Here is a 144,179-nt window from a genome sequence, read left to right as displayed (position 1 = left end):
ATGTTCAAGCACTGCTTCGCAAGGAGACGAGTACTAAGAGAGCTGCTTCTAGAGAGGAGGCTAAGCTGCAGCAACTGGTGGTAGACTCGAACACTCCATTGTATGATGGTCGCAATCTTGAGGTGATCCGCTTGAGTTTCATGCTCCAACTCCTGAAAACGAAGGCTAAAAACAAATGAACCGACACTAGCCTTGATGAGCATCTCAAGTACCTAAAGGATGTTCTTCCTGCGGGGAATCTATGTCCTACTAGTGTGGATGAGGCCAAGAAGATCGTGTTCCCTCTTGATCTGCCGCACGTTAGATACCATCACTACTAGGAAAACCCTAGTAGTAGCGCGGGTTTTGAGGCTATCAGCAGCGCGGGCAGCCGCACTACTAATAAGGCGCTACAGCTAACTGTTAGTAGTAGCGTGGTTTGCACCCGCACTACTACTATTGACTATATCAGCAGCGCTTTTCCAGAACATGCTACTATTAGTTAGTTGTAGCGCTTTCCTAGCCCCGCGCTACTGCTATGTGTTTCATCATTTTTCCCCGCTTCCTACCCAGTTTCAGTTTCAATAAACTGCAATTTCCAGATACTAGGTACTACTAGATATAAATTTCATAAAGCATTATAGGTACTAGGTAGTACTACCTCCATTCCAAATTACTCGTCATGGTTTTAGTTCAAATTTGAACTAAAACCACGCCGAGTAATTGGAACGGAAGGAGTACTAGATAAAAATTCCATATATAGTCAACATGCATCCTCAAGCAGTACAAGGTGATATCGATGACGATCATCATATATAGTTCTAGATGATATCGACGACGATCATCATATGTAGTTCTACATGATATCGACGACGATCATCTTATGTAGTTCTAGATGATATATCCACACACACAGATATGTAGTTCTAGATGATATCGACGACGATCATCATCTTAAAGCCTGGGCGGTGGGTGTTCCTAATAGTAATTAGGATGGCCTGTCCAACATGAATATTCTTGCCAATAAGGAATCTCTTCCACCCAACCGAGTTTAAGTGTGTGCGGTCGTCTGTGTCCATGCGGTAAGTATAGGTGGTGACGGAGCCCCTTGCGGTAAGGCGTAGTCCAGCTGAGCCTTCTTCATCAGGCTCGATACCACAACTCACAGATAGGTTCTTTGGCAATTTCTGAATAAGAAAAACATATCAATTAATAAATAGCCTCGCACATACTCTTGCAAATATATTTCTATCAAGTATAGATTTCTACACTATCAAAAGACACAGTACTACGCATTTGTACTAATTAAGCATGAATTCTACTAATAAGTATATATGGATTATCTACACTATTAATAGTTCCTTAGATTCTACACTAATAAGCATGTGATCAGACTCTACACTAAAGCATATCATCGACTAGATTCCACAAATCATATCATTGGACTCTACACTAAGCATATCATCAGATTCACTAAGCATATCATCGAATAATTTGCATTTGTAAGTATAACAATAAAGCATATATATATATATATCATCAAATTACTACAGTAAGTATAACATACCATTTCATGCCGATCGACCATGGTACTTGTCAGTCGGGTCACGAATGGCACCCCGACAAAGTCATCACGTGGCGGAATTATGTCCCATAGGTTGTACACCTCCTCGTCCTCCTCGCTCAGCCTCATTCTTTGGGCTACGATGGCTTCATGAAGTGGGTTCTCATCATCTTCATCGAGTGGGTCCTCATTATCTTCATCATCTTCATCATCTTCCACCAGGTTGAGATAAATGACAGCCAGTTTGGGTCTTTCTGCTCTGAAGGAGAAGCTGATCAACTCACCACCAGTAAGATGCATGCGTGCGAGGAAACGGGCCCATCCATCTCGTCCAATCTGCGACATATTCCGTCCTTTCTCGACCTCCATAGTGTACAGCCCCCCAGGAGCCTCAAATGTCATAGTGTCTCCTGTCAGCTTATTGAATTTCAACCTCACATTGCATGGGACAATCTGTGTAAAAAAAGCAAAATAACACAATGCAGTAATGCCAACACTAAAAATAAAATAGTTGTTACATTTCATCTAATTTCTTACCGCCGCATGACGAAAACCCGGCTGGAAGTAGATGCCGAACAGCTTGCCAGTTGCAAGGCTGCTGGCGCACCTTGAGTTGCACAGTCTACATGGTGGTGGTGGTGGTGGTGGTGGTGGCGCCATTTTCCTAAACCAATATGAGCAAAGGATTAATGATCCACTTCACAGGAAAGAAAAATAGTAGCATGTGATATTTTTGGTTCTTCTTCAGTTATATTTTCATAGTGGAACCCGATCCCAAAAAGTAAACAACAAGCTCTCAATTAACTTACTAACACCTTCTATAATATAACCAACAGCTAGCAGCCAATGCCAAATCAGCCAACAAGACTCACAGATAATAAGTTCTCAATTAGCTTACTAACACCTTCTAGAATATCTCTAGATGAAGAGATTCTTCCACGAGAAGCAATTTCAGGGGCACCTATTGCCAAAAAAAACTATTTGGCCCCTACCAAAGGTATAATCCTAAGATCTGTAATAAGTTATCTACCAAATCAAGGTACCACCTACCAAGACACATTTCATCTAATTTGGCCCCTATTTCCTAAGATAACTGGTTTAATAAACAAGTGGCAAATTTAATTGGGATTAACTTAGCACTTGCAAACTAAATACTTGTACCACAAACCAAAGCATTTCAACTAAATTGGCACCTACATTTTGCAAAAAATAACTTATTACAGAAAAACAAAAGCATCTAGTTATCCATATGAAATTCGCAAGCCCTCGCTGCATCTAGGTAGGACAACCCTCGGGGGGTGCTGACGAGGAGGGGGGATTGCATGGTGACCTCGGTCGGGGGTGCTGACGAGGGGAAGGTCGATGACTTTCCTATGAGAGGGGGCGACGACAGCGGCCGATGAGGGGATCGAGGGCAGTCGGCCAAAGGCGTCCGGCCAGAGCTCGCGGGCGGCGACAGAGTGGGCGGTGAGAGGGTGGAGGAGCAGCTAGCAGAGGGGCGGCGAGAGGGGGAGGAGCATTACCTGTGGCGGCGGCGGTGGTGGCGCGCGGTGGCGGAGGAGAAACCCTAACCGCAGCTGCCGGCGTCGGGCGTAGGGGGGCGATTGAGAGATGAGTGTGCGGGGGCCGGGCCGCGTGTTTTGTTTTGCTGTAGCAGTAGCGTGGGTACAGGGAGCGCGCTACTGCTAAGCCCAATATGAGTAGCGCTTTGTCCTGAAAAAACGCTACTGTTAAGGCTAAGCATGTAAAAACATCAAAAATATACATTGGTCATCATTGATCTTTTTGTGTAGAATCTAAATAGTCAACATGAATCCTCACCGTACCTGTATAGGCACATGTGTATATTCATATTGCAGCCACAAATCCTACACATACAGTTCAATGAAGACCAAGTGCTTGAGATAGTTTTAGAAGTAACATATTTAAGGTGGTAAACACCTTGTTTGCTTAGCAGTATGGGACTAAACTTAATTAGTTGCAAGAGGGGATGATACTTAGCAGCAGCGAGTTTTAAAAAAAAACGCTGCTACTAAGTACTTTAGCAGTAGCGCGTCCAGGAGAAGGGCGCTACTGCTACATCTAGCCTGGAGGCAACACCGTGGCAATTGTAGTAGTAGCGCTCGTTTCACCTAGAGCGCTACTGCGACTAGGCTATTAGTAGCGCGGTCTTCTGAAGCTCGCTAGTGCTAATTAGCAGTAGCGTTTGTTTTTAAAACTCGATGCTGCTAAGAATCTGTGTATAAGGTTTTCCTAGTAGTGCATGCATGCATCATGATATAGACCGAACCTCGAGGCGAGATCCGATCCGTTGTTGCGGCCCGACCTTTCACGACACTCCACCTTCAGCAGCAGTAGCCTCTCACCCGCGCACGCGATATGCACGAAATAGAGGGTTTGAACCTTATGGCCCAGCACGAGAAAATCAATCTCGACGATGATACTCACGCGCAAAAACAATTTCTACAAAGAAATCGCAACACAGAGGTTTTCTAAAGATCCCTCTAAAACTTGATACGGGTGTCTACCCTTGAAAACACATCGTGTCTATTTTATCAAATAACCTCCCCTTTACAATGACCGGACTGTGGCTATTTATACAAGCATAGCCGACTCATACATTGTTTGTCCAACACGCTAACCAGACTCCTAATCCAAAGGGAAAACAATGACCTACCAAAACATAACGACGAACCTGATTAAATCTTAGGAAACAAAAACAAAAACAACTAGTACGACTTCTTCGGGTCTGCTTCCAAGTGGCCCCCAGCCGATGGTCTTCAAGGAAAGGTAGCTCCATGTACTGTTAGATCTAGATGCTGCATGGCCGTACTCCTCCTTGCATGGCAGGAATATAAATAAGAATCCTAGCTGCACCTTTTTCCTTTCAAACCAATGAACTAAAACTCTATCTCTCCAACTAGAATCCCACATATACTCATCTATATGTACATCTTTGTTACTTGGATATGCATGGCTCAACGGTTGGAGGAAGTGCTCACGTCGCTCCTTTTCCTCAAGAAACAAATCAACATGTTCAACAGCCAATGCCTTGGCTGTCTCGTCATCTTCACTTAACTGAAAATAATTAGGAGTGTAAATATTTCGCCTTTTTGATCCCACCACATCCTCAGCATCACTCATGTTTGTATCATCCTCTCCTCCTTGAATCAAAACCGTCCTCGGTTTTGGGTCATCTTTTTCAGCAATATTTCCATCTTCAGACTGAACGGTCACCACAAAAATTTCAGTAGCTTCGACCATCTTCTTCTTTGCTTCTTCCTGCTCTTTTATCTTATCTTGATGTTCTTTTCTCCATGCAATAAAACGCCCCTCGCCCATGGGCACGAGGTCACACTTCTTACCCTTCTTAATGGTATATTTGTGTGTTTGGCAATCATATGCAACATCATGCTCTTTGTACCATGGCTTGCCCAGCAACAAGTGACATGAAATCATGGGTACCGGAATCACGTCGCACAAAACCTCGCAAAAATAATTTCCTAACATAAACGGTACCTTGGTTTGGTGCGTGACAGTGAGCTCTTCATGACCCCAACGGAACAAGTAAGATTGTGGACCTGGTGTCTTTAGTAGCGCCAGCTTCTCCACCATCTCGATGCTCGCCGCGTTGATCAAATTCATATGATCGATCGTCATGGCACATGATCTCTCTCTCTCACCACCACACGGGTGTGAAAAAGCCCGGCCCAGTGCCCTTCCTCCTCCAACTGAAATCCATAGCTTAATTTACTATATGATGATGCGCACGTCACCTTCTCCATAGTGTCGTGAACAACCTGATGCTCTGAATACCAACTGATATAGACCGAACCTCGAGGCGAGATCCGATCCGTTGTTGCGGCCCGACCTTTCACGACACTCCACCTTTAGCAGCAGTAGCCTCTCACCCACGCACGCGATATGCACGAAATAGAGGGTTTGAACCTTACGGCCCAGCACGAGAAAATCAATCTCGACGATGATACTCACGCGCAAAAACAATTTCTACAAAGAAATCGCAACACAGAGGTTTTCTAAAGATCCCTCTAAAACTTGATACGGGTGTCTACCCTTGAAAACACATCGTGTCTATTTTATCAAATAACCTCCCCTTTACAATGACCGGACTGTGGCTATTTATACAAGCATAGCCGACTCGTACATTGTTTGTCCAACACGCTAACCAGACTCCTAATCCAAAGGGAAAACAATGACCTACCAAAACATAACAACGAACCTGATTAAATCTTAGAAAACAAAAACAAAAACAACTAGTACGACTTCTACGGGTCTGCTTCCAGGTGGCCCCCAGCCGATGGTCTTCAAGGAAAGGTAGCTCCACGTACTGTTAGATCTAGATGCTGCATGGCCGTACTTCTCCTTGCATGGCAGGAATATAAATAAGAATCCTATCTGCACCTTTTTCCTTTCAAACCAATGAACTGAAACTCTATCTCTCCAACTAGAATCCCACGTATACTCATCTATACGTACATCTTTGTTATTTGGATATGCATGGCTCAATGGTTGGAGGAAGTGCTCACGTCGCTCCTTTTCCTCAAGAAACAAATCAACATGTTCAACAGCCAACGCCTTGGCTGTCTCGTCATCTTCACTTAACTGAAAATAATTAGGAGTGTAAATATTTCGCCTTTTTGATCCCACCACATCCTCAGCATCACTCATGTTTGTATCATCCTCTCCTCCTTGAATCAAAACCGTCCTCGGTTTTGGGTCATCTTTTTCAGCAATATTTCCATCTTCAGACTGAACGGTCACCACAAAAATTTCAGTAGCTTCGACCATCTTCTTCTTTGCTTCTTCCTGCTCTTTTATCTTATCTTGATGTTCTTTTCTCCATGCAATAAAACGCCCCTCGCCCATGGGCACGAGGTCACACTTCTTACCCTTCTTAATGGTATATTTGTGTGTTTGGCAATCATATGCAACATCATGCTCTTTGTACCATGGCTTGCCCAGCAACAAGTGACATGAAATCATGGGTACCGGAATCACGTCGCACAAAACCTCGCAAAAATAATTTCCTAACATAAACGGTACCTTGGTTTGGTGCGTGACAGTGAGCTCTTCATGACCCCAACGGAACAAGTAAGATTGTGGACCTGGTGTCTTTGGTAGCGCCAGCTTCTCCACCATCTCGATGCTCGCCGCGTTGATCAAATTCATATGATCGATCGTCATGGCACATGATCTCTCTCTCTCACCACCACACGGGTGTGAAAAAGCCCGGCCCAGTGCCCTTCCTCCTCCAACTGAAATACATAGCTTAATTTACTATATGATGATGCGCACGTCACCTTCTCCATAGTGTCGTGAACAACCTGATGCTCTGAATACCAACTGATATAGACCGAACCTCGAGGCGAGATCCGATCCGTTGTTGCGGCCCGACCTTTCACGACACTCCACCTTTAGCAGCAGTAGCCTCTCACCCACGCACGCGATATGCACGAAATAGAGGGTTTGAACCTTACGGCCCAGCACGAGAAAATCAATCTCGACGATGATACTCACGCGCAAAAACAATTTCTACAAAGAAATCGCAACACAGAGGTTTTCTAAAGATCCCTCTAAAACTTGATACGGGTGTCTACCCTTGAAAACACATCGTGTCTATTTTATCAAATAACCTCCCCTTTACAATGACCGGACTGTGGCTATTTATACAAGCATAGCTGACTCGTACATTGTTTGTCCAACACGCTAACCAGACTCCTAATCCAAAGGGAAAACAATGACCTACCAAAACATAACAACGAACCTGATTAAATCTTAGAAAACAAAAACAAAAACAACTAGTACGACTTCTACGGGTCTGCTTCCAGGTGGCCCCCAGCCGATGGTCTTCAAGGAAAGGTAGCTCCACGTACTGTTAGATCTAGATGCTGCATGGCCGTACTTCTCCTTGCATGGCAGGAATATAAATAAGAATCCTATCTGCACCTTTTTCCTTTCAAACCAATGAACTGAAACTCTATCTCTCCAACTAGAATCCCACGTATACTCATCTATACGTACATCTTTGTTATTTGGATATGCATGGCTCAATGGTTGGAGGAAGTGCTCACGTCGCTCCTTTTCCTCAAGAAACAAATCAACATGTTCAACAGCCAACGCCTTGGCTGTCTCGTCATCTTCACTTAACTGAAAATAATTAGGAGTGTAAATATTTCGCCTTTTTGATCCCACCACATCCTCAGCATCACTCATGTTTGTATCACATCAACGATTGCATAATTTATCGAAAGGAGCACGCGGAAAAAACAAGTTGCCCGGTGTGCAATGCTTCTCGATACAAGAAGGACGGGAAGAAATCTCCCCAGAAAGTTGTATGGTACTTACCGATCACTCCCCGTCTCCAGCAGTATTTCGTAGATCCCAAGGAAGCAAAGCTCATGTGCTGGCACGTAGAGAGGAAGAAGCCCGACGATGGAGATGATCCGAAGCTGAGACACGTCAAGGATGGAAGCTAGCGGAGAGTGTTGAACGGCTTCTATCGGTATTTCAAATGTGATGCAAGGAACATCGTGCTCGGCGCCTGTATCGATGGCATGAATCCGTTTGGCAACCAGAACACCAACCATAGCACATGGCCCGTGTTTGTATGGATGTACAACCTCCCCCCTGGTTGTACATGAAGTCGAAGTACATTCACATGAGCATGCTAATTCAAGGTCCGAAACAACCAGGAAATAATATTAATCTATATCTGGGGCTACTTCAAGAGGAGTTAGACACGTTATGGAAAACACCAACCAAGACATGGGACACCAGCAAAGGCGAGTATTTCTGCATGAGAGCCGCGTTGATCACGACGGTGCACGACTATCTCGGTTACGGATATGTCGCAGGCCAGGTGTGCCATGGATATTGCGGATGCACGCGGTGCATGGATGATACGACGTCTCAGCAGCTAACGTCAAGGAAAGATGGCGGGTCTGAGAAAATCATGTACATGGGGCATCGAAGATGGCTCGATCAGGACGACCGGTGGAGAAACCGTGCCATGGAGATCTATTCAATGGTCATGCTGAGCATCGAGGACCTCCACGTAAGCGGAGCGGCGCCGAAATCGATGAGTTGTTGAAAAACTGGGAACAGTGCCCCGCGCCGGGAAAGACGATGAAAAAGGCACCGGAGCCGCTGCTGAAGGTATGGAAGACGAGGTACGTGTTCTAGGACTTGGAGTACTGGCACAAACTCGGCACACCTCATTGCCTTGATAAAATGCATATCTGTAAGAATGTCCTTGAGAGCTTGCTCGTGACACTGATGAACATGTCGGATTAGACCAAGGATGGGCCGAAGGCAAGAAAAGACTTGCAAGATTTGAAAATTAGGGAAGATCTGCACATGCCGCCCTATAAACAATCAGACGAGACAGAGACAGCGACAGAGGCGCGGGAGGTGTTCTTCCTGCGGTTTGACCATATCTTCGAGATGTTTCTGACAAGGCGGCTCGATTTTACAATCGTCTGCCTTTTTGTGCTACATATGAGCTCCATCATGAAGAGGAAGAAGTTGAAGGAAATATGCCCTAGAGGCAATAATAAAGCTATTATTTATTTCTTCATATCATGATAAATGTTTATTATTCATGCTATAATTGTATTAACCGGAAACATAATACATGTGTGAATACATAGACAAACATAGTGTCACTAGTATGCCTCTACTTGACTAGCTCGTTAATCGAAGATGGTTAAGTTTCCTAGCCATGGACATGAGTTGTCATATGATTAGTGGGATCACATTATTAGGAGAATAATGTGATTGACTTGACCCATTCCGTTAGCTTAGCACTTGATCGTTTAGTATGTTTCTATTGCTTTCTTCATGACTTATACATGTTCCTCTGACTATGAGATTATGCAACTCCTGGATACCAGAGGAACACCTTGTGTGCTATCAAACGTCACAACGTAACTGGGTGATTATAAAGATGCTCTACAGGTGTCTCCAATGGTGTTTGTTGAGTTGGCATAGATCGAGATTAGGATTTGTCACTCCGGGTATCGGAGAGGTATTTCTGGGCCCTCTCGGTAATGCACATCACTATAAGCCTTGCAAGCATTGTGACTAATGAGTTAGTTGCGAGATGATGTATTACGGAACGAGTAAAGAGACTTGCCGGTAACGAGATTGAACTAGGTATTGAGATACCGATGATCGAATCTCGGGCAAGTAACATACCGATGACAAAGGGAACAACATATGTTGTTATGCGGTTTAACCGATAAAGATCTTCGTATAATATGTAGGAGCCACTATGAGCATCCAGGTTCCGCTATTGGTTATTGACCAGAGATGTGTCTCGGTCATGTCTACATAGTTCTCGAACCCGTAGGATCCGCACGCTTAAAGTTAGATGACGATCGGTATTATGAGTTTTGTGTTTTGATGCACCGTAGGTATTTCGGAGTCCCGGATGTGATCGCGGACATGACGAGGAGTCTCGAAATGGTCGAGATGTTAAGATTGATATATTGGAATGTTATATTCGGACACCGGATGAGTTTCGGGGGTTATTAGATAAATACCGGAGAAACCAGGAGGTTACCGGAACCTCCCGAGGGGTTATTGGGCCTCATGGGCCCAAGTGGTGGAAGAGGAGAGGCGGTCAGCTAGGGGCGCGCGGCCCTCCTAGCCCAAACCGAATTGGACTAGCCCCCCCTTTCCTTCTTCTTATCCTCCCCATCCTTCCCCTCTCCTACTTGGACTAGGAAAGAGGGGGAATCCTAGTTGGAGTAGGATTGCCCCCCTTGGGCGCGCCTCCTCCCCTTGGCCAGCCCTCTCCTCCTCCCCCTTTATATATGGAGGAGGGGGCACCCCATAGACACAACAATTGATCTCTTGATCTCTTAGCCGTGTGCGGTGCCCCCCTCCACCATATTCCACCTCGATAATATCGTAGCGGTGCTTAGGCGAAGCCCTGCGTCGGTAGCAGCAGCATCACCGTCACCACACCGTTGTGCTGACAGAACTCTCCCTCAAAGCTCGGCTGGATCGGAGTTCGAGGGACGTCATCGAGCTGAACGTGTGCTGAACTTGGAGGTGCCGTATGTTCGGTACTTGGATCGGTCGGATCGTGAAGACATATGACTACATCAACTGCGTTGTGCTAATGCTTTCGCTTTAGGTCTACGAGGGTACATGGACAACACTCTCCCCTCTCGTTGCTATGCATCACCATGATCTTGCGTGTGCATAGGAAAATTTTGAAATTACTACGTTCCCCAATAGTGGCATCCGAGCATGGTTTTATGCATAGATGTTTATGCACGAGTAGAACACAAGTGAGTTGTGGGCGATACAAGTCATACTGCTTACCAGCATGTTACGCTTTGGTTCGGCGGTATTGTTGGATGATGCGGCCCGGACCGACATTATGCGTACGCTTACACGAGACTGGTTCTACCGACGTGCTTTGCACACAGGTGGCTGGCGGGTGTCAGTTTCTCCAACTTTAGTTGAACCGAGTGTGGCTACGCCCGGTCCTTGAGAAGGTTAAAACAGCACTAACTTGACGAACTATCGTTGTGGTTTTGATGTGTAGATAAGAACGGTTCTTGCTCAGCCCGTAGCAGCCACGTAAAACTTCCAACAACAAAGTAGAAGACGTCTAACTTATTTTTGCAGGGCATGTTGTGATGTGATATGGTCAAGGCATGATGCTATATTTTATTGTATGAGATGTTCATGTTTTGTAACCGAGTTATCGGCAACTGGCAGGAGCCATATGGTTGTCGCTTTATTGTATGCAATGCAATCGCCCTGTAATGCTTTAGTTTATCACTAAGTGGTAGCGATAGTCGTAGAAGCATAAGTTGGCGAGACGACAACGATGCTACGATGGAGATCAAGGTGTCGCGCCAGTGACGATGGTGATCATGACGGTGCTTCGGAGATGGAGATCACAAGCACAAGATGATGATGGCCATATCATATCACTTATATTGATTGCATGTGATGTTTATCTTTTATGCATCTTATCTTGCTTTGATTAACGGTAGCATTATAAGATGATCTCTCACTAAATTTCAAGATAAAAGTGTTCTCCCTGAGTATGCACCGTTGCGAAAGTTCTTCGTGCTGAGACACCACGTGATGATCGGGTGTGGTAGGCTCTACGTTCAAATACAACGGGTGCAAAACAGTTGCACAGGCGGAATACTCAGGTTAAACTTGACGAGCCTAGCATATGCAGATATGGCCTCGGAACACTGAGACCGAAAGGTCGAGCATGAATCATATAGTAGATATGATCAACATAGTGATGTTCACCAATGAAACTACTCCATCTCACGTGATGATCGGACATGGTTTAGTTGATTTGGATCACGTGATCACTTAGATGATTAGAGGGATGTCTATCTAAGTGGGAGTTCTTAAATAATATGATTAATTGAACTTAAATTTATCATGAACTTAGTACCTGATAGTATTTTGCTTGTCTATGTTGATTGTAGATAGATGGCCCGTGCTGTTGTTCCGTTGAATTTTAATGTGTTCCTTAAGAAAGCAAAGTTGAAAGATGATGGTAGCAATTACACGGACTGGGTCCGTAACTTGAGGATTATCCTCATTGCTGCACAGAAGAATTACGTCCTGGAAGCACCGCTAGGTGCCAGACCTACTGTAGGAGCAACACCAGATGTTATGAACATCTGGCAGAGCAAAGCTGATGACTACTCGATAGTTCAGTGTGCCATGCTTTATGGCTTAGAACCGGGACTTCAACGACGTTTTGAACATCATGGAGCATATGAGATGTTCCAGGAGTTGAAGTTAATATTTCAAGCAAATGCCCGGATTGAGAGATATGAAGTCTCCAATAAGTTCTACAGCTGCAAGATGGAGGAGAATAGTTATGTCAGTGAACATATACTCAGAATGTCTGGGTATAACAATCACTTGATTCAACTGGGAGTTAATCTTCCGGATGATAGTGTCATTGACAGAATTCTTCAATCACTGCCACCAAGCTACAAAAGCTTCATGATGAACTATAATATGCAAGGGATGGATAAGACAATTCCCGAGATCTTCCCAATGCTAAAGGCTGCGGAGGTAGAAATCAAGAAGGAGCATCAAGTGTTGATGGTCAACAAGACCACCAGTTTCAAGAAAAATGGCAAAGGGAAGAAGAAGGGGAACTTCAAGAAGAACAGCAAACAAGTTGCCACTCAAGAGAAGAAACCCAAGTCTGTACCTAAGCCTGAGACTGAGTGCTTCTACTGCAAGCAGACTGGTCACTTGAAGCGGAACTGCCCCAAGTATTTGGCGGATAAGAAGCATGGCAAGGTGAACAAAGGTATATGTGATATACATATTATTGATGTGTACTTTACTAATGCTCGCAGTAGCACCTGGGTATTTGATACTGGTTCTGTTGCTAATATTTGCAACTCGAAATAGGGACTACGGATTAAGCGAAGATTGGCTAAGGATGAGGTGACGATGCGCGTGGGAAATGGTTCCAAAGTCGATGTGATCGCGGTCGGCGCGCTACCTCTACATCTACCTTCGGATTAGTTTTAGACCTAAATAATTGTTATTTGGTGCCAGCATTAAGCATGAACATTATATCTGGATCTTGTTTGATGCGAGACGGTTATTCATTTAAATCAGAGTATAATGGTTGTTCTATTTATATGAGTAATATCTTTTATGGTCATGCACCCTTGAAGAGTGGTCTATTTTTATTGAATCTCGATAATAGTGACACACATATTCATAATATTGAAGCCAAAAGATGCAGAGTTGATAATGATAGTGCAACTTATTTGTGGCACTGCCATTTGGGTCATATTGGTATAATGCGCATGAAGAAACTCCATACTGATGGACTTTTGGAATCACTTGATTATGAATCACTTGGTACTTGCGAACCATGCCTCATGGGCAAGATGACTAAACGCCGTTCTCCGGAACTATGGAGCGAGCAACTGATTTGTTGGAGGTCATACATACTGATGTATGTGGTCCAATGAATGTTGAGGCTCGCGGTGGGTATCTTTATTTTCTCACCTTCACAGATGATTTAAGCAGATATGGGTATATCTACTTAATGAAACATAAGTCTGAAACATTTGAAAAGTTCAAAGAATTTCAGAGTGAAGTGGAAAATCATCGTAACAAGAAAATAAAGTTTCTACGATCTGATCGTGGAGGAGAATATTTGAGTTACGAGTTTGGCCTACATTTGAAACAATGCGGAATAGTTTCGCAACTCACGCCACCCGGAACACCACAGCGTAATGGTGTGTCCAAACGTCGTAATCGTACTTTACTAGATATGGTGCGATCTATGATGTCTCTTACTGATTTACCGCTATCGTTTTGGGGTTATGCTTTAGAGACGATTGCATTCATGTTAAATAGGGCACCATCGAAATCCGTTGAGACGACGCCTTATGAACTATGGTTTGGCAAGAAACCAAAGTTGTCGTTTCTTAAAGTTTGGGGCTGCGATGCTTATGTGAAAAAGCTTCAACCTGATAAGCTCGAACCCAAATCGGAGAAATGTGTCTTCATAGGATACCCAAAGGAAACTGTTGGGTACACCTTCTATCACAGATCTGAAGGCAAGACTTTTGTTGCTAAATTTGGATCCTTTGTAGAGAAGGAGTTTCTCTCGAAAGTAGTGAGTGGGAGGAAAGTAGAACTTGATGAGGTAACTGTACCTGCTCCCTTATTGGAAAGTAGTTCATCGCAGAAACCGGTTCCTGTGACACCTACACCAATTAGTGAGGAAGCTAATGGTATTGATCATGAAACTTCAGATCAAGTTGCTACTGAACCTCGTAGGTCAACCAGAGTAAGATCCGCGCCAGAGTGGTACGGTAATCCTGTTCTAGAAGTTATGTTACTAGACCATGACGAACCTACAAACTATGAAGAAGCGATGGTGAGCCCAGATTCCGCAAAATGGCTTGAGGCCATGAAATCTGAGATGGGATCCATGTATGAGAACGAAGTGTGGACTTTGGTTGACTTGCTCGATGATCGGCAAGCCATTGAGAATAAATGGATCTTCAAGAAGAAGACTGACGCTGATGGTAATGTTACTGTCTATAAAGCTCGACTTGTTGCAAAAGGTTTTTGACAAGTTCAAGGGATTGACTACAATGAGACTTTCTCACCCGTAGCGATGCTTAAGTCTGTCCGAATCATGTTAGCAATTGCTGCATTTTATGATTATGAAATTTGGCAAATGGATGTCAAAACTGCATTCCTGAATGGATTTCTGGAAGAAGAGTTGTATATGATGCAACCGGAAGGTTTTGTCGATCCAAAGGGAGCTAACAAAGTGTGCAAGCTCCAGCGATCCATTTATGGACTGGTGCAAGCCTCTCGGAGTTGGAATAAACATTTTGATAGTGTGATCAAAGCATATGGATTTATACAGACTTTTGGAGAAGCCTGTACTTACAAGAAAGTGAGTGGGAGCTCTGTAGCATTTCTGATATTATATGTAGATGACATATTGTTGATTGGAAATGATATATAATTTCTGGATAGCATAAAGGGATATTTGAACAAGAGTTTTTCAATGAAGGACCTCGGTGAAGCTGCTTATATATTGGGCATCAAGATCTATAGAGATAGATCAAGACGCTTAATTGGACTTTCACAAAGTACATACCTTGACAAAGTTTTGAAGAAGTTCAAAATGTATCAAGCAAAGAAAGGGTTCTTGCCTGTGTTACAAGGTGTGAAGTTGAGTAAGACTCAATGCCCGACCACTGCAGAAGATAGAGAGAAGATGAAAGATGTTCCCTGTGCTTCAGCCATAGGCTCTATCATGTATGCAATGATGTGTACCAGACCTGATGTGTGCCTTGCTATAATTTTAGCAGGGAGGTACCAAAGTAATCCAGGAGTGGATCACTGGACAGCGGTCAAGAACATCCTGAAATACCTGAAAAGGACTAAGGATATGTTTCTCGTTTATGGAGGTGACAAAGAGCTAGTCGTAAATGGTTACGTCGATGCAAGATTTGACACTGATCCAGACGATTCTAAATCGCAAACTGGATACGTGTTTACATTGAACGTTGGAGATGTTAGTTGGTGCAGTTCTAAACAAATCGTCATGGCAGGATCTACGTGTGAAGCGGAGTACATAGCTACTTCGGAAGCAGCAAATGAAGGAGTCTGGATGAAAGAGTTCATATCCGATCTAGGTGTCATACCTAGTGCATCGGGTCCAATGAAAATCTTTTGTGACAATACTGGTGCAATTGCCTTGGCAAAGGAATCCAGATTTCACAAGAGGACCAAGCACATCAAGAGACGCTTCAATTCCATCCGGGACTAAGTCCAGGTGGGAGACATAGAGATTTGCAAGATACATACGGATCTGAATGTTGCAGACCCATTGACTAAGCCTCTTCCACGAGCAAAACATGATCAGTACCAAGGCTCCATGGGTGTTAGAATCATTACTGTGTAATCTAGATTATTGACTCTAGTGCAAGTGGGAGACTGAAGGAAATATGCCCTAGAGACAATAATATAGTTATTATTTATTTCCTCATATCATGATAAATGTTTATTATTCATGCAATAATTGTATTAACCGGAAACATAATACATGTGTGAATACATAGACAAACATAGTGTCACTAGTATGCCTCTACTTGACTAGCTTGTTAATCGAAGATGGTTAAGTTTCCTAGCCATGGACATGAGTTGTCATTTGATTAACGGGATCACATTATTAGGAGAATAATGTGATTGACTTGACCCATTCCGTTAGCTTAGCACTTGATCTTTTTGTATGTTACTATTGCTTTCTTCATGACTTATACATGTTCCTATGACTATGAGATTATGCAACTCCCGTTTACCGGAGGAACACTTTGTGTGCTACCAAACGTCACAACATAACTGGGTGATTATAAAGGTACTCTACAGGTGTCTCCGAAGGTACTTGTTGGGTTGGCGTATTTCGAGATTAGGATTTGTCACTCTGATTGTCGGAGAGGTATCTCTGGTCCCTCTCGGTAATGCACATCACTATAAGCCTTGCAAGCATTGTGACTAATGAGTTAGTTGCGAGATGATGTATTACAGAACGAGTAAAGATACTTGCTGGTAACGAGATTGAACTAGGTATTGAGATGCCGACTATCGAATCTCGGGCAAGTAACATACCGATGACAAAGGGAACAACGTATGTTGTTATGTGGTTTAACCGATAAAGATCTTCGTAGAATATGTAGGAGACAATATGAGCATCCAGGTTCCGCTATTGGTTATTGATCAGAGACGTGTCTCGGTCATGTCTACATAGTTCTCAAACCTGTAGGGTCCACACGATTGAAGTTAGATGATGATCGGTATTATGAGTTTTGTGTTTTGATGTACCGAAGGTAGTTCGGAGTCCCAGATGTGATCGCAGACATTACGAGGAGTCTCAAAATGGTCGATACGTTAAGGTTGATATATTGGAATGTTATATTCGGACACCGGATGAGTTCCAGGGGTTATCGGATAAATACCGGAGAAACCGGGAGGTTACCGGAACCTCCCGGGGGGTTATTGGGCCTCATGGGCCCAAGTGATGGAAGAGGAGAGGCTGCCAGCTAGGGGCGCGCGGCCCCCCTAGCCCAAACCGAATTGGACTAGGGGCCCCCTTTCCTTCTTCTTCTCCTCCCCTTCCTTCCTCTCTCCTACTTGGACTAGGAAAGACGGGGGAATCCTACTTGGAGTAGGATTGCCCCCCTTGGGCACGCCTCCTCCCCTTGGCCGGCCCTCTCCTCCTCCCCCCTTTATATACAGAGGAGGAGGGCACCCCATAGACACAATAATTGATCTCTTGATCTCTTAGCCGTGTGCGGTGCCCCCCTCCACCATATTCCTGAACTCGGAGGTGCCGTACGTTCGGTACTTGGATCGGTCGGATCGTGAAGACGTACGACTACATCAACCATGTTGTGCTAATGCTTCCACTTTCGGTCTACGAGGGTACGTGGACAACACTCTCCCCTCTCGTTGCTATGCATCACTATGATCTTGCGTGTGTGTAGGAAAATTTTGAAATTACTACGTTCCCCAACAGAAGTCTCGCAAATATATGTGGCGGATCCATACTACATGCATGAGTCCTTCTTGATTCTCGGCGACTTTGAGCGTGAAACTGCTAGGGAGTACCTCTAAAACTTCATGGTACAGAATAAGGACCAGGAAATTGTCCTCTTGCCTTATCATCCAAAGTAAGTCAGTTCCGGATAACCCTTTCGTACATTTCAATCATTCCTTCTCGCTCATATGGAGAATAATTTGAGGTGTCTTTTTCCCTGTAGCAACGGGCGCGTCGTCCTTATCGTTCTTTACCCGCGAGTCTCCCACACCGTGTATTTTGACCCTACCAGAGATTAGAGAAGAAGGACTACCACACATAATGAATATTCTTGATGATACTCTCCAAGGCTTCAGCATTAGGGGTGGCCACCTGCAGATCAGGAAACAAAGGAACAAGAAGTTGGGTTTCTCGCATAAAACTAACTTCTGCTACATCCATGTCCCAAAACCAAGCAAGAAAGATGGATTCTACCTCCTCCATCTCATGATTGAGTCCAGCACGGATCATCAAAAGCTTCGCATGACAACCAGAAACGATGATCATATCCGCAAGTGGGTAGAATCTCATGGAGAAGCGGATTATAAACTTAGAGATGACTTCTTTCGCATCCAAAGGGACATTGCGATGATCATCATGAAAGAAGTCGTCGATGAGTGATACGTCTCCATTGTATCTACTTTTCCAAACACTTTTGCCCTTGTTTTGGACTCTAACTTGTATGATTTGAATGGAACTAACCCGGACTAACGTTGTTTTCAGCAGAATTGCCATCATGTTGTTTTATGTGCAGAAAACAAAAGTTCTCGGAATGACCTGAAACTCCACGGAATATCTTACAATAAATAATAAAAAATCCTCGCCAAAAATGAAGACCAGGGGGCCCACACCCTTATCATGAGGGTGGGGGCGGCCCCCCCTAGGGCGCGCCCCCTACCTCGTGGGCCCCCTGGAGACCTCCCGACTCCAACTCCAACTCTATATAACTGCTTTCGGGGAGAAAAAAATAGGAGAGAAGAAATCATCACGTTTTACGATACGAAGCCGCCGCCAAGCCCTAAAACCTCTCGGGAGGGCTGATCTGGAATCCGTTCGGGGCTCCGGAGAGGGGGATTCGTCGCCGTCGTCATCATCAACCATCCTCCATCACCAATTTCATGATGCTCACTGCCGTGCGTGAGTAATTCCATCGTAGGCTTGCTGGACGGTGATGGGTTGGATGAGATTCACCATGTAATCGAGTTAGTTTTGTTAGGGTTTGATCCCTAGTATCCACTATGTTCTGATACTGATGTTGCTATGACTTTGCTATGCTTAATGCTTGTCACTAGGGCCCGAGTGCCATGATTTCAGATCTGAACCTATTATGTTTTCATCAATATATGAGAGTTCTTGATCCTATCTTGCAAGTCTATAGTCACCTATTATGTGTTATGATCCGTTAACCCCGAAGTGACAATAATCGGGATACTTACCGGTGATGACCGTAGTTTGAGGAGTTCATGTATTCACTATGTGCTAATGCTTTGTTCCGGTTCTCTATTAAAAGGAGGCCTTAATATCCCTTAGTTTCCATTAGGACCCCGCTGCCATGGGAGGGTAGGACAAAAGATGTCATGCAAGTTCTTTTCCATAAGCACGTATGACTATATTCGGAATACATGCCTACATTACATTGACGAATTGGAGCTAGTTCTGTGTCACCCTATGTTATGACTGTTACATGATGAACCGCATCCGACATAATTATCCATCATTGATCCGATGCCTACGAGCTTTCCATATACTGGTTTACGCTTATTTACTTTCCCGTTGCTATTGTTACAATCACTACAAAATACCAAAAACATTACTTTGCTTTCGTTACTCTTTTGTTACCATTACCATCACTATAATATTACTTGCTACTAAACACTTTGCTGCAGATACTAAGTTTCCAGGTGTGGTTGAATTGACAACTCAGCTGCTAATACTTGAGAATATTCTTTGGCTCCCCTTGTGTCGAATCAATAAATTTGGGTTGAATACTCTACCCTCGAAAGCTGTTGCGATACCCTATACTTGTGGGCTATCAAGACTAATTTCTGGCGCCATTGCCGGGGAGCATAGCTCTATTCTTTGAGTCACTTGGGATTTATATCTAGTTATCACTATGAAGAACTTGAGAGATCCAAAAACCAAGATCTATCCCTCAACTACGAGGGGAGGTAAGGAACTGCCATCTAGCTCTGCACTTGATTCACCTTCTGTTATGAGTAAGCTTGCGACACCTAAACCTGCTTATGCTATTCGTTCTGATATGTCGCATGTTATTGATGATGCTACTTCTGCTATACATGATACTTATGATGAAACTACCTCTATGCCTGATACTACTATGCCACTTAGTGATTTTCTTGAGGAACGACTTGCTAGGGCTAGAGAGATTGAAAATATTGAATCTGATTATGAAGATGAAAGTGATGATGAAGAATCACTTGTTACTCTTAAGGGTTATTTATTTAATCAAGATGCGTCTTTAGCTATTTTAGCTTGCAAAGATAGATATGAACTCAAAAGGTTATTAGCTAAATGGAATAAGCAATCTTTAAATGCTAGGATGAGACCTGACCCTGCTTTTGCTACTTCACCTATCTGTGTTGCTGATAAGGATTACGAATTCTTTGTTGATCCTGATATAATTACTTTGGTTGAATCCGATCCTTTTCATGGCTATGAATCTGAAACTGTTGTAGCACATCTTACTAAATTAAATGATATAGCCACCCTGTTCACTAATGATGAGAGATCTCGCTACTTTTATATCCTTAAAATATTTTCGTTCTCATTAAAGGGTGATGCTAAGATATGGTTTAATTCTCTTGATCCTGGTTGTGTGCGTAGTCCCCAGGATATGATTTACTACTTCTCTGCTAAATATTTCCCTGCTCATAAGAAACAAGCTGCTTTAAAGGAAATATACAACTTTGTGCAAATTAAAGAAGAGAGTCTCCCACAAGCTTGGGGGAGGCTTCTCAAGTTACTTAATGCTTTGTCTGGTCATCCTCTTAAGAAAAATGAAATACTTGATATCTTTTATAATGGACTAACCGATGCTTCCAGAGATTACCTGGATAGTTGTGCTGGTTCTCTTTTCAAGGAAAGAACACCGGATGAAGCTGAAATCTTATTGAATAATATGTTGACAAATGAAAATAATTGGGCACCTCCTGAGCCAGCTCCTGCTCCAATTAATGATCCTATTCCTAAACCAACTCCGAAGAAGAGGGGTATTCTATTTCTCAGTCCCGAAGATATGCAAGAGGCAAAGAAATCTATGAAAGAAAGAGGTATTAAAGCTGAAGATGTTAAGAATTTACGTCCTATTGAAGAAATACATGGTCTTAATTTACCGCCTGTCGAAGAAACATATGATCTTAATCCTTTATTTATTGAAGAACCTCCAGACCCCGATAACCCGACAGAGGTAGTAAAGGTAAATTCTCTCTATAGATATGATAAAGCTGAAATCCCTCCTGCTAAAATTGCTAGTCAATGCTTGGATGAGTTTGATAATTTTATGTTTAAACAAGAAGACTTCAATACTTATTTTGGTAGACAATTAAAACAAGATGCTGATATGATTAAATACGGTGACTATATGGCTAATATTAGAGGTGAACTTAAACTTGTTAGCAAACATGCTTCTATGGTTACCACTCAAGTAGAACAAGTACTTAAAGCTCAAAAAGAATTTCTCAATGCGATGAATAGTAAGAAAAATGATTATGTTGTTAAAGTGGCTACTAGAACTGGTATAATGACTCAGGAACCTTTGTATCCTGAAGGCCACCCTAAGAGAATTGAACAAGATTCTCAGAGAAATAAAATTGATGCACGTAGCTCTTCTAAAAAGAAGAAAAAGAAAAATGATAGAACTGTGCAAACTTCTAGTGAACCTATTGCTGAACCACCTGATAATCCAAATGATATTTCCATTTCTGATGCCGAAACTCAATCCGGTAATGAACATGAACCTAATGAAAATGCTAATGATGATGTTCATAATGATGCTCAACCTAGTAATGATAATGATGTAGAAATTGAACCTGCTGTTGATCTTGATAACCCACAATCAAAGAATCAACGTTATGATAAGAAAGACTTTGTTGCTAGGAAACATGGTAAAGAAAGAGAGCCTTGGATTCAGAAACCCATGCCTTTTCCTCCCAAACCATCCAAGGAAAAGGATGATGAGGATTTTGAGCGCTTTGCTGAAATGATTAGACCTATCTTTTTGCGTATGCGATTAACTGATATACTCAAAACCAATCCTTATGCTAAGTACATGAAAGATATTATTACAAATAAAAGAAAGATACCGGAAGATGAAATTTCCACCATGCTTGCTAATTATACTTTTAAGGGTGAAATACCAAAGAAACTTGGAGATCCAGGAGTACCTACTATACCATGCTCCATTAAAAGAAACTATGTTAAAACTGCTTTATGTGATCTTGGAGCCGGTGTTAGTGTTATGCCTCTCTCTTTATATCGTAGACTTGATTTGAATAAGTTCATACCTACTGAAATATCTTTGCAAATGGCTGATAAATCAACTGCTATACCTGTCGGTATTTGTGAGGATGTGCCTGTTGTGGTTGCAAACGTTACTATTTTAACGAACTTTGTTATTCTTGATATTCCCGAGGATGATAGTATGTCTATTATTCTTGGAAGACCCTTTCTGAATACTGCAGGGGCTGTTATTGATTGCAACAAAGGCAATGTCACTTTTCATGTTAATGGTAATGAGCATACGGTACACTTTCCGAGGAAACAACCTCAAGTTCATAGTATCAATTCTATCGAAAAAATTCCATCGATTATATTTGGATGTTTTGAATTTCCTCTTCCTACTGTCAAGAAGAAATATGATATACTTATTATTGGGGATGTGCATATCCCCGTTGAGGTAACTTAGTGTTATTCGAAATTTCTCCGGTTTCATGTTAATCGGAATGAGCTTGTTAACAAGACTTGATCAACCTTGTTAGTGGATTCCTTTTGACGAGCATGAGATGGATGAAACTAGAAGCATAGCCTTCTGTACCCTCTCTATACTTTCTGTTATTTAGTTGAAATAAAATAAAAATAAATAATTCCCTGTCTGTTATCTGATTATCCGTGCAATATAAAAATACCTCGAAAATAAAAGTTCTCCAAATGCCCTGAAAATTAAATATGATTTTTTATAGAATATTTGAGGATTTATGGAACAAAGAACACACCAGGGGGGCAACCACCTTGCCACGAGGGTGGAGGGCGCGCCCCCCTGCCTCGTGGGCCCACGGTGGCCCTCCTCCACTTATTCCTGCACCCATCCTCTTCTTCTTCCTCCCACAAACACGAAAAACCAGCTCAAACCCGAGTCCAAGCTCGTTTTGCTGCCATTTTCGATCTCCTTGCTCAAAGCACCTCTCACAAAACTGCTTGGGGAGATTGTTCCTTGGTATGTGACTCCTCCATTGGTCCAATTAGTTTTTGTTCTAGTGCTTTATTCATTGCAAATTTGTGTTGCTTAGGTGACCCTGTTCTTGAGCTTGCATGTCAAATTTATATGGTCAAAAGTAGTTTTGATGCATGATATAGGCTCTAGGCACTTGTAGGAGTAGTTGCTATCAATATTATTGAGTTTGGTTTACTTTTATTTTGAAGTTACTAAAAATTTCAGAATTTTTCAGAAAATGATGAGGAGATTATTGAGGGGCTCATCGAGCCAAAGCTTGAAGGAAAAGGCACCGAAGCCTAAGTATAATTTGCCGCGCACCGCGGAGGTTCGGGCGTGTGAATGGCCTTCCGAGGATTTCTTGAGAGCAGCCGGGATTTATGAAGATTTTCATGAATTGGCTCATGATGCAGGCCTCACCGCTTTCCTCCACGACCAATGCGATCAGTACGTACCTTGTTCCATTGACGGCTATCCACGCCTACCGGAACCCTGCACCAGCCGAGGAGCCAGAACCGGAACCACAATTTGATCCTTCACGACAGTCTAACTATCAGTGGGATCCGGAGATGATTGCCAGCCAGTGGCAATCGGAGCCTTCTTCTTCCTCATCGCAGTACGACCCCAACAACTATTATTATGGATATCAGCCAGGCCAGCCGTGGCCATAGACCAACTTAGGCCAAAAGCCTAAGCTTGGGGGAGTACGTATTTCTCACCGACATTACATTTATGTTCACACACACTTATTGCTAGATGTCGTTGTTCATACTTTTTCATTGTATCATCCATGCTAGTTTATTTCCTTTTATGCTTTCTTCTTGTGTGTTTAATAAACCTTAAGAAAAACCAAAAAAATTAGTTGTAGCTTTTAATTAATTTACTTTCCATGCTTGTAGTAGTAATTAAAAAGAAAACCCAAAAATATTTCCTGTTCTTCTTTTGCTTATTGGGAGCTTTCCCGTGTAAATAGTTTTATTTCTTTTCTTTCCTTGGGGGTTAGTAGGAGAAGACCATGATTAAATTGTTAAAATGGCTCTTATATGCATTATTGTTTATCTGACAAAAGAGCCCATATTGCTTTGTCTTCTCCTGTTTATTGAATGCTCGCAGATTCCAGCTTAGTCCAATGCATGTGCACTCTTATTATTATTCACATCGTTCGGTCGTGCAAGTGAAAGGAAATTATGATGATATATTATGGACTGACTGAGATGAGAAAAGCTGGTATGAACTCGACCTCTTTTGTTTTTGTAAATATGATGAGTTCATCGTTCTTGATTCAGCTTGTTATGAATAAACATATTTGCAATGACAATTAGAGATCATAGTTGCTTGTGCCATGCTTGATTAGCTATGAGTTATAATGGTTTACCTTGCGTGCCAACATGCTATTAAAATGGTTATGATGTGGTATGATAGGGTGGTATCCTCCTCTGAATGATTTAAGTGACTTGACTTGGCACATGTTCACGCATGTAGTTGAAACAAATCAACATAGCCTTCACGATATTTATGTTCATGGTGGATTATATCCTACTCATGCTTGCATCCAATGTTTATTAATTTTAATGCATGTACATGGTTGTTGTCGCTCTCTAGTTGGTCGCTTCCCGGTCTTTTGCTAGCCTTCACCTGTACTAACCGGGAATACTGCTTGTGCATCCAAACTCCTTAAACCCCAAAGTTATTCCACATGAGTCCACTATACCTTCCTATATGCGGTATCTACCTGCCGTTGCAAGTAAATTTGTATGTGCCAAACTCTAAACCTTCTAATAAATATCCTGTTTTGTATGCTCGAATAGCTCATGTATCAACTAGGGTTGTCTGTATCTTCCATGCTAGGCGGGTTATTCTCAAGAGGAGTGGACTCCGCTCCTCACTCACGAGGTAAATGGCTGGTCACCGGGATGCCCAGTCTCATGCTTTATGCAAACTAAATCAAAATAATTGCAAACAAAACTCCCCCTGGGACCTAATGTATGTTGGAGGCACTCGTTGTTTCGAGCAAGCCATGGATTGATGTTTGTTGGTGGAGGGGGAGTATAAACTTTACCATTCTGTTTGGGAACCGCCTATAATGTGTGTAGCATGGAAGATATCGCCATCTCTTGGTTGTTATGTTGACAATGAAAGTATACCGCTCAAAATGTTATTCACCTCTATCTTAAAACTGAGCTCTGGCACCTCTACAAATCCCTACTCCCCTCTGCGAAGGGCCTATCTATTTACTTTTATGTTGAGTCATCACCCTCTTATTAAAAGGCACCAGTTGGAGAGCACCGCTGTCATTTGCATTCATTACTATTAATTTATATTGGGTGTGACTATGATTGGATCTCTTTTACCATGAATTACAATGTCTAGTCAGTCCTTGATCTTTAAAGGTGTTCTGCATTTATGTTTTGCGGTCTCAGAAAGGGCTAGCGAGATACCATCTTGTTATATCATATTATAATTGTTTTGAGAAAGTGTTGTCATCCGAGATTTATTATTATGGCTTGCTAGTTGATTATGCTATTGATATGGGTAATCATGAGACCTGAGAATTATTGCAAATGTGGTTAGTTATAATCTTTGCTGAAAACTTGAATGCTAGCTTGACATATTTATAACAACAAGAGCAAACAGAGTTTGTAAAAGTTTTTTCTTTATTTCTTTCAGTTTGTCAACTGAATTGCTTGAGGACAAGCAAGGGTTTAAGCTTGGGGGAGTTGATACGTCTCCGTCGTATCTACTTTTCCAAACACTTTTGCCCTTGTTTTGGACTCTAACTTGTATGATTTGAATGGAACTAACCCGGACTGGCGCTATTTTTAGCAGAATTGCCATGATGTTGTTTTATGTGCAGAAAACAAAAGTTCTCGGAATGACCTGAAACTCCACGGAATATCTTACAATAAATAATAAAAAAATCTCGCCAAAAATGAAGACCAGGGGGCCCACACCCTTCTCACAAGGGTGGGAGGCGCCCCCCCTAGGGCACGCCCCCTACCTCATGGGCCCCCTGGAGACCTCCCGACTCCAACTCCAACTCTATATAACTGCTTTCGGGGAGAAAAAAATAGGAGAGAAGAAATCATCGTGTTTTACGATACGGAGCCGCCGCCAAGCCCTAAAACCTCTCGGGAGGGCTGATCTGGAGTCTGTTCGGGGCTCCGGAGAGGGGGATTCGTCGCCGTCGTCATCATCAACCATCCTCCATCACCAATTTCATGATGCTCACCGCCGTGCGTGAGTAATTCCATCGTAGGCTTGCTGGACGGTGATGGGTTGGATGAGATTCACCATGTAATCGAGTTAGTTTTGTTAGGGTTTGATCCCTAGTATCCACTGTTCTGAGATTGATGTTGCTATAACTTTGCTATGCTTAATGCTTGTCACTAGGGCCCGAGTGCCATGATTTCAGATCTGAACCTATTATGTTTTCATCAATATATGAGAGTTCTTGATCCTATCTTGCAAGTCTATAGTCACCCATTATGTGTTATGATCCGTTAACCCCGAAGTGACAATAATCGGGATACTTACCAGTGATGACCGTAGTTTGAGGAGTTCATGTATTCACTATGTGCTAATGCTTTGTTCCGGTTCTCTATTAAAAGGAGGCCTTAATATCCCTTAGTTTCCATTAGGACCCCGCTGCCACGGGAGGGTAGGACAAAAGATGTCATGCAAGTTCTTTTCCATAAGCACGTATGACTATATTCGGAATACATGCCTATATTACATTGACGAATTGGAGCTAGTTCTGTATCACCCTATGTTATGACTGTTACATGATGAACCGCATTCGGCATAATTATCCATCATTGATCCGATGCCTACGAGCTTTCCATATACTGGTTTACGCTTATTTACTTTCCCGTTGCTATTGTTACAATCACTACAAAATACCAAAAACATTACTTTGCTTTCGTTACTCTTTTGTTACCATTACCATCACTATCATATTACTTGCTACTAAACACTTTGCTGCAGATACTAAGTTTCCAGGTGTGGTTGAATTGACAACTCAGCTGCTAATACTTGAGAATATTCTTTGGCCCCCCTTGTGTCGAATCAATAAATTTGGGTTGAATAATCTACCCTCGAAAGCTATTGTGATCCCCTATACTTGTGGGTTATCAATGAGAAGGGATGTTCCACCATGGCCCTATATCGCGAGATGACGTCCGAACTCGCATAGGCATGCAATGTCATGACCTCACGTCGTTCAAGAAGCTAGGGTCCATCCTTGATGATATGGAAGGATGAAACTTGTAGTGATTTACGATGTCGATGATGATGATATGTGTCGATTGAACTTGTATACTTTCTGTAGCGATGAAACTTTGTGATGTCCACGGTCCCTGCCGAATTTGCATAATGCTACTTTGTTAGTTTGGGTACGATGACCTATGTACCTCTAGTTAATTAGTTTGCGTACTATATGTTGCATCTAGTTGCTAACCCTTTCTTTTTCGTGTTGCTCTAGTATATTTTGTTGCATATGATCGTACATTCTCTTGATGAAGATGCATCTCTAACAGGTACCTAGATTCTTGATGGCGAAGAAGGAGTGCTACGTCGTGTACAAAGGGAAGGTTCCGGGAGTGTACGATGAGTGCCCTGAGTGTCAGGCGCAAGTGGAGGGGGTCTTGGGCGCCAGCCATAAAGGCTTCAAAAGCAGACAAGAAGTAGAAGCTAGTTACTTGAGGTTCACGCTAGCGCGAGAGAGGACTCATAACCGCCGCCTCATGTACTGCATAGTTCCGCTATCACTCATAGTGATAGCTCTTCTCACGTATATCATTGTTTAGATGGATGACGACGTAGTTGCAAGTATTCGAGACTTGTATCGCTATTTTCGAGATGATAATGAGAGACCACTTTTGTGTTGGATGATGATTATGATGATGACAATATTTGATGAGACTATTTGGATGTATATACTATGATTACATTTGTATGTGTATGATATGCTAGAGATTATTGTATAAAGCCCTAAAAAAAATTCAGCAACAAAAAATAAGGAGCATAAAAAAATTCAAAAACTAATAACAGTAGCGCGGGGTATGGCTTTAGCAGCAGCGTGCTCTTAGCAGTAGCACTCTTTGTTAAAGGGCGCTGCAGCTATTAGCAGCAGCGCGTGCTGCATACAGACGTTGCTGCTATTCCTAGATAGCAGCAGTGCAGGTCGAACCGCGCTACTGATAAGCATTAGATGTAGCACCGTATCAGTAGCGCGGCCACCCGCGCTACTGATAAGTATTTAACCCGCGCTACTGCTAGGCTTTTCCCTAGTAGTGTATATACCACAATATAACTTTAGTGTTAAATTTCAATTTATGCCCAATGGTGAACTAATTAACGAGGTTCACGGCGGTAAGCAGGCTGCCGCTAGAGACACGCATAAGTGATTCGGGAATAAGTGCAATGGTGATGCCCAGAGGGTGTGTAGTGGTGTGGCGGATCCGATTTGGGCCCTGAGAGGATTGTAGGTGAGGAGTGTGTGGACAGCTATGGTAGGCTCCAGCATTGGTGGAGCTACATGCAACCCTGCAGGGGCCATGGCCTCCCCAGGTTTGGTAAATTTTGTGAAGAAATTTTTATATGGAGGTGCAGATTGGAATAAATACATCTTTTGCCCCCCTAGAATTGGACATTTTCTCCCTTGCCCCCACCCCCCCAACCAATCTTGTGTAGCTCTGCCACTGGGCTCCAGCAATGTATTAGTGGTGGTTGGTGGTTCCACTAGCAATGTGTTAGTGTTGGAACTCAACTATAGGCCTGCATGATCATTTTGTGATGTGAGCTTCCTGTGAGCTTCCTTTGAACTTGTGGTGCTAGTGCAAGTGTTGTGAACTTGCTTTGAACCGGTGGCGTAACTAGATTGATAGATATGTATGTTGTGCAAGTGCATGTTTTGCCTTGTTTGTGATGTTGTGATGATGATGGTCATATATCTTTGCTATGTATGTGGTCATGATGATAGCCATATATTTCTATGTTGAATTGATGACCGGAATAAAGGGGAGGTAGTGCTCAGTTTAGGCTGAAACAATCACCATCACTTGTTCAACAACAATCAACATCACCAGTAACATCAACATCAACACCACATTCAACATCATGTGTTCATCAACATCTCAATATAAACATCATTCTGGAAATGGATAGTTCAACTCACAATTAACTCAATGGAATGGACAGAGATCTTGAAAGCTCTAGCACACAATTAAATTGGGGACATTGCCATAAGAACATAACTACTAGTTCAACAATTATCACATAACTTGGACATAACTACTCATCACAAAATTTCCTTTATCTTCCTAATTTTTGCCATGCTCCCCATCTTTCTCTTTAAGAAAGCATGCAACCATGTACTCAAGTGTTTTCTTCTCAACAGTCTATCACTGTCCCGCTCTCTGCCTTGATCCTCGTCACTTTGCGAAAATTTGAAGTTGCCCCATCTAGAACTCTCTTATGCTCCAATCATGCCCTTACCTCAATCAAGCATGTTCTGCTTTAGTCTTTAGAGCTAGTGTCACTTGATTCTCCTCCACAACTTTCTTAAGTTCGTCTTGCACATTCCTATGCTCAACCTGAAGCTTTCTTCTCCCATTAGATAACTCAAACTTTTCTTCAAGATGCTCAAGACTATCCCTAACTCTACATACTTTCTCACTTTCATACATGTCCCTAGTTGGTCGGTGCTTTCTTTAGTGTTCGTGGCCACTCTAAATCAACTCGTTGAATAAAATCACAACTTTCTCCTTCCTACAAATTAATAGAACAACATCTAGTTAACACAATTGATTGCATAAATTCCTACAACCTCGGACCAACATCACCTACATTGCCTATTCTGAACAAAACATAGTTCGTTCTCTAAGTATGGATGGATGAATGAATAATCAGTGGTCAAAATTCATAAAACTATAGAAATGGACAACTGATAACAAATAAATTCCTACTAGCTACACAACATTGTCTAACTGAAAAACACTAATTAACACAAAATACATTGTCTGGCTGAAGAATATTTAGTGGCCAAAGTAATTCATGAAATTGCCTTCTCTCTAAATGAACAGATCAACTGCATACACACCATGAACATGTCCTGCACATCCCAAAAACCTCCTGCATGTGTGCCATCCACAAAAAATGAAGACATGCATGGTATTGGGGATCTAACAAATCACAATTATGAAGCAAACTAGATGAAATTTAAAATCCCCAAATCACAACTACCCTTAACCCTAGAAATTAGAAATCAAATACTCACATCGCTACAATTCCGACCTATCCCCCATGAACCCAGGCAATTTTTCTGTTACTGAAATGAGTAGAGCGCCTGATTTTTCTGTTAAAAAGGAGCAGAAATAATTGACCAGTACGCTTGCATTAAAGCACAAGAGACACGGCACGGGTGCCGACTGCCGAGACATCATAATCCCCAGGAAGGCAGAACCTAAGCGACTGCCTCACCGACCACCTTCAGCTCCTCAACAGCACAAGTATTGATCCACAAAATGGGCCAGATAACCAATAATGCATTTGCTGCGAATGTTCAAGCCATTGTACACGACTGGCACAGTTCCCAGTCAAGAAGCATGGTACATTTGTCCAATGATGCAACATTTTCTGTCAAAAAAAGGAATGTGGTGCACGTTCAACATAGCAACCAAGCCAGCACTCCAGCGACGGCTGGTCTCGAGTGATGTGGAACGAACACTGCCTCTCCATGGAGGAGCCCCCTTCAAAATCCGTAAGGCTTGAATTTCCTTTGAGCCCGCAGCTGCTGTATCCTCTTCTTGTCCTGCTCGAACTTGCTCTGCAGCATCGCCAGCTCTGCACAACAAATACAGGTAAGTAGCTCTCCTAGCAGTTATCTGTGGCCACACTCAAGTTGCATAAAAATGCACCGAACAGAAAGTCACAAGACTGCCATGGCAAACTACAGCGCTGAACATAGTCTACATTCTAATGCATCATACATGTACTGAGCATTAGGAGTAATTAAAGTTAAACTGCACCAATGGTTAAATAGGGAATCCATAAAAATGCTTTTTGACATACCACTCATTTGAGCTTCTCGTTTCTGATGTCTGTAGAAGTTCCGACCAACTTCCTTGGGTTTCTTCTGAGCCATTTTCTCTTGCATTGCAGCCAGAGATACAGAGCCAACCGCTGTTCCAGTTTCAGCATCTGTAGTCTTCTTCCGACCCTTATGATGCATCACCACTGTCCACCCATCTTCTGCAGCTGCTGCCTCTCTTTCCTTCTTCTCCTGAATTAATCAAATAGGTACCACATGACAAAACAACAATGATGCAGTTGCTATGCCAAAACAAACATAGGGGAAATTCTTCCTGTAATAAATAACTTGTCTCAACTTGCAAAATAACTTCAGATATTCAATGAATATTTACGGAACAAGCTAGCTATAAATCAGGACAGTTGACTTCAGATTCTTGAATGTTCAATGAATGGAAAATACGCACCCGCTCTTGTTGTTCCTCATGTGCAGTTATAAACACATCTATATTTTGCTGCAAGACTTTCAAGCCTGGCCGCTTCTGTCTGTACTCCAAGATCCATTCTGACAAGACACCAGTCACACCACATATCAGTATTTGCCATTTTGGACTTTGGTGGATCAATTTGCAGGTTCCAGTATAAAAAGGAAAGATACATAAACACTGTGGAACTCATTTGAGCACAATATCAACTAATAAGGGCCCTTACAGTCCGCACTGCATATGATTAACAGTTAGGCTGATTGTAACAAGCTAGACTTATAGATCTGTAAGTTTCATGATGAAATTAGCTCGTATGAATCTTTTGATTTAAACAAGTCTAAGAAATGATATTCCTTGGAAGTGTATTTGGACACAATACATTCTGTCCTTTTCATTGTGGACACTAGACAGTGGATCTTTATATATGCTAGTGAAATACATCTTTTCGGCAACAAAAAACCAGAAGTGTAGACATTACTTTTCATTCCTCTGGAACAGTCTTCATCGACTGATGCAATCTCAGCAACATTTGCGGTATCAACTTCATGCACCTCCAAATTGTCCTCTCTAACTGATACCTGCATATCTGTCCTGTTGACTTCCCCAGATTGCTTTACTTTCTCTGCGTCCAATGAAAAGAATGCATGTCAGGAAACACAAATATTTATGCAATAGAGAGCTGATAATTGAGAAAAACTTTGTTTAGGATAAAAGTACAGCAGCCTACTTGTCTTATTTTTCTTTCGTTTCTTTGCCTTTTCTGGTTCCCCAATGTCCATAACTCCACTCTCTGCTGCAACTTGGTTGACATCAGCTGCATAAATTATATGTACATCTACTATTAGTGAAACAAAAATATTTATGCAACAGATAGCTGGTAATTGAGAAAAACTGTGTTTAGGATACAAGTACAGCAGCCTACCTGTCTTTTTTTTCTTTCGTTTCTTTGCCTTTTCTGGTTCCCCAATATCCATAACTTCACTCTCTGCTGGAAGTTGGTTGACATCAGCTGCATAAAATATATATGCACATCTATTATTAGTGAAAAGAAAATTTCAGGAATTACTATTTACCGATAAAAAAAAGGAAAAGGCCATAGTTGCTTGCACAGATGAAAAACTATTTGTCAAGAATAAATGTGAAAAATATCAACATTACTCATCATGATTGAAAGGTAGCACAGCAGACAAAGTGGCAACTCAGAAGCAATCTTACCGTTTAGAGTTTCTTCATCGAGATTTTCATGCAGGATATCATCTGCATCATTGGGCTCAACAGAGCTCTTCCCTTCCTTCACCTTCCTTTTCTTCTTCTTCAGCTTAAGTGTTCCAGCATCATTACTGTCCAATGGACTTTGTACCTCAACAGGACTTTTGCTTTCCTTTAGCTGTTTTTTGCTCTTCTTCTTCTTCAGCTTAGGTGTTGCCTCATCCTCATTGAGAGTCACCAAATTATGAGCCTTGGTACAACAGCTTGTTACTTTGGCATGCTTAATTTTCTTCTTTTGCTTCACCAATACAATCTTCTTGCTTCCTATATGTAAGAAGCAACGATAAGAGATAAACCATTATACTACAAGACATAGTTCCATTTCACGCTTTGACAATAGTTGTCAGTCATAAGTAGGGCCTAATAAACAACTCAAAGAGCTGGAACCAAAAAATTAACAAGCGCTCAGGAAATGAGACGGAACTCAAGCTATTTTGCCGTGCACATGAGACACCGATGAGTTCGAAGGTTATCAGAATGCTTTTCTGTCATACCATTCTACGTTTCTACAACCGTGATTGACGATGTACCACTGGATCATTCTCTTACCCTTTGCTGAGGCGATGAATGGACATTTTTAAGCATAAAAACTTCACTCTAGGATGGGCTTAACCCATAATTATCCAAAACAAAATGGCAGGGATTGCGAATACCTTCCGCGATAGCATGTCCGGCAGCGCCCTCGCTCTCAACGGCAGCATCTAAAACTCTATCCTTCTTCTTCTTCAGCTGCTTCCTCTTCACTCCAAGCCCAAGCGCCAGCTTCTTATCAACCTTGGCTTCCCGCGAGGCCTTCTTGTCTACAAAGCAGCGCATTTTTTTTACTTTCGCCTCACAAATTCGAACTGATTCAATCGAGAAGCAACAGGGTGCGTGCATAAAGGGGAAAGTTTCCGCACCTTTGGATTTGCCCATGCCGAGAACAAATCAGCAACGAAGCGTCCACGAGGAGGAACACGAAGAGAATCGGTGGAGAATAAGCCCTCGTCGGCGTCGGGCGGAGGCGCCGGCGGCGGCTGCTGGGTGTCGGCGTCCGGGAGGCGGGAGCTGCGAGGCGCGGTAGGGTTTGGGCGTCTCAATGGGTTTCTTTCTACCGGGCTCAACTGCCCACGAGCATGTTCTGACGGGTGGGCCTAATTCTAACCGGGCCCGCAGTCCAGGGACCAGTGGAGTCACCGGCCCAAAGCCCCTTTTAATAGCGAGCGGCTTGGCGTGCCGAGTCCTCTCCTAAAACCCTAGCTCCACCACCCACCTAAACCCGCGAAGTCACCAAGGCGGCGGCGGCGGCGACAGCAGCAGCGGCGATGGGGAGCGACACGGAGACGGAGAAGAAGAAGACCCCGGTGGCGCTGGCCCCCATCGCCAAGCCGCTCGCCGGCAAGAAGCTCTCCAAGAAAACCCTCAAGCTCGTTCGCCGAGGTTCGTGTGATTGTCCCCGTTCCCTTTTTTGGCCCAAATCAAGCTTTCCTGGGTTCATTCATGATGTGGTTGTTGTCCGCGTGTTTGCCAGCCTCGGAGGCCAAGTGCCTGAAGCGCGGGGTCAAGGAGGTGGTCAAGAGCATCCGTCGTGGGAGCAAAGGGTTGGTATTTCCAGCTCTACTCGTTTACTGTATAGTCCCTGCTGGTAGGAGTAATTAGTACTCCTCTGTAAAGAAATATAAGAGCGTTTAGGTCACCACTTTAGTGATCTAAACCTCTTATATTTCTTTAGATGCAGTAGACTGTAGTATGGTATTGTCCTAGAGAGCTCTGGGCTTAATTCCTCTGTCAGAACTTGTTGCTAAGTGTGGTGCGGGTGATACTTGGTAATAGCAATCAACCAAGGGCAGATAACTCTTCCCTGAAACATGTCGTGCATTTATTTGACTTGCTTGCAAGTTGTGTCTAGTAGTGTAGTGCATATGTCATGGAAAAGAATTCTATGAGACCAGGTCTCACGCGAGACCCATCCTGATGAATGACACGTGGCATTCACAAATCACAAAGCATCCCCCACCCCCCACTTAAAATCAGGGGGGGGGGGGGGATTAGATGCTTTGTGATTTGTGAATGCCACGTGTCATCCATCAGGACGGGTCTCACCTGCTAACCGTGAGACCTGGTCTCATATGTGTCATTTAAAACATCCATACAGTGTACATACTGAATGATTTAGTGTGCTACTCTTGTTGATGATGGGATTGCCCATTTGCCACTACATGAAGTCAAGGACTGGTTGTGTCATTATCTATGTTATGCATTCAGTGGCTTGACTTGCCTAATTTCATTGACACATATTGTTCTGTTTCATGCAGGTTGTGTGTAATTGCCGGAAACATCTCTCCTATCGATGTGATTACACATCTTCCCATACTTTGTGAGGAAGCTAATGTCCCATACATATATGTGACATCAAAAGAGGTATGCTGCATTTTCACTCCAATATTTATGTTTAGTTTGTTGTGATCAATGAGTTGTATCTTATCACGCATTTGCAATTACTGTGTCTCCTTATAACCTTAACAACCTAAAATCCTGGCCAGTTGATGCTTCATGCTATGATGACCAAGTCAACAAAGTGGTGCAACTGGCGCACATTTTTTCTTCATTTGTTTGGATCTTTCACATAGTTTTTATTTGGTTATTACTCCCTCCGTTTCTTTTTACTCTGCATATAAGATTTGGTCAAAGTCAAACTACACAAAGTTTGACCAAACTTATATAAAAAAATATGAACATGTACAATACTAAAACTATATGGTATGAAAATATGTTTCATTGTGCATATGATAATATTGATTTCATATTGTGAATGTTTATATTTTTTAATATAAAGTTAGTCAAATTTTACAAAGCTTGACTTTGACCAAACATTATATGCGGACTAAAAAGAAACGGAGGGAGTAGATTCTCACCATCAACTAATTGTTTGAACATCAAAAGAAAGCTCTCTTCTGTCTTTCTGATAGCTAGTAGTAATGCCCATGCTATCGAGTTGAAAGCTATTTGTTTTCTCTACTTTTAGTACCTTGCAATGTTCCCCTCCCTGGGCACATCACATTCTAAGGAGCACCATGTAGTTGTCTTATCATTTGCTTTTCAAGTGTTCTATTCAATTATCTGTGCTGGAACTAATGAGAAAAGAAACATCTCTTGACATTTTATTTGTCCACTTTACTATAGCTGAATTAGAATCAGACAGTTTATGTTCTAAATCATATGTTTGCACCTTGCATTCTGTTGAGTCGATATAGACCTAAGATTGTCGCTTTACCAGCTTATCTATCAGTCTGACACAGAAGATCTATATTGGGTTAAAAAATGTTTGATAAGTGGAGTCACCCATTTGCCTCCGCATGCTCATTTGAGATAGCATGCATGTTTTCCTGATGTATATATTTGTAACTGTATTGCTGTACCAAGCCCACATCACAGGCCAACATAAATCATTTACAGGCCTGATGTTAAAAAAACTTGCATATTTGGCTTTACATATCTACTCTATTGTCCAGCGAAATATATGTCAGCAACCAGTGTGTCTTTATAACCACCTTGGTGTATTTTCCTTGCATTTTACTAAATAACGTGAGTAAACAAGGTAAAAAAATGTTTCTGTGGGAGAGCATAGCAACTAGGAGCATCATCACATAACCTTTCCCCACGCCCGACACTAACCTATTTTTAACATCTAATTAGAGCGGGGAATCATTCCAATTAGGAAGTTAAGGTTGTTGCTTTTTATTTCACCAGAATTGGAGCCAGGCTCTATCCCTGCATTTTAATAAATAACGTGAGTGAACAAGTTAAAAAAAATGTTTCTGTGGGTGCATAGCAACTAAGGAGCATCACATAGTTGTCTTGTCAATTGCTGTTATTTTTCTTCCCAGTGTGTTGTCTAATTGAGAAAAAGGCACACCCTTTAAAATCCTTTTGCAAACTTAGGTACAACTGCCTTAGTACCTTACATGGGTCTTATCTCATTATTCTTCCCTATGGCCTACTCTAAGCTGGGCAGACCAAGATGGTTGCTGGCAGGTCTTGACAGCATAGGGTTCTTCATTGGGTTTGTATGTTGGTCCATTTTTGTTACCCATTTGCCACAGCACTACTCATTGTCTATGGTTTCCTTGAGAAGTCTGTCTTGCGCCTGTACATGGCCCATGTTACATGCAAGCGTGAAACCGTTCCAAGCCTGATGATGTTAAGAAACGTGACACATTTGGAAAGTAAAATGCATAGTATCAGCTACCAGTTATTTGCCTTCATATCACCACAAAATTTGAAGGAATAATAACAAATATGATGGTGAAGCAGAGGAGATGGTCGTCGTATGTTGTGATTATACTTGCACTGATGGATGTCACTGTTGCCTTGAGATTAAGCTAATGTATTGTGGTTGCTTCCCTTTAACAGGAGCTTGCGACTGCGGGGACCACCAAGAGGCCCACCTGCTGCGTATTGGTGATGACCAAGCCAGCCAAGGGGGAGATCACTGAAGAGGTGAAGGAGAAACTGGAATCGGAATACAAGCAGGTTGTATCTGAAGTTGCTGAGGCTACATCTGCTTTGTTCTGAGAACATTTCCATGGGGAGGAACCATGAACATCTTTCTGTCTGTATTATGTAGCATGATTTTGTCACCCTATCCTTGTTAGTGATCGACGTGTTTATCAGGGAGCTTTAAGCATCGTGAGTCTGGTACTGTGCTATTCGGTTGGCGATTAGATAAAAAAATAGTGCACTATTAACTAATATCGGTGAGCAAATCGTTATCGTTGATGTTGCATAGATGTGATTACCTGAGCGCTCGAGCCATGTTCGCTTCTGTGGAGTAGCTAATATTAAAAATTGGTTGTCTGGGACCACCGAGAGCAAGCAATATCTTAGGGTTTTGATAGGAATGGGGAAAATGCAGTGCGAGGTGCCATGGATGTCCTACACAGAAATTCTGCAGTTGTGCTTTTGGACAAACACAGAAATTTTCTATGACTGATAGAGGATGTATAGTGGAAGTGGCATGAAACAGATGTTTCCAATAGGGGGAAAGAGAAGAAATGGATGCCTTTTTCATAGTTGGACCCTCTAAATTTTTGTAGTTCGTTTATCTAGCGTTTGGTTGATCACATTAGGCTCAGACAGGCCCGCGCCGAAGGAAAATGTGCTGTTTGGCCCGTGAGGAACGCATGAATTGGTGTCACCGCCAGCCGATTCGGTCGGCCTCACCGCAGCGGCAAAACTCACGTCATCATTTCCCTTCTCTCGAGCTTTCCCTCCTGTGTGGAGCCACATCAGCGATGAGGTAAGCGGCGCTACTCTCTGGCCATCGGTTGATGGGCGGCGGCAATTCGACTCCTCTTTTTCGACGTGTTCAGCGCCTCCACGGTTGCGCTATATAGCCAGCCTCACCGCAGTGGCAAAACTCCCGTCACCATTTCCCCTCTTGAGCTTTCCCACCGGCACGGAGCCACATCGATGGCGAGGTAAGCGGCGCTAGTGCTCCGGCCATCAGTTGACGACGGCGGTGATTCGACGACTCCTCTTCTCGGACGTGATCAGTGCCTTCATGGCTGCACTATATAGCCAGCCTCACAACAGCAGCAAAACTCCCGTCACCATTTCCCCCCTCTCGAGTTTTCCCACCGGCGCGGAGCCACATCGACGGCGAGGTAAGCGAAGCTAGTGCTCCGGCCACCAGTTGACAGCGGCGGCGATTCAACTCCTTCTCTTCTCCAATGTGTTCAACGCCTCCTTCACGGCTGCTCCGATGGCGTCTGTGAGTTCATTCACCCCCTTCTCTCTACTAGTTCTAGATAGATTTGTGAGTATGTGGTAGGAGTAGATCTTCCGATCTATGTAAGTGTGATGTTCTAGTAGCTAGTGGTGATGGATCTGAAGCATGCTAGAAGCTTTTTCATGTCGGCAACGATTGATTGCTAGTGGTGACGGATGGATTGGTAGTATGTTTGATGTGTAGTACTCCCTCCATCCGGTAAAGAGTATACGTTTGGCTTCAAAATTTGTCCACAAAAGAGTGTACTTCTATCTTTCCAATGCACTTTAAAGTAGAAAAAAAATACTTCTCTCTCATCACACGGTAATTAAGACCAATAACAATCTACACATGATCTTCTTAATTTCTATATGCACTTAGCTCATTGGGGGTTGGTTAATTAAAGAGGAGAGAGATTGATGTCTTGCACTTTTCCAATGCATTTTTTACTTGACTTCATAATTTGTCCTAAAATCTCTAGATGTCCATTCTTCACCGGACGGAGGGAGTATGCAAGTATTTGTGCTAGTTATTGAACTTCTTGCTATGATTTGAGCTGCTGTGTTGAACTAGATCATCCGTCTATGCATGTGGTAGTGCTCATTCGATTTGTCCATATGTCGTGTTCATTCACACTGTACATATTTAGTGGTAGTTCATATTGTCCATGTGTTGTGTGATGTGGTCTTGATGATGCTCCCGCTTGTAGGACATGAGCACGCAAGAGTTTAGTCAGGCCCTTGTCGTGTCCAAGAGCCAGTTCCCGGTGTCCTAAGTCACGGACTCCCAGCCTCCCATCGACCAGATGCCCGTTGATTCAGATGTTTTCGAGGTGTCGGTTATGGTTCCTCCATTTGTGGCTTCAGCACTGGCTCAGCCCAGTGTTGCTACTCAAAAGTCGGCCGCAAAGGATAAGAAGGACGGCAGGGGGAACTCCATGAAGTGGCAGCCGTTCCTGTCGACGCTCGTGCTTAACAAGATGTGTGAGATCGTAACTAGTGTGGCGAGGACTGACAAAGGCTTCAAGGAGGAACACTTGAACGTTGTTGCAAAGCAGGTGTTTGACTTTTATGCACAAGAGGTCACCTTGACCCAGGTCTACAACCACCTCAGCAAGTGGAAAGTGAGGTGGATCACAGTGTCCTAGCTCAGAGACCTGAACGGGGCTTTATGGGATAATGACACTTGCTCGATCATTTTGAAGGCAGAGCACTGCCAAGGCCACACCATGGTTAGCTGCAAACCATGTCATTCTAAGTCACCACCTATTTAAGCCTTTGTAGCATGCCATTCTAACTAAACACTCTACTGTGTTTAATTCTTAGCTTCACCCCAAGCACGCACAGTTTCTCAATACACCCATCCAGAACTACCACCAGATGCAATAAATCTTCTCTTTTGCGCTGGCAACCGGCTAGCATGCCCTGGGCTCCAATCAGCCGCTGAACTCGCCTAGGCCCAAGTATCCAGACACCCAGGAGTCAGAGACCATCAACCTTGATGGTCCTGACAAGGATGGTGATCATGTTTCCGGTGCTTGATAGGAAGAGGAAGAGGGGAGCCTTGATGAAGGACGAGCTGACCGTCTTCACCAGCATGACTCAAGGCGTGAAGGAGGTCGCCACCGCCATCAGGGAGAGCAAGCCGGTCGACGTCCACCTTGAACTCTACATCATCGTCATGGACCAAGGTGGCTTCATCCCAGAGGCTCTCATGGCGGCTCTCAGCCACCTGCTGGACAACAAAGCCCAGGGGGTTGGGTTGTTGCCATGGGAGACGCCCATAGAGTGCTCTGGCTGAGGGCCTTGCAGGGCAAGCACTACTGCTAGTGTTGTTTCTGCTGGTGGTGATGGCGTGCATGATCCTCGACGGCGATGGCGATGTGATGACGACGACGATGTACATTTTGTGGTAGCTAGGGCTTGATAAACTCTTGATGTTGGCATGTATATTTCAATGAGGTGGTATATTAACCCCTCACGCCGATGGCGAACTTGCGGTGGTAGGACACCACCCTCTTTTGAATGTGGTGGTAGGATGGCACCATAGTAGTGATAGGATGAACTTGCTATGCCATATGATCATGAATGCTTACTCATGTTTCATGTCTAGTGTTCTCATTGGCCATTGCTTGTTGCTTGGTCTGTTGCTCTTCTGCAATGTTAGAAAAAGTGATATGTGGTGTTCCACGTGAGGGTTTCAGGGGTTTACAGTTCATGGGAAGCATACAATACACAAGTGTCAGGTTACAACAACAGCTGCCATAGAGGGTTTAAGACAAGGCATGCAGCAGAGGATTTACTCCAAGGCCGTGCTCAAGCAGGCATGCAATGTTGAACTTGGAATTGCGGATCTACACTTTGGGCCGAAGAACTTCATCATCTTCGTCCAGTTCGTCATGGTTGTAGTATTGTTTTGTTGATGTGATTGGTGTGATGGTTTCTAAGGTGTAGTAGCGGGTAAGCTCACCATGAAGGGTACAAAGTGACTACACCTCTATACTCATATGCAACCAAACACCGTGCGCCAGTATAAGCACAGCCTATGCGAGCAAGCAAACACGGTGCATAAAGGTGTTACTACGATGCAGGCAGCCAAATAACATGCAGATCTATATAGATCCTAAAGGGATCTTCAGTTTGGATGGAACACCAAAAATACAAACAAAGTTATAGCAAAATAAAGAGAGCTCGCTTCAGATTCAGAGTTGTCTGCACGGACAAATGTAAATTGGTTTGGGTTTGGGGTTGGCACTTTTTGGCCCTCATCTGAGGCGCTGGAACACACGACACGGCGCACGTCTATGAAAACAGAGCTGCTAAAAATCAGTTGACTGAGACTTCGTGAAGTCTCAGTCGACTGGTGAGCCGTCCGATCCGTTTGTTGCTTGTAGATTCACGCTGGGTCGTTTTTGTGCCTTTTTCGGCCTGTCTAAGGCGCGGTGGGCTCGGACTAGTCAGTTCGCCTTAGCGCGGCCGAGGGTGAGCGTTTTGCTCTTTCGTGGGCTGGGCTTTTTTGTTTGTCTGTTTCTATCTTGATTTTTTTTTCTCGGTCTGCTTTCTTCTTTTTGACGTTTGTTACAGGGGAGGGGAAGCGGCCACCGGTGGTAAATTAGAGGAGGGGAAGCTGCAGTCATTCGTCTCTATCCATTCCCCTCTCCCCCCTTCTCTCTCTATCACTTTTTACCTCTGTCAAAATCTGAAGATCTCTGCAGCAAACGAAGGAATTGCTGTGCTGCTCAACGTCCAACGAGAGTATGGGGGACGCTGCTGATGGAGTAAGTGCTAACCCCCTCTTTTTCTTCCATCTTTGCTTTTCCATTTGATTTGTTGGACGAGAGTAGTAGATCTGAGGGAGTTTTGGGTTCCATTTTCTTGTTTTTGTTGGGCGAGAGCAGTAGACCTGATTTGAAGCATAGAATCGATCCTTTTTTATTCAAGCAGTGATATGTAGAGTGTCCTCTTTTTTGTATGTGTTGAGGATTATTACTGACCCAGACTACCTCATTTTTTGTTACTGAACCCAAACCCAACCCCCCTGAAATCAGTAGCATGTTTTTGTGAAATCAGTAGAATGGTTGAGGATTCCTTTTTTGTTTGTGGAATACAGTGGCTCAGTCTGTTGTTTTTGTTATTTTTTAGATTGTTTAATGAAACCCCTATTTATTTTACTGGAATCGAGAGAGATACTTACTGAATCTATCATAGGGGAGTGGGTATCTTCTTTTGTTTTTTCAGATTTTGTTATGGGACCCTATTCTTAATCAGTAGCATGTATGTGAAATTACTGAACCCCACCCCCCTCATATATATTACTGAACCCAAACCCATCAAAATGAGTAGCATTTTTGTGAAATCAGTAGTATGTTTTGATTATTTTTTTGTTGAATGGAGTGGCTTAGTCTGTTGTTTTAGTTTTAGTTTTTTAGATTTTAATGAAACCCTATTTTTGTTTACTAGAAACAATAGAGATAATTTACTGAATCTATCAATAGAGAGTGTGGTATCCTTAATTATTTTGTTTTTTCAGATTTTTCATATGGAACCCTTTTTTATTAATGAGTAGCATGTTTTTTGAAATCTTTCCCCTGTAATAAGAGAAAGATTTGTTACTGAATATGTCACTAGGTAGGAGGGGGCATGTTCATTTGTTTTTGTCATATTTCTGGCTGAAACTGTATTAATCAATAGCATGTTCAAAACTCTCTTGTTTTTCTGGAATATAAGAGAATGATTACTAGATTGAAGCATAGAATCTGAGGGCATATTTTTTGTCCAATTTTTTTATTGATTGAAATGTTTGTGTGCCTAATTCAGTAGATATGAGGGGATCTTTTTGATTCGGATTAAGTTCAGAGTACTTGTCTTCTAACTTGGTCGCAACTATGGGGATCTTTGTTTTTGTCGGAGGGGGCGGCGTCGAGAGAGAGAGAGGAGCCTAGTTGCATGCTCAACTTTAGGCATGAAACTACATGTCTTATAACTTGGTTACAGCTCGAGTTTTCATTTTTGTTGTACTGGTAGAGGGGCCAGTTGCATGTCCCACAAAGGCACGCAACTGCATATCTTCTAACTTGGTCCTAACTGGGAACCTTTGATTTGTCAGAGGGGCGGCGTTGAGAGAGAGGGGGACAGTTGCATGGCCCGCACTAGGCACGCAACTGCATGTCTTTTCCCAACATGGTTGCAATTGCATGTCTTATAACTTGGTCGCAACTCGAGTTTCATTTTTTTGCTAGATGAGGAGAGGGGCCAGTTGCATGTCCCATACTAGGACACGAAAAAGCATATCTTCTTACTTGGTCGCAACTGGGGGACCTTTGTTTTTGGAGAGAATTCCTTATTTGACACTGCCTTAAAATGTGATTCCCTATTTGACCCTAGAAACTTTTTTCTTCCCTATTTGGCAGCAGGTCTGAATTTACTTCCTTATTTGACATTGCCCTGCACCCCGTTACAGTCTGCCGTCAATTTTTTTTCCTCCGTGACCAAACTACCCCTCTGTTAGTGCACTGGAAAAAACACCTAACCCAATCATCCCGTCCCTATCCCCAAAGCCCTAACGGCGGCGCGACACATAGTGGCGGCGACGAGAGCTATGAGAGCCAGAGGGTGGCTGCGGAGGGTAGGCAAGGCATGGTGGCGGAGGGAAGGAATGGCAAGGGAGCAGAGCACCCGTCGGCGAGCACAGATGCTAGCTCTGACCATGGCGGGGCTGCAGAGAGCGCGTCCGTGAGCTCTGCTGCGGTCTGGGCCATGGCGCGGCTGTGAGAAAGGGCAATGGCGGAGACGCTGCCGCGGCTGCAGGGTTGGGCGTGGATGCGAGCTCAAGCTCGGGCTTGGCTGATGCTGGGATCCAAGGCTTAGTTGATTGACTAGGTTGTGCTGATACTAGGTAACGACTAGATTATTTTGGAGTGTTAAAAGTTCTTCCATCCCTTGATTTAATTAGTCAACGGTACAGACTATCTGCTTTTAGTGTGTTGCGTGCAGTAGTACCAATTTATCGTGCTTGATTTTAGTGGGGAATTTGTTGCACGACGAGAGGGTAGAAGCCCATGATTTTTTCTAGAGATTTCTATTATCATCATATAATATCTGTCATCGTATCTGCATGGATTTCTCAGTTTGCATGCTTTAATTTGCATCTGCTGATATGCAGGTACAAGGACTTTCAAGAATCAAGTGATATCTCTATAGTCTCAGTTTGTGCTTGGCGCCGTGATAGGTGAACCCGATGAGCGAGCATCGTCCATTTGATTAGCTTGATGGAGGCTGAGATGCACTGGATATACGTGAGAAAGAGATCAGGCTGACAACGATCAAGCCGGATGGCACCGCAACTGTGACTCTAGGCATGCAACTCTTCAATCACAGCATCACGATCTCCATTTTTTTCACCATTAGTTTCTTTTCATTGCGAGTCAGCTTGTTAGCTGTTGACTCAAGTGTACAAAAAAGGAGCAGCCATGGGCTTTCTTTTTCACACTGTTTTCTTATCATCATTATTATCCGTAGGTTTTTAAACTTGTACTAAAGAATGACAACGTTTTGTGTTAGATAATTATGACATAGGAAGGGTGGCGCGAAACTGACGATTATATATGTGTTACTTGATTAAGGCTCATTTGGTCATTTAATCTTTGACTAAATATGTCACAGTAATGTTGCTTTTGTCTTGCACAAAATTTTGGTCACATAACGCACTAGGGGCAAAAGTGTCTTTTCATATCCTTATTTAACACCGTTAGTGCACAAAATGAACTAGAGTGTCAAATAAGGAAAGAAATTTAGATCAAGTGTCAAATAAGGAAGAAAAACTTTTTCAGGGCCAAATAAGGAATCACATTTTTGAGTAGTGTCAAATAAGGAATTCTCTCTTGTTTTTGTCGGACGGGGTAGCGTCGAGAGAGATAGGCCCAGTTGCATGTCCCACAACAGGCACACAATTGCATGTCTTCTAACTTGGTCGCAATTGGGTGGGCCTTTGTTTTTTGTCAGAGGGGGCGGCGTTGAGAGAGAGGGGCCAGTTGCATGTCCCACATAGGCACGCAAGTGCATCTCTTGTAACATGATCGCAACTAGGGACCTTTGATTTGTCGGAGGGGCGGTGTCGAGAGAGAGGGGGCCAGTCGCACGCCCCACACTAGGCACGCAATTGCATGTCTCCCAGCATGGTCGCAACTGCATGTCTTATAACTTGGTTGCAACTCGGTTTCAATTTTTGTTGTACGGGGAGAGGCACCAATTACTTGTCCCACAACAGGCACGCAACTGCATGTCTTCTAACTTGGTCGCAACTGGGGACATTTGTTTTGTCGGAGGAGGCGGCGTTGAGAGAGGGGGGCCAGTTGCATGTCTTATAACTTGGTCGCTACTCGACTTCCATTTTTCTTGTACAGGGAAAGGGGCCAGTTGCATGTCCCGCAATAGGACACACAACCGCAGTCTTCTAACTTTGTCGCAACTAGGGACCTTTATTTTGTCGGAGGAGGCAACGCCGAGAGAGAGGGGGCCAGTTGCATGTCCCACACTAGGCACGCAACTGCATGTCTTCTAACTTGGTCGCAACTGGGGATCTTTATTTTGTTGGAGGAAGAGGCATCGAGAGAGAGAGAGAGAGGGCCAGTTGCATGTCCCACACTAGGCACACAATTGCATGTCTTCTAATTCCGGCATGGTCGCAATTGCATGTCTTATAACTTGGTCGCAACTCGACTTCCATTTTTTTGTTGTACGGGGAGAGGGGCCAGTTGCATGTCCCACACTAGGCACGCAACTGCATGGGTTCTAACTTGGTCATAATTGGGGACCTTTATTTTGTCGGAGGGGGCTAGTTGCATGTCCCGCACTAGGCACATAATTGCATGTCTTCTAACTTGGTCGCAATTGGGGGGGGCCTTTGTTTTTGTCGGAAGGGGCGGCGTTGAGAGAGATGGAGCCAGTTGCATGTCCCACTACAAGCACACAACTGCATGTCTTCTAACTTGGACGCAACTGGGGGACCTTTGTTTTGTCGTAGGAGGCGGCGTCGAGAGAGGGGCCCATGTTGAGTGATGCCAACAAATGGTGCAAATGGCATATTGTAACGGTTCGTCTTGTATGTCGTGCCAAAACTCAAACAATCACCATATAACTGATACACTTTTATCGAGTAGCCATCCGCCCAGGATAAGCACAACACCTTGTTGATGTCCTCATCAGCAACTTTGAATGCATAGTAGAAATTTGTGTATAACACAAGCTGGAAGCTGCAGAGTTTTATAGATGGCCATGGTTATAACATATCAGAATAGAAGATGCATAAGCAATCATTAAAGTTTCACCTGTTCTTGTTGTCCTGTTTTTATAACACAAGCATCAGTAAAGTTTGTGTATTCCTGAAGTAGAGTTGAGAACATTCCTGAAGTAAAGTTTGTGTTCTTGATAAAAGGAACTAAAACTGTCTGATGATTTGTGCTAGTGGCTATAATGTTTGTCCAGTTCATATCCTTAGTTTTTTCTGCCTTTTTGTTTGTTTTTTGTTTTTTAGTCCCCTTGTTCACAACACTAATGTCACATATACATTTTGTGAATACAGCAGCACACGAGCACTGACACGGATGAGAAAGGAAGCGACCCTGAAAATAAAACAGACAACTGAAATGCAGAAGGCAAAGAGCGGTGTCTTGGAGATCCAGCTTTAGAAGAGAAAGGATATCATGAAGAAATCACTGACACAGAAGCATGAGAGGGTTCACTTTTTGAAGAAGTTGCTACAATGGTTAGTAACCTTTTTCTATAAATATTCATGATTTTTTAGTTTTATTTAGTTGAAACAGTGGGTTAACTAGGTAACACAGGATGTTAACTAGCTGTGTCGCCGTGTCTCCATACTCATGCTAAAGTTTAAGCTAGCTAATACATGAACTTTTGTTAACTAGCTACTTAATGCAGGGAAGTTAACCAGCCGTGTCAACATGTTATGTATTCTTGTTGAAACTAGGAAGAGGAGCATCTGCAAGTTGCTAGTCAACTTTAGTACTAAAAAACATCTATAAGTTGCTCTGATCAATTCCATAAACAATGGACAGCACGGTTCTGTTTAGCTAGCTCTGAACAACAACTCCCCTCCTCGTATGTACATTCATAATTTTTTTGTATTGATATTGGTTGGGCCTAGCCTCCAACTTTTTTGTTCAATAACTTTTTTCGGATGTGTGTACAAACAAACAAATAAATCATAATCCAGCCCATCCCAAAGTAGCAAACAAACAAACAGGAAAACGAAAATAAGCCCAGTTTCTAGCCGGATACAACCCAGCAGTACAAGAGCTAGTAAACAGACCTAATCTACTCGTGATGATGTCAGCCGACTGAGACTTCGCGAAGTCTCAGTCGACTAAGACCTAGACAGATCCCTATGGAAATAGCTGTGGCACGGACACATGGAAATAGCTTTCGGGCTATCATGCTTGGAAGTTTGTGGCAAATGAAGGACAAAATCTGGTTAAAGGCTCTCGAATTCCAGCGAATCTTATCCTGTACATACATACATACATACATACCATGCAATCATCTACTAGCCGGACACCTGTCTGCTCCGGTTACATCAGCCATTGTCATCATCATCAGAAACCAAAACAACCTCAAATCACAAAGGGACTGTATTCGGGGCAAGAAAGCGCAAACGGAACCAAATTAGGCCGGCAGGCTTACATGAAAAGACGGGGAGCGGAGGCGGGAGAGCCTAGTGCCAAGCATGTGCAGCGAGCCAAAGGCACGCCCCTCGAGCTTCCCAACTGCTACAGTACTACAGTAGTAGTACCACCACAAACTAAAACCCATTTGTGTACCACACCACCCATCCCTGTTCCGGCCAAACATGCTACTACTACCGGTGGATTTGGGACGCTAATGCGTGGACAAACCCGAAGGTGCACAGATTCTCTCGGGATAGCCACGCTCTCGCCTCGCTGATGCCCGAGTAAGACACCGGCGTAAGGCCTCTTGGTCGCCTGGTCACGTGTACTTTGGGGCTAAAATTAAAAGGGGTTACTGAAGCTGCCTGCGTTTGGCGTAGCGTGATGAGAGGTGAGCTCGACTCTCAGAGACCTTGATGGTTCCCTGCCATAGAAGTTAGGACAAAAAGAAATACAATATATGTTGAGAGATGTACTTATAGCACATCAAGGCGCCTTGTTTGAGCCTTTGTCATGCACGATCCGTCGACATCTTGCCGAGATCAAAGCGGCTCCAAAAATGGCCCGTCGAAGCTGACAGTTTGCGTGACGTCTTGGCTGTGCAACTGGGGCTTCGGTGGTGGTCAAAGGCAACCGCTTTGTACCGCCCGGTGATGGAGGATCACACATTTCACACTCACTCACATACACACAAGATGAGCAGCAGCATCTTTGGCTGATGGGCTTGGTCGCCCTAGCTCGCCCAGTCAAACACAGTATGTGTGCATGCAGGATGATGACATTAGCAACGGCAGTGGATGCACTGAGATTCATAGCGTAGGGACTGTGGGCGCAAAGATCTTCTGCTACTGTACTGTTCTGTACTGCCTGAGTATGTAGCAGTGCTGGCTGGCCGGGCAGATGTGGGTGTACGTCGTATATTCACACAGATACGTCTTCTTTCTTTCTTTTTGTTTGTTTATTATGTGTGTACCCTGACCTTAAAATATGGCTGTTGTGCTAATTGTCTTGGTTGCCACTAAGTGCCATCATTCAGATCAGACGGTGGCCATGGAGACGGCAAGGAAAATGTAATAAATATCAAAAGCTCATCTCCGAAAAAGCGGAAAGCCGATCATGCGGACCTGAGGAAAACACAGATTTGGACAGGCATTATGATCCCATGCCCCCTTGCTCCGAGCTTTATCGGACACGCTTAATTTCTTCCGCTAGTGCGTGCATCCAGAGCTTCGAGGGGGCAAGCTGTGTCTGAAATTACCCAATAATTATGCCGCCTTTTTTCTCTGTTTAAGGGTGGCATCTCATGAGTGTTCATAGTCATAGGGATAAGCCCGGAGATGGCCTTTTGATGGCCTCGTATACGTACGTTTGTGCAGTCTTTCTACTATAGCACACGTACACGGGGCATACACAAAACACAAGGAAAAGCGGGCGGGAAAAGGGGAGAGAGGAAAAGGTGTGGTGTAGGGGGAGGGGGGGCAAAGGCAGCACAGCAAGGCAAGGCAAAGCAAAGCAAAGGCAAAGCACCCCTCATTTCACTGAAAAGAGAGGTCACGTCTTTCGTGCTCGTGCTAGCTAGACTGCAATGATTTCTGGCCCCGAGGAGGGAGGGGGTATGGGCATGGCCATTTGATTTCTGGCCAGGCCTCCCTCCCTGCCGTCCCTGTGGAGAGAGAGAGAGAGAGAGAGGTGGCGCATCATCAGAATAGGAATAGCAGCCAGGTCACCATCCCCCTAAACATCACCCCAAATCTTCTGAATTGGTTGCCTCAGGCACAGCTTGTACTCCACCACACATCAGTACATACACATACATGCCATGCTTGCTTCTGAATCACAAGTAATACCATGCGATGCATGACATGACAAGGCCTAGCAAGTAGTATGGGCGGGCTGCCATGGATTCCATATCATATTCGAGCCGCGAGGAAAATACCTGCCATTTGCCCGGGAAAAAAGCTTTGCCTCCACCACCGGGTGCCTCCGCAGCCATCCATCCATCCATCGATCTATCCTGTGGAGTACTCCTTCCTCTCCTACATGGCACTGTTCATATGATGCCGCCTACTGATTTGATACGAACTGAGCTGATGTGCGCAAAGCACCACCCAGCCACCCAGGAGGGACGCTCGCCTTCTACAGTAGACGACAGCGCCACCGGATGACGGCTTGCGTTGTGTTTATCTTCCCGACTGTCACTGGGATTTCACTCGCTTTTACCACCACCTAATCTGATCCTCGATTGATTGATTCTCCATCCGTAATGCATGGTGACCAAGGTTTCCTTGTCCATTTGCTGCACACACTTCAGGCAGGCCGGGCGGGAGGGAGGCGCTTCCTCCCTGTCATCTTCCGGGCCTTCCTCCGGCCAAAGATACTTTTGATCCCTTGTTTATTCCCCCCAATGGAATTGGCGCGCTGACACACGCCTCCCGAGCCCCTTGTCCAGCCGCGGAGTTCTTTTGCCGCAAGAATCCCTCAAAGGTGTTGGCCGCCGGCCGTGGTGGTCTGTGACAGTCAGTCGTGGCGCAGTACAACCACGCTCTCCTCCGATAAAGCTAATGCCTTTCTCGGATGGGATCAATACTAATCTGCTCCTTTTAGGGTAGGATTAGCCTAGGCCACTCGAGTTAGCAGCCCACTCTCACTGTTTTTCACAAGTACTAGTAGTACTAGCTTGGGTTTTCACACAGGCCCCGAGAGAGAAGGCCAGGCCATAAAAGGGTGGAAAAGAAGAATTTTCTCGCCTCCCCCCTTTGCCTTGCTCCGATATTGAGGTCCCTCCAATATTCTACTCCTACTCCGACGAGCGAGCGAGCAGGGGCCAGGCGGCAGGCATGTCTGCCCCCTCCCTCCCTCCCCTGCTTTTGTACCTTTGCTTGGAGCCAGAGCGCAGGCATCTTCCTTTGTGTCATTTGCTGCTGACAACACATCAGAGGTGAGTGAGGTGAGGTGAGAGGCATCCCTCCCTCCCTCCCTCCCTCCCTCCCTGCCCACTGCCGCTGCCACTGGCAACTTCACTCGACTGCTTGTGCGAGAAGAAAGGCTGCGAGCGCGCTTCCTTTCCTTGGCCTCACCCTCGCCCTTTGCTTGCCTGCTTCCATGTTTGAACACACACCAGCCAGCAGCTCCTAGCCAGAGAGAGAGAGAGAGACCTTCCCTGCCAATGGAGGCGGTTCCCCTGCTGCTGCTGCTGCTCCTCTTCTCCTCCCCTCTCGCGCCAGCGCCGGCCAACGGCCTCCTCTCGCCCAAGGGCGTCAACTATGAAGGTTAGTTGATGATGCTCCTTCCTCAAATCAAGAGCCCCATTAGTTATTCTCCTCTTTTTTTTTTTTTGGTTTTCTTGCATTGGAGCTCGCCACCTTGTTTTGTTTGTATTGGATTCTTCTCCCGGACCAAGAACTACTGGCTCTTCTTCCTTTGTTTGTTCCTCTTGCGCTGGCGACTGGTGTGTGACACACTGGCAATCTCTCTTCTGTTCTACTTGCAGTGCAAGCTCTCATGACGATCAAGAACTACCTCAAGGATCCCCATGGCGTGCTCAAGAACTGGGACCAGGACTCGGTGGATCCTTGCAGCTGGACCATGGTCACCTGCTCCCAGGAAAACCTCGTCACCGGCCTGTAAGTTTCCTGTCGCGGCTAGGCCATGGTTCCATCACATAGCAATCATTTCCGTCGCAAGTTTTCCTTTGGATCCTAACCCTTTGTCATCTCTCTCCCGTTTCAATTTGTTCTCTCAGGGAAGCCCCAAGCCAGAACCTCTCTGGCCTGCTCTCCCCGAGCATAGGCAATCTGACCAATCTCGAGATAGTGTGAGTTTCTCCTGCCATCATTAGCCTTGCAAACCACCACTGTATGTCTGTTCCTTTTTCTCTTGAGAACACATGGGAGTATGCTTCTTTTGGGCTGGAAGAGATCTTCCTTACCTTTTCTTCTCTCCCTCTTCTCTTGTTCACAGCCTGCTGCAGAACAACAACATCAATGGCCGAATCCCGGCAGAGATTGGCAGGCTCACGAAGCTTAGGACGCTTGATCTCTCCAGCAACCACTTCTCCGGCGAAATCCCCGGCTCCGTGAGCCGCCTCAGGGACCTCCAGTACTTGTGAGTGCCCTTCTCTTCTACTGTGCCACTGCCAGCCATGAATGAATGATAGAATACTCTGAAGGTTTCCCAATCATGGCCTGTTGTTCCAACATGAGCCATGATACATGCCAGTGGCTCTTCTCATTGTTTGCATTGTGCTGCCTGCTAACAGGAGGCTCAACAACAACACCTTGTCCGGCGCATTCCCTTCGTCGTCGGCTAATCTGTCGCACCTTGTTTTCTTGTGAGTATCCTCTGCTTGTTTTGCTGTTATTATGTGGTTGTGTACTGCTCTGTGGTGCTCTGCTCACTGTCAGACGGACTTCCCAATTCTCAGGGATCTGTCCTACAATAATCTGAGCGGTCCAGTTCCAGGGTCTTTGGCAAGGACATTCAAGTAAGGCCGCAGTACTGCTGTGTCATTTTATCTTTGACCAAAGTACCATCTCCAGTGGAGACATGTTTACCATAAATAAGACTGACCTTATGGGAAAATTAATTGGTTTTCTTGCAGCATAGTAGGGAATCCACTGATCTGCGGAGCAGCTACAGAACAAGATTGTTATGGAACTTTGCCCATGCCGATGTCCTACAGCCTGAATAACACACAAGGTTTGCTCAGTCAGTCGATCTCATCCATCGATGATTAATTTCTACCCTGCACTGATATTATATAGATGGTAAGTGTTGTAATAACAACTCTTTTTACAAAAAAGGTACCATACTGCCAGCAAAATCTAAGAGCCACAAAGCCGCAATTGCATTTGGTTCTACGATAGGCTGCATCAGCATCCTTTTCCTAGTTACGGGATTGCTGTTCTGGTGGAGGCATAGGAAAAATCGGCAGATTCTTTTCGATGTCGATGGTAAGTAAAAAGTCTAAAATTACTCACCGAGCTGATATTGGCCAGATGCTTGTTTTGCTTGGGTGGAATCAGTTACTGAGCGTGTTGGTTATTTTGCAGACCAGCACATCGAGAACGTCAACCTTGAAAACCTGAAGAGGTTTCAGTTCAGAGAGCTCCAGGCTGCAACAGAGAACTTCAGCAACAAGAACATGATAGGAAAAGGCGGTTTTGGAAATGTTTACCGAGGGAAGCTCCCAGATGGAACTATAGTAGCAGTCAAGAGGCTGAAAGATGGAAATGCCGCAGGCGGGGAATTGCAATTTCAGACTGAAGTCGAGATGATCAGCTTGGCAGTGCACCGGAATCTCCTTAGGCTCTGCGGGTTCTGCATGACTGCAACCGAGAGGCTACTGATCTATCCATACATGTCCAATGGAAGTGTTGCATCACGCCTGAAAGGTAAAACACATCAGAATTTCAGGATGGTTGTTTCTTAAAACATAAATCTGAATAATCACAAGCTAGTGACATAGCCACCATTCATCAACAGATATAAGTCGGTCTTGAAGGATTATTTTTTTCTGAGTAACTGACATTCTGCCAATGCTCGTTCGAAACTTCAACTTGAAAAAATGATTACAGAAAGATTTGCATTTGATTCTCACATTATATTTCTTCTCCTTTGGGCATAGCTTTAGAACAAAGAATCCCACATGACCAGATATTAAATTTCGTTCTTACATAACCAATTACAGGGAAGCCACCACTGAACTGGATCACCAGAAAGGGAATAGCCCTCGGTGCAGCAAGAGGCCTACTATACCTGCACGAGCAGTGTGATCCCAAGATCATCCACAGGGATGTAAAGGCAGCAAATGTACTGCTCGATGACTTCTGTGAAGCAATTGTTGGAGATTTTGGGCTTGCCAAGCTCCTGGATCACCGTGACTCGCATGTCACCACAGCTGTGAGGGGAACTGTAGGCCACATTGCCCCAGAGTACCTCTCCACGGGCCAGTCATCTGAGAAAACTGATGTCTTCGGCTTCGGGATCCTGCTGCTAGAACTGATCACCGGGCAGACTGCACTTGAGTTTGGAAAGTCATCAAATCAGAAGGGAGCCATGCTTGACTGGGTAAGATCATTGTCATACTCATATGGTACAGTGTGGTTTCATGCATATGATCTCATCATACTAGAGGTCTTACTTATATGGCATTGGCTTCTATTCAGGTGAAGAAGATGCACCAGGAGAAGAAGCTCGACGTGCTTGTCGACAAGGGACTCGGAAGCAGTTACGACCACATTGAGCTAGAGGAGATGGTGCAGGTGGCGCTGCTGTGCACCCAGTATCTCCCCGGTCACAGGCCAAAGATGTCGGAGGTGGTCAGGATGCTCGAAGGTGACGGGCTCGCAGAGCGGTGGGAGGCGTCGCAGCGTACTGACTCGCACAAGTTCAAGGTGCCTGACTTCACCTTCGGGCGTTGCTACTCCGACCTGACAGACGACTCGTCGTTGCTGGTGCAAGCAGTTGAGCTCTCTGGACCGAGATGATAACACGACAGAGAGTTGAAGAAGGAAACATCATCAGTTGTTTCCAGCAGGACCTGTACAGCAAAACCTGCTTAAAATGGCAAACAACATAATGTAGCCAACATCTAATGATGCATTCTGTCAGGAAGTGGAGCACATCTCAAATGAACTGTACAAAGAAGAAGGGCACAACCTAGTTATCTAGGCATGGTATATTTTACATTAACAGATTCTGTAAACTGTTGGTACAATAAAGATGACAGAGCAATATTTTTTGAGATGCAAGTTTTGGTCCTTTTCCCCCCTTTTGTAAAACTGTTGCCATTGGATTGCAACAACCTGGCAGTGTCATGTTGTCTTCAACTGATAGAGGTCCAAACTCTAGTCTACTTATTTCCTTTGTACTCCCTCCGTTCCTAAATATTTGTCTTTTTAGAGATTTCAAATGGACTACCACATACGGATGTATATAGACATATTTTAGAGTGTAGATTCACTCATTTTGCTCTGTATGTAGTCACTTGTTGAAATCTCTAGAAAGACAAATATTTAGGAATGGAGGGAGTAACTTATAATCTAGCAAATCTTTGTCAAGAAAGTAGTGAACATGCTATGTGCATTTCCATCTCAATGCAACTGACATCATAACTTGATGGCAAAGATCTGCATTAATTTCTCTAGAAAAGAAGATCTGCATCAAATACAGCAGCAAACAAAAGAACAGGCATGAAACAACCACAGCAAATGGAATGAGGCTCTTGAGTGATTTTATGTTCCACCAGCATTGTCAGTGATATTGCCATGTTGACTTCTTGACAAACTCCACAGAGTCAACCCAGCATTGGACCATATTTCCTCGCTCAGCCACTGTATGATAGTGCAGGAATGTGGCTCGGGTGCAAGCTATTTTAATTCATATAGCTGGAATTTTGTGGATAGGTTTGGTTTGCGTTACCAGAAGGCCGTTCCAGGGCAAAGAGCTTCCAGTTTTTATTTGATGTGTTAATTCTATGTGGGGCACGGCTAAATAGCAGTCGCCCGTTAGAAAAGAGCAGTACGGTCACTTGAAGGACAGAACGAGCAGGCGACACGCTCCAACCTGGTTTTTCCCCCCTTTTTTTCTCCCTTCCGTTTCCAATCGACGGAGGCATCGTGATCTCCGGGGCATCAAACATGAAAAATCTTGGACTTTCAGAAAAGAGGATTTTCAGAATTTTAGGTCAACGTTCAAACATTTTGTTCAAACTTTTGCAAAGAAGACTTCCACAATTTTTTGGTGAAACTTATAGAAAGTGGACTTCCACAAAAAAAACTTTTCAAAAACGGACTTCCACAAATTTTTGGGTGAACTTTCGGAAACACACACACAAAACTTTCATAACATCAGAAAATCTTAGGCCCAACTTTCAGAAAATCTGGGGAAGCTTTCAAAAAATTCAAAAATAAAAACTTCAAACAAATTAGCCTTAGTGGATGCGGCAGCCCACTTTGCCACTGCGGAATCCGGTAGCCACGGGGACCTGGCCGGTGGTCGGATCCGGCTGAGCCCACCACGGGAGCGCCAGGATTCGTCTGTCATGGCCCATCACCAAGGGTACTATCGTGCCCCGCAACCGTGGGCTTTCTGGTTCGCTGTCGGGGAGTCCAGATGTGCCATGAAGGATCCTTGGACACAACGGCACTGTGGCTTGCCAGCTGTCGCAGGTGGAGTGCTAGCCATAGCCTAGTGTGGCGGTGCCACATGTAGCCAGTGCAGGGTAGCGACCGTTGAAGTGTATATGTGGATTGCCTAGCCCTTTCCATCAGTTCGGACTTTTGGTTGTGTTGACTAGTGCATGAAGCTTGACATGGTGTCAGAGTCTAAGGTCTTGAGTTCAAGTCCTGGTTTTTGCAAGTCATCCAAAAATTGTTGTTGTCCCCTCTGTGTCTACATATAGGCCTCTTGAGCCATACCTCAGAGGGGGTGTTGAAGTGTATGTGTGGATTGCCTAGCTCTCTCTCCATCTCACACGACATTGAAAATAAGCCACTAGAGCTACTAGAGAAGGCTATAGAGCTGAGAGGATAAGAAGCATGTGGAAGGGATAAGCGGAATAAGTGGATGAGAAAAAGGGAAGGGAAAAAGATAAGGTGGTGAGCAAGGTCGTTCTATGTGTGGTTCTTAGATCAGAACCAAGTGAGCAAATGCAGCGAATTCGTCAAACCAGATTCCTTCATTTAAGTACACAAATGAGAAAAGTAACCTACACCAAACAGTCATGAAAATGAAAGGCAGGGAATAAGCACACAAGGGTTAGGCGGATCAGCACACACTGTGCACCCCATCTCAGTCTGAATGACATGCTCTACAGTTGGGCGTGATACACATACTCACTTTTGAAGAGTTATCCGCCTGTAAAATCGCAGCAAGTAGATAATAGGATAAGAGGGTGGAAAGCCTAAAGCGTGATGCAGCATGGTCATTTTCATCACAATTTTTTCTGTTCCTCTATTTATTAACAGAGATTTCCATGCAAAAGTTACAATTTCTGACCATTATAATAAGGAAATGATAGAAGACTTTAGAGTATATGTAATGCAGTGAAAGTAAGTCAAGGGAAGATGAACGACGACATACCAATTGATCAAAAGTCTCCTGTGTTGTTGGCTGGTGGTTTGAGCTCACCGATCTTGGAAAATTATAGGAGATGTATGTTACATGCACACACACAGAAAAACTTAGGCATTTCCAGTGCTGCCTATGGCAAGAGGAAGGAAATAAATGTGCTCAAAGCCAGCATGGTACACTGAATATTATTTTTAAGGATGTACACTAAAACTTGCTAACACCCTATACTATAATTCATAGTCATGGTTGGAAGTTGGGACATGTTTTTCAGTGATGTATCCTTGGCAGCCATGCCATTCACACCAGCACATGTGAGCTACTAGCAGTGAAGGATGCTAAGAGAATCCCTCACAAAGGGTGGACAATGGGCCAAAGACAACCCTGATGTGTTCTTATAATTCAAACTGGCATGACCCTACTGCAAATCAGTCACACTGAACTTCATATATTATCTATTAAATCTAGGCGCAAAACAAAGCAGTGTGCCACATCATGACATTCATCCGTCGTAATCCTATTCCAAATTTCCAATCCAACGAACCAATTGTAGAGAAAAAGGCTCTCAGTAGAGTGTTCATCACATCACATTTATATGAAACAATAGAGCTTGGTAATAATCTTTCCACACTAAATTGCAAACAGAGAACAGAATTACCACAACAGCACGCAGGCACAATCATGGTAACATATATGTAGTCCATAGTTATGCCACTTAGAAAAACGGTTACTGTTTTCTATTAGCTGTATGCATAGGAACTACATGTAGGGAAAGATTATCAGAGTGCTACTGTCTATGATGAGCATAGCTTGTATAGAAATTAAGATAGTATAGTCCTGTAAGCTTTTCTGGAACTGAATATATTCTGTACTCCAATACATCCAGTATAAGTTTGTTGACAGGCTTGAGTCTGTTTCAAAAGATCTGATGGACAAGATTTGCTCAATTATTTATAGTATTCACTATGTTCATATATGAAGCAAGTCGGCTAAGACTTCTGAACTTATTATGCAGCAGCCAAGATGATTATGTACTCAGATTATGAAGCCACCATGCAACAGTACCCACCTTGGCCATCCTATCTCAAAATAGTAACACAGTATTAGCCGTCCACAATCAACAGGAGTATATTTGGTAAATTTCAACTGTACTAACCACCCAACATCAAACTATAAATCATCGGTAACATGCTTAAGCTCAAGCCTTTTTTCTAACCACAATCAACAGGAGTATATTTGGTAAATTTCAACTGTACTAACCACCCAACATCAAACTATGAATCATCGGTAACATGCTTAAGCTCAAGCCTTTTTTCTAACAACAAGCTCTAAGTTTGTCTGTAAATTAAGCTCAAGTCTTTCAGCGAAGTTATTTCAAGACTTGGATCCATAAGAACAAGTCATTTCAAGACTAGCCTGCAATAACGCAAGCTAACAGCTAATTAACTGGACTTCCAGTCACAGATAGTCGAGTCATGGAAGAGATAGGTTAGAGATTTAACAAACCAAACCATATGAATAACTGCAGCGAAGAAAATGCAGAAGATGCCAGTAAATGCACTTCCTAGGCTGAACATCACCTTAGATATTTGCAGATCTATATGGTCCCACTGAAACTATCTAGTGACATGGCAGGGTGCTTTAAAACTTTTCTCGTGTATCTTCCGCTTCCTGCCTCTTGATGAGGTTCCAAAAGGTAGAACAGCTAAGGGGAGTACGAACGAATGGCACAAAACCTCAGACTTTGGAATCCAGAGACCCCTTTTGCAAAAGATGTGCACAAAGAGAGCAAGGAGCATCTCCCACCCTTTGCCTGCTTTTGTTATACCACAATGCCTTCTAATTCTCCTATCTTTGGGTTTATTCCAGTAATCTAGTTCAAGAAACAGGCAGTTCCTTTTATACAAAATCTGTACGATTTGCTTCAGAAAATTCTTAGTGTGCCTATAATTACGAATTCATTAGGAAAAGATGAATACACATGCATCCCTAAAATGGAAACTAGCTAAAATACAACATAAAGTGTAACCCCTTATACATTAGTAAGTCTCCAAACTGGGTCTCTCAAATGTTTTGACTCCTGCTCAATTAGATGATTCCAAATTACGTGAAAGTTGTTACCCTTTTATTCTCTACCTGTGCCAAATTCCAACGAATAATTGACAAAAAATGATGTAGTATTTGAGAATTGGCATCGAGACAAGCAGCGTAGCAGCAACATCCGCGTGCAACCACAAGATGCACAGCGGCATTCATCGCCCCCACAAATGACACCACCTGTCACTCACTGGATTCCACTGCCACCCTCCTATTAGTACTCCTCACTGAAATTCCAACACTGACTGCTTCTGCTCACTCCCAAGTAAGTTCAAGAAAAGGATCAAAGGCCACGGGAGAAGAGGAACATGAGAAGATATGTATTCTCCTGAATAGGACACACTAGAGACTAGCCAGAGTCTTCGGTAAGACCCCTCCACCTACAAGTTGCAAGATTTATATGTTCATGAATTGCAATTTCAACAGCAACCTTTTGGAGAACGAAGCTGGAAGGATAAGTTTTCCATGGGCCAGGCCATGCGATGGATGCCATGCAGCACCAAGCGCAGTATACTGCTGTGCTGATGCTGCATATCTCTGTGCATCTTGTGACACACAGGTTCATTCTGCTAACCGTGTGGCATCACGCCATGAGCGTGTGCGTGTCTGCGAAACCTGTGAGAGTGCACCAGCGGTGCTGGCATGCCATGCAGATGCAGCAGCACTATGTACCGCCTGTGATGCACAGGTGCACTCTGCCAACCCAATTGCTCAGAGGCACCAACGAGTGCCTGTGCTGCCACTCCCAGCTGTTGCCATTCCAGCTGCCTCTGGCTTCGCGGAGGCAGAAGCTTCTGTCACTGCCCATGGCGATAAGGAAGAGGGAGAGGAAGTGGACTCTTGGCGCCTCAGAAGAAATTCTGATGACAACAATTGTGCCAACAAGATAGATCGATACTACAACCTTGTCGGATACAATATGTATTACAACAACATCACTTGTGACCCAAGACCAGAAGAACAATACAGAATGCAAGAACAGCATGTGCAGAACAGGTACATCGAGAAGCAAGGGTGTGAGTGTGTAGTACCTCCACAAGTCGTCATGGCAAGTGAGCAGCAAGAGAGCGATTATGGAACTAGAGGAGCAGGGCAGGCTGCCTCCGTTACCGCTATCACCAGTACCTACACAGCTTCCATCAGCAATGACGTGAGTTGATCTATTACTTTGCTTAAATTATCATTCGGCGATCTATTTATGTTTTGAGTTCGTACCACTTCAAGGCAGCTCAGGTTAGTCCATTTCTGTGTTAAAATAATATATCAAACAGATTGATTGAATTAATTATTGTCACATCTCACTTAGGATACAAGATGCAGATTATTTGCCTATTTTCTCCTTCCTCTTTTATCTCTTCTCTGCTTTTTTTCGATCTTCTAGGTCAGGCTTTTTAGCTTGATATTTTCCGCAAGTTCTTTTCCCACATACTGTATCCAAAAAGGAGCTGTCCAACAGAATGTTTGAATGCTCTTTATTCCCTCAGACCTAAAATAATGCAGAAGTCACAAAAAATATAAATGTAGAAATAACTCCGAGAGAACTTAGGCAGCTTGTTCCTCTGCAACTAGACTTTGAACTGCTGTTTTTCGAGAAAACGCAAAAGAGCTTGCGTTTCTTTGTATTGAAAAGGGGGGGGGGGGGGGGGGGCTGTTAAATAGTTACAATCCTCCTAGTAGGCGGTTACAACTCTGGATGGTAGTCAATGGACTTTGAACTGCTGTTAGTTACTTAAGATCTCAAACTCATCTACCGACATATAAGTGCAGGTTTTATAGTTTGGGGGGTCAAGGTCTCAGTTTCATCTTATTGCAGGGTGTTCAAAACCAGCACTTCTCATATTATTGAAGTATTTCAGTGACTATTTGGCAATTCTATCTCAGGTATCTTTCTCATCAATGGAGGTGGGTATAATACCAGACAACACCAGACCAGATATCTCAAACAGCAACATCCTGACTGGCAGTGAAGCCATGGAGCTCTCAGGCCATTCACTTCAGATGCCAGTGCACTTCAGCTCCATGGACAGAGAGGCCAGGGTCCTCAGGTACAAGGAGAAGAAGCAGACAAGGAAGTTTCAGAAAACCATAAGGTATGCAACAAGGAAAGCTTATGCAGAAGCACGACCACGGATCAAGGGTCGATTCGCTAAAAGATCAGATATAGAGCATGAGGAGGACCACATGCTGTCACCACCAGCCCTACCAGATACTAGTAGCTATAATACTGTTCCATGGTTCTGATGTAATGAGATAACAAAAAATGTGTTGACAGACACATGGAATGATGGACACCGTAATCATATGGTTCAATGCATTGTGCAAGTGTCCAAAATCTCTTGTAAATCATTTAAGTTTGCTCTGAGACCATATGAAGACAAATCATTGTGTGGTCCAACGTAAATGTGAAGTGTGACATAAGAGAAAACATCTAACAACAATTCAAGTATTTCACGCGATTATCAAGAGTAGCAACAAAGGTTGGGACTTCTACTGTTAGTAGCATTTTTACATGTCAAGATGAACAACTCTGCTTTGCCTTGGGTAAACAACATGGAGCATAGTAGTTATTAATAACATAACATATTTTGAACCACATAGGTCCAATATCAGTGATCTGCGAGGACATTAAATAAGAAACATCATGGCTTAACATTAACAGACACACATAACAATAAACCATGGTTACGCACTTCTGGGAGAATAATTACTACTATGGGCTAATGATATGTGCAGGTTCACACACAATTTCGATAACGGTTTACGACATCAGTTTCGAAACATGCAAAGGCACCAGAATGAGATTTCTTGGCTAGTGCAGTATGGATTATTAAATCCTTCTCTGAGAAAGGGGCGTAGTTGCACTACACTCCCTTGCTATGTCAAGTAAAAGTGATCATGAATTCTTTCTTTGAGAAAGGCGCATAAATTTCAATATGCTGTCGCGCTATGTTGAGCAAAAACAAATTGGCGTTGTATGTTGACCAATTTGATTAGAAACCTTGCAAAGATTTGAAAGTTTGAAGGGGGTAGAGGCAGATATATACACAGCTCATACTTTCCATGAAGTATTGTATCTGTGTGATACTATTCAGTTTGACCTAAGTATGCATAAATGTAAAATGCTCGCGTGACATCTATTTGGGAAATTCACAGAGAAGGACTAGCAGAACAGAACAATGATTCAGGGACATGGCACAGCATGGTAATATATCAGCTTTATATGCAATGATGAAACGGTTAATACAGAAACAGATCAACTAATCATCATGCTCCTCTTGACCTCCAGAATCTACACGGTTCAATCAATCCTCGTGTTATGTTCTTGAAAATAATCAATCATCATGTTCCTCGTCAGATTCCGAATCTAAGCAAAGGAGGAAAACAGTAAACATCACAACACATAAGCAAATCTGAGCCATATATTATGTGACTTAGACTGATGGATAATAAATGACCATAAATACAAGTATATACAAGGCTGAGACTGAAGTGACAGGTAATATATTAACCAAATTTAACTCGGAAAGAGAAACCTACCAGATCTAATGTCATCCCCAACATGCCCTTTAGACTGAATTTGCTTCACGAGCATTCGCTTCATTAAGACAAACCAATATATGTGTAGAACAAGGAGGGAGAACAGAAGACAGTTGAACACATAGTAGTATATCGGCCCATAAAATTTATGTCTCTCCTTGTTCAAAATATGAACAATTTCATAGCTGAAATTTACAGAAGAAATGCACAAGTTTTAGCGACATTCTAGAGTTACCTAAAGTATAGAACCCCATGTAAGAACAGAGTTACTGGTATGTACCTAGTGCTCCAGAGAATCCAGAATGGAAAATATATCAGGCGAAGGATCACCCAAGAAATGACGAAAAGAAGAAATGATACATCAGCAAGCAACTGGCGTCCACTGTACTTAGAAATTTTTCCAACCTCCAGGAACACATCACTTGCATCATGAACGGCAAGCACAACTGAACCCACTCGTGCAAACCTGTTAAGGAAACTACTCAGCTCAGAGTACCAAAGAAAAACATGTGCAGGCGTTCCAACAACTGCTAGTATTATTAAAAAAACTGCTAGTAACAAAGAAGCATAAAAAAAAGGCAGACAAATGCTTGATGTTTATGTTCTCTACCAGGAGATGACAATCAGCTGGGTATAACTATAAGATGACAATCCGACAAACAGAGTTGCATATCTAGCTACTGTATTCTCTACCAGGAGAAAAATACCAGCCACCAAAACAAGTAAACATTCGTAAATATCTTTTTACAGTTGCAATCCATGCTTGTTCTATCTATCCATCATTCTTCCATTACATTCTAGAAGCAGAAAGCTGTTCCAAATCCACACTTTTCTCAACTATTGGCTCAATGAAGGCTGTCATGTAAAATCCCCCAAGATTATGGAGGTATGTAAAAGAAAGCTAGTAGCAGGCAAATTACTAATAAACAAGCAAAGCTTTTCTCTAGGGAACAAGCAATGCAAGCATGGATTAACAGTATATGATATATGCAGCTATATATGAATTGAGAGTATGGAGGAATGTAACAGAAAGCTAGTACATGCAAATCTTACTAATACAAAAAGCAACGCAAATATGGATTAACAATATATGATATATGCAGGCATGCAGTTATATATGAACACTATAGAAAGAATAACCAAATGTATACACAGTTTGTATTGCGGAGTCTGCATTTTGTCATCTATATGTTACAGACCAGCAGGGATCTACCTTCCACATTCATTGGAAGATGCACAGGTTTACATGCGTGCACCACTGCCCAAATAGCCAAACACTGACATGCACATTCATTTGCTATTGCACCCTAGCAAGTATAATTCTCACCACTTGAATCATGACAAGAATCAGATTAGCTAAATAGTGTGCAAGTAATGATTGCAATGTATAAGAAGGCACTAAACTTGAATTAACATAAACCAGCTTGACAAATATTCAGATAGTTAAAAGCCTAATCACCTGAATATGTACGACATTACAATGAGAAATACAGATGCTATGTGATGAGTCATTGAAAGGCCAAAGTCTGAACGCCTTGTTTCCCAAAAGAGAAGGGCAATTATTGAGTACATGTAAAAACCAGCAGCATACATGTAAACCCCCTTTAGTTTAAACCTGGAGAAAGGAATGAATTTATTAATAATTTGGTACCAAAAAAGAACATTCTAATAAACATGGGGAAACTGAAGTTTATATTACTTCATTGTTTGATCTGGCCAAATCTGGTCTCCTGGTCCAACCCAGAAATTCATTGTGTTGGTGAACCATGGCTCGTTGTACATCACAGCTAATGCCAGAAATTCCGCGGAAAGGAAATAAACGCCTTTCCAGGCGGATTCCTTAAACTTTCTGATCTTCATCCTCTCTGCATCTGTCTCGGAGCCAAGCCTCGCATCCCACTTCCCAAAAATCAGACGCCTTGCTAGCCTCTATACACAAAATACAGGTGATAGTTAGCTCATGAGTTTCGTCTACTATGACGAGCCCACATTTTTTCGTGAAAATGGAGTAACTCATAGAGGAAGATGCCAACTCGCAGGTAATAGTGTTCAGGTTTGTTTGCACAATTAAGTGGCCAGGTGCAGGAATGTGTGCATGCAGAAACTGATGCATCCCCTTAATTACAAACCCCCATTTCAACTCGGATTATTTTACCAAAATGATAAAACCCAGTCATTAACATTTTCACTGTCATGACAGCATTTCTTCGTTTAAAAACACCAGTTAATCATGACCACGCTAGCAGATGATCATAGATAGATTTATAGCAAATAATTACCACGAGAACTCACCGTCGGCACCCCATTCCCTTTAGAAACTACCATTTGTACTACTAGTAACAAAATGACTCGAGCATCACCTAGGTGTTGGATCGTGAGGGCAAACGACAAAGGAAATTATTCGAAACTGAGCGGGGCGGGGGGAAACTGTCTGGAGTGTCACAACCTCGAATGCGAAGCGGTCGAGGAGGAAGCGGGCGGCGAGGAAGAAGGTGGCGAATAAGGGGAGGGCCGCGAAGTCGGCGTAGGCGGGGTGGCTCTCCGCCTCCCAGTCGATTGACGGGACGCCCATCGCGGCGGCTCGTCGTCCGGGATGCTGGCCCGCTGGGTGGTCGGCGGTCTCTTTTCTGCTCGAGACGAGACGGGCGGTCGGCGGTCGACGGAGAGGGAGAGCGGAGGCTATATGGTGCGCGGTGCGAGAGGAGGCGCCCGACGGTCTGGGTGACCGGCGCGGCGGCCGAAGGCGACGGGTGGTCGGACCGGACACCGGAGCCGAGATGAACGGCTGAGCCGGGTTCTGCTTCCTGGGGTTGGCGGCTCCCTGACCAGTACTATTCTAATTTGACCGGCATTTTGGGGCTCTAGAATATTGGACTTTCCTCTTTTGTGGAGAGAATCTCGGACTTTGAAGTAGCGCTCCCTATTTTTCTTTGTTTCGATAAAAGATCGATTTATTTATTTAAGATGGAGCATCAAGAGAATATAAATACAATAAACATACACACTGGTCTCTGTATAAATAAAATGCACAAAACCAACATCAATGCATGCACTTAAAAATTAAGTCAGCAAATAGTAAAGTAGGCAAGGAAAAAAGAAAAAAAAAACCAAAGCGATCAGATCCATCACTGGCAAACTACATCTCTACTTCTAATGGAGCAGTTGGTAGTCTTCGCCGGTTAATTTTCGTCCCACCACTTTTATCCGGTTTTTTTTTAGGTTAACCTTTTTAGATTTTTTTCGTCGTTTTTTTTATGGTTTTCTTTCGTATCTCAGGCCGCACGTAAGAAAACAGTCAACCAGGCTCATCAGATCTCGATCTGCTTCATCTCTCAAAGGACGCCCCAGCCCCGAGAGGAGCCGCCGCCGCCGGGGAACGAGAGGAGCCGCCGCCTCCAGGTCACCGCTGCCCTCGCCCTCGCATCCATACCTTCGCCGTCGCCCTCGCGCTCGCGGATCCCTGAAATGCCGCCGATCCGAGACAAGTCGTCGCCGCGAGGAACGAGACGAGCCGCCGGCGCCGAGGAACGAGACGAGCTAGGGTTCCATACGCCGCCGCCGGTATCTCGCCCCCTCACCATGTACGCACCTCTCCTTTCCATCCCCATCTGAGACCGAAACCTACTCATGCCTCTCCTTGTTCGCCCACGCCATTGCAGTCCCAACCACGAACGCCGACGCCGGCTGTAGCCGTCACGCCGCCAGCCATCCATGCCTCGTAGCCGTCGCAGCCAGTGCTTCCCCACTGAACGAGCGCCAAGGAGAAACACCGCTGTCTTTCTACATGGTGGCCGCTCCCCTCGATCCCCTCCATCGCCTCCGCCGCCGCCGAGGTACGAGATCGCCTCCATCTTGTTCCTTCCCTGGCCACGCCCCTCCCAATTTCTTCCCCTCATCCAGCTAGGGTTCTCACCCGCCGCCGCTTCCCTGCTGCTACCCGCCACCGGATGCCCTCCACGGACACCACCACCATGATGGCGGAATGAAGAGCAAGAGGGGTCGTCGAGGATGGGTGCCGTCGTGAGGATGCTGGTGCCCGTGTGCGGTGATGGCATTGTGGCGGAAGAAGGTCTTCTTCCTGGGGAGCCGCTACCAGCCTCCGTCTCCACCCGCGGCCACGCTAAAAAGACAGGTACGCCGCCGCGCCCTCGACATATTCCCTACTGCACGTATGGTCAAGCATGTATCGCTTATCTTGCCCCATACGGCCTTGGCAGATCTCAATACTTGCTTGCTAATGTGCATGTGTGGATGTTGCTGGTTGCTGCTGCTGTGCACGTCTGCTTGGTGTGCCCCTGCTGTTTTGTGTTCTCACCACCACATCCACGACAAATAAAATTTTAGTTTTCTTAGAATGGTGTGTGCCATGATCTTCATGCCCGGCAGGGTTTAAATTACGCCTGTGGACAACGGGATTTTGATGTCCAGTTAAACTATCACTTGGTTGTGCATATGCACTATCTATTAAACCGACAATCGTTGTTTTCAGGTTCAGGTTCGATATGTCAGGTCTGAAGTACGCTCCTGAGTTAAAGAAAGACCTCGAGAGACTCTGTAGGTACGGTGCTATTGTTAGTGTGTTGTTGTCAGTACTACTCCAATACTTCGGTGTGGGGTTGCATAGTACTCCAATACTTTAGTGTGGGGTAGTAAAAAATGTATTCGTGGTGGGAAAGCATCAGTCGTTCGTATTTGCAGAATATGGAAATCAACAAATATTACCATTAAGAAAGCATGCATGTTATAGTGAATACTTAGTATACCAGTCATATTTTCTTGTCAACATGCACCTATTTGGAGGCTTATCCGATATTATTGCAATCTGGTAGAACTAACATATACTACTTTACTGGAGCTAGCACCTCATGCATAGTTATTGTATCAACCAGAAAGAAACTTCCGATCTACCATTTTACAGAACCAAATTGTATAGTGAGTAATTGAAGTGAAGTTGTTTTGGGCACCCAAAGATAATTCTGTTTGTATATTCCTGCCACTTGTACGGTTACGAGAAGCTAAATGTTGTTTTTCTTTTTTATGTTCTATAAATTATTTCCATGGTTATCTCCGATACAGTTTTAAAATGACCTTTTTGGACCAATTATATTAGCTCAAGTAGCCATTTAGTTGAGTTCAAGTTCAGATTTGGCTGCCATCTTAGTTCAGTTCAGTTAGGAGCAACGTTTAGCATTCTAGCTGTATGATATGATGTCTACACATTTCCCTGTTCTCTTTTTGTGTACTGTAATTCCAGACTCTTTAGGTTAACCACTGCCACTAATTCTCTAATGGATATGCCATGTGCATAGGAAGGGTGCACCCGTTTTTCCTTATCTTCATCTGAATTAAATCCGTTCAGTGTGTATGCAGGAACTAAAGACATGTATTAGAGAATGAAGCATCAATCCTCTTCTTGCTTATTGTTTGTCAAATGCTATATTAAAGCACTGTATCAATTCCATTGTTATTTACACGAAGGGACGGATTAGGACCTGTGGGATCATGGCTCTTTCAGCTTGAACGTAAGCCTCTCCGGTTGTTGCATTTACATAATAATATCTTCATTTGACAATTATGTTTATTTTTCATCCTTTTTCAGAGTATTTGTGATGTATCCTTCACTTACCGTGCCACGGGGTTGTCGCGGATATTGGTGGAGGACTTGGTGGACTAGCGCAAAATGGAAATCTATAAAGAAGTGAAACTAATCAGCTATGGTTCTTCTGGAGTATTTGTGCAACCAGCAGGCCGCCCATGAGAAATATGATGTTCTTTATGCATTTAAAAAACTACTAAAGGGAAAGTTGTGAATGTGTAAGTTTTGCACCAGTAGATTCTGAATTATGTTGTTTATGCTTTTAAAAGATATACAATTCTTGAACCTTTTCAGAATTATGTAATCATCCCCTCAAACTCAGTGTATTGCAGAGCGTATGCGTCAGAGGCCAGTCGGCAGAGGTGCATGCAGGTTTGTGCTTGAGGGTGCACGCGAGCCGGCGGCTACAGGCAGAGGGTGCAGCCTGTGTGTGCGTGTTGTGGCCGCCTGATTTGATTGTAAATCGTGTAGAGCAAAGGCGGCTTCTGTGGCGCCGGAGCAACAATTTCAGTGAGCACATGGACTTGATGCAGGGAGGGTCGTCGAAGAGAAGGACGGCGGCCCGGCCTACACATGATGGAACACACATTGCCGACGATGCGGTACCAGGCCTGGAGAAGAGATCCCGAGGTATGCATGAAGCCTTCTTAGTTAGTTTTTTAGTTGAGCGACTGCATAACTGAAGAATTTTGTGTGTGTAGTCTTTCAAAGTTGATTCAGACATAGCCTTACAATTCAAGAGCAACAGTGTCTGAACTTTTCAAAATTATATCAATTATTGTACTGTTTTTGGATTGTTGACGAGAGATGTAGATTTGTGATACTGATTGCAATGAAATTTGGTTCAGTTATTCAGTGTTTAGACATACAAGATACTATACTATAGCTTAGGATTAAAAAAATTGGTCGCTTTGTTTCATTCTAGAATGCCCGCTGCAGTACTGCTTTGCCACTATCTGCATGATATCCCTGGCAATATTTCTGGAAAGCATTACAAACTATATAAGTTTTGCCGTCACTGCTTGCCTTGCCTGTGCAGTTTCCATTCTTCTGCAACGACAGGGAGTATGTTATCGGTCGCAGGGTCTAGGCATCTAGAAAGACGTACTACTGCGCTAATAAGGTATCTGATGAAATAGTACAACTTTATATGTCAGGGTTCCTTTACGACAGGGAGTATGTTATCGGTCACGTGATTGCTTTTACAGCCATTTTCAGGGTTCCTTTACTACTGTACATGAGATGGAAATACTGCTTTTGTTCCATGTTTCCATTTGCAAATTTTCATCACGTGGTTGCTTTTACAGCCATCGCCGCTTTGTCCATATTTGGTTATGATGCACTGCATTCTATATCCATCAGTGCCGTCACTGCTTGCCTTGCCTGTGCAGTTTCCATTCTTCTGCAACGACAGGGAGTATGTTATCGGTCGCAGGGTCTAGGCATCTAGAAAGACGTACTACTGCGCTAATAAGGTATCTGATGAAATAGTACAACTTTATATGTCAGGGTTCCTTTACGACAGGGAGTATGTTATCGGTCACGTGATTGCTTTTACAGCCATTTTCAGGGTTCCTTTACTACTGTACATGAGATGGAAACTCTTACTGTTTTTGTTCCATGTTTCCATTTGCAAATTTTCATCACGTGGTTGCTTTTACAGCCATCGCCGCTTTGTCCATATTTGGTTATGATGCACTGCATTCTATATCCATCAGTGCCGTCACTGCTTGCCTTGCCTGTGCAGTTTCCATTCTTCTGCAACGACAGGGAGTATGTTATCGGTCGCAGGGTCTAGGCATCTAGAAAGACGTACTACTGCGCTAATAAGGTATCTGATGAAATAGTACAACTTTATATGTCAGGGTTCCTTTACGACAGGGAGTATGTTATCGGTCACGTGATTGCTTTTACAGCCATTTTAAGGGTTCCTTTACTACTGTACATGAGATGGAAACTCTTACTGTTTTTGTTCCATGTTTCCATTTGCAAATTTTCATCACGTGGTTGCTTTTACAGCCATCGCCGCTTTGTCCATATTTGGTTATGATGCACTGCATTCTATATCCATCAGTGCCAAGCATATTTCTCCTTTCTATCTGTAGTTCCTCGCACTAGATAAGCGAAGGACGATGCATACTATGATCCCTCCCTCTCTCTCTCTCTATATATATATATAAATTCATGGTAGCAATAATCACTATGTACTGATACTAATTAAACTATACCTTTCAGGTGTTTGATGAAATGACCTTCGTCCGGAAATACTTGTCATCAAAATGAATAAAAGGAGATCACAATGTTGGACACGACCACCTAAGAATCAAATATTTTTAGTTGGAATACTATTTTAATGATCAATCACAATGTTGGACGCGACCACCTACTTATTCCCGAGACTTTAAGTCTTTGGTGGCTTAAGCACAATATGCCCGGCATATGTTCTACATCTGCGGCATGTAATGACCCTACTGGCATTTCAAGAGGTCTGTAAATACAACACTCTTCCAAAGTATTTCCAAGTAAGTGTTCACCTCGTGAGATTTATTAAATGTTTTAGATATCTCGCTTGTGAATGCTCATCGGTAGCTAATATCCCGAGTATTTTGATAACGGGTTTAGATCTGGACAGTTATTGAGCCTGCATTGATGAAATAGTTGACAAAGAAGGAACTGAAATGAGGTTATTGAGGCTGCATTTAAGAATTTTGGTTGATGAGCTGATATCTGACCAAAAACTCAAGAACTAGAAGCAAGCCTGACATCCTTTTTCTGTAATCGGTATATTCTCGGTAGCAAGCCTGTCATCCTTTTGTATCCACATGAGGCTTAGGGGCCGTTTGGATTAGCACCAACGTCGATACTATGAGCAGTGAGCAAGTCATGTATAAAGCAAAAACAAAATATTGGTCTGCTATCAAATGGTACATTTATTTGAACTCTAAGGGCAGGTTCAGGGTCTCATGAAGAGGGCATGTGTTTGTATTAGGTGAGATCTGAACTGATTCTGACTAATGTGAAATTAATTTTGTTGTTGATGGATCTGCAATTATTTATGTGCACAGAAGTGCCGTAGTTGAGAAGCCTGAGAAGAATATATCACTTAGGTACAGATTCGAGCTAGGGTTTTTCATTTTCTCCTTCCAATCCATTTATTATGCGATAATTTGCCCATAAAAGACATACATGATGGTCGTCGTTGGACAGACTATATTTGTTTACTTCTACCCATAAATTTAAAATCCTGAACATGTATATTACACATCTCTTGAGGATACATTAATATTAAACTATGTGTGCGTTCCACTGCATTCATCTATTTAAGGCATGATATTTGTAAGCTTGGTTCAGGCTGCCGCGCATCTATCTATATAATGCACAATATTTCTATGCTTGGTTCAGGTTGTTTCCGACAACCATTGGCAATCTGTCCCTATGTCATTCCTCTTATATATACATAAGAACTGTCTACACAGATCAGAGTGTGTGTATGAGGGTCGTTTCCATTTGTGTTCTGTTCCCTTTATTGTTTTATCAATGTAAAACCCTTGAAAAATTATCCATTCCTTTTTCACAGATCAGAAGGTTTTGCAGTTGACAAGCTTACAGGTTTGAGCACCCCAAACAACGGGGTGGGCCCTTTGACCTGTGGGTTCTGCTGGTACCAAGAGAAGGAGGTTCCTTTTAACCTGCAGGAGCTCTGCCAATGGCAGCGTGCTTTCCTTGACAATGATGTGGTACTGCACGTACGCAACATGCAGCAAGTGAAATCGGCGCAAGAGGGCATCTTGCAAGCAGCACCAAATCCTATATTATGGGACCGAGTGAGTATCTCAAAGAAGAAATAATTTTTTTGATGTAGGAATATCTGTAGGCTGATTATGCTTTGATGTATAGATCGCAGTAGCACTTAGATAAAATATAAGTTCTTAGCCAGTTCAATAGTACTTTTGTCGAACAAAGCTCAATTGACATTACGTGAAAACCTTGAGAATACCTGAGGGGACAAGGCAAGTGTTGTTTGTAATGACTTGTGTTATGATATTGCAAAATAGATTAGACGGAAAAGTACATAGCATTGCCATGGAATATTTAATACTTTTAGATCTGCCTGTTCATATGATGGCATCCACAAAATCCTTTCTACCACGTGGGTGTGTTTGTGTTAGAGTTGTTTCACACAAATAGTCAAATTATTTTCTATGTGTATGCTTCTCCTTTTATCAACTTATGAGAAATTATATTAATGGGACATGCTTTATTTGCAAGATATAGATGTCTTAACTTGATAAAAGAACTTTATATCGAATGTGTTTGTGCGACTGAAGATGAGGCATGCTTTATTTGAAAAATTATATTGAGTGTGTTTGTGCGACTGGAGATGGAGGATGGCTTGTGCTCTCGCTTGTGCGGTTACCACGGTGCTCCAGCCATTATGAAGAGGTGTTATGGCGGTGATAATGTGTTCCAACTTGGACGGCGTTGCCCCCATTGTGGTGTACGGAGCTAGAGATGTGTAGTGCTATGGATGAAAGTCATGTGCAGCTTAGGTCTGTGCCGGTGGCGACGACGCATGTGGGTGCCGTTCCACTCCTTGGAGGCGTCGTCGAGGTGTGTCGGCATCTTTCCCCTCACATTGGTGTTTGGTGGTTGTCTCCGGGCGAAAGCCTAAGTTCTCATAAGTAATGTTCAACAAACTGGAATTCATTTAGCAACCGATTTTTATGCTCCGTTTGAACTCATCTATCTATATATCTATCTATACCCCTCTCTCTCTCTCTCTATATATATATATATATACTAATTAAAGACTCCCTACAATTCCCAGGTTAATCAGTAATTAGGAGTCGTTGATCAGGTGGGACCAAATTATTACGGTGTAGATCTCTCATGAATCTCTCCCCAAAAGAAAAAAAAAATCTTATAGATATTTCCCTCACGATTGAAATTCCTCAATGTCTTGTGCGTTGAAAAAGTCTCACGTATCTCTCTCCCACAACCCCATTCAATCTCAGAAAACAATATAAACAATCTCTCGCGTATCTCCAAATAGGAAAAAACTCTCACGTATATCTCTCCGCACGTGTAAAGAAGTCTCACGTACACATCTCTCCCACAACCACACTCAAACAATTTGGAAAAAAAATCCACCACATGATCCTAATGCATAATTTTTTTCCTCCTCTAATTAAAGCAATTTCTATCTCTTCTGGGAAAAAAACTAAATCTACTCCACGGTCTCTTCCTCATTAGTACTCCATGATATCTTTCTCCATACTTCATGGACTCCTCCTATTCTCCATCGGACTTTCCCCACGTGGAAAATAATTCCATCCACGGCTTCTTCCTCTTCTCCATGATCTCTCTTTCTGTCTCCGCCAATGAAAAACAAATGCATAGCCTCTCTGAAGCTGAACAAGGTAGGTTTGGAAATTGATTTCATGTGCTTAAGGAGATTATCACCCTTATCCATTCCCCTTCGATGCCGGCGAGGTGGTCGGGCGGGAGTTCGGCTCTGTAGCGACGCGGCTCGAGGAAATATAAGTTGTGGTGGCAAATATAATACACATAATCCATATTGTTATGCACTAACGCGTGTGCGTGTGAAATAGATGGATTATGATCCCGTACCCAATAAGATGGATATGTGTGTGTTAGAGAGAGAGGGGGGGGGGGGGGAGAGTGAGGAAGAGAGTGTGTGTGTGAGAATTTGATAGTAAAAAATGTCGCCAATGTCACTTGATATGTATGAGAATATTAAATGTAATATTAATATAACTGATATTGAACTCTTAAAGTTAATGTGGCCGCGTTGCAACGCACAGGCGTTCTTCTAGTCAACTAATAGAATGCCCGTGCGTTGCCACGGGGATTTAAAATATTTTATTAGAGTTATATATAAGCATAATGCATGTTAAGTTTCACATGTATAGAAAAGATATCTAGTAATAATTGTAATCTACTTCACTTGCAATGTTGGTCATTACAAAAAGTAATTTGACGATGTATACACAGAGAGCGATGATCCAACTAATAATCTATTAGGAATTACGATCTACTTGATGTGTTTAATATATTCTCGTGCAATATAAAGGAATGTTGTCTTTAGCTTCATTCGCACAATATTTGAGTAAGTATAATAAAAACTTCTTTCTCAACTCATAACCATCATTCACGGGCAATATATGTAGTTAACACGAATATTTCATACAAAATGTCTAAAAATGTGCAATGGAGAGTATTCACTGTGCAAATTGGACAAGCTAGTTCTTTACCGTTCTAAAAATGACAATTGAATAAATTAATATTATCTTGAATATAGTGATACAAAAATAAATGTTTCTATCTTGAGTAAATTAATATTACTTACATGTGAAGTACTTCCTCAATTCCTAAATATAAGTCTTTTTATATATTCCAATGCGAGCTACATACGGTACAGAGCAAAATGAGTGAATGTACACTCTAAAAAATGTCTATATACATCTGTATATGTTCTTATTAAAATCTCTAAAAAGACTTATATTTAGGTTAGGTTGTAGGAAGTATTAGGTACTACGATGTGAACACTACCTAGCCGGACTACTTCAATAAGCACAGACCGAAACAACCAGAGTTGAAAAAATGTTGAAACTAACAATACCACACCGCATACAAATAGTCATGCCAATTGAACAAAGAACAATACGGTCCAACACAAACGGTGTACTCTGACTTAGGACTATGAAGTGGTGCGCTTCTTCCACTCTATCAGTAATTTTTACATAGAAATTACATTTAGGATCAGTATCTAGTAGTTTACATAAAAGACCAGGGTCCTCATTATACCACAGTTTTCTTTATTCCCTAGAATATTAACTATATGCATTGGTTTTCTAGTATTACACTTGGTAGCAGTGCGTTCTGATGCATCCGGAAGAAATTAGAGCGGTGCATTCATCAGGCCCCTGAAAAATAATACTTCCTCCATCCCACAATATAAGAACGTTTTTGACACTAGTGTAGTGTTAAAAACGTTTTTATATTTTGGGACAGAAGGAGTAGAATTGTAGATGGAATTCTTACACATACACAACACCTGACTCTATATCCTAGCTACCACGTTCTTCTCGCCGGTACTCACATCGATGTCGTCATGCCGCCGTCGCCCTATGTTGCAGCTACTCAGCTTCTCATGTTGATGCCCACATGGAGGCACCACTGCACCGTCATAATCTGGGGCTGCTTAGTTACCTTTGTGTCCCCCGCCTCCAGCTCACCGCCTGCAAAAGGATTACAAGTTCCCATTTTCAGAAGGTAAATCATGAGAATATTAATATTCTTAGAAGGTATAATTTGGTGTGCACCCATATAGAAACAACAAAAGTGGATCTCAACTATTTTAAAATAAGTCTGCTAAAAAACAACACCCACTCAAAAGGAATGTTGTCGTTGAAGCTATTCTTGTCCGTAGTACTCCCTCTGTTCCAAATTACTTGTCACTCAAATGGATGTAACAAGTAGTTCAGGGCGGAGGGAGTACAAAACAAAGATCAACACAATTCAAATTATCACCAGACCATGAGAGTGTAAGACAATATAGGCAATGTTAAACCCCAATTTTTCATGGCTTGTGAGCAATTCGCAGAATAGCCATCGAACATTGCCACGGAGTTAGATATCTCCTACACTGTCAGATTTTTAAAATCTCGTACCACCACCTCCAAGTGACGATTCAACAGATACATTTAAGAAGTTTGTGTGTGGCGTAATCACTGGTGGGGGCTGGTGATGACAACCATGGTATAGTGGTGCCTCTTGGTAATATGCAGGACACAACAACGTCTATTCGCGACAATTGGACCGGTGGTGTCACATCCCCGCAAAAGAGTGTTTTCGTACCAAATATTAGACAGGTGAACCAGAATAAACATGAAAGGTTAATTATTTTCATAATACACTGAATTACAATAGGGGTGTACGAAAGGCAGGGCTCACTGGGTGGACAGAATCCAGTGGTTGAAGGAGTGAAGGGAGGCCGAGGCCCGCGTTGGGTGCCTCTGGCATAGAATGTAACAAGTGTACAGACCGACAGGCTAATATATCTGGTAAAGCTTGTGCAAACGCAACAAGAGGAAGATAAAACTTGATGAGCATACCCAAAGATGGCAACCCAATATCTATAATAATGTTCTACAATGATAGAAGCATGTAGGTCAATACTAGAAAAAGGGCATGCGGATGGAAGAGGTCTAGTAACCTGAATTTGTCTGGATACTGCTTAAGCCATATTGGGGAACTTGTACTACAATAGGAAATATTTTTTAGTAGAGAGAGAAAGAGAAGAGGAGCACTAATATGCCACGTTCCATAATGTTCGTCAAACCAACAACATTCCAAGCCATGATATGCCCTTAGTATTCTGAAAATCTGTAGTACAAATTATGAAACACCGAGTACCCTACATACAGAACAAGACCAAAAAAAATACATGATATGACCTAAGGTTTATCAATTCGTGGGAGGCGTAGGTTGAAGATGGTCTCTCTCAAACAACCCTGCAACTAAATAACAAAGAGTCTCTTGCGTCCCCAACACACCCAATACAATGGTAAATTGTATAGGTGCACTAGTTCGGCGAAGAGATGGTGATACAAGTGCAATATGGATGATAGATATGAGTATTTGTAATCTGAAAATATAAAAATTAGCAAGGTAACTAATGATAAAAGTGAGCGTAAACGGTATTGCAATACTAGGAAACAAGGCCTAGGGTTCATACTTTCACTAGTGCAAGTTCTCTCAACAATAATAACATAATTGGATCATATAACTATGATGCGGAGTATCCCAAGATCATCCCCATGGACGCACCTACACCTCCAACAACACCACTTGGACCAATGACACGAGCCCAAGCCAAAGCTATCGAAGATAAGGTGAACTCACTCCTCTCCGAACTTCCACTTTCTATGCATGAGACATGGCTACTACCTAAGTCCGAGATGTTGTGCATGATTAGGTACCAAGAGGGTCCTCCCGAAGATGCGCATGAAGACGGACAAGTCCCCAAGTCCACGGATGAGGAGAACCAACAGAAGGAGCCAAGAGCATCTCCCAGGCCCCGGACATCCAGCCAAGGCCCCGGACATCCGGCCCCTGGAGCGCCTTCCTCTACAGCTGCTCAGCCACCAAGTGCCTACAGGCCCCGGACATCCGGCCCCGCAAGCCCGGACATCCGGCCCTTCCCGAGGTCCCGGATATCCGGCCTCCTGCCCGGAAATCCGGACACCCCCGAACCCTAGAGCAACATGGCCAGCTTCACCAGCCCGGACATCTGGCCCTCCGCGAATGCCTGGACATCCGGCCCGACGCCTGGACGTCCGGCCTCCCTGTCTGCGCACAGTAAAGGGCCGAGGCCCGTGTACCCCTTTTACCCCCCTAGACTATATATACTCCATCCCGTACAACTTTCTAGGGTTAGCAAAGGATTAGCTCATATTTTGTGTGAGAGCTTTGCTCATCCACTTGGTTACCTTCTCCTCGGAGATTCGAGCCTCCACCGGAGAAGATCCCCCAAGCGGATTCAAGACCCCTCTTTAGGGAAGAACATCAAGACCTCCTCACGGAGAAGAACCGGTTACCCTTTTGTATCTTCCCTAGTTGTCCGTTGACCGTGTATCGTTCTATGTATCCGAGGATCTAGCACATGTGTGACTTGTTCTTGTTAGTTTGAGTGTTCCTCTTGTGTTTTCCCTTGTGATTTCCCTCGTTTTCCCTCGTTTCCCTCTTTGTGTTCCTCGTGTTCTTCGCGGGATCCGCTCCTTTCGTGAAAGATCGGGCGATTAGGGTTCTACCCTACATCATCTTGGTATCAGAGCCACGTTGATCACGATTTCGGAGCCTCCCCGTTGTGTTTCTAGCCTTGTTTTGTTGTTTTTCGTCCTAATTCGAAAATTCCCCACCCAAAAATAGCCCAATTTTTTTTTGTGATTTGTTGGTGTGTTCAGATTTTGTTGGTTTGGATCCGTGGATTTGCTTTGTTTTGAGTGGATCTAGCTTCCCATCCTTTCTCCCCCAATTTCCATCCACAAATTCCTCCGAATTTCGCCCGGATTCAACCTCTCCACGCGGTGTTCATCCCGTTTGTCCCCGGATCCAGAGCCCGGACATCCGGCCCCACCCGGACATCCGGCCTTCCACCCGGACATCCGGCCCCTGGCAGCAACATATCCATCCACCGCCCCAATTTCCACCAAATTTTGTTCCGGTGCTCACCATATACCATATATACTTCCGCATACCTCCACCACTTCCGCATATCCCAACCAACTTTGGACTGTTTCGCTCTCCGACACAATTGCTACTTCAAGGTTTGAGAATTTGAGTTGTGGTACCGTATCCTTTTGTGTTTCGACTATCTAGGTACGGTTCGACATCGACATCACCGCCGCTCATCTTTGCCATGGACGAATCATCAACAACGACCACCTCGACTACATCTTGGTATTCGTGCCAACCATTTTGACACCATACCGGAAGCAAGACCGGTAACCTCATCTTGGTATTGGACATATCATTCTTGCCATTACATTGATAGCCATCATAGCCTTACTCCTTTGCGTTGCTTACCCATTGAGACTAGCCATTGAGTATTGCCGGCAACGAGACTTGTGCACATTAGTGATCATACTTCCCATAGCATACATACATCATTGTTGCATATATTGGTATCATCTCTTGTGTCACAAAGTTGTCATTGCATACTCATTTGCTAACTTGGTTCGTCAAGCATTGCATGAGAAAAGGGCTCAAACATCAAAGAGCCAAACAAGCTTTTAAGCAAAGAGAAAAGATAAGCAAAGAGCTTTTAAGCAAGAACCATAGCATCTTACAACATAAGATTGTCATACTCGATCATCTTGGATCATATCATAGCAACACCTTGCATAGAACATATTTGGGATAGAAGTCGTTGCATTTTTGCTAAGTAGGTTGTGCACAAGTTCTTGTATCCGCCTATTGTGCAATCGTGCTAGCGTCTCTCTAGTGTTGTGCAACAAGAGCATTTTTGTGGATTCCACATTTTGGCTCACCCTTGGTTGCACAACCCCACTTATCTTTTTGCGCGTGTGTTTCCGTGTACCTTATATGCTTGGTCTACTTGTTACATTGCATCTTGCGAATCTTTTCCAACATTATTGAAGCTCACTTACAAATTGCATCAAATTTTGTGCCACCATCCTAACCAAGCTCCACCAAAAGCTTTTACTTGTGTAGGTGTGAGAAACCGACAAGAACTCGTACCAATTGTGCTATTTCCTTGTCCTACATTGGAGTGATCCTCAATCCACTTTCAACTTCGGTGAAGGTACATTTGGTACTCGTTCTTCTCTTTCTACCACTCACATTTGTCTTGGAATGATGGATAGGCCAAGTACTTCTACCAACCCACTCTTCATGGAGCAAGACGACGACATGAACTCCTTCATCACCAAGAGTCACCTCTTCGGTGCACAACGTGCTTTGCATCAAGAGCAACAAGCTATGAGTGAACGCATCGACAACCTTGCCGCCGACTTGCGACTTTCCGAGCAACGTACAAGGGACTACTTCGACCACAAGCTCGACGATCACAAGCAAGAGAATGACGCAAGGATGGACGAAATTCGTGCTTTGTTGCTCAACCGCTCGTCTTCCACTTCAAGAAGGGGCCGTTCAAGCCGCCACTCCGACTTCACCCTCTCCGGCTCTAGTACATCGACATCGAACACTCTTCGTCGAGCCGCGCGCACCGACCATCAAGCAAGCCTCAATCCCCTACGAGACACCGACTCTCAAGAGCGCCGACAACGTCAAACTCAAGAGGCCTTTGCGCTAGCACAAGAACGGCAACGACAACGCCAACATGAAGAGGAAGAGCGAGCGCGTCTACACCAAAATGCTCAAGATGCCGAGGCACAACGTCAAGAACAACAACTCCGTGATGCTCAAGCACTTGCGGTGCAACAAGATCTACGTGATTCGAGTCGAGCCGTTGTCGACCGAAGCCGACAAGCCCGTGAACAAGAGGAAGCATTTCGCGAAGAAATTCAAGAACGAAGATTTCAAGCTCGCGTGCATCAGCAAGTTCCTCCTCGAGCTCGACAAGCTCCTCCACAAGCTCGCCAAGAACAACAAGTCAATCAAGAGCATGAAGAAAATGGAGATCCTCCATGACAAGAACAACATGGCGATAACAACCCTCCGTGCCAAGAGCACCACGAGTTGATCAATCATCAACAACATGGGCGTCATCATCCCCGACCCCAACACAATGAAGAGCAACGTTATGGCAAACTCAAGTTCACCATGCCCAAGTTCAACGGAAGCAATGATCCCGAAGAGTACCTTTCATGGGCATTGAAGGTTGACAAGATCTTCCGTTTGCACAATTTTGAAGAAGAGAAGAAGATCGCGATGGCATCCCTTGAGTTCCAAGATTATGCCCTCATTTGGTGGGAACAAATCATAGAGCGCCGAGAGGCAAGAGGTGAACCACCCATCACTACTTGGGCGCAAATGAAGGATGTCATGAGAGCACACTTCGTACCTACCTACTACAACCGCGACCTCTTCAAGAAACTCCAACAACTCAAGCAAGGAACAAAGAGCGTTGAAGAATACTACAAGGAGATGGAGATTGCAATGATAAGAGCCAATGTCACGGAAGATGATGAGAAAACAATGGCACGTTTCTTGAACGGACTCAATCATCCTATCAAGAAGATCGCCGACTTCCAACCATACTCAAATCTCATCGAGCTAGTGCACCAAGCTACCAAAGCGGAACAGCAAGTGCAAGATGATTTCAAGTATGCCAAGTTCTCATCCAAGTCCTACGGCTTCTCCAATAACCAAGCTTCAACGACTCCAACACAGACTACAAGACCTTCTACTTCCAACATCGACAAGTCGACTTACAAGAAAGCTTCGTCAACTACAAGCCATCCTCCTATGAGCAACTTCAAGCCGAGAGCTTCATCATCATCAACCCCAACCGATGAGACCGTCAAGACGAGTTCCTTCAAGTGTTTCACTTGCGGAGGCCGAGGCCACAAGTCCGACGAGTGCACCAACAAGCGAACCATGGTCTTCAACGACGATGGCACTTATGACTCCATGAGTGAAGGCGAAATGGAAGCCCTTGAGCAAGTCGCCATGCACCGCCAAGTGAACAATGAAGAAGAACAAGTCTTTTGCGATGAAGACTCAAGCCCCGCACTTGTTGTCTCCAAAGTCTTGACTCTCCAACATCACCAAGAAGAAGACCAACGATGCCACATATTCCACACCAAGGCCAGCATCAATGGACGGTCCGTCAAGGTCATCATCGATGGAGGGAGTTTTCATAATCTCGCAAGTGAAGAACTTTGCTCCAAGCTCCAATTGCCCAAGACGAAGCATCCACATGCATACAAAGTGCAATGGCTTAGTGACTCCGACACCATCCAAGTCGAGCACCGGGTACAAGCCTCCTTCAAGATCGGCGCCTATGAAGACATCTTGGAGTGCGACGTCGTTCCAATGACCGTTTGTCATCTTCTCCTTGGACGGCCATGGCAATTCGATAGAGGAGTCGTCCACAATGGCCGAACGAACCACTACATCTTCAAGATGAAGGGCAAGGAGTACGTCCTCCGTCCAATGTCGCCAAGTCAAGTGATCGCTGACAGGCAAGCCACCCATCATGGAGATCATAGCGAGAGAGCGAGCCACCAAAAAGAGAGTGAGCACCACAAGCCAAAATTGAGTGCCTCCACGATGAGCGAAAACAAGAACCTAGTTCTATTTGCCACCAAACATGAGATGAGAGAAGTGTGTGAGAACCCATCTAGTGTCCTACACTACGTCCTCGTGTGCAAGGACAATGCATCACAAACTAACACTTCTCACACTCTTCCTCTAGTGTTGTCTTCTCTTTTGCAGGAATTTCAAGATGTTTTCCCCGATGAGCTACCTCCGGGTCTACCTCCTCTACGAGGCATTGAGCACCGAATCGACCTCATCCCCGGAGCACCTCTTCCGAACAAAGCTCCTGAAGGAAATATGCCCTAGAGGCAATAATAAAAGTTATTATTTATTTCCTTATATCATGATAAATGTTTATTATTCATGCTAGAATTGTATTAACCAGAAACATAGTACATGTGTGAATACATAGACAAACAGAAAGTCACTAGTATGCCTCTACTTGACTAGCTCGTTAATCAAAGATGGTTAAGTTTCCTAACCATGAACAAAGAGTTGTTATTTGATTAACGAGGTCACATCATTAGTTGAATGATCTGATTGACATGACCCATTCCATAAGCTTACCACCCGATCGTTTAGTATGTTGCTATTGCTTTCTTCATGACTTATACATGTTCCTATAACTATGAGATTATGCAACTCCCGTTTACCGGAGGAACACTTTGGGTGCTACCAAACGTCACAATGTAACTGGGTGATTATAAAGGAGCATTACAGGTGTCTCCAAAGGTAGATGTTGGGTTGGCGTATTTCGAGATTAGGATTTGTCACTCCGATTGTCGGAGAGGTATCTCTGGGCCCTCTCGGTAATGCACATCACATAAGCCTTGCAAGCATTGCAACTAAGATGTTAGTTGTGAGATGATGTATTACGGAACGAGTAAAGAGACTTGCCGGTAACGAGATTGAACTAGGTATTGGATACCGACGATCGAATCTCGGGCAAGTAACATACCGATGACAAAGGGAACAACGTATGTTGTTATGCGGTCTGACCGATAAAGATCTTCATAGAATATGTAGGAGCCAATATGGGCATCCAGGTCCCGCTATTGGTTATTGACCGGAGACGTGTCTCGGTCATGTCTACATTGTTCTCGAACCGTAGGGTCCGCACGCTTAACGTTACGATGACAGTTACTATGAGTTTATGCATTTTGATGTACCGAAGGTTGTTCGGAGTCCTGGATGTGATCACGGACATGACGAGGAGTCTCAAAATTGTCGAGACGTAAATATTGATATATTGGAAGCCTATGTTTGGATATCGGAAGTGTTCCGGGTGAAATCGGGATTTTACCGGAGTACCGGGAGGTTACGGGAACCCCCCGGGAGCCATATGGGCCTTAGTGGGCTTTAGTGGAAAGGTGAAAGGGGTAGCCCAGGGTGGGCTGCGCGCCTCCCCCCTCCCCTAGTCCTATTAGGACTAGGAGAGGTGGCCGTCCCCCCTCTCTCTCTTTCCCCCTCGGGGAATCCTATTCCAATTAGGATTGGGGGGGGGGAGTCCTACTCCCGGTAGGAGTAGGACTCCTCCTGCGCCTCCATAGGGCTGGCCGCACCCCTCCCCCTTGGCTCCTTTATATACGGAGGCAGGGGCACCTCTAGACACACAAGTTGATCATTGAGATCGTTCCTTAGCCGTGTGCGGTGCCCCCTTCCACCATATTCCACCTCGATCATATTGTAGCGGTGCTTAGGCGAAGCCCTGCGACGGTAGTACATCAAGATCGTCACCACGCCGTCGTGCTGACGGAACTCTTCCCCGACGCTTTGCTGGATCGGAGCCCGGGGATCGTCATCGAGCTGTACGTGTGCTAAGAACTCGGAGGTGCCGGAGTAACGGTGCTTGGATCGGTCGGATCGGGAAGACGTACGACTACTTCCTCTACGTTGTGTGATCACTTCCACAATCGGTCTGCGTGGGTACGTAGACAACACTCTCCCCTCTCGTTGCTGTGCATCACCATGATCTTGCGTGTGCGTAGGAATTTTTTTGAAATTACTGCGTTCCCCAACCAGTGGCATCCGAGCCTAGGTTTTATGGTTTGATGTTATTTGCACGAGTAGAACACAAGTGAGTTGTGGGCGATACAAGTCATACTGCCTACCAGCATGTCATACTTTGGTGGTATTGTTGGACGAGACGACCCGGGCCAACATTACGCGTACGCTTACGCGAGACCGGTTTCCCCGACGTGCTTTGCACACAGGTGGCTTGCGGGCGACTGTCTCTCCAACTTTAGTTGAACCAAGTGTGGCTACGCCCGGTCCTTGCGAAGGTTAAAACGGAGTCTATTTGACAAACTATCATTGTGGTTTTGATGCGTAGGTGAGATTGGTTCTTGCTTAAGCCCGTAGCAGCCACGTAAAACTTGCAACAACAAAGTAGAAGACGTCTAACTTGTTTTTGCAGGGCATGTTGTGATGTGATATGGTCAAGGCATGATGCTAAATTTTATTGTATGAGATGATCATGTTTTGTAACCGAGTTATCGGCAACTGGCAGGAGCCATATGGTCGTCGCTTTATTGTATGCAATGCAATCGCGATGTAATGCTTTACTTTATTACTAAGCGGTAGTGATAGTCGTGGAAGCATAAGATTGGCGAGACGACAACGATGCCACGATGAAGATCAAGGTGTCGCGCCGGTGACGATGGTGATCATGACGGTGCTTCGGAGATGGAGATCACAGGCACAAGATGATGATGGCCATATCATATCACTTATATTGATTGCATGTGATGTTTATCTTTTTATGCATCTTATCTTGCTTTGATTGACGGTAGCATTATAAGATGATCTCTCACTAAATTATCAAGAAGTGTTCTCCCTGAGTATGCACTTTCGAAAGTTCTTCGTGCTGAGACACCACGTGATGATCGGGTGTGATAGGCTCTACGTTCAAATACAACGGGTGCAAAACAGTTGCACACGCGGAATACTCAGGTTATACTTGACGAGCCAAGCATATACAGATATGGCCTTGGAACACGGAGACCGAAAGGTCGAGCGTGAATCATATAGTAGATATGATCAACATAATGATGTTCACCGATGAAACTACTCCATCTCACGTGATCATAGGACATGGTTTAGTTGATTTGGATCACGTAATCACTTAGAGGATTAGAGGGATGTCTATCTAAGTGGGAGTTCTTAAGTAATATGATTAATTGAACTTAAATTTATCATGAACTTAGTACCTGATAGTATCTTGCTTGTTTATGTTGATTGTAGATAGATGGCTCGTGCTGTTGTTCCGTTGAATTTTAATGCGTTCCTTGAGAAAGCAAAGTTGAAAGATGATGGTAGCAATTACACGGACTGGGTCCGTAACTTGAGGATTATCCTCATTGCTGCTCAGAAGAATTACGTCCTGGAAGCACCGCTAGGTGCCAGGCCTGCTGCTGGAGCAACACCGGATGTTATGAACGTCTGGCAGAGCAAAGCTGATGACTACTCGATAGTTCAGTGTGCCATGCTTTACGGCTTAGAATCGGGACTTCAACGACGTTTTGAACGTCATGGAGCATATGAGATGTTTCAGGAGTTGAAGTTAATATTTCAAGCAAATGCCCGGATTGAGAGATATGAAGTCTCCAATAAGTTCTATAGCTGCAAGATGGAGGAGAACAGTTCTGTCAGTGAGCATATACTCAAAATGTCTGGGTATAATAATCACTTGATTCAATTGGGAGTTAATCTTCCAGATGATTGCGTCATTGACAGAATTCTCCAATCACTGCCACCAAGCTACAAGAGCTTCGTGATGAACTATAATATGCAAGGGATGAACAAGACTATTCCCGAGCTCTTCGCAATGCTGAAAGCTGCGGAGGTAGAAATCAAGAAGGAGCATCAAGTGTTGATGGTCAACAAGACCACTAGTTTCAAGAAAAAGGGCAAAGGGAAGAAGAAGGGGAACTTCAAGAAGAACGGCAAGCAAGTTGCTGCTCAAGAGAAGAAACCCAAGTCTGGACCTAAGCCTGAAACTGAGTGCTTCTACTGCAAGCAGACTGGTCACTGGAAGCGGAACTGCCCCAAGTATTTGGCGGATAAGAAGGATGGCAAGGTGAACAAAGGTATATGTGATGTACATGTTATTGATGTGTACCTTACTAATGCTCGCAGTAGCACCTGGGTATTTGATACTGGTTCCGTTGCTAATATTTGCAACTCGAAACAGGGGCTACGGATTAAGCGAAGATTGGCTAAGGACGAGGTGACGATGCGCGTGGGAAACGGTTCCAAAGTCGATGTGATCGCGGTCGGCACGCTACCTCTACATCTACCTTCGGGATTAATATTAGACCTAAATAATTGTTATTTGGTGCCAGCGTTGAGCATGAACATTATATCTGGATCTTGTTTAATGCGAGACGGTTATTCATTTAAATCAGAGAATAATGGTTGTTCTATTTATATGAGTAATATCTTTTATGGTCACGCACCCTTGAAGAGTGGTCTATTCTTATTAAATCTCGAGAGTAGTGATACACATATTCATAATGTTGAAGCCAAAAGATGCAGAGTTGATAATGATGGTGCAACTTATTTGTGGCACTGCCGTTTAGGTCATATCGGTATAAAGCGCATGAAGAAACTCCATACTGATGGGCTTTTGGAACCACTTGATTATGAATCGCTTGGTACTTGCGAACCGTGCCTCATGGGCAAGATGACTAAAACACCGTTCTCCGGTACTATGGAGAGAGCAACAGATTTGTTGGAAATCATACATACAGATGTATGTGGTCCGATGAATATTGAGGCTCGTGGCGGATATCGTTATTTTCTCACCTTCACAGATGATTTAAGCAGATATGGGTATATCTACTTAATGAAACATAAGTCTGAAACATTTGAAAAGTTCAAAGAATTTCAGAGTGAAGTGGAAAATCATCGTAACAAGAAAATAAAGTTTCTACGATCTGATCGTGGAGGAGAATATTTGAGTTACGAGTTTGGTGTACATTTGAAAAATTGTGGAATAGTTTCGCAACTCATGCCACCCGGAACACCACAGCGTAATGGTGTGTCCAAACATCGTAATCGTACTTTACTAGATATGGTGCGATCTATGATGTCTCTTACTGATTTACCACTATCATTTTGGGGATACGCTCTAGAGACGGCCGCATTCACGTTAAATAGGGCACCATCAAAATCCGTTGAGACGACGCCTTATGAACTGTGGTTTGGCAAAAAACCAAAGTTGTCGTTTCTGAAAGTTTGGGGCTGCGATGCTTATGTGAAAAAGCTTCAACCTGATAAGCTCGAACCCAAATTGGAGAAATGTGTCTTCATAGGATATCCAAAGGAAACTATTGGATACACCTTCTATCACAGATCCGATGGCAAGACTTTTGTTGCTAAATTCGGAAACTTTCTAGAGAAGGAGTTTCTCTCGAAAGAAGTGAGTGGGAGGAAAGTAGAACTTGACGAGGTAACTGTACCTACTCCCTTATTGGAAAGTAGTACATCGCAGAAAACTGTTTCTGCAACACCTACACCAATAAGTGAGGAAGCTAATGATGATGATCATGAAACTTTAGATCAAGATACTACTGAACCTCGTAGATCAACCAGAGTGAGATCCACACCAGAGTGGTACGGTAATCCTGTTCTAGAAGTCATGCTACTAGATCATGATGAACCTACGAACTATGAAGAAGCGATGGTGAGCCCAGATTCCGCAAAATGGCTTGAAGCCATGAAATCTGAGATGGGATCCATGTATGAGAACAAAGTATGGACTTTGGTTGACTTGCCCGATGATCGGCAAGCAATTGAAAATAAATGGATCTTCAAGAAGAAGACTGACGCTGATGGTAATATTACTGTCTACAAAGCTCGACTTGTCGCAAAAGGTTTTCGACAAGTTCAAGGGGTTGACTACGATGAGACCTTCTCACCCGTAGCGATGCTTAAGTCTGTCCGAATCATGTTAGCAATTGCCGCATTTTATGATTATGAAATTTGGCAGATGGATGTCAAAACTGCATTCCTGAATGGATTTCTGGAAGAAGAGTTGTATATGATGAAACCGGAAGGTTTTGTCGATCCAAAGGGAGCTAACAAAGTCTGCAAGCTCCAGCAATCCATTTATGGACTGGTGCAAGCCTCTCGGAGTTGGAATAAACGCTTTGATAGTGTGATCAAAGCATTTGGTTTTATACAAACTTTTGGAGAAGCCTGTACTTACAAGAAAGTGAGTGGGAGCTCTGTAGCATTTCTGATATTATATGTGGATGACATATTACTGATTGGAAATGATATAGAATTTCTGGATAGCATAAAGGGATACTTGAATAAGAGTTTTTCTATGAAAGACCTTGGAGAAGCTGCTTACATATTAGGCATAAAGATCTATAGAGATAGGTCAAGACGCTTAATTGGACTTTCACAAAGCACATACCTTGACAAGATTTTGAAGAAGTTCAAAATGGATCAAGCAAAGAAAGGGTTCTTGCCTGTGTTACAAGGTGTGAGATTGAGTAAGACTCAAAGCAAGACCACTGCAGAAGATAGAGAGATAATGAAATATGTTCCCTATGCTTCAGCCATAGGCTCTATCATGTATGCAATGCTGTGTACCAGACCTGATGTGTGCCTTGCTATAAGTTTAGCAGGGAGGTACCAAAGTAATCCAGGAGTGGATCACTAGACAGCGGTCAAGAACATCCTGAAATACCTGAAAAGGACTAAGGATATGTTTCTCGTATTTGGAGGTGACAAAGAGCTCACCGTAAAAGGTTACGTTGATGCAAGCTTTGACACTGATCCAGACGATTCTAAATCGCAAACCGGATACGTGTTTACATTAAACGGTGGAGCTGTCAGTTGGTGCAGTTCTAAACAAAGCGTCGTAGCGGGATCTACATGTGAAGCGGAGTACATAGCTGCTTCGGAAGCAGCGAACGAAGGAGTCTGGATGAAGGAGTTCATATCCGATCTAGGTGTCATACCTAGTGCATCGGGTCCAATGAAAATCTTTTGTGACAATACTGGTGCAATTGCCTTGGCAAAGGAATCCAGATTTCACAAGAGGACCAAACACATCAAAAGACGCTTCAATTCCATCCGGGATCTAGTCCAGGTGGGAGACATAGAGATTTGCAAGATACATACGGATCTGAATGTTGCAGACCCGTTGACTAAGCCTCTTCCACGAGCAAAACATGATCAGCACCAAGACTCCATGGGTGTTAGGATCATTACAGTGTAATCTAGATTATTGACTCTAGTGCAAGTGGGAGACTGAAGGAAATATGCCCTAGAGGCAATAATAAAAGTTATTATTTATTTCCTTATATCATGATAAATGTTTATTATTCATGCTAGAATTGTATTAACTGGAAACATAGTACATGTGTGAATACATAGACAAACAAAAAGTCACTAGTATGCCTCTACTTGACTAGCTCGTTAATCAAAGATGGTTAAGTTTCCTAACCATGAACAAAGAGTTGTTATTTGATTAACGAGGTCACATCATTAGTTGAATGATCTGATTGACATGACCCATTCCATAAGCTTAGCACCCGATCATTTAGTATGTTGCTATTGCTTTCTTCATGACTTATACATGTTCCTATAACTATGAGATTATGCAACTCCCGTTTACCGGAGGAACACTTTGGGTGCTACCAAACGTCACAACGTAACTGGGTGATTATAAAGGAGCATTACAGGTGTCTCCAAAGGTAGATGTTGGGTTGGCGTATTTCGAGATTAGGATTTGTCACTCCGATTGTCGGAGAGGTATCTCTGGGCCCTCTCGGTAATGCACATCACATAAGCCTTGCAAGCATTGCAACTAAGATGTTAGTTGTGAGATGATGTATTACGGAACGAGTAAAGAGACTTGCCGGTAACGAGATTGAACTAGGTATTGGATACCGACAATTGAATCTCGGGCAAGTAACATACCGATGACAAAGGGAACAACGTATGTTGTTATGCGGTCTGACCGATAAAGATCTTCGTAGAATATGTAGGAGCCAATATGGGCATCCAGGTCCCGCTATTGGTTATTGACCGGAGACGTGTCTCGGTCATGTCTACATTGTTCTTGAACCGTAGGGTCCGCACGCTTAACGTTATGATGACAGTTACTATGAGTTTATGCATTTTGATGTACCGAAGGTTGTTCGGAGTCCCGGATGTGATCACTGACATGACGAGGAGTCTCGAAATGGTCGAGACGTAAAGATTGATATATTGGAAGCCTATGTTTGGATATCGGAAGTGTTCCGGGTGAAATCGGGATTTTACCGGAGTACCGGGAGGTTACCGGACCCCCCCGGGAGCCATATGGGCCTTAGTGGGCTTTAGTGGAAAGGTGAAAGGGGCAGCCTAGGGTGGGCTGCGCGCCTCCCCCCTCCCCTAGTCCTATTAGGACTAGGAGAGGTGGCCGGCCCCCCCTCTCTCTTTCCCCCTCGGGGAATCCTATTCCAATTAGGATTGGGGGGGGGGAGTCCTACTCCCGGTAGGAGTAGGACTCCTCCTGCGCCTCCATAGGGCTGGCCGCACCCCTCCCCCTTGGCTCCTTTATATACGGAGGCAGGGGCACCTCTAGACACACAAGTTGATCATTGAGATCGTTCCTTAGCCGTGTGCGGTGCCCCCTTCCACCATATTCCACCTCGATCATATTGTAGCGGTGCTTAGGCGAAGCCCTGCGACGGTAGTACATCAAGATCGTCACCACGCCGTCGTGCTGACGGAACTCTTCCCCGACTCTTTGCTGGATCGGAGCCCGGGGATCGTCATCGAGCTATACGTGTGCTAAGAACTCGGAGGTGCCGGAGTAACGGTGCTTGGATCGGTCGGATCGGGAAGACGTACGACTACTTCCTCTATGTTGTGTGATCGCTTCCGCAGTCAGGCTGCGTGGGTATGTAGACAACACTCTCCCCTCTCGTTGCTGTGCATCACCATGATCTTGCGTGTGCGTAGGAATTTTTTTGAAATTACTGCGTTCCCCAACAGATCCAAACCGTGTCAACCCCGACGAAACAAAAGAAATACAAAGGCAAGTAAAACATCTCATAGACCATGGACATGTGCGCGAAAGTTTGAGCCCTTGTGCCATTCCGGTCATTCTTGTACCAAAACGTGATGGTAGTTTTCGCATGTGCTCCGATTGTAGACCTATCAATGCTATCACTGTTCGCTATAGGTATCCCATTCCACGCCTAGATGATATGCTTGATGAGCTTAGCGGTGCCACTATATATTCCGAAATTGATCTTAAGAGTGGTTACTATCTAATCCGCATACAAGAGGGTGATGAATGGAAAACCGCTTTCAAAACCAAGTTTGGTTTGTATGAGTGGTTAGTCATGCCTATGGGTGTTTCGGAAGCACCGGGCACTTTTATGCGCCTCATGAATCATGTCTTTCGCCCTTACATTGGTATATTTGTTGTGGTCTACTTTGATGACATACTTGTGTTTAGCAAATCTATCAAAGAGCATGTCACCCATGTCCGCACCGTTTTGCAAACTCTTAGAAAAGAGCGCCTCTATGCTAATATGGATAAATGCCTTTTTGGTGTTGATAAGCTCGTTTTATTAATGCTATTAAGACTTGGCCGCAACCAACCAACTTGCATCAAGTGCGTAGTTTTCTTGGCCTTGCAGGTTTCTACCGTCGCTTTGTCAAGGATTTTAGCATCATTGCTTCGCCTTTGCACGCTTTGAGCAAGAAGAATGCGCCTTTTGTTTGGGGACCATCCCAAGATACCGCATTGAATGAGCTTAAGAATTTGCTTACTCATGCTCCCGTGCTTGCTTTACCCAACTTCGACAAGCCTTTTGAAATTCATTGCGATGCTAGTGGTAATGGCATAGGAGGTGTGTTAACGCAAGAGAAGCGCCCCATAGCTTACTTTAGTGAGAAACTTTCCGGAGCGCAACTCAATTATCCCATCTATGACAAAGAGCTATATGTTTTAGTCCGCGTTTTGCATGAATGGGAACATTACCTTCGTCCCCATGAGTTTACCATTCATACCGATCATGAGACTCTCAATTATCTTAAGGGACAAACAAAGTTGAACAAGCGTCATGCTAAATGGAGTGAATTTATTTAGTCTTTTACCTATGTCATCAAGTACATCAAGGGTAAAGAAAACATCGTAGCGGATGCTCTTTCCCGCATATGCATGCTTGTCACGCAACTTGAGTTAGATGTCATTGGCTTCGAGCATATCAAAGACTTGTATGAGCATGATGCAACTTTTGCTACTCCTTATGCCAAGTGTTTGTCGAATACATCTTGGGAACGCTATTACATTAAAGACGGATATCTTATGGGAGCTAACAAACTTTGCATTCCTGAGTCCTCTCTTCGTTTGTTGCTTTTGCAGGAATCTCATGGAGGAGGCTTAATGGGACACTTCGGACGCGACAAGACGTTCACCACGCTCTCGAAGAGCTACTTTTGGCCAAAGATGTTTCGGGACGTCAATCGTTTCACCAACCGGTGTTCTACATGTTGCAAAGCTAAGTCCAAAGCTCAATCTCATGGTCTCTATATGCCTTTACCAACCCCATACCAACCATGGGAATACATTAGCATGGACTTTGTACTTGGTTTGCCTAGAACTCGAAATGGGAAAGATTCCATATTTGTCGTTGTGGATGTTTCTCAAAAATGGCACATTTTATTCCTTGCCACAAGATAGACGATGCTTCACATGTTGCTAATCTCTTTTGTAGGGAAATTTTGCATCTCCATGGTGTGCCAAAGACCATCGTCTCGGACCGCGACGTCAAGTTTCTTAGATACATTTGGAAGACCCTATGCGCCAAGCTCGAAATCAAGCTACTCTTCTCCACGGCGTACCGTCCTCAAACCGATGGCCAAACAGAGGTGACAAACCGCACACTCTCCGCTCGAGTACTCATCAAGAAGAACATCAAGGAGTGGGAGGAGTGTCTACCCGTCGCCGAGTTCGCCTACAACCGAGCAAGACACTCAACAACCGACAAGTCCCCTTTCGAGGTCGTCTACGGATTCAACCCTTTGTCACCATTGGATATTCTACCTCTACCACTCCAAGAGCGAATCAATTTGGACGCAAGTGCACGAGCGACCCATCTCAAGAAAGTGCATGAAGATACAAGAAACACCATCGAGCGCCATGTACAACGCCTTGCGACCAAGCTCAACGTCAACAAGCACCCTATGATTTTCAACATTGGAGACCTCGTGTGGCTACACCTTCGCAAGGACCGCTTTCCCCAAGAACGCAAGTCCAAACTTCGACCACGCGCGGATGGACCATTCAAGGTGCTTGCACGCTACAACAACAACACTTACAAGATCGACATTCCTCGTGACAAGTACTCTGTGAGCGACATCTTCAACATCAAAGATCTCTCGAACTACCATGGTGATGAGGATTTGGATCCGAGGACGGATCTTGGGAGATGATGCGGACCATCCCAAGATCATCCCCATGGACGCACCTACACCTCCAACGACACCACTTGGACCAATGACACGAGCCCGAGCCAAAGCTATCGAAGATAAGGTGAACTCACTCCTCTCCGAACTTCCACTTTCTATGCATGAGACATGGCTACTACCTAAGTCCGAGATGTTGTGCATGATTAGGTACCAAGAGGGTCCTCCCGAAGATGCGCATGAATACGGACAAGTCCCCAAGTCCACGGATGAGGAGAACCAACGGAAGGAGCCAAGAGCATCTCCCAGGCCCCGGACATCCGGCCAAGGCCCCGGACATCCGGCCCCTAGAGCGCCTTCCTCTACAGCTGCTCAGCCACCAAGTGCCTACAGGCCCTGGACATCCGGCCCCGCGAGCTCGGACATCCGGCCCTTCCCGAGGTCCCGGATATCCGGCCTCCTGCCCAGAAATCCGGACACCCCCGAACCCGAGAGCAACATGGCCAGCTTCACCAGCCCGGACATCCGACCTCCACAGCTCGGACATCCTGCCCTCCGCGAACGCCCGGACATCCGGCCCGACGCCCGGACGTCCGACCTCCCTGTCTGCGCACAGTAAAGGGCCGAGGCCCGTGTACCCCTTCTACCCCCTAGACTATATATACTCCACCCCGTACAACTTTCTAGGGTTAGGAAAGGATTAGCTCATATTTTGTGTGAGAGCTTTGCTCATCCACTTGGTTACCTTCTCCTCGGAGATTCGAGCCTCCACCGGAGAAGATCCCCCAAGCGGATTCAAGACCCCTCTTTAGGGAAGAACATCAAGACCTCCTCACGGAGAAGAACCGGTTACCCTTTTGTATCGTCCCTAGTTGTCCGTGGACCGTGTATCGTTCTATGTATCCGAGGATCTAGCACATGTGTGACTTGTTCTTATTAGTTTGAGTGTTCCTCTTGTGTTTCCCCTTGTGATTTCCCTCGTTTTCCCTCAGTTCCCTCTTTGTGTTCCTCGTGTTCTTCGCGGGATCCGCTCCTTTCGTGAAAGATCGGGTGATTAGGGTTCTACCCTACATCAAACTATCCCTCAACATGCAACAAAGAGTCACTCCAAAGTCACTAATAGCGGAGAACAAACGAAGAGATTATGGTAGGGTACGAAACCACCTCAAAGTTATCCTTTCTGACCGATCTATTCAAGAGTCCCTAGTAAAATAACACGAAGCTATTCTTTCCGTTCAATCTATCATAGAGTTCGTACTAGAATAACACCTTAAGACACAAATCAACCAAAACCCTAATGTCACCTAGATACTCCAATGTCATCTCAAGTATCCGTGGGTATGATTATATGATATGCATCACACAATCTTAGATTCATCTATTCAACCAACACAAAGAACTTCAAAGAGTGCCCCAAAGTTTCTACCGGAGAGTCAAGACAAAAACGTGTGCCAACCCCTATGCATAAGTTCACGAGGTCACGAAACTCGCAAGTTGATCACCAAAACATACATCAAGTGGATCACATGATATCCCATTGTCACCACAGATAAGCACATGCAAGACATACATCAAGTGTTCTCAAATCCTTAAAGACTCAATCCGATAAGATAACTTCAAAGGGAAAACTCAATTCATCACAAGAGAGTGGAGGGGGAGAAACATCATAAGATCCAACTATAATAACAAAGCTCGTGATACATCAAGATCATGCTGACTTAAGAACACGAGAGAGAGAGAGAGATCAAACACATAGCTACTGGTACATACCCTCAGCCCCGAGGGTGAACTACTCACTCCTCATCATGGAGAGCGCCGGGATGATGAAGATGGCCATCGGAGAGGGATTCCCCCCTCCGGCAGGGTGCCGGAACGGGTCTAGATTGGTTTTCGGTGGCTACGGAGGCTTCTGGCGGCGGAACTCCCGATCTATTCTGCTCCCCAATGTTTTTAGGGTATATGGACATATATATGCGAAAGAAGTCGGTCAGGGGAGCCACGAGGGGCCCACGAGGGTGGGGGCGCGCCCAGGGGGGTAGGGCGCACCTCCCTGCCTCGTGGCTCCCTCGGAGCTTCCCTGACGTCTACTCCAAGTCTCCTGGGTTGCTTCCGTTCCAAAAATAACTCCCCCAAAGGTTTCATTCCATTTGGACTTCGTTTGATATTCCTTTTCTTCAAAATACTGAAATAGGCAATAAAACATCAATTTGGGTTGGGCCTCCGGTTAATAGGTTAGTCCAAAAATAATATAAAGGTGTTTAATAAAGCCCATAAACATCCAAAACAGATAATATAATAGCATGAATACTTCATAAATTATAGATACGTTGGAGACGTATAAGCATCCCCAAGCTTAATTCCTGCTCGTCCTCGAGTAGGTAAATGATTAAAGAAATAATTTATGAAGTGTGAATGCTAGCAGGTGCACAAGTTTGATCAATGGTAATTTCAATCACCTTTTCTAGCATCATTATATATCATAACAATAGCTCAACTCATAGGTCTTCTCATGATCAAGTAACAAGCTATTCACATGTTAAAGTATAGATCATAAACTTTCTTGAAAACTAACAAACCGTGTTATTAGTCATCAAACAATTACAATTCATCTTATTTTCAGGAAGGGTCTATGTCAGAGCTTTGATTCAGCAAACTTCACATACTCAACTATCATTTAGTCTTTCACAATTGCTAACACTCATGTGATATTTATGGGTTCAAAGTTTTAATCAGACACATAGAAAGATAGGGGCTTATAGATTCGCCTCCCAACCTTTTACCTCAAGGGTAATGTCAACAATAATAGTTCATGATGCCTTACATCCAATTGGATATATATATATATATATATATATATATATATCAGGATCCTTCCAACACAATGTGCTTGCCAAAGGATAAAATGTAAAAAGGAAAGGTGAAGATCACCATGACTCTTGCATAAGGTATAAGACAAGAATAAAAGATAGGCCCTTCGCAGAGGGAAGCAGAGGTTGTCATGCGCTTTTATAGTTGGATGCACAAAATCTTAATACGAAAGAACATCACTTTATATTGCCACTTGTGATAGGGACCTTTATTATGCAGTCCGTCGCTTTTATTGCTTCCACATCACAAGAACGTATAAAACTTATTTTCTCCACACTAATAGATCATACATATTTAGAGAGCAATTTTTATTGCATGCACCGATGGCAACTTGCTTGAAGGATCTTACTCAATCCATAGGTAGGTATGGTGGACTCTCATGGCAATACTGGTTTAAGGGATGTTTGGAAGCACAAGTAGTATCTCTACTTGGTGCAAAGAATTTGGCTAGCATGAGGGGGAAAGGCAAGCTCAACATGTTGAATAATCCATGACAATATACTTTATTTCAGATATAAGAAAACATAACCCATTACGTTGTCTTCCTTGTCCAACATCAACCTTTTAACATGTCATATTTTCATGAGTGCTCACAATTACAAAAGATGTCCAAGATAGTATATTTATATGTGAAATCTCTCTTCCCTCAATATTCTTTCATGAATTGTTCAAGTGACCAATACAATGTTTGCTAACCTTCAATAAATTTACCACCTCCACTTCTTATATGTGAAGTCATTACTCCCCATGGGATAAGCATATGAAACATATATAATTTCAGATTTATTATATTCAATTCATTCAACCATTTACTCATAGGATATATGTGAAGCACGTGAATGAATAACAAACTACTCTGAAAGATATAAGTGAAGATCAATGAGTAGTTAAATAATTATTTAGCTATGTGAAGACTCTCCCATTTAATAATTTCAGATCTTGATACTTTATTCAAATAGCAAGCAAAACAAAATAAAATGACATGTAAGAATAGCAAACATCATGTGAAGAAGCAAAAACTTAGGATCAACCGATACTAACTGATAGTTCTTGAAGAAGAAAGGTGGGATGCCAACCGGGGCATCCCCAAGCTTAGATGCTTGAGACTTCTTGAAATATTATCTTGGGATTCCTTGGGCATCCCCAAGCTTGATATTTTGTGTCTCCTTAATTCCTCTCACATCACGGTCTCCCTAAATCTCAAAAGCTTCATCCACACAAAACTCAACAAGGACTCGTGAGATAAGTTAGTATAAACCAATGCAAAAACCTTATCATACTCTTCTGTAGCAAATCACTAAAATTATTAATCAACATTGCATACTAAATGCCTCCGCATATTTAATAGTCCTATCCTCAAATAGAATCATTAAACAAGCAAACATATGCAAACATAACAGCAATCTGCCTAAACAGGACAGTCTGTGAAGAATGCAGCAAGATCCATACTTCCCTAGCTCCAAAAATTATGAAAGAAAATTACCACTGAAGTAAATTTATCAGAGCTTATTATGTAAAAGGTTTCAACATTTTATACATTCTGACTTTTCTAGGGTTTTTTTGCAACAGTGGTAAACTTTCTGTTTTCAAACAGCAACATGAAGACTTGTAAAATAAGCATAGTAAAGGCCATCAATGCCACTTTTATTGAAATAAAAGATGCAAAACATTGTTCTAAATAACATAAAGCAAATCCTAACAAAATAAATTGACGCTCCAAGAAAAACACATATCATGTGGTGAATAAAAATATAGCTCCAAGTAAAGTTACCGATGAACGAAGACGAAAGAGGGGATGCCTTCCGGGGCATCCCCAAGCTTAGGCTCTTGGTTGTCCTTGAATATTACCTTGGGGTGCCTTGGGCATCCCCAAGTTTAGGATCTTTCCACTCCTTATTCCATAGTCCATCGAATCTTTACCCAACACTTGAAAACTTCACAACACAAAGCTTAACAGAAAACTCGTGAGCTCCGTTAGTAAAAGAAAACAAACCATCACTTCAAGGTACTGTAATGAACTCATTCTTTATTTATATTGGTGTTAAACCTACTGTATTACAAATTTTCTATGGTTCATAAACTCTATTACTAGCCATAGATTCATCAAAATAAGCAAACAACACATGAAAAACAGAATCTGTCAAAAACAGAACAGTCTGTAGTAATCTGTAGGTTATGAATACTTCTGGAACCCCAAAAATTCTAAAATAAATTTCTGTACGTGAGTAATTTATGTATTAATCATCTTCAAAAAGAATTAACTAAATATAACTCTCCATTAAAAAATGGCAGCAAATCTCGTGAGCGCTAAAGTTTCTGTTTTTTACAGCAAGATCGCAAAGACTTCACCCAAGTCTTCCCAAAGGTTCTACTTGGCACAAACACTAATTAAAAACATAAAACCACTTCTAAACAGAAGCTAGATGAATTATTTACAGGCACGTATGAGGCACAAGTGCGGGATGTGCAACTGCACAGGGCCCCTCAAAATATTGGGGCCCCAAATTAAATTTTACTGCTACATTAATTAATTAATTAAGAAATTAGCGAAATGCAGGACACTACGGGGAGTAATTACTTCTTGAGAATTGGACCAGGTCTTTTGTTCTTCTCTCCACTCATTACTTCCTTGGGAACGCATCCTTCTTCACTATTTTCCTTTGGTCTTCCCAATTGCAGCATTGATGGGACCACTTGAGGAGTAGTACCATGTCTATTTAAAACTAGTGACCTCTTTTTAAAACTAGTGACTTCGGTTGCTGTGAAAATATAAGATTAATTTTTTTCTAACTTGTTACAGTAGAACTTCAACAACCAAAGGGTCGTGGTCTCTTTTTGTGGTTTCATTTTAATGAAAATGGAACAGATGGGAAATATTTTTAAAATAAATTGTGCTCATTTTCTAATGGAGATAAACTTGAAGATTTTGTGCAAAGAAGTTCTAGAAAGATTGCTTGGTCCAACTAAAATATAGATTAGTAGAGATTAATTCATAATTTGCAGTTTTTGCAACATATAGTTCTTGGAAAAATTATGTTGCACATATGGTAATTCTTAAAAACATCTTTCCCAATTATTTTTCTTAATGACTGGGCCTAATCTTTGATTTTGCACCGGGCCCCCAAATTCTCAGATACATCCCTGATTATTTATTACTAAACAGAAACAAAAGGCAAGGAACAAAAATAAAGTTGGGTTGCCTCCCAACAAGTGCTATCGTTTAACGCCCCTAGCTAGGCATGACGATTTCAATGATGCTCACATAAAAGATAAGGATTGAAACATAAAGAGAGCATCATGACGAATATGACTAGCACATTTAAGTCTAACCCACTTCCTATGCACAGGGATTTTGTGAGAAAACAACTTATGGGAACAAGAATCAACTAGCATAGGAAAGCAAAACAAGCATAACTTCAAGATTTTAAGCACATAAAGAGGAAACTTGATATTATTGCAATATGTAAAAGCATATGTTCCTCTCTCATAATAATTTTCAGTAGCATTATGAATGAATTCAATAATATAACCATCACACAAAGCATTCTTTTCATGATTCATAAGCATAGAAAATTTAGTACTCTCCACATAAGCAAAATTCTTCTCATTCGGAATAGTGGGAGCAAATTCAACAAAATAACTATCATGGGATTGAAAATTGAAATCAAGATGACAAGTTTCATGGTTATCATTATTCTTTATAGCATACGTGTCATCACAATAATCACCATAGATAGGAGGCATTCTTTCATCATCGTAAATTTGCTCATCAAAACTTGGGGGACAAAAAATATCATGTTCATCAAACATAGCATCCCCAAGCTTGTGGCTTTGCATATCATTAGCATCATGGATATTCAAAGAATTCATACTAACAACATTGCAATCATGCTCATCATTAAAATATTTAGTGCCAAACATTTTAATGCATTCTTATTCTAACACTTTGGCACAATTAATTATCGGAATCCATATTTTCACGGAAGACATTAAAAAGATGAAGCATATGAGGCATCCTCAATTCCATTTTTTTGTAGTTTTCTTTTATAAACTAAATTAGTGATAAAACAAGAAACTAAAAGATTCAATTGCAAGATTTAAAGATATACCTTCAAGCACTAACCTCCCCGGCAACGGCGCCAGAAAAGAGATTGATGTCTACTACGCAACCTTCTTCTTGTAGACGTTGTTGGCCCTCCAAGTGCAGAGGTTTGTAGGACAGTAGCAAATTTCCCTCAAGTGGATGACCTAAGGTTTATCAGTCCGTGGGAGGCGTAGGTTGAAGATGGTCTCTCTCAAACAACCCTGCAACCAAATAACAAAGAGTCTCTTGTGTCCCCAACACATCCAATACAATGGTAAATTGTATAGGTGCACTAGTTCGGCGAAGAGATGGTGATACAAGTGCAATATGGATGATAGATATGAGTATTTGTAATCTGAAAATATAAAAACAGCAAGGTAACTAATGATAAAAGTGAGCGTAAACGGTATTGCAATGCTAGGAAACAAGGCCTAGGGTTCATACTTTCACTAGTGCAAGTTCTCTCAACAATAATAACATAATTGGATCATATAACTATCCCTCAACATGCAACAAAGAGTCACTCCAAAGTCACTAATAGCGGAGAACAAACGAAGAGATTATGGTAGGGTACAAAACCACCTCAAAGTTATCCTTTCTGATCGATCTATTCAAGAGTCCCTAGTAAAATAACACGAAGCTATTCTTTCCGTTCAATCTATCATAGAATTCGTACTAGAATAACACCTTAAGACACAAATCAACCAAAACCCTAATGTCACCTAGATACTCCAATGTCACCTCAAGTATCCGTGGGTATTATTATACGATATGCATCACAAAATCTCAGTTTCATCTATTCAACCAACACAAATAACTTCAAAGAGTGCCCCAAAGTTTATACCGGAGAGTCAAGACGAAAACGTGTGCCAACCCCTATGCGTAAGTTCATGAGGTCATGGAACTCGCAAGTTGATCACCAAAACATACATCAAGTGGATCACATAGATATCCCATTGTCACCACAGATAAGCACGTGCAAGACATACATCAAGTGTTCTCAAATCCTTAAAGACTCAATCCGATAAGATAACTTCAAAGGGAAAACTTAATTCATCACAAGAGAGTAGAGGGGGAGAAACATCATAATATCCAACTATAATAGCAAAGCTCGTGATACATCAAGATCGTGCTGACTTAAGAACACGAGAGAGAGAGAGAGATCAAACACATAGCTACTGGTACATACCCTTAGCTCCGAGGGTGAACTACTCCCTCCTCGTCATGGAGAGCGCCGGGATGATGAAGATGGCCACCGGAGAGGGATTCCCCCCTCCGGCAGGGTGCCGAAACGGGTCTAGATTGGTTTTCGGTGGCTACGGAGGCTTGTGGCGGCGGAACTCCCGATCTATTCTGCTCCCCAATGCTTTTAGGGTATATGGACATATATAGGCGAAAACATCGGTCAGGGGAGCCACGAGGGGCCACGAGGGTGGGGGCGCGCCCAAGGGGGTAGGGCGTGCCTCCCTGCCTCGTGGCTTCCTCGAAGCTTCCCTGACGTCTACTCCAAGTCTCCTGGATTGCTTCCGTTCCAAAAATAACTCTCCCAAAGGTTTCATTCCTTTTGGACTCCGTTTGATATTCCTTTTCTTTAAAACACTGAAATAGGCAAGAAAACAACAATTTGGGCTGGGCCTCCGGTTAATAGGTTAGTCCCAAAAATAATATAGAAGTGTTTAATAAAGCCCATAAACATCCAAAACAGATAATATAATAGCATGAATACTTCATAAATTATAGATACGTTGGAGATGTATCACAGTGCTCAAGAGGTAGCAAGAAGGATTTCTGGCGCCGTTGCCGGGGAGGCTATGCACAAGTCAAGACATACCAAGTACCCATCACAAACTCTTATCCTCGCATTACATTATTTGCCATTTGCCTCTCGTTTTCCTCTCCCCCACTTCATCCTTGCCATTTTATTCGCCCTCTTTTTCCATCCTTGCCATTTGCCTCTTTTTGCTTGTTTCTTGTTTGCTTGTATGTTGGATTGCTTGCTTGTCACGATGGCTCAATATAATACTAAATTGTGTGATTTTTCCAATACCAACAATAATGATTTTATTAGCACTCCGATTGCTCCTCTTACCGATGCTGAATCTTGTGAAATTAATGATGCTTTGCTGAATCTTGTCATGAAAGATCCGTTTTCCGGCCTTCCTAGTGAAGATGCCGCTACCCATCTAAACAAATTTGTTGATTTATGTGATATGCAAAAGAAGAAAGATGTGGATAACGATATTGTTAAACTGAAGCTATTCCCGTTTTCTCTTAGAGATCATGCTAAAACTTGGTTTTCGTCTTTGCCTAAAAATAGTATCGATTCATGGAATAAGTGCAAAGGTGCTTTTATCTCTAAGTATTTTCCTCCCGCTAAGATCATCACTCTTACAAACGATATTATGAATTTTAAGCAACTTGATCATGAACATGTTGCACAAGCTTGGGAGAGGATGAAATTAATGATACGTAATTGCCCTACACATGTTTTGAATCTTTGGATGATTATACAAATTTTTTATGCCGGATTGAACTTTGCTTCTAGAAATATTTTAGATTTGGCCACGGGAGGCACTTTTATGGAAATCACTTTAGTAGAAGCTACTAAACTCCTAAATAATATTATGGTTAATTATTCTCAATGGCATACTGAAAGATCTACTAATAAAAAGGTGCATGCTATAGAAGAAATCAATGTTTTGAGTGGAAAGATGGATGAACTTATGAAATTGTTTGCTAATAAAAGTGTTTATTCTGATCCTAATGATATGCCTTTGTCTACTTTGATTGAGAATAATAATGAATCTGTGGATGTGAATTTTGTTGGTAGGAACAATTTTGGTAATAACGCGTATAGAGGTAATTTTAATCCTAGGCCGTTTCCTAGTAATTCCTCTAATAATTATGGTAATTACTACAACAATTCTTATGGAAATTATAATAAGATGCCCTCTGATTTTGAATATAATATTAAAGAATTTATTAGTTCGCAAAAGAATTTCAATGCTTTGATTGAAGAAAAATTGTCTAAGATTGATGAGTTGGCTAGGAACGTGGATGGAATTTCTCTTGATGTTGATTATTTGAAACTTAGATCTATTCCACCTAAGCATTATATCAATGAGTCTCTCAAAGCTATGAGAATTTCCATTGATGAGTGCAAAGAAAGAACCACTAGGATGCGTGCAAAAAAAGATTGCTTTGTGAAAGCGTGTTCTTCTAGTTTCCATGATAATAATGATGAAGATCTGAAAGTTATTGATGTGTCCCCTATTAAATCTTTGTTTTGAAATATGAATCTTGATAATGATGGGACTGGAGATGAGTCAACTTTAGTTAGAAGGCGTCCCAATGATTCAGAGTTTTTAGATCTTGATGCAAAAATTGATAAAAGTGGGATTGGAGAGGTCAAAACTTTACATAACAATGAACCCACTATCTTGGATTTCAAGGAATTTAATTATGATAATTGCTCTTTGATAGATTGTATTTCCTTGTTGCAATCCGCGCTAAATTCTCCGCATGCTTATAGTCAAAATAAAGCTTTTACTAAACATATCGTTGATGCTTTAATGCAATCTTATGAAGAAAAGCTTGAATTGAAAGTTTCTATCCCAAGAAAACTTTATGATGAGTGGCAACCTACTATTAAAATTAAAATTAAAGATCATGAATGCTTTGCTTTATGTGATTTGGGTGCTAGTGTTTCCACGATTCCTAAAACTTTGTGTGATTTGCTAGGTTTCCGTGAATTTGATGATTGTTCTTTAAACTTGCATCTTGCAGATTCCACCAATAAGAAACTTATGGGAAGAATTAATGCTGTTCTTATTGTTGAAAATAGGAATTATGTGCCCGTAGATTTCATTGTTCGTGATATTGATTGCAATCCTTCATGTCCTATTATTCTTGGCAGACCTTTCCTTAGAACGATTGGTGCAATTATTGATATGAAAGAAGGGAATATTAGATTCCAATTTCCGTTAAGGAAGGGCATGGAACACTTTACTAGAAAGAAAATTAAATTACCTTATTAATCTATTATGATAGCCACTTATGGATTGCATACCAAAGATAACAATACCTAGATCTATCATTGCTTTTATGCCTAGCTAGGGGCGTTAAACGATAGCGCTTGTTGGGAGGCAACCCAATTTTATTTTTGTTCCTTGATTTTTGGTTATGTTTAGTAATAAATAATTAATCTAGCCTCTGTTTATATGTGATTTTATGCTTTTAATTAGTGTTTGTGCCAAGTAGAACCTTTGGGAAGACTTGGGGAAAGTCTTTGCGATCTTGCTGTAAAAAACAGAAACTTTAGCGCTCACGAGATTTGCTGCCATTTTTTAATGGAGAGTTATATTTAGTTAATTCTTTTCGAAGATGATTAATAGATAAATCCCTCACGTCCATAAATTTATTTTAGAATTTTTGGGGTTCCATAAGTATTCGAAACCTACAGATTACTACAGACTGTTCTGTTTTTGACAGATTCTGTTTTTCGTGTGTTGTTTGCTTATTTTGATGAATCTATGGCTAGTAATAAAGTTTATGAACCATAGAAAATTTGGAATACAGTAGATTTAACACCAATATAAATAAATAATGAGTTCATTACAGTACCTTGAAGTGGTGGTTTGTTTTCTTTTACTAATGGAGCTCACGAGATTTTCTTTTAAGTTTTGTGTTATGAAGTTTTCAAGTTTTGGGTAAAGATTTGATGGATTATGGAACAAGGAGAGGCAAAAGCCTAAGATTGGGGATGACCAAGGCACCCCAAGGTAAAATACAAGGACAACCTAAAGCCTAAGCTTGGGGATGCCCCGGAAGGCATCCCCTCTTTCGTCTTCGTCCATCGGTAACTTTACTTGGAGCTATATTTTCGCCACATGATATGTGTTTTGCTTGGAGAGTCTTGTATGATTTGAGTCTTTGCCTTTTAGTTTACCACAATCATCCTTGCTGTACACACCTTTTGGGAGATACACACATGAATTGGTATTTATTATAATACTCTATGTGCTTCACTTATACCTTTTGAGCTAGATAATTTTGCTCTAGTGCTTCGCTTATATCTTTTAGATCACGATGGTGGTTTTATTTTATAGAAATTATTGATCTCTCATGCTTCACTTATATTTTTTGAGAGTCCCTTAGAATAGCATGGTAATTTTCTTTGGTTATGAATTTAGTCCTAATATGATAGGCATCCAAGATCGGTATAAAAAAACTTCCATAAAAAGTGCATTGAGTAATAGGAGAAGTTTGATACTTGATAATTGTTTTGAGATATAAAGGTGGTAATATTAGAGTGTGCTAGTTGAGTAGTTGTGAATTTGAGAAATACTTGCGTTGAAGGGTGCAAGTCCCGTAGCATGCACGTATGGTGACCGTTGTGTAACAAATTTGAAACATGAGGTGTTATTTGATTGTCTTCCTTATGAGTGGCGGTCGGGGACGAGCGATGGTATTTTCCTACCAATCTACCCCCTTAGGAGCATGCGCGTAATGCTTGGTTTTTGAGGACTTGTAGATTTTTTCAATAAGTATGTGAGTTCTTTATGACTAATGTTGACTCCATCGCACTCTCACCCTTCCATCATTGCTAGCCACTTCGGTACCGTGCATTGCCCTGTCTCACCTTGAGAGTTGTTGCAAACTTCGCCGGTGCATCCAAACCCCGTGATATGATACGCTCTGTCACACATAAACCTCCTTATATCTTCCTCAAAACAGCCACCATACCTACCTATTATGGCATTTCCATAGCCATTCCGAGATATATTGCCATGCAACTTTACACCTTCCATTTATCATGACACACATCATCATTGTCATATTGCCTTGCATGATCATGTAGTTGACATCGTATTTCTGGCAAAGCCACTGTTCATAATTTTCCATACATGTCACTCTTGATTCATTGCCCTTCCCGGTACACCGCCGGAGGCATTCATATAGAGTCATACTTTGTTCTAGTATCGAGTTGTAATCATTGAGTTGTAAATAAATAGAAGTGTGATGATCATCATTAATAGAGCATTGTCCCAAAAAAGAGAAAGACCAAATAAAAAAGGGAAGGCCCAAAAAAAGGGGCAATGCTACTATCCTTTTTTCCACACTTGTGCGTCAAGGTAGCACCATGATCTTTATGATAGAGAGTCTCTTGTTTTGTCACTTTCATATACTAGTGGGAATTTTTCACTATAGAACTTGGCTTGTATATTCCAAAAATGGGCTTCCTCAAATGCCCTAGGTCTTCGTGAGCAAGCAAGTTGGATGCACACCCACTTAGTTTCTTTTGTTGAGCTTTCATACATTTATAGCTCTAGTGCATCCGTTGCATGGCAATCCCTACTCCTTGCATTGACATCAATTGATGGGAATCTCCCTAGCCCATTGATTAGCCGCATCGATGTGAGACTTTCTCCTTTTTTGTCTTCTCCTCATAACCCCCATCATCATATTCTATTCCACTCACAGTGCTATATCCATGGCTCACGCTCATGTATTGCGTGAAAGTTGAAAAAGTTTGAGATTACTAAAGTGTGAAACAATTGCTTGGATTATCATCGGGGTTGTGCATGATGAGAGCATTCTTGTGTGACAAAAATGGAGCATGACCAAACTATATGATTTTGTAGGGATGAACATTCTTTTGCCATGTTATTTTGAGAAGACATAATTGCTTAGTTAGTATGCTTGAAGGTTATGTCAATATTAAACTTTTGTCTTGAATCTTTTGGATCTGAATATTCATGCCACAATAAAGAGAATTACATTGAGAATTATGCTAGGTAGCATTCCACATCAAAAATTCGGTTTTTATCATTTACCTACTCGAGGATGAGCAGGAATTAAGCTTGGGGATGCTTGATACGTCTCCAACGTATCTATAATTTTTGATTGTTCCATGCTATTATATTATCTGTTTTGGATGTTAATTGGATTTATTTTACACTTTTATATTATTTTTGGGACTAACCTATTAACCCAAGGCCCAATGCAAATTGATGTATTTTTGCCTATTTCAGTGTTTCACAGAAAAGGAATATCAAACGGAATCCAAACGGAATGAAACCTTCGGGAACATGATTTTTGGAACAAACGTGATCCAGAGTAATTGGAGTGGACGTCAAGAAACAAACAAGGAGTCCATGAGGCAGGGGGCGCGCCCTCCTCCCTCGTGGGCCCCTCGTGGCTCAACCGACCTACTTCTTCCTCCTATATATACTCATATACCCTGAAAACAACCAGGAGCACCACAAAACCCTATTTCCACCGCCGCAACCTTCTGTACCCAAGATCTTGGGGCCTTTTTCGGAGCTCTGCCGGAGGGGGCATCGATCACGGAGGGCCTCTACATCAACTCCATGGCCCCTCCGATGATGTGTGAGTAGTTTACTTCAGACCTTTGGGTCCATAGCTATTAGCTAGATGGCTTCTTCTCTCTCTTTGAATCTCAATACAAAGTTCTCCTTGATCTTCTTGGAGATCTATTTGATGTAACTCTTTTTGCGGTGTGTTTGTCGAGATCCGATGAATTGTGGGTTTATGATCAAGTCTATCTATGAACAATATTTGATTCTTCTCTGGAATCTTTTATGTATTATTGGTTACCTTTGCAAGTCTCTTTGAATTATTAGTTTGGTTTGGCCTACTAGATTGATCTTTCTTGCAATGGGATAAGTGCTTAGCTTTGGGTTCAATCTTGTGGTGCTCGATCCCAGTGACAGAAAGGGAAACGACACGTATTGTATTGTTGCCATCGAGGATAAAAAGATGGGGTTTATATGATATTGCTTGAGTTTATCCCTCTACATCATGTCATCTTACCTAATACGTTACTCTGTTCTTATGAACTTAATACTCTAGATGCATGCTGGATAGCGATCGATGTGTGGAGTAATAGTAGTAGATGCAGGCAGGAGTCGGTCTACTTGTCGCAGACATGATGCCTATATACATGATCATGCCTAGATATTGTCATAATTATTCGCTTTTCTATCAATTTCTCGACAGTAATTTGTTCACCCACCGTAATACTTATGCTATCTTGAGAGAAGCCACTAGTGAAACCTATGGCCCCCGGGTCTATTCTCCATCATATTAATCTTCCGTCAACAAGCTATTTCCATTACCTTTTATTTTGAAATCTTTACTTTTAATCTTTATCATAAAAACACCAAAAATATTATCTTATCATCTCTGTCAGATCTCACTCTCGTAAGTGATCGTGAAGGGATTGACAACCCCTTTATAGCGTTGGTTGCGAGGTTCTTATTTTTTTGTGTAGGTACGAGGGACTTGCGTGTGGCCTCCTACTGGATTGATACCTTGGTTCTCAAAAACCGAGGGAAATACTTACGCTACTTTGCTGCATCACCCTTTCCTCTTTAAGGGAAAACCAACGCGGTGCTCAAGAGGTAGCAAATATCCATTTTGCGGACCGTGTCCTGATAGGGCAAGTTTAGAATACTACCGCCATCCATGAGGACTCGCGTAAGGTGGAATCCATCGATAATTGGGTCGAGGACCAACGCGGCTGAGCCTCCGTGACGGATACTAGTCGGATGGTCTCTGCGATCGAAGGTGATCAGGCAGGCTGACCATGGGTTGAATTTTGGGGTGACATGCTCTATCGCATAGACGTCCTTTAGAGCGCGCTTGCGCTCCCGCTTGGGAATGTGAGTAGCGTATATCAAAATCACCATTTTGACCTCGGGGGGAAATTTCTTCTGTCCCCCTGTATTCGGTGGGTGAGGCTCCTCGTTGTCGTCCTCGCTGGGCGACTGTCGGTGTCAAAACCAGCGGATCTCGGGTAGGGGGTCCCGAACTGTGCGTCTAAGGTTGATGGTAACAGGAGACAGGGGACACGATGTTTACCCAGGTTCGGGCCCTCTCTATGGAGGTAATACCCTACTTCCTGCTTGATTGATCTTGATGAATATGAGTGTTAGAAGAGTTGATCTACCATGAGATCGTAACAGCTAAACCCTAGAAGTCTAGCCTGTATGACTACGGTATTGAGTATATCCTATTCGGCCTAAACCCTCCGGTTTATATAGACACCGGGGGGATCTAGGGTTACATAGAGTTGGTTACATAAGATGGAATCTTCATATTTGTTCGCCAAGCTTGCCTTCCATGCCAAGGAGAGTCCTATCCGGACACGAGTGTAGTCTTCGGTCTTCGTATCTTCACAGCCCATCAGTCCGGCCCATAGACAACAGGACGGACGCCCAAGGACCCCTTAGTCCAGGACTCCCTCAGTAGCCCCTGAACCTGGCTTCAATGACAAGGTATCCGGCGCGTAGTGCTGTCTTCGACATTACAAGGCGGGTTCCTCCTTCCGAACTCCAAAAAATAGTCTTCGGACGAAACAAACGTGTCCGGATCTACAACACACAGCCGTAGAGGGTATAGCACTTTCATGAATCCAATCTGCTGACAACTTTAATAACGTGACTTCACGCCCTCCCGGCCTTTATTTTGAACCGTTTCCTGTCCCGCTGTTCCACGTTTTTAGGGGCGTGGTTTTTACTGGCACGTCTTGTCGAAGCAGGGATCGTTCCCCCTTATTGTGGGATTTTCATCAATACGAGCATGGGTAACCCAACCGTCCTGCGGAAAGATTCCTTAGGAATAGGCAGGTTCCTAGGCTTTAGGAGGAGGCGTTCAATACCGGAGGCCTTTATAAAGGAACCAAGAGCTGTCTTTTTTACGCCAAACTTCTCCTCAGCCTTCCCAACCTCGAGTTCCAGCACCCAAGGTTCGACTCCATTGCTTTCAGCCTTCCCATCATGTCCGGATCCAGCTCTCAAGGTCGATGGGTGGCTTCCTCCATTACAGAGGAGGATATTGCAAAACTTCGGGTAGCCAGATAACTGACTGCAGAGATCCACCACCGGCTTCCTGCTCAAGGACAAGTTATTCCGACCCCCAGATCCGGCGAGAGGGTTGTGTTCATCCTCCACTTCCTCCGGGGGTTAGGGTTTGCGCTTCACCCCTTCGTCCGGGGGCTAATGTTTTATTACGGACTGGATTTTCACGACCTTGCCCCGGACTCGATTCTCCATGTTTCGGGGTTTATTATTACATGTGAGGCCTTCCTTCGAATCCCCCCACACTTCGGCTTATGGCTCAAGACCTTTAGTGTGAAACCGAAGATAGCCGGCGGGGAATAGGTGGAGTGCGGCGTGATGTCTACTACACAACCTTCTTCTTGTAGACGTTGTTGGGCCTCCAAGTGCAGATGTTTGTAGGACAGTAGCAAATTTCCCTCAAGTGGATGACCTAAGGTTTATCAATCCGTAGGAGGCGTAGGATGAAGACGGTCTCTCTCAAGCAACCCTGCAACCAAATAACAAAGAGTCTCTTGTGTCCCCAACACACCCAATACAATGTTAAATTGTATAGGTGCACTAGTTCGGCGAAGAGATGATGATACAAGTGGTATATGGATAGTAGATAATAGTTTTTGTAATCTGAAAATATAAAAACAGCAAGGTAACAAGTGATAAAAGTGAGCGTAAACGGTATTGCAATGCGTGGAAATAAGGCCCAGGGTTCATACTTTTGCTAGTCTAAGTCCTCTCAACAATACTAACATAATTGGATCATAAAACTATCCCTCAACATGCAACAAAGAGTCACTCCAAAGTCACTAATAGCGGAGAACAAACGAAGAGATTATGGTAGGGTACGAAACCACCTCAAAGTTATTCTTTCCAATCAATCCGTTGGGCTATTCCTATAAGTGTCACAAATAGCCCTAGAGTTCGTACTAGAATAACACCTTAAGACACAAATCAACCAAAACCCTAATGTCACCTAGATACTCCAATGTCACCTCAAGTATCCGTGGGCATGATTATACGATATGCATCACACAATCTCAATTCATCTATTCAACCAACACATAGGACCTCAAAGAGTGCCCCAAAGTTCTACCGGAGAATCACGACGAAAACATGTGCCAACCCCTATGCATATGTTCCCAATGTCATGAAACCCGCAAGTTGGTCACCTTAACATACATCAAGTGGCACGTGGTATCCCATTGTCACCACAGATATCCACGGCAAGACATACATCAAGTGTTCTCAAGTCTTTAAAGACTCAATCCGATAAGATTACTTCAAAGGGGAAACTCGATTCATTACAAGAGAGAAGAGGGGGGAAGAAACATCATAGGATCCAAATATAATAGCAAAGCTCGCGATACATCAAGATCGTATCATCTCAAGAACACGAGAGAGAGAGAGATCAAACACATAGCTATTGGTACATACCCTCAGCCCCGAGGGAGAACTACTCCCTCCTCGTCATGGAGAGCACCGGGATGATGAAGATGGCCACCGGTGAGGTTTCCCCCCACCGGTAGGGTGCCGGAACAGGGTCCCGATTGACTTTTGGTGGCTACGGAGGCTTCTGGCGGCGGAACTCCCGATCTATGTTGCATTCTGGAAGTTTTACGATACGTAGGTATATATGGGTGAAAGGAGTATGTCGGTGGACCGAAGGGGGGGCCGCGAGGCAGGGGGGCGTGCCCCTACCCTCGTGAGCACCTCCTTCATCTTCTGACGTAGGGTCCAAGTCTATCCGGTAGGTTTCCTTCCAAAAATAACTTCTCCAGTTGATTTCGTTCCGTTTCGACTCCGTTTGATATTCCTTTTCTTCGAAACACTGAAAAGGCATAAAACAGCAAATCTGGGCTGGGCCTCTGGTTAATAGGTTAGTCCCAAAAGTAATATAAAAGTGGATAATAAAGCCCAATATTTCCCAAAACAGTAGATAATATAGCATGGAGCTATCAAAAATTATAGATATGTTGGAGACGTATCACGGCGGTGCTACAATCAACCAACTCGACAACACTCCCTGGCCGAAAGGTTCCTTTACCGAGACTTCCAATTACTGGCAGCTGGAGTGGTTTTACATTACAGAGCCCCGCAGTACTAAGTGGGTTGCTGCACCCACTTTCCGTCCTGGTCCACCGTCACAGCTTGCATCATGGGTCAACAAGGGGCTGGACTGGGGATCGGTTGATGAAGTGTGGACCTTACAAAGCCATATCTGAACCCTCCTCGAGAGAGATATCGATCTCGTTAGTGTGATTCAAGTGATGTTAGTCCACCGAACCCTGCCCTGCCAGCGCAGGCCTCGCCGCATGTGGGAGTTTAATCCAGAAGGACCACCGACCCTCCAACACTTCTTCGACGCCACACATGAAGGGATGTGGGAGTTATTTTTCTGGAAGCGGAAACATTGGCTGGATACCGCTGAGGATGCTAGCCTCAATTGTAATCGTCCGTATACCCCGGTAAGCACTTGGCTCTCGAATACTTTGCGGTCATGCATACAGTAATATGATACTGAGTAGGCTATCTTTTTCCAGGGCTGGATAAAGAAGGCGGAACTGATTATGTGTTCGGCCCCTCTGCCCGAGGGTCCAGCGAATCCTGTCCTAACAAGGATGCTGGCCCCAGCACCATACCATATGCCGGAGAAGGAGGACGAGGCAGAGGACAAGAGGACCAAGGACGACCTCTATTCCCAAGGGACCTCGGACTTTATATCTGGAGGAATAAAAATCTCCTCGTCCGAAGACAAAAGTAAAGGGGGGCCACCATCTCTTTCCCTCCCAAGAAGAAGAGGGCCGCCTCCAAAGATTGGGAGAAGCAAGCTCCTAAGCGAGGCAAGATGCCTCTAGGAGGCGGCCCGGGCCTGGAGGACATAGAAGCACAGTCTCATGACGAGGAGGAGCCTCCGACCCAATCGTAAGTGAACAAGGTTGTTCTAAACATATCCCGTTCTTTTCATATGATGCCTCGAATATACATTTTTTGCAGCCCAGCGCGCAGTCCCCTTCAACAATACTCTTCCTCGGGGTACCTTCTCCCGGAGATGATGGAAAGCGAGACGCCCCCACCGGCCTCTCAGTCCAATAGGGTAGACGATCTTGAGGTGTCATCGCAGAGGGTTTCCCCCGACCAACAAGTGGTGCAAGGGATGACGAAGGTGTTATAGAAAGGTGATACTTCGGCAGCCCAGGGTCTGGGGAACAACAATGAAGATCCCGAATAGTCCGGAATGCAGCCGGATACAAATAAACGGGTCCCTTCAAAGGGTGGTCTTACTCCTACGGCTGCCTCCGGAGACCCAGAGGCGCCGGATATCTTGAAGAACATGCTGCGGCAGGCGTCTATTTCAGAGGAACATTGTACCTTGATGGGTACGGTGGTTGAAAAGGTCCTATCCGCGAAGAGCGGATTGAATGAGGCCTTTGTGAGCCTGCTGAGAGACTTCGAGGTTTGTAATGTAACATGTGCAATTGTGTTTTATTCAGAAAATAGACCTATGTATAGACAGTAGCCCCTGAGACTCTAGTTGGCTTCCCATGGGAGGCGAACGGAGGATGAAAAATAAATTTTGGAGGACTAATCTGATTAACTTTGAACACAGGCTACTTCGCCCCTGGCTACTTCCCGGACTGCGGATATTGCCGAACTACAACAGAAGCTTGATGTGGCCGGGGATGACATTACGTTGATCAATATGCGTCTTGACGAGTCGCAAGGTATGTATTCAGAGCAGTATCTGTACATACATTTTTGTGATATAAGCATGACGCTGAAAGCTGTACTTGGCTGCAGATGGTGCTCCCGCCGTTGAAATTCTTTGGGCTGAGCTAGCCCGGGCCAAGGAGCAGGCCCGGTGTAGTAATGCGGCCGCCGAGAAGGCATCGGCTGAGTTAGAAGCCGAACGGGCTGCTCGGCTTCAAGACGAGGAGAAGATATCCATGATGGCGCTTGAGCTAAAAAGTGCCGCCAGCCGCTCTGAGCTCCTTGAGAAGGAGAAAGAAGCCAAAATGGCTGAAATTGAAAAGGCTTTACGAGAAGAAAGAGAAGCGCTGTCTGAATCCAGAGCGGCCCGTGAGGAGATCCGGCAAGCCGGGGAGATTGCGGCTGGTAAGCCATTTTTGCTACAGGCTAAGTTCGGCGATCCGAACTATGCTCAGATGAACCAATTGTGGAGTTCTCCGGACGAGTTTTTAGACTTGCCAAACAGTTCTTCCGATGCGGCGCAGTATTATCAGGCGTGAGAGGGGTACGCAATGGAGAAGCTTTTCTGGTCACAGTTCGGCGCCTCGAAGTGCCCCCTGTTGCTGAATGAGCAGATGTCCCAGTGGGCCGAGCTTCATAGGATATCCTGTGCTGCTATGAAGAACTTCATAATCTGGTTATGGCCAACTGAGCCTATTATGAATAGTTACTTTGGCTTGGTGCAGTAGCTTGTTGACGCAGTGCCGCGTATCGACGCTGTGAAGCGATCGGTGTGCATCGAGGGTGCATGGATGGCTTTTTCCCGAGTCAAGACATTCTAGGGGAATATGAAGGCCGTCGACGTTGCGGTGATGAGTCCGCCCAAGGACAGGGACCGCCATGAACCGAAGCATTATTTTGAAGACGTCCCAGTAACTGCCCGCTTGATAGAGGGTCAATGCTCGAAAGACATAATGTTCGAGTGAGGTGTATAAGAATTGTACGAGACAATTTTATAGTGAATCTATTTGTATATTTTGCTCGAAATCTTGTGTTCCTCTTGTGCGGCCGTTTTTAATATAATCTGAAAGATTTCTAGTCGTCGGCTTCAGCCCCCTTGTAGGAAGTACAGGGGTGTTCGAAAAAGCATATGATCACTCTTGACCCAACGTCTTGGTCCGTAAAGGAGGTGTCAATGCGGCGAACCAGGCAACTAGACTATAGGGTGTTAACACTTCCACTTAGCCATAGGAGTTTTATGGTGGGTCTACGACATAGCCCCTAGTATGTATGCGGCTTATTCATACGATGCGTTTACATAATTGACCGGAAAAGAGGTCCTTCGTGTGACACGGAGGAATCGCTAGAGACTCCGATAAGTCATCGAGTGGTTGACCAGCTCTCGCCGCATCATGACAGTCAGTTTTTGGCTTTCTCTACTAAGGTGCGTCACCAGGTGAACCGGTAGCACAATCACAGTAGTTCTCCCTTTACTACCCTACGCGATAGAGTGGAACGTAGGATAGCAAGCACAGTAGCCGGGCAACCCAACTATTGACCCAAGACATGATTCGGAGCTGATGCATATAAGGCCAAACTCGCGACGCCGAAGTACGCTATAAAAGCTGTTCGGACTTTGTTGGCTACTCATTTGTTCCCATACTGAGACCCTGGCAAGTTATGCTGGGGTATGTTTGTGAAACAACCATGGGAGGTGTATTCATTTGCGGAAAGACGTGGGTAATTAATTTGGATAGTGTGAACTGGGACCTGAACGATATGCCAATGATTAATATATATACATACATATATATATATATATATATATATATATATATATATATATATATATATATATATATGCCACAACCTCGGTCATTTGATATGCACTGGGTCGAAGGCAGAGGAAAAAGGCATGTTACAGGCTCTAAAAAGAGTGCGGTCTACAAAAGAACAACTGCTTCTTTTTTGCTGGCGCGGCCCCCGGAGCCCCCGGGGTTCCTTCCACGACTGGCCGCGGAGACGAGTTTCCGTGGTTGAGCGGCAGCGGCCAAAGCAAAGTACAATCGTCTTTGTAGTGGAGCTGGGAGGGGCAAGCATAAGGGATGAAGACGGGGGTAACATGTCGGAGGGTCTAGATCATCATGGCGCCTAAGGATCTAGATCATCATGGAGGGTCTTCTGCATTGGGATTTCTCCCCCGGCCTTGTGGTCGCGGCTCAGGTGCGTCAACGCTTTGGTTCTACGGTCCACTTCTCCCCCTCCGGTGGTTGCAAGGAATTCTTTTTGGTGGTTAGCTTTTCTTCGGCCTCCTTTACTCTTAATGAAGAATCTGTTGCATTGGCTCTGCAATGCTCCATTGGAGGTATTCCTTCGGGTTTACAGGTTAAGCATTTGGATGGACGTCGTTTTTGGTTCTCGGTTGCCTCTAATCGGGTTGGTCATTTCATCTATGGTCTCAAGGATTGAGTTTGGCCGGACTTCGTCTGTCATTTTAGTCTCTTTCGACCAGGAATGCACTCTACTATACATAACCCTCTCTCTTGGCACTCGGATCAGCAAAACCTTGAGATCAGCACCAGATCACCTATTGCATGCAAGTCCTCACATCGTTTTACGTATGGACGGGGTCATGTGATTGAGGCTTCATCTCTGAATGTTCTCATGAAAGCTGGGTTTTTGGTTCAGATTAATGGTGTGGACAATATTTCGTGCTTGCCGTTGGTCACTCTCCAGCAGCCTCCGGTTGGCCGACATGAATCTTTTGGTAAGGAAAGTACAATACCTAGTAATGAGCCTTTAATGGCTAATTCCGTGACTTTCGGTCACATTACTGTGGATTTGTCCGGTCGGTCGGCTGACTTTGTGGATATTAATCAACGACGATTTGAGGGGCATAACTTCCAACATCAGGCTTGGCACCAAATTCTTGGATTTATTTTGCGTCACATTCTGGATCATTACCGTATGGGTGTCTCGGTGGAAAAAATTTCTTCATTATGGAATTTGGTCTCGGTCCCCACCCCAGAATTCATTTATAATAAATTGCTCATTTGCAGTAATTGCAATGGCATCGATCATCGGGTGGCAAATTGCCCGAGTCGGGACTGCCAGGTTTGTTCTCAAAGCCCTTGTCAGTGTCTACAAAATTGCCCCATTCCCAACGCACCTGCTTCAACACCTCCGACCTACACCATATGTGCCTCTACGGCCCACGCTTTCTTTGAGTGCCCAGCTAAATCCTACTGTGAGGCTTGTGGGATTTTGGGCCATTTAATTCGTAAATGTGGCTCCCCGGGGACTAGCTACTTATTTTGGAGACCGATTTTACGTGCACAAAATTCTGGCTTATCAGTAATTGATACATTGATAACCCACAAGTATAGGGGATCGCAACAGCTTTCGAGGGTAGAGTATTCAACCCAAATTTATTGATTCAACACAAGGGGAGCCAAAGAATATTCTCAAGTATTAGCAGCTGAGTTGTCAATTCAAACACACCTGGAAACTTAGTATCTGCAGCAAAGTGTTTAGTAGCAAAGTAATATGATAGTGGTGGTAGCGGCAACAAAAGTAAAGACAGCAAAAGTAATGTTTTTGGTATTTTGTAGTGATTGTAACAGTAGCAGCGGGAAAGTAAATAAGCGTAAACCAGTATATGGAAAACTCGTAGGCACCGGATCAGTGATGGATAATTATGCCGGATGCGGTTCATCATGTAATAGTCATAACATAGGGTGACCCAGAACTAGCTCCAATTCATCAATGTAATGTAGGCATGTATTCCGTATATAGTCATACGTGCTTATGGAAAAGAACTTGCATGACATCTTTTGTCCTACTCTCCCGTGGCAGCGGGGTCCTATTGGAAACTAAGGGATATTAAGGCCTCCTTTTAATAGAGAACCAGAACAAAGCATTAGCACATAATGAATACATGAACTCCTCAAACTATGGTCATCACCGGGAGTGGTCCCGATTATTGTCACTTCGGGGTTGCCGGATCATAACACATAGTAGGTGACTATAGACTTGCAAGATAGGATCAAGAACTCACATATATTCATGAAAACATAATAGGTTCAGATCTGAAATCATGGCACTCGGGCCCTAGTGACAAGCATTAAGCATAGCAAAGTCATAGCAACATCAATCTCAGAACATAATGGATACTAGGGATCAAACGCTAACAAAACTAACTCGATTACATGATAAATCTCATCCAACCCATCACCGTCCAGCAAGCCTACGATGGAATTACTCACGCATGGTGGTGAACATCATGAAATTGGTGATGGAGGATAGTTGATGATGACGACGGCGACAAATCCCCCTCTCCGGAGCCCCGAACGGACTCCAGATCAGCCCTCCTGAGAGGTTTTAGGGCTTGGCGGTGGCTCTGTATCGTAAAACGCGATGATTTCTTCTCTCTGATTTTTTCTCTCCGAAAGCAAATATATAGAGTTGGAGTTGGCGTCGGAGGGTTTCCAGGGGGCCCACAAGGTAGGGGGGCGCGCCCTAGGGGGGGGGGCGCCCCCCACCCTCGTGAGAAGGGTGTGGGCCCCCTGGTCTTCATATTTGGCGAGGATTTTTTATTATTTTTTCTAAGATGTTCCGTGGAGTTTCAGGTCATTCCGAGAATATTTGTTTTCTGCACATAAAACAACACCATGGCAATTCTGCTAAAAATAGCGTCAGTCCGGGTTAGTTCCATTCAAATCATACAAGTTAGAGTCCAAAACAAGGGAAAAAGTGTTTGGAAAAGTAGATACGACAGAGACGTATCAACTCCCCCAAGCTTAAACCCTTGCTTGTCGTCAAGCAATTCAGTTGACAAACTGAAAGAAAGAAAGAAAAACTTTTACAAAATCTGTTTGCTCTTGTTGTTGTAACTATGTCAAGCCAGCATTCAAGTTTTCAGCATAGATCATAACTAACCACATTTGCAATAATTCTTAGGTCTCATAATTACTCATATCAATAGCATAATGAACTAGAAAGTCATAATAATAAATCTCGGATGACAACACTTTCTCAAAACAATCATAATACGATATAACAAGATGGTATCTCTCTAGCCCTTTCTAAGACCGCAAAACATAAATGCAGAGCACCTTTAAACATCAAGGACTGACTAGACATTGTAATTCATGGTAAAGGAGATCCAATCACAGTCATACCCAATATGAATTAACAGTGATGAATGCAAATGACGGCTGTGCTCTCTAGCTAGTGCTTTTTAATAAGAGGGTGATGACTCAACATAAAAGTAAATGGATAGGCCCTTTGCAGAGGGAAGCCGGGATTTGTAGAGGTGCCAGAGCTCGGTTTTGAAATAGAGATAAATTGTATTTTGAGCGGTATACTTTCATTGTCAACGTAACAACTAAGAGATGGCGATATCTTCCATGCTAAACACATTATAGGCGGTTCCCAAACAGAATGGTAAAGTTTATACCCCCCTCCACCAACAAGCATCAATCCATGGCTTGCTCAAAACAACGAGTGCCTCCAACATACATCAGGTCCCAGGGGGACTTTTGTTTGCAATTAATTTTGATTTAGTTTGCATAAAGCATGGGACTGGGCATCCCGGTGACCAACCATTTTCTCATGAGTGAGGAGCGGAGTCCACTCCTCTTGAGAATAACCCGCCTAACACGGAAGATAAGGACAACCTTGGTTGATACATGAGCTATTCGAGCATACAAAACAGAATGTTTATTTGAAGGTTTAGAGTTTCGCACATACAAATTTACTTGGAACGGCAGGTAGATACCGCATATAGGAAGGTATGGTGGACTCATCTGGAATAACTTTGGGGTTTTAAGGGATTGGATGCACAAGCAGTATTCCCGCTTAGTATAGGTGAAGGCTAGCAAAAGACTGGGAAGCGACCAACTAGAGAGCGACAACAGCCATGTACATGCATTAAAATTAATAAACACTAGATGCAAGCATGAGTAGGATATAATCCACCATGAACATAAATATCATGAAGGCTATGTTAATTTTGTTTCAACTACATGCGTGAACATGTGCCAAGTCAAGTCACTTAAATCATTCAAAGGAGGATACCACCCCATCATACCACATCATAATCATCTCAATAGCATGTTGGCACACAAGGTAAACCATTATAACTCATAGCTAATCAAGCATGGCACAAGCAACTATGATCTCTAATTGTCATTGCAAACATGTTTATTCATAATAAGCTGAATCAAGAACGAGGGACTCATCATATTTACAAAAACAAAAGAGGTCAAGTTCATACCAGCTTTTCTCATCTCAGTGCCACTTCAACAATTTAATTATGGTCTTCTCCTACCGACCCCCAAAGAAAAGAAAAGAAATAAAACTATTTACACGGGAAAGCTCCCAACAAGCAAAAGAAGAACGGGAAATATTTTTGGGTTTTCTTTTTAATTACTACTATTACAACAAAAAAATAAACTACTACTAATAATTTTTTTGGTTTTCCTTAAGGTTTAACAAACACACAAGAAGAAAGCAGAAAAAAGAAAATAAACTAGCATGGATATTACAGTGAAAAAGTATGAGCACCGACATTTAGCAATGAGTGTGTGTGAGCATAAATGTAATGTCTGTGAGAAATACGTACTCCCCCAAGCTTAGGCTTTTGGCCTAAGTAGGTCTATGGCCACGGCTGGCCTAGCGGATATCCATAATAATAGTTGTTGGGGTCGTACTGTAATGAGGAAGAATAGTTGGGATCATGCTGTGATGAAGAAGAAGACTCTGACTGCCACTGGCTGACAGTCATCTCTGGATCCCAAGAATAAACAGATTGTCGTGGAGGCTCATCTTGTGGCTCCTGTTCTGGGGCTGGTGCAGGATTATTGTAGGCTTGGACGGCAGCCCACGTAACGAGGTAGGGTCCTACAAAATTAAACAAAGAAGGAGCGGGCAACGTAATATTTTCAGGATGATGTTTGTTAAAGAACAATTGATACTTAAGCTCTCCTGCCCTATTCTTAACAATAAAATAATATGCCACCATACTTTTATGATCTAGATAAACACGGGACAACACCTTTTCTTCCTTCTCAGCATGCCTAATAGGTATGTTAAAATGTGCAGCTAGGCGTGTGGCATAGACGCCTCCAAAGATGGGACCCTTAGTACGGTTCATACTTAACCGTCTAGCAATAATACCGCCCATACTAAAAGTGTTATCACTGTATAAACCGTGGTGCTGAATAATTATATCAGGGATACTAAGGTTTCCACTGTTTCCGCGTCCAATTAAACAACGACTAGCAAATAATGCAAAGTAACGTAAAACAGGAAAATGTATGCTAGTGATTCGTGCATCAGAAACCTTTCTAGTTTCTCCTACAGTGATAGTATCAATAAACCCAGCCACATCATCATGATGTGGTTCTTCTGTCTTGCCCTCAAAAGGGATTAAACAAATTTGACAGAAATCATAAAGTGACATCTCCTTATGCTCATCATATAAATGAAACTCCACCGTAGGTGGTGAGTTCCTAGAATGAAAATGAAAGTTTTGCACAAAGGTATTTGTGAGTAAGAGATACTGATTGCATTGGTCATGGAGGAAAGCGGTGAGGCCTGCATTATGAGCCAATTCATGAAAATCTTCATAGATACCGGCTGCTCTCAAGAAATCTTCAGAAGGCCATTCACACGCCCGAATCTCCGCGGTGCGCGGCAAATTATACTTAGGCTTCGGTGCCTTTTCCTTCGAGCTTTGGCTCGATGAGCCCCTCAAAAATCTCCTCATTATTTTTTTGAAATAATTTGAAATTTTTTGTAACTTCAAACAAAAGTAAACCAACTTTAATAAAACTGATAGCAACTACTCCTACAAGTGCCTAGAGCCTATATCAAGCTTTAGAACTACTTAGAACCATATAAATTTGACATGCAAGCTCAAGAACATGGTCACCTATGCAGCACAAATTTGCAAAGAATAAAGCACTAGAACAAAAACTACTTGGACCAATGGAGGAGTCACATACCAAGGAATAATCTCCCCAAGCAGTTTTGCGAGAGGTGCTTTGAGCAAGGAGATCGAAAATCACAACAAAAGTGGCTCGAACTCATGCTTGAGTTGGTTCTTCGGGTTTGTGTGAGATAGAGGAAGAAGATGGGTGCTAGGATAAGTGGAGGAGGGTCACCTTGGGCCCATGAGGCAGGGGGTGCGCCCTATAGGGAGGGGGCGTCCACCACCCTCGTGGCCAGGTGGCAGCTCCTCCCGCGGTAATTTTTGCATAGTAAATCCTCAAATATTCCCGAAAAAATCATATTAAATTGGCATGTCATTCTAAGGACTTTTATTTTCGGGGTATTTTTATATTGCACGGATAAGTCAGGAAACAGACAGAAAATACTATTTTTACTTTATCTATACCTACTAATAAAGCAAGGTCCGTTTCGCCAATTTTTTCATCCGTTCACCGCTAAAAATAATTTTGTTTCCTATATCCGAGGTGGTACTAAATTTATATATGTTTGTCAGCTAGAAAAATAATTTTCGTACGTGGGCCGCACGCTATGGCCCAGCAAAGCCAGCCCACGTATTTTTCTACCCACGCACTTGGGAAAATTCTATTTTCCGCACAGGGCGATAAATAGTTGAGTTTCCCACGGGACAACCAATATTGAGCTGGCCAATTTTTCTTTTTTTCTGTGTTTTACTTCTACTTTTATTCTTAGTTTCGTATCTCTTTTTTCTCATCCAAGTTTATTTTCCTTTTAGAATTTATTTCTTAAATTTAAAAATCCTCAAAAATGTTCCAAATTATTTTTTTGAAAATGTTCAAAATTCAAAAAATGTGTTACTATTTTAAAAAATATTCTAAACTTGCAAAGAGTTTCCCATTTTTTCAGAAAAATTATTTTTTCAAAATTGTTCGAGATGTCTAAAAATCAAATAGCATTTAAAAAATGCTCCAAATTCAAAAAATATTCTTGTTTTTGTGAAATTTTCATAATAAAAAATAATGATCTTTAAAAAAGATACACATTTTCTATTTTTTTTAATTTTCAACACATGTTCCTGTTTTTAGAAAATGTTCACAAATTTAAATAATTTTCATGTTTTTAGTTGGAGTTTCGTATAGGACAACCAATAATGGGCTGGCCCAATTTTCTTTATTTCTTTGTTTTACTTCTATTTTTATTCTCTTTCCTATCTATTTTCCCTTCCAAGTTTATTGTTATTTTAGAATTTATTTCGTAAATAAAAAATTCTCAAAAAAGTTCAGACTTAAGATTTGTTTTCTTAAATGTTAAGAATTCCAATTTTTTTGCTATTTTAAAAAAATATTCGGAACTTGCAAAAAGGTTCCCATTTTTTCAAAAACAATTATTGTTTTTCAAAATAGTTTGAGATGTCTAAAAAGAAAATAGCATTTCAAAAATGCTCCAAATTCGAAAAATATTCTGTTTTACTGAAATTTTCATAATTAAAAATAATGTTTTGTATAAAAGATACACATTTTCTAAAAATCTTATGAATTTTGAACATATGTTCCCTTTTTAAAAAATGTTCACAAAGTCAAATAATGTTAATGTTTTTATAAAAAAATTGGTGTTTTCAGAAAATATTTGTGAATTGAAAAAGATGTTTCCTTTCGTATATTGTTCGTGTTTTAAAAAGTGTACATTATTTTCAAAAAACTATTCCAGATTTAAAATATTGTTCATGTTTCCTAGAATATTCAGAAACTTCATACCTTAAAGTCCCCTGGATTGGAAGGATTGAAAGGAAAAGTATATTGAATAACTCATGGGTCTTCCCGACGTACGATGACATAACAAAACTCTTAAACACCATCGATCAATGAATGAAAAAATAATGGATTGATTCCTCCACACGCTGCGAAACCGAGAAGCTAACCGTTTCTTTTCTTCGTGTGCACATAGGGTTTTGCTTGCACATATAATTCTCACTGACTTTAACTGCATACTATTTTATCTCCCATTGCAATGCATGGGCATTTGTGCTAGTTTAATATAAATAACAGAAAGTAAAAGTGGGGTACAGAAGTTTGTGCTTCTAGTTTCATCCATCTCATGCTCATCAAAAAGAATCCACTAACAAGGTTGATCAAGTCTTGTTAACAAACTCATTCCGATAATCATGAAACCGGAGAAATTTCGAATAACACTAAGTTACCTCAACGGGGATATGCACATCCCCAATAATAAGAATATCATATTTCTTCTTGACAGTTGGAAGAGGAAATTCAAAACCTCCAAATATAATTGATGGAATTTTTCCAATAGAGTTGATACTATGAACTTGAGGTTGTTTCCTCGGGAAGTGTACCGTATGCTCATTACCATTAACATGAAAAGTGACATTGCCTTTGTTGCAATCAATAACAGCCAATACAGTATTAAGAAAAGGTCTTTCAAGAATAATAGACATACTATCATCCTCGGGAATATCAAGAATAACAAAGTCCGTTAAAATAGTAACATTTGCAACCACAACAGGCACATCCTCACAAATACCGACAAGTATAGCAGTTGATTTATCGGCCATTTGCAAAGATATTTCAGTAGGTGTCAACTTATTCAAGTCAAGTCTACGATATAAAGAGAGAGGCATAACACTAACACCGGCTCCAAGATCACATAAAGCAGTTTTAATATAATTTCTTTTAATGGAGCAAGGTATTGTAGGTACTCCGGGATCTCCAAGTTTCTTTGGTATTCCACCCTTAAAAGTATAATTAGCAAGCATGGTGGAAATCTCAGCTTCCGGTATCTTTCTTTTATTAGTAATGATATCCTTCATATATTTAGCATAAGGATTTGTTTTGAGCACATCAGTTAATCTCATACGCAAAAAGATAGGCCTAATCATTTCAGCAAAGAGCTCAAAATCCTCATCATCCTTTTTCTTGGATGGTTTCGGAGTTAAAGGCATGGGTTTCTGAACCCAAGGTTCCCTTTCTTTACCATGTTTCCTAGCAACAAAGTCTCTTTTATCATAACGTTGATTCTTTGATTGTGGGTTATCAAGATCAACGGCAGGTTCAACTTCTACATCATTGTCATTACTAGGTTGAGCATCATCATGAACATCATCATTAATATTTTCATTAGGTTCATGTTCATTACCAGATTGTGTTTCAGCATCAGACATAGAAATATCATTTGGATTATCAGGTGGTTCAGCAATAGGTTCACTAGAAGTTTGCACAGTTCTATCATTTTTCTTCTTCTTCTTTTTAGAAGAACTAGGAACATCAATATTATTTCTTTGAGAATCTTGCTCGATTCTCTTAGGGTGGCCTTCAGGATACAAAGGTTCCTGAGTCATTCTACCAGTTCTTGTAGCCACTCTAACATCATAATCATTTTTCTTACTATTCATTCCATTAAGCACTTCTTTTTGAGCCTTAAGTACTTGTTCTACTTGAGTGGTAACCATAGAAGCATGTTTGCTAACAAGTTTAAGTTCACCTTTAACATCAGCCATATAATCACCCAAGCGTCTAATCATATAAGCATTTTCTTTTAATTGTCTACCAAAATAAGCATTGATGTCGTCTTGCTTAAACATAAAGTTATCAAACTCATCCAAGCACTGACTAGCAATTTTAGTAGGAGGGACTTCAGCTTTATCATATCTATAGAGAGAATTTACCTTTACTACCTGTGTCGGGATTTCGGGATCAGGAGGTTCTTCAGTAAATAAAGAATTAAGATCATATGTTTCTTCAACAGGCGGTGAATTAAGACCATGTATTTCTTCAATAGGAGGTAATTCTTAACGTCTTCAGCTTTAATACCTTTTTCTTTCATAGATTTCTTTGCCTCTTGCATATCTTCGGGACTGAGGAATAAAACACCTCTCTTCTTCGGAGTTGGTTTAAGAATGGGTTCAGTAATTGGGGCAGGAGATGGCTTAGGAGCTGGCTCAGGAGGTGCCCAATTACTTTCATTTGTCAACATATTATTCAATAGAATTTTAGCTTCATCCGGTGTTCTTTCCCTGAAAAGAGAACCAACACAACTATCCAGGTAATCTCTGGAAGCATCAGTTAGTCCATTATAAAAGATATCAAGTATTTCGGGTTTCTTAAGAGGATGATCAGGCAAAGCATTAAGTAACTTGAGAAGCCTCCCCCAAGCTTGTGGGAGACTCTCTTCTTTAATTTGCACGAAGTTGTATATTTCCCTCAAAGCAGCTTGTTTCTTATGAGCAGGGAAATATTTAGCAGAGAAGTAATAAATCATATCCTGGGGACTACGCACACAACCAGGATCAAGAGAATTAAACCATATCTTAGCATCACCCTTTAGTGAGAACGGAAATATTTTGAGTATATAGAAGTAATGCAATCTCTCATCATTAGTAAACAGGGCGGCTATATCATTTAACTTAGTAAGATGTGCCACAACAGTTTCAGATTCATAGCCATAAATGGATCAGATTCAACTAAAGTAATTATATCAGGATCAACAGAGAATTCATAATCCTTATCAGGAACACAAATAGGTGAAGTAGCAAAAGCAGGGTCGGGTTTCATTTTATCTCTAAGTGATTCTTTGTTCCATTTAATTAATAACCTCTTAAGCTCATATCTATCTTTGCAAGCTAAAATAGCGGCAGAAGATTCCATATCAAAAAGATAACCCTCAGGAATAACAGGCATATTTTCATCATCACTATCATCATCGTATTCAGATTCAATAATTTATTTTTCTCTAGCCCTAGCAATTTGTTCATCAAGAAATTCACCAAGGGGCACAGTAGTATCAGGCATAGAAGCAGTTTCATCATAAGTATCATGCATAGCAGAAGTGGCATCATCAATAACATGCGACATATCAGAACGAATAGCAGAAGTAGGTGTAGGTGTCGTTAACTTACTCATAACAGAAGGTGAATCAAGTGCAGAGCTAGATGGCAGTTCCTTACCTCCCCTCATAGTTGAGAGATAGATCTTGGTTTTTGGATCTCTCAAGTTCTTCATAGTGTCCAGCAGATATAAATCCCAAGTGACTCAAAGAATAGAGCTATGCTCCCCGGCAACGGCGCCAGAAATTAGTCTTGATAACCCACAAGTATAGGGGATCGCAACAGCTTTCGAGGGTAGAGTATTCAACCCAAATTTATTGATTTGACACAAGGGGAGCCAAATAATATTCTCAAGTATTAGCAGCTGAGTTGTCAATTCAACCACACCTGGAAACTTAGTATCTGTAGCAAAGTGTTTAGTAGCAAAGTAATATGATAGTGGTGGTAGCGGCAACAAAAGTAAAGACAACAAAAGTAATGTTTTTGGTATTTTGCAGTGATTGTAACAGTAGCAGCGGGTAAGTAAATAAGCGTAAACCAGTATATGGAAAACTCGTAGGCACCGGATCAGTGATGGATAATTATGCCGGATGCGGTTCATCATGTAATAGTCATAACATAGGGTGACACAGAACTAGCTCCAATTCATCAATGTAATGTAGGCATGTATTCCGTATATAGTCATACGTGCTTATGGAAAAGAACTTGCATGACATCTTTTGTCCTACGCTCCCATGGCAGCGGGGTCCTATTGGAAACTAAGGGATTTTAAGGCCTCCTTTTAATAGAGAACCGGAACAAAGAATTAGCACATAATGAATACATGAACTCCTCAAACTATGGTCATCACCGGGAGTGGTCCCGATTATTGTCACTTCGGGGTTGCCGGATCATAACACATAGTAGGTGACTATAGACTTGCAAGATAGGATCAAGAACTCACATATATTCATGAAAACATAATAGGTTCAGATCTGAAATCATGGCACTCGGGCCCTAGTGAGAAGCATTAAGCATAGCAAAGTCATAGCAACATCAATCTCAGAACATAATGGATACTAGGGATCAAACCCTTACAAAACTAACTCGATTACATGATAAATCTCATCCAATCCATCACTGTCCAGCAAGCCTACGATGGAATTACTCATGCACGACGGTGAGCATCATGAAATTGGTGATGGAGGATGGTTGATGATGATGACGGCGGTGAATCCCCCTCTCCGGAGCCCCGAACGGACTCCAGATCAGCCCTCCCGAGAGGTTTTAGGGCTTGGCGGCGGCTCCGTATCGTAAAATGCGATGATTTCTTCTCTCTGGTTTTTTCTCTCTGAAATCAAATATATAGAGTTGGAGTTGGTGTCGGAGGGTTTCCAGGGGGCCCACGAGGTAGGGGGTTGCGCCCTAGGGGGGGCACCCCCACCCTCGTGAGAAGGGTGTGGGCCCCCATGGTCTTCATCTTTGGCGGGGATTTTTTCTATTTTTTCTAAGATGTTCCGTGGAGTTTCAGGTCATTCCGAGAATATTTGTTTTCTGCACATAAAACAACACCATGGCAATTCTGCTGAAAACAACGTCAGTCCGGGTTAGTTCCATTCAAATCATACAAGTTAGAGTCCAAAACAAGGGCAAAAGTGTTTGGAAAAGTAGATACAATGGAGATGTATCATACATTTCTTCGGTCAAAGATTCTACTGCTGGGGCTCATGGAAAGTATCATTGGAAAGATAATGATCGCGTCTTGTCTGGGATTTTACCGCAGAAATTAACTGCTACTTCCTCTCAACACCCACCTGCCACCCAGTGCCACTCAGCCGTGCGATGTTCATCCCGCGGCCACGGTGGCCACTCGGTGGACGCCTTCCAGAAATTTTTGCACAAGCGCCGAGGAGTCTGGGTTCCAAAATCAATACGCGAGGCGGACGATACGCATTCTTCCTTCCTGCAGTCTGGGCACGCCTCTGCTCCTGCTCCCTCGACCACTCCAATGGCGAACTATCCACTCAACATCATCCCCTACCTTCCGCCAGGCATGACCATTGAGCTTGGACTGGCTGACCGCAAGGTGCGTGCGGACATGGTCGTCGGCCCAATCCCTCCTCTGCGCCACGATTTCTTGGCCATTGCTGAGGCCAACAGTTTCATCCCCTTTCATCAGAAGGCTGATCTGCGAAACATTATTGATGGTTTGCTCCATGAATCACACTATTTCCCTTCTGAAGTTTCGGATCATCCACTAGGGGTCGGTTTGTTTGAGTTTGCTTCTTCTGTCATCCGGGATGCGGTGGTCGGTACCACCTTCGAGCTTGATGAAAATGAGGCCGAGGAGCACACTGTTATTTCCTTTGTTCCTCACGATGCTGCCGTCAACATGCGCCTGACAACTTTTGGTCCGGAGGTGTGGATTCTGTATGTGGGTTTCCCCTACGATTACCAGACACAGCACTACATGCACAAGTCCGTCGATTCTTTTGGTGCTTTAGTTGATTGGAATAATCCTAGAGGAGATAGGAGGCTGGTGCTTGTTAAAGTCAGAGTAATCCATTTGCGCTTAGTGCCCAAAATTCTAGTTGTCCGCCAAATTGGAGGGGCTAGGCAATGCTGGACTGTTGCTGTTACTATGCTGCAGAGTAATGATTGGAATGCTCACCTGCCTGAGGTTCCTCCAGCTGGAGAAGATCCACCACCCCCTGATGGTATTCCTCATCCGCTTCATGGTGATGGTCTGAATGTAGAGCAACTGTATCAACAGCAGCTTCATAACTGGCTGGCTCAGAATGTAGTGGCAGATGCTGCAGCCAATGAAGATGAAAATGTGGTTGTTGATGAAGGTAATGACATTGAGATTCACCCTGAGTGGGGTGTGTGGCCACCTCCTCCTCCACAAGCACCTCCTGCTCTGTACAATTTCCAACAATGGTTGGTTGGGGAGGGGCTTCAGGTTGAACATGGCATTGTGCCACCACAGAATTTGCATGACAACCCTGGGGCTGCCTGGAATGACTCTATCTCTGTACCTTCAAGCTCAGACCCCAATGCAACCATTTCTGATTCATATGTTTTAGTGCCTGTCAACCTCATGAACCAGTACTGGCCACATAATGCTACTGGTGCTCCTACAGCTAGCAATGATGCCTCTTCTTTGGTCACTCCTGGGACTAGCAATGAAGTCCCTGCTTTGGTCACTCCTGGGAACAATCAATTTGATCTTCCTCTCAGCTCTGAATCTGTTACTCTGCCCAATAATGTGATGGAGTTATCTCTGAATTTTACTACTGCTGGACTGCATTTGGATATGTCTACTCAAGGTGATTTCATACCTGCTATGCTCATTAGGGACTGCATCCCCATGCTCAGGTTAAACACTTATCTTGCTGCTGCTATTAAGCCCATTGTGGCTTCTTTTGGCCCATGGAGTGACCACTATGGCTTTTAGCAAGATTTTGTCACTCTTAAAATCACCATCTCTGAAAATGAGGGTCTTCTGACAGTGGTCTCTGCTTCCAAAACCATTGCAAATGCTTCTTCTTCAAATGTTATTATTGAAGATCTCTCTGAAGGTTAGCCAGGAGCTTAATATGGATATGGTTGATCAAGCTGCAGTCTCTGAAGAAGTCTTGTCTGCACCAATGGACATGCAGATTGTTGTCGACCAAGCGCAGCAGCCTCCTCCAACTGTTTTAGATTTTGCTGGCTCTTCTACAATCCTCACCCGCAAAGGCAAATCTGTAGTGCCTGAATGTGCTATTGCTCTGCGTAGAAGTGCACACACCAACAAATATGATGGTTTCAAAGCCCATCAGGTTTCTGACAGCAAGGCAAAAACCTCGAAAGTTAAACCCAGGGTGATCCCCACTGCCCTCACTATTAGGGAGGTAGATGATGTTGAGCACATCCCGCCGCCTACACCTGTTAGGGTGATCTAGCAGATTGGCACGGTGCTGTGTGCAATTCCTACTGAAGAACTCACTGACGAAGCACTGATGGCTTCACAGGAGGAGGAGCCCCCGGCCTCGACCTAATTTCTCTTTTGCAGACCTTTTTCTTTACTTCAGCAATGAATCTTTTGGTAAACTGGAATGTCTTATGTTGGAACGTACGTAGGTTAAATTCTGGGGACAAGCAGTTAGCGCTTTCAAATGCGATTACCTCTAGTGGCTGTGTGGTGGTATGTTTGCAAGAAACTAAGAAACCATCATTTGATTTGTCTTTCATTAAGTATTGCTACCCCCGTCGCTTTGATCAATTTGCATTTGTACCTTCTCGTGGGGCTTCGGGGGGTATTGTCACCATTTGGAATAGCACTATTTTCTCGGCTGACGTACTTCTATCTGAAGATTTTGCACTGGTCACACGTTTCAAATCAACTCAGTCAGCATAATGTTGGATGTTGGTTAATGTCTATGGTCCTTGCCAAGGTGAGCAGAGGGAACAATTCATCCAATGGTTGTGCTCACTTAATATTGCCTCAAGTGAAGATTGGCTCTTTGTGGGCGACTTTAACTTTATACGTGCCCTTGACAATCGTAATAAACCAGGAGGCAACATTAATGACATGAACACATTTAATGACTTCATTCGCTGCCAAAGCCTCATTGAATTACCTATCAAAGGACGTTCCTTCACGTGGAGCAACATGCAGCTTGACCCTCTTTTAGAACAATTGGATTGGTTTTTTACGAGTACCAATTGGACCACGTCTTACCCAAAACTTTGGTTAAACCACGCGGTAAGCCAGTCTTCGATCATATTCCATGTGTGGTTACTATTGAAACAAAAATCCCTAAATCAAAACTATTTCGCTTCGAATCGTTCTGGGTCCAACATCCGGGCTTCATGCAAATTGTTGAATTTTCTTGGGCTAAACCAGTGCACTCCTCAAATACTGCCACCATTCTGTGCCGAAAATTCAAAACACTGAGAAGTGATCTTAAACATTGGAGCAAAGGTATATCTAAGCTATCTGTGGCTATTGAGAACTCAAATAAAGCCCTTTGTGAGATTGATGACCTTGAAAATAAACGGACTTTATCCATACCTGAAGCTAATTTTCGAAGAATTCTCAAGGCACACATCATAAGATTATTACGATATCAACAAGCTTATTGGAAAAAGCGGTGCACCATCAGATGGGTCAAGTTCGGGGACGAGACATCCAAATTTTTCCAGGCCTTGGCCTCTGAAAGATATAGGAAGAACAACATAGCTACTCTAGCAACACCAGACGGCACCTTGGTGGAGGATCATGCAGGAAAAGAGTCTATAATATTTCAAACGTTTAAAGAAAGGATGGGAACATCACGACCCTGCAATATGAAATTCAACCTAGCCAGAATAATCAAGAAATGCAATGGACTCGATGAGCTGACCATTCCTTTTACAAATGAAGAGATTGACAAAGTTGTTAGAGAAATGCCCGCTAACAGAGCCCCTGGTCCGGACGGCTTTAATGGTTTATTCTTAAAACGATGCTGGCCAATCATCAAGAATGACTTTTATAACTTGTGCAATCAATTCTGTAATGGGGAGCTCAATTTGGAAAGCATTAATGAAGGCTTCATCACGCTCATCCCCAAAGTCGGCTCTCCTGAGTCTATCAATGACTATCGACTGATCACGCTTCTCAAAAATCTTGGCTAATAGACTTCAAAAAGTCATCCTCAAAATTGTGCACAAGAATCAATATGGATTTCTTAAAGGATGGACTATACAAGATTGTCTCGCATGGGCTTACGAATACATATATCAATGTCAATCTTCCAGAAAGGAAATCATGCTTCTCAAGTTAGATTTTGCCAAAGCATTTGATACGATCGAACATGAGGCAATGATTGAAATTATGAAAAACATGGGATTCAACAACAAATGGCTGGGATGGATTCGATGCATCTTCTCCTCGGGCAAATCTTCGGTACTTCTTAATGGCACTCCTGGTCGGCAATTCTACTGCAAATGTGGTGTAAGGCAGGGGGACCCTCTCTCCCCACTAATCTTTGTTCTTGCGGCCGACCTTTTGCAAGCAGCCATAAATGATGCTTTTGCGCACAACTTGATTCACTTGCCGTTCCCATCCCCACACCAAAATGGTTATCATGTAATTCAATACGCAGACGACACCATCTTGGTTATGCCCGCATGCACCCAACAAGCTACAACCATCAAGGACATCTTAAATGACTATGCCACGTCCATTGGGTTGAAAATAAATTTTCACAAATCCACTCTCATCACAATGAATTGTGACCCGGAAAAAACTCAAGAAATAGCAAATATCTTTGGATGTGTCATTGGCAAGTTACCGTTTACCTATTTGGGCCTTCCACTTGGAACTACACGTCCAACAATTATTGAGCTCATGCTGCTGGTTTGTTCCATGGAAAGAAGACTAACTGCCACTCTAAACATGATATCCTACGGTGGAAAATTATCCCTGCTCAACTCAGTAATAACTTCGTTGATCATTTTTGCTCTATGCACACTCAGATTGCCAACCAAGATCATTGAACTGCTGGACAAGATTAGAAGAAGGTGCTTGTGGACTAAAAAAACCGAGCAAGGTGACAAATGCAACTCCCTAGCTGCCTGGAACATGGTCTGCCAACCCAAGGAATGCGGTGGCCTAGGTGTAATTGACCTAAGAACACAAGTAAACGCCCTCTTACTCAAATACTTACATAAATTCTATAATAGGTGGGACGTGCCTTGGGTCCAGCTAATCTGGAATACATATTACTCTAACCGCATACCACATGCTTCAGACACGTGTGGATCATTCTGGTGGCGGGATGTCGCAAAGCTAATGCCCATTTATAGGGGGATCTCCACTGTCCAGGTAGAAAATGGCAAGAATGTTCTTTTCTGGGAAGACTCTTGGGCAGACAACATTATTGCTGATAGCTATCCTCGCGCATTCTCTTACACCATCAATGAAGACGTTTCGGTCAAAGATTTCTTGTCCATCACGGCACTGCGAGAGGCGTTTCACCTTCCACTTTCAGAGCAAGCTCACGTGAAGTTTGACAAATGCAATCTGACTTGGCCACAATTACCTTATCCGATGATGCAGATGCTTGGATATATGCATGGGGATCAGATCAATTCACAGCGCATAAATACTATACATTCTACTTCAGAGATGTTCGAGCACATGAGGCCTTTCGTTGGATTTGGAAGTCAAGATCCACCATGAAAATTAAGGTTTTCGGGTGGCTGCTTTTGGCTGACCGTCTTAATACCAGGAATATGCTCAAACGACGACATTACAATATTGGTGAAGACCACAATTTTATTCTTTGTGGATTACAAATTGAGGAAACCTTGGAGCACTTGTTCTTCGAATGCCGATTCAGCATTGATTGTTGGACAAGTCTGGGTCTCTCCTAGCCACAAGGAATGTCACGCCTTCATAATGTGGCTATGGCCAAACAACACTGGAATTGGCCTCTATTCATGGAGATGTTCTTGCTTGCGGCATGGAGCTTATGGAAGGAACGCAACAATAAACACTTCAGTGGGATTGTTCCAACAAAACTTTCTTGGTTGGACAGATTTAAGAAAGATTTCTCTCTCCTAACCTATAGGGTCAAGGAAAAGCATAAACATCTCATCCCTATCATCCTTTCTTCTGTAGTCTAGCTTCCTATCACACCCCAAATGGGGTGTTGACACATGTATAGACACCATGTAAATTGTACATCACCATATTAATACAAACATAACAATGGGAGGTTCTCCTACTGTTCAAGGATTCAAAAAAGTTTATTTTGGACCTCCCGTCGCACGTCTACGCCACCTGTCCTCAGCTAGGGGAATCCTTGAAGGAAGTAACCCCGTAGGTGAGTGTATGGATCTGAACTCCGATGGAGTCGGTCTTAAGTGTTTCTCCTTTACGATACCTGCTTTTAAGAAGTATTGAAAAAAGGGAAGTATATAAAAAACGTTACCAGAATGTTTGCAGACTTATCCGTATTGTTCTTCCACCGTTGCCCATGGTATCTTAAGTGCGTAGTTATGTATGCGCGGTATAGCTTCATCGTGTATATGGGATGGGTGGCGGAAACCGAACTGCTATTTCTGTTCCGGACTTGATCGATCTTCAGGGGGAAATTGCTTCTGTCTCTCTGCATTTAGCTGTTGAACCATTCTGTCGTTCCTATTGCCTTGCCGCCCCTTTCCCTTGTGTTCGGTGTTGAGTTTGCCGGCCTGCTTGAGGACCCAACAACTTTTGTTGGTATGATTGGCTGGTTTGTTGGGGTGGCCGTGAATTTGGCAGGGTCGGTCTAGTATCCTGTCTAGGTTGGATGGTCCATCTCTGTTCGCCTTGAATGGCTTTTTCGTTAACCGGGCTTTGGATTGCTGAATCCGGCATTAACCGCTGTGTCGCATGATCTATTGTTATCATTCCGACTATTGTATTTGCTTCGTCATGGCTTGCCATTGCCGTTTTGGATTTCGGAAGTGCCCGAGTTGCTGGCGCTATTGCTTCTACGAGCGAGCCAGCAGTCTTCTCCCATGCAAAAGCGGGTCATTAGATCGGTAAGGGCTATCATGGATCTAGGTCCTTCTTGACGGAGGTGGCATGCAAGCCATTCATCCCGGACACTATGTTTGAAGGCCGCAAGGGCTTCCGCGTCCGGACAGTCGACGATTTGGTTCTTTTTAACTAAGAACCTGGTCCAGAACTTCCTTGCTGACTCTCCGGGTTGCTGGACAATATTACTTAGGTCATCGGCATCCGGTGGCCGGACATATGTTCCTTGGAAGTTGTTGCGAAAGGTGTCCTCCAAGTCCTCCTAGCTGCCAATAGAATTTTCCGGCAGACTGCTTAACCAGTACCAAGCTGGTCCTTTGAGTTTTAGCGGTAGGTATTTGATGGTGTGAAGGTCATCTCTGCGGGCCATGTGGATATGGAGGAGGAAGTCCTCAATCCATACCGCGGGATCCATTGTTCCATCGTATGATTCGATACTCATGGGTTTGAACCCGTCTAGGAATTCATGCTCCATCACTTCATTTCTGAAGCACAAAGGGTGTGCGGCGCCTCTATGTTGGGCCACGCTACGACGTACCTCTAACAGAGTCCATTTGCGGTTTTCAGCCCGGGTGTGGCTAGGTTTGTCACGTCCGAATAGGTGGCCGTCGTCGCATGTCAAGGTGTGTCCTTGTGATCCGTAGATCGCTCTTGGGTATCCTGTTTTACTACCCCAGCCCTGTTGAAGGTTGTATGTACAACCTTGAGCTGTTTTGTTTTTGCCTTTACGGCGAGGTGGGGCGGTCTGTAGTTTGGCTTGAGTTGCCACTTTAACCAGACCAAGTTGTGGTCGACCTGTCACATTTTACGATGATCGTACAAGCTCGAACACCTTATCGTCGCTCTGGGGTAGCGAGCTATGCTTCGGGTAGCTTTCGGCTGGGCTACCAAGGCCGTATTTTTCGGCGGCTAGGACTTCAGTCCATCTATCATTAAGCAGATCTTGGTCAGCTTGAAGCTGTTGCTGCTTCTTCTTCAGGCTCCTTGCAGTGGCTATTAGTTGGCGCTTTAAGCGCTCCTGCTCGCGAGGTTCCTCAGGCACGATGAAATCTTCGGCGTCGAGGCTCACCTCATCCTCCGAATTTAGGTCATGATCATCGGGGTCACCGGGAGCGGCCACCGAGGTATCGAATCCGGCAAAGATCAAGTCTCCATGGATGTCCGCGATGTAGTTCAAGCTCTCGAATCAGACCTGATGGCCAGGGGCGTAGCTTTCGATCTGCTCCAGATGGCCAAACGAGTTCGCCCACAGTGCGAAGCCACCGAACATGAAGATCTGTCTGGGGAGGAAAGTTTCTTCGCAGACAGCGTCGTTATTGACGATTGAAGGGGCCATCGAACCTTTCAGCGACAGCACAGCGGAACTCTCAACGAAAGTACCAATGTCGGTGTCAAAACTGGCGGATCTCGGGTACGGGGTGCCGAACTGTGCGTCTAAGGTTGATGGTAACAGGAGACAGGGGACACGGTGTTTACCCAGGTTTGGGCCCTCTCTATGGAGGTAATACCCTACTTCCTGCTTGATTGATCTTGATGAATATGAGTGTTACAAGAGTTTATCTACCACGAGATCGTAATAGCTAAACCCTAGAAGTCTAGCCTGTATGACTACGGTATTGAGTATATCCTATTCGGACTAAACCCTCCGGTTTATATAGACATCGGGGGATCTAGGGTTACATAGAGTCGGTTACATAAGATGGAATCTTCATAGTTGTTCGCCAAGGTTGCCTTCCATGCCAAGGAGAGTCCTATCCGGACACGGGTGTAGTCTTCAGTCTTTGTATCTTCACAGCCCATTAGTCCGGCCCATAGACAACAGGCCGGATGCCCGAGGACCCCTTAGTCCAGGACTCCCTCAGCGACCCCTTCTCCTTATGTCCGGTGTTCAGCTTACCGACCTGTTTGAAGACCCAACAGCTTCTGTTGGTATGGTTGGCAGGCTTGTCGGGGGTGCCGTGAATCTGGCAAGGTCGATCTAGTATTCGGTCCAAGCTGGATGAGCCATCTTTATTTCTTTTAAATGGCTTCTTCCACTGACTGGATTTGGAGCCACTGAATCCGGCGTTGACCGCCGTGTCTTCGGTATTGTTATCACTGCTTCGACGCTTGTGTTTGTTGTGTCGGGGCCTGCCGTTGCCGTTTCTGGTTTCGGAAGTACCCGGGTCGCTGGCACCGTTGTTGCTACGGGCTAACCAGCTATCTTCTCCCGCGCAAAAGCCGGTCATGAGTGCTGTAAGGGCTGCCATGGACTTTGGCTTCTCTTGGCCAAGGTGTCGGGCGAGCCATTCGTCACGGATGCTGTGTTTAAAGGCCGCTAGGGCTTCGGCGTCCGGGCAGTCGACAATCTCTGGTTCTTTTTACTTAGGAACCTAGTCCATAATTTTCTGGCTGACTCTCTAGGTTGTTGGACTATATGGCTGAGGTCATCGACATCCGGAGGTCGGATATAAGTTCCTTGGAAGTTGTCTCTAAAGGCCTCTTCCAAGTCTTCCCAGCTTCCAATAGAGTTCTCTGCGAGGATATTTAACCAGTGCTGAGTTGGTCCCTTAAGCTTTAGGGGGAGGTATTTGATGACATGTAAATCGTCACCACGAGCCATGTGAATGTGGAGAAGAAAATATTCAATCCATACTGCGGGATTTGTTGTACCATCATATGATTCGATGTTCACGGGTTTAAACCCTTCTGGGAACCGGTGCTCCATTACCTTATTGGTGAAGCATAGGGGGTGTGCGGCGCCTCTGTATTGGGCCGCGTCGTGACGTAGTTCAGATGAAGTCCGAATGCGGTTTTTGGCCCGGGTGAGATTGTCCTTGTCGCGCCAGGCCTGATGACCGTTTTCCCATGCTGGAGCACGGCCCCGTGATCCGTAGATTGATCGGGTCTGACCGGCTCTATTGTCCAGGTCCCGTTGTAGGTCGTAGGTGTATCCCGGAGCCATTGTTCCTCTGCCTTTACGGCGAGGTGATAACCCACAAGTATAGGGGATCGCAATAGTTTTCGAGGGTAGAGTATTCAACCCAAATTTATTGATTCGACACAAGGGGAACCAAAGAATATTCTCAAGTATTAGCAGCTGAGTTGTCAATTCAACCACACCTGGAAACTTAATATCTGCAGCAAAGTGTTTAGTAGCAAAGTAATATGATAGTAGCGGTAACGGTAGCAAAAGTAATGCTTTTGGTATTTTGTAGTGATTGTAACAATAGCAACGGAAAAGTAAATAAGTGAAGAACAATATATGGAAAGCTTGTAGGCAATGGATCGGTGATGGAGAATTATGTCGGATGCAGTTCATCATGTAACAATCATAACATAGGGTGACACAGAACTAGCTCCAGTTCATCAATGTAATGTAGGCATGTATTCCGAATATAGTCATACATGCTTATGGAAAAGAACTTGCATGACATCTTTTTTCCTACCCTCCCGTGGCAGTGGGGTCATAACGGAAACTAAGGGATATTAAGGCCTCCTTTTAATAGAGTACCGGACCAAAGCATTAACACATAGTGAATACATGAACTCCTCAAACTATGGTCATCACCGGTAAGTATCCCGATTATTGTCACTTCGGGGTTAACGAATCATAACACATAATAGGTGACTATAGACTTGAAAGATAGGATCAAGAACTCTCATATATTGATGAAAAAATAATAGGTTCAGATCTGAAATCATGGCACTCGGGCCCTAGTGACAAGCATTAAGCATAGCAAAGTCATAGCAACATCAATCTCAGAACATAGTGGATACTAGGGATCAAACCCTAACAAAACTAACTCGATTACATGATAGATCTCATCCAACCCATCACCGTCCAGCAAGCCTACGATGGAATTACTCACGCACGGCGGTGAGCATCATAAAATTGGTGATGGAGGATGGTTGATGATGACGATGGCGACAGATTCCCCTCTCCGGAGCCCCGAACGAACTCCAGATCAGCCCTCCCGAGAGGTTTTAGGGCTTGGCGGCGGCTCCGCATCGTAAAACGCGATGAATTCTTCTCTCTGATTTTTTGCTCCCCGAAAGCAAATATATAGAGTTGGAGTTGAGGTCGGAGGAGCTCCAGGTGGCCCACAAGGTAGGGGGCGCGCCCTAGGGGTGCAGGCACGCCCCCACCCTCGTGGACAGGTGGTGGGCCCCCTGGTCTTCATCTTTTGCAAGGATTTTTTATTATTTCCGAATAGATGTTCCGTGAAGTTTCAGGTCATTCCGAGAACTTTTGTTTCTGCACATAAATAACACCATAGCAATTCTGCTGAAAATAGCGTCAGTCCGGGTTAGTTCCATTCAAATCATGCAAGTTAGAGTCCAAAACAAGGGCAAAAGTGTTCGGAAAAGTAGATACGTCGGAGACGTATCAACTCCCCCAAGCTTAAACCTTTGCTTGTCCTCAAGCAATTCATTTGACAAACTGAAAGTGATAAAGAAAAACTTTTACAAACTCTGTTTGCTCTTGTTGTTGTAAATATGTAAAGCCAGCATTCACGTTTTCAGCAAAGATTATGAACTAACCATATTCACAATAACGCATAGGTCTCATGTTTACTCATATCAATGGCATAATCAACTAGCAAGCAATAATAATAAATCTCGGATGACAACACTTTCTCAAAACTATCATAATATGATATAACAAGATGGTATCTCGCTAGCCCTTTCTGAGACCGCAAAACATAAATGCAGAGCACCTTTAAAGATTAAGGACTGACTAGACATTGTAATTCATGGTAAAAGAGATCCAGTCAAGTCATACTCAATGTAAACTAACAATAATGAATGCAAATGACGGCGGTGCTCTCCAACTGGTGCTTTTTAATAAGAAGATGATGACTCAACATGAAAGTAAATAGATAGGCCCTTTGCAGAGTGAAGCAGGGATTTGTAGAGGTGCCAGAGCTCGGTTTTGAAATAGAGATGAATAATATTTTGAGCGGTATACTTTCATTGTCAACATAACAACCAAGAGATGGAAATATCTTCCATGCTACACACATTATAGGCGGTTCCCAAACAGAATGGTAAAGTTTATACTCCCCCTCCACCAACAAGCATCGATCCATGGCTTGCTCGAAACAACGAGTGCCTCCAACTAACAAGAATCCCAGGGGGAGTTTTGTTTGCAATTATCTTGATTTATTTTGCATAAAGCATGGGACTGGGCATCCCGGTGACCAGCTACTTTCTCGTGAGTGAGGAGCGGAGTCCACTCCTCTTGAGAATAACCCGCCTAACATGGAAGATACGGACAACCCTAGTTGATACATGAGCTATTCGAGCATACAAAATAGGATATTTATTTGATGGTTTAGAGTTTGGCACATACAAATTTACTTGGAACGGCAGGTAGATACCGTATATAGGTAGGTATGGTGGACTCATATGGAATAACTTTGGGGTTTATGGAGTTGGATGCACAAGCAGTATTGCCGCTTAGTACAGGTGAAGGCTAGCAGAAGACTGAGAGGCGACCAACTAGAGAGCGACAACAGTCATGAACATGCATTAAAATTAATCAACATCGAATGCAAGCATGAGTAGGATATAATCCACCATGAACATAAATATCATGAAGGCTATGTTGATTTTTTTTCAACTACATGCATGAACATGCGCCAAGTCAAGTCACTTAAATCATTCAGAGGAGGATACCACCCTATCATACCACATCACAACCATTTTAATAGCATGTTGGCACGCAAGGTAAACCATTATAAGCTCCTAGCTAATCAAGCATGGCACAAGAAACTATGATCTCTAGTTGTCATTGCAAACATGTTTATTCATAATAGGCTGAATCAGGAACGATGAACTAATCATATTTACAAAAACAAGAGAGGTCGAGTTCATACCAGCTTTTCTCATCTCAGTCAGTCCATCATATATCGTCATAATTGCCTTTCACTTGCACGACCAAATAGTGTGAATAATAATAATAGCGCACGTGCATTGGACTAAGCTGGAATCTGCAAGCATTCAATAAACAGGAGAAGACAAGGCAATATGGGCTATTTTGTCAGATCAACAATAATGCATATAAGAGCTACTTCATCAATTTAATTATGGTCTTCTCCTATCGACCCACAAAGAAAAGAAAAGAAATAAAACTATTTACAGGGGAAAGCTCCCAACAAGCAAAAGAAGAACAGGAAATCTTTTTGGGTTTTCTTTTTAATTACTACTACAAGCATGGAAATTAAGACTAGCTAAAATCTACAACTAATTTTTTGGTTTTTCTTAAGGTTTGTCAAACACACAAGAAGAGAGCATAAAAAGGAAAATAAACTAGCATGGATGATACAATGAAAAAGTATGAGCACCGACATCTAGCAATGAGTGTGTGAACGTGAATGTAATGTTGGTGAGGAATACGTACTCCCCCAAGCTTAGACTTTTGGCCTAAGTTGGTCTATGGCCACGATTGGCTTGGCTGATATCCATAGTAATAGTTGGGGTCGTACTGCCAAGAAGAAGACTCCGACTACCACTGGTTGGCAATCATTTCCGGATCCCAATGGTAATTAGACTGTCGTGGAGGATCAACTTGTGGTTCCGGCTCTGGCTCTGTGGCTGATGTAGGGTTCCGATAGGCGTGAATAGCCTCTAACGGAACAAGGTACTGGCTTGCAGATAAATCAAACAAGGAAGGAGCAGGCAGGGTAATAGTCTCAGGATGATGTTTATCAAAGAACAATTTGTATTTAAGCTCCCCTTCCCTATTCTTAACAATAAAATCGTGTGCTACCATACTCTTATAATCTAAATAAACACGAGACAACAATTTTTCTTCCTTCTCATAATGCCTAATAGGTATGTTAAAATGTGCAGCTAGGCGTGAAGCATAGATGCCTCCAAATATGGGGCCCTTTGTACGGTTCAGACTTAACCGTTTAGCAATAATACCACCCATACTAACAAAGTTATCACTGAATAAACCGTGGAACAAAATAATAATATCAGGAACACTAAGGTTTCCGCAGTTTCCGCGACCAATTAAGCAACGACTAGCAAATATTGCAAAGTAGCGTAAAACAGGAAAATGTATGCTAGTGATTCGTGCATCAGAAACCTTCCTCGTTTCCCCTACAGTGATGGTATCAATAAACCCATCCACATCGCTGCGGTGTGGTTCCTCTGTCGTGCCCTTGAAAGGGACCAAACAAACCCGACAAAAATCATAAAGTGACATCTCCTTATGCTCATCATATAAATAAAACTCCACCGTAGGTGGTGAGCTCCTAGAATGGAAATGAAAGTTTTGCACAAAGATATTTGTGAGTAAGAGATACTCCTCACGTTGGTCGTGGAGGAAGGCGGTGAGGCCTGCATTCTCAGCCAATTCATAAAAATCATCATAAATCCCGGCTGCTCTCAAGAAATCATCGGAAGGCCATTCACACGGCCGAACCTCCGTGGTGCGAGGCATATTATACTTGGGCTTCTGTGCCTTTTCCTTCGAGCTTCGGCTTGATGAGCCCCTCAAAAATCTCTTCATTATTTTCTGAAAAATTCTGAAATTTTTAGTAACTTCAAAATAAAAGTGAACAAAGCTCAATAATATTGATAGCAACTACTCCTATAAGTGCCTAGAGCCTATATCATGCATCACAACTACTTTTGACCATATAAATTTGACATGCAAGCTCAATAATAGGGTCACCTAAGCAGCACAAATTTGCAATGAATAAAGCACTAGAACAAAAACTAATTGGACCAATGGAGGAGTCACATACCAAGGAACAATCTCCCCAAGCAGCTTTGTGAGAGGTGCTTTGAGCAAGGAGATCGAAAATGGCAGCAAAATGAGCTTGGACTCGAGTTTAAGCTGCATATTCATGTTTGTGGGAGGAAGAAGGAGTGTGTGGGTGCAAGGATAAGTGGAGGAGGGCCACCATGGGCCCACAAGGCAGGGGGCGCGCCCAGGGGGGTAGGGCACGCCTCTGACCCTCGTGGCCAGGTGCCAGCTCCTCCTGCTGTGTTCTTAGTGCCAAATATTCTCAAATATTCCAGAAAAAATCATATTTAAATTTCAGGGCGTTTGGAGAACTTTTATTTTCGGGGTATTTTTATATTGCACGGATAAATCAGATAACAGACAGAAAAATACTATTTTTATTTTATTTAATATAAATAACAGAAAGTAAAAGGAGGGTACAGAAGGTTGTGCCTTCTAGTTTCATCCATCTCATGATCATCAAAAGGAATCCACTAACAAGGTTGATCAAGTCTTGTTAACGAACTCATTCCGAATAACATGGAACCGGAGAAATTTCGAATAACACCATGTTACCTCAATGGGGATATGCACATCCCCAATAATAAGAATATCATATTTCTTCTTGACAGTAGGAAGAGGAAATTCAAAACCTCCAAATATAATCGATGGGATTTTCCCAATAGAGTTGATACTATGAACGTGAGGTTGTTTCCTCGAAAAGTGTACCGTATGCTCATTACCATTAACATGAAAGGTGACATTGCCTTTAGTGCAATCAATAACAGCCCCTGCAGTATTCAGAAAGGGTCTTCCGAGAATAATAGACATACTATCGTCCTCGGGAATATCAAGAATAACAAAGTCCGTTAAAATAGTAACGTTTGCAACTACAAAAGGCACATCCTTACAAATAACGACAGGTATAGAAGTTGATTTATCAGCCATTTGCAAAGATATTTCAGTAGGTGTCAACTTATTCAAATCAAGTCTATGATATAAAGAGAGAGGCATAACACTAACACCGGCTCCAAGATCACATAAAGCAGTTTTAACGTAGTTTCTTTTAATGGAGCATGGTATAGTTGGTACACCGGGATCTCAAAGTCTCTTTGGTATTCCACCCTTAAAAGTTTAATTAGCAAGCATGGTGGAAATTTCAGCTTCCGGTATCTTTCTTTTATTCGTAACAATATCTTTCATATACTTAGCATAAGGATTCATTTTGAGCATATCAGTTAATCTCATACGCAAAAAGATAGG

The 144,179-nt window shown here is 43.1% G+C and overlaps 6 protein-coding genes and 2 long non-coding RNA genes across 25 annotated transcripts; 6 read left to right on the top strand and 2 right to left on the bottom strand.

Moving 5' to 3' along the window:
• Positions 1-30,656: 30,656 nt before the first annotated feature.
• LOC125514481 (ribosomal RNA-processing 7 protein) lies at positions 30,657-34,033 on the bottom strand. The gene is made up of 9 exons (XM_048679821.2): positions 33,827-34,033; positions 33,581-33,727; positions 32,874-33,191; positions 32,581-32,667; positions 32,386-32,472; positions 32,137-32,280; positions 31,641-31,738; positions 31,216-31,426; positions 30,657-30,987 (listed from the first exon to the last, which is right to left on the bottom strand). Exons 1-9 carry the CDS (start codon positions 33,840-33,842, stop codon positions 30,896-30,898), a joined length of 1,200 nt encoding a protein of 399 aa, XP_048535778.1. The 5' UTR covers positions 33,843-34,033; the 3' UTR covers positions 30,657-30,895.
• A 98-nt stretch (positions 34,034-34,131) lies between these two features.
• Positions 34,132-37,590, top strand: LOC125514482 (Ribosomal protein L7Ae/L30e/S12e/Gadd45 family protein). The gene is made up of 4 exons (XM_048679823.2): positions 34,132-34,346; positions 34,438-34,507; positions 35,222-35,327; positions 37,320-37,590. Exons 1-4 carry the CDS (start codon positions 34,232-34,234, stop codon positions 37,479-37,481), a joined length of 453 nt encoding a protein of 150 aa, XP_048535780.1. The 5' UTR covers positions 34,132-34,231; the 3' UTR covers positions 37,482-37,590.
• A 2,444-nt stretch (positions 37,591-40,034) lies between these two features.
• Positions 40,035-44,815, top strand: LOC125514483 (uncharacterized). Its single transcript, XR_007286474.2, has 2 exons — positions 40,035-41,953; positions 44,338-44,815. It is a non-coding gene; the product is annotated as an uncharacterized LOC125514483 (long non-coding RNA).
• A 4,715-nt stretch (positions 44,816-49,530) lies between these two features.
• Positions 49,531-54,609, top strand: LOC125514475 (LRR receptor kinase SERL2). The gene is made up of 11 exons (XM_048679816.2): positions 49,531-51,126; positions 51,348-51,480; positions 51,600-51,671; positions 51,818-51,961; positions 52,116-52,187; positions 52,281-52,340; positions 52,458-52,555; positions 52,660-52,809; positions 52,909-53,250; positions 53,547-53,926; positions 54,025-54,609. Exons 1-11 carry the CDS (start codon positions 51,024-51,026, stop codon positions 54,343-54,345), a joined length of 1,875 nt encoding a protein of 624 aa, XP_048535773.1. The 5' UTR covers positions 49,531-51,023; the 3' UTR covers positions 54,346-54,609.
• A 152-nt stretch (positions 54,610-54,761) lies between these two features.
• On the top strand, positions 54,762-62,052 carry LOC125514476 (zinc finger protein HD1-like). Its single transcript, XM_048679817.2, has 2 exons — positions 54,762-60,176; positions 60,908-62,052. The coding sequence occupies exons 1-2, from the start codon at positions 59,427-59,429 to the stop codon at positions 61,265-61,267; spliced, it is 1,110 nt and encodes a 369-aa protein (XP_048535774.1). The 5' UTR covers positions 54,762-59,426; the 3' UTR covers positions 61,268-62,052.
• Positions 62,053-62,203: 151 nt separating this feature from the next.
• LOC125514477 (ASC1-like protein 2) lies at positions 62,204-65,394 on the bottom strand. Its single transcript, XM_048679819.2, has 6 exons — positions 65,010-65,394; positions 64,263-64,492; positions 64,023-64,178; positions 62,844-63,029; positions 62,564-62,748; positions 62,204-62,390 (listed from the first exon to the last, which is right to left on the bottom strand). The coding sequence occupies exons 1-6, from the start codon at positions 65,133-65,135 to the stop codon at positions 62,359-62,361; spliced, it is 915 nt and encodes a 304-aa protein (XP_048535776.1). The 5' UTR covers positions 65,136-65,394; the 3' UTR covers positions 62,204-62,358.
• Positions 65,395-65,855: 461 nt separating this feature from the next.
• LOC125514478 (uncharacterized) lies at positions 65,856-72,277 on the top strand. 18 transcript variants are annotated; one of them, XR_015608653.1, is made up of 9 exons: positions 65,856-66,144; positions 66,223-66,396; positions 66,468-66,695; positions 67,053-67,121; positions 67,923-68,085; positions 68,163-68,377; positions 68,482-68,789; positions 69,199-69,990; positions 70,395-72,277. It is a non-coding gene; the product is annotated as an uncharacterized LOC125514478 (long non-coding RNA). The 18 variants fall into 18 exon arrangements; XR_015608647.1 differs by having other exon boundaries at positions 66,464-66,695; XR_015608645.1 differs by having other exon boundaries at positions 66,223-66,695; positions 69,199-69,282; positions 69,551-69,990.
• A 4,895-nt stretch (positions 72,278-77,172) lies between these two features.
• On the top strand, positions 77,173-114,635 carry LOC147965944 (uncharacterized). Its single transcript, XM_087530663.1, has 5 exons — positions 77,173-77,578; positions 80,570-81,839; positions 113,773-113,887; positions 113,964-114,255; positions 114,599-114,635. Exons 1-5 carry the CDS (start codon positions 77,184-77,186, stop codon positions 114,633-114,635), a joined length of 2,109 nt encoding a protein of 702 aa, XP_087386789.1. The 5' UTR covers positions 77,173-77,183.
• The last annotated feature ends 29,544 nt before the right edge of the window (positions 114,636-144,179 follow it).

The sequence above is a fragment of the Triticum urartu genome, chromosome 6A, assembly GCF_056163025.1.
Source record: "Triticum urartu cultivar PI428250 chromosome 6A, HENAU_Tu73, whole genome shotgun sequence".
In the NCBI taxonomy this organism is placed as follows: Eukaryota; Viridiplantae; Streptophyta; class Magnoliopsida; order Poales; family Poaceae; genus Triticum; species Triticum urartu.
This window is presented reverse-complemented; position numbering and strand designations above follow the sequence as displayed.

Bases quoted from the DNA above. Each gene is read 5' to 3' on its own strand.
- LOC125514481 (XM_048679821.2), bottom strand. The intron at 31,739-32,136 runs GTAATGTCTACA...GTGTCTTGTCAG, and splicing joins CTGTTCCAGAGGAATGAAAA to AATGGATCTTGGAGTACAGA. The intron at 30,988-31,215 runs GTATGTCAAAAA...TTTGTTGTGCAG, and splicing joins ACGAGAAGCTCAAATGAGTG to AGCTGGCGATGCTGCAGAGC.
- LOC125514482 (XM_048679823.2), top strand. From the start codon at position 34,232: ATGGGGAGCGACACGGAGACGGAGAAGAAGAAGACCCCGGTGGCGCTG. The intron at 34,347-34,437 runs GTTCGTGTGATT...CGTGTTTGCCAG, and splicing joins CCTCAAGCTCGTTCGCCGAG to CCTCGGAGGCCAAGTGCCTG. The intron at 34,508-35,221 runs GTTGGTATTTCC...TGTTTCATGCAG, and splicing joins ATCCGTCGTGGGAGCAAAGG to GTTGTGTGTAATTGCCGGAA.
- LOC125514475 (XM_048679816.2), top strand. From the start codon at position 51,024: ATGGAGGCGGTTCCCCTGCTGCTGCTGCTGCTCCTCTTCTCCTCCCCT. The intron at 51,127-51,347 runs GTTAGTTGATGA...TTCTACTTGCAG, and splicing joins CAAGGGCGTCAACTATGAAG to TGCAAGCTCTCATGACGATC. The intron at 52,188-52,280 runs GTGAGTATCCTC...CCCAATTCTCAG, and splicing joins CTGTCGCACCTTGTTTTCTT to GGATCTGTCCTACAATAATC.
- LOC125514476 (XM_048679817.2), top strand. From the start codon at position 59,427: ATGTTCATGAATTGCAATTTCAACAGCAACCTTTTGGAGAACGAAGCT. The intron at 60,177-60,907 runs GTGAGTTGATCT...ATTCTATCTCAG, and splicing joins CAGCTTCCATCAGCAATGAC to GTATCTTTCTCATCAATGGA.
- LOC125514477 (XM_048679819.2), bottom strand. From the start codon at position 65,135: ATGGGCGTCCCGTCAATCGACTGGGAGGCGGAGAGCCACCCCGCCTAC. The intron at 64,179-64,262 runs GTAATATAAACT...TCCTTTCTCCAG, and splicing joins TGGCCAGATCAAACAATGAA to GTTTAAACTAAAGGGGGTTT. The intron at 62,749-62,843 runs GTACATACCAGT...TGTAAATTTCAG, and splicing joins TGGATTCTCTGGAGCACTAG to CTATGAAATTGTTCATATTT.
- LOC147965944 (XM_087530663.1), top strand. From the start codon at position 77,184: ATGCGCATGAAGACGGACAAGTCCCCAAGTCCACGGATGAGGAGAACC. The intron at 113,888-113,963 runs GTATGTATTCAG...ACTTGGCTGCAG, and splicing joins GCGTCTTGACGAGTCGCAAG to ATGGTGCTCCCGCCGTTGAA. The intron at 114,256-114,598 runs GCAAGCCGGGGA...GGCTTGGTGCAG, and splicing joins GCGGCCCGTGAGGAGATCCG to TAGCTTGTTGACGCAGTGCC.